Consider the following 122,110-nt stretch of genomic DNA (forward strand, 5'->3'; position numbering starts at 1 on the left):
ATTTATCAATTAAGACTAATAAATTATATGATAGAAGGATAATAAAAAATTGACCTGTCCACAAATAACAGGTTTGGCAAATACCATAAATGTGAAACTGCCTTAATCAACTAAACTGCCTCACAATCCAACTCCCATCAGTCTGTAACTGCTACTGACAAGTTCAAATGGCGTCAGCACACATATATTTAATGCTTGTTCCTTCAACTTGTAAATGCTGATTCATCAGAGTGAAAAAAGTAAGAAAAAACTCCCACATGTTGTTGGACTCATCAATCACAGCCAGAACAATCAATGAGACCACCCCGTTTTACTTCTACCTATCAGTCATTGATATGTACCCTCCTACACACAGTCCCTCCCACTTCACCCCATCAAGGAGCGCCAAAACGGCTAATAGCAGCGCAAAAGCAGCTTGTGATGGCAGCTACATGTGATGACGAATGCGAATCCCAACAAATTGTCAACACTTTTGCCATTGTTTTTCGTTAGTTTAGTCAGGGATCTCCCTTGTTTTCATCCATTTGTAGGAACACACGAAACAGGCAATTTTTGTTAAAAAATAAAGTTTACAGTAAAATGAATGCACAAAGTCTACTAAGGATAAAAGACACATCAAAGACTGAATGATAAAACACACACTGTATCAAGAAAGTTTATTGTATCCATTTTATTCCCGTTTGTGATTATCTATTTATTTGACCTATGTGATTTCATTTGTGCTATTGGAGCTCGGCATTGGGTATTTACCCTTTTTTCCTACAAGGAGTATACTAGGGGCAGAGGAAGGGAGAAATGCATATGACCCCCCCCATTCTGGTTAATCCTGCCAGGTAGTTACAAGGGGAACAGCATGAATATTTAAAGGGACCACACAGGTATCAAATGCATTAAAATTAATATAATGGCTTAAGGGTAGGATTGTTGTTCAATTTGTGTACCCTGGCACACAAATTATATATCGTTTATTTTCAAGACAAGAAGGGCTTTCTTTATCAAAATAATAAAATATGGCGGATTGTTTTAATTTTTTTTTAAAAAAAACACTTGTGAAAAAATCTGCTAAATGGATTCTAATAAGTACAAGTAGCATATTGCTATTTTAAAACCATTTTTCTTCTAATATGCTCACCCTGGACCCATGTCCTATTTAGGAAATCTTTGAAGCCAACCAATTGAATTTAATCCAGTTAGATATCCTAGGGTTTTTCAAATGGTGGTAACGCTTTCCATGCACCAGCCTTTGTCTGTGTTTTTTCACCCACATTCAGGTATGAATTCACAGCTTCTGATAAATTTCATTGCCAAACAACACCCCAATATATGTTCAGCAACATCTCCTGAGCACAGTGATACTACCCCATAAGTCTGTCAGGTTGTTTGGGGGCTTAAAGGCCCCATTTGAGAGGTTCACATTTTGACATCTGGTCACTCTGCACACATGTCCTATTTGGGTGGATTTTATACATCCTGTCAAACCGGAGGTGCTCCATAGGGTTGCTCAGCCTGTTTTCGCTAAAATGCATAAAATTAAGCAACACTTCATACCATTACCTAACCAACAGATGGGGCTGGTGCTCCAGCTGATGCTCATTAGCATTGTTAGTGCCCAGAATATAAGAAATTCTGTCAGATCAATGAGCATCCATGGCTGCTTTGCTGAAAAAGAATTAGATATAGCAGCAAAAGAGTAAATTCTGTTACATCAATATCGATTCCAGGAATTGCAGTGAAAGCTTGCCTATAACGATTAGGCATTACTCTCTCCTCAGCAGCACGGCCACAACTACTTGTGGCAGGGGACCCAGCAGCCACAGATACATCACCAGATGTGAGCTGGCCAACATCAAAATCTGAGGCTGAGTCAGAGGCCTCTAAATGTTTAAAGTAAAATATTAACCCCTACCAGATAAAGTACAGTTTTTTTTTACATTTTTGGAACTGGATGGTTCCCCTTATAATGTCTTGGTGATTTCACTGGAGTTGTTACCATTTTAAACATAACTATATATTGATTTATTTTTTAACTTAATATTTAATATTTTTTTATTTCTATATATTTTTGGTATTTTTAAGTAAATCTCAGTTTATTAAGCACCAATAAAAAGAAACAGACAGTGTGGTATACATGTACAAGCATGACACAATGCAAACTACACAAATCGTGTAAAGAGTACATAGCAAAGCGTACGAAGGCGGCAAAAATAGTCGGTCAGCAGTGGAGAGACGACATCGGGACAATCACACGGAAAGACCATGTATCAAAGAAAAGAAAGATCCATAGCGTACAGCATCGCCTTGCCATAAACTGAGATAAAACAGAGGCACATGAGGCCCGTATAACGAACGAAAACAAAATAAGGAAAAGAAAATCAAAGGCGAGGATCGCAGAAACCAGTCCGGTGGAGCACTGACAGAAAACCTGTAGAGAGAAGACACTCACAACCCCCGTGGAGGGACCACAGGGCAAGGGGCACCCGCAACAATCATGGGTAGCAACTGGCCGGCTAAACCGTCCCAGAGGAATTAGTCAGCAGGGCAGGAAAGATAGTGGAGGTTATGAGGGACTCCCATGGAAGCCATTTCAACTCATGTTTATAATCTAAGCCCCTGGATGACATAACTAGCCCCTCCATCTGGTGGATGAAACCAACCCGTGCCAACCAGGCAGAAACGGGCGGAGTTTCAGCCTTCCTCCAAAACCGGGGTATAACCACCTTGGCAGCATTAAGCAGTTGCATGGTAAGAGAGCGTTTGTAGGAGCCAACAGGAGCATCATGAATATGGAGAAGGACACAAGCCGGATCGAAGGAGAAACCAGGGGGCTCTATATGGCGTATCACACGGAGAATGATGGACCAATACGGCTTAACTAATGAACAATCCCACCAAATGTGTCGAAAGGTACCCCTGTCTAGGCCGCACCTCCAGCACAAGGGAGATACGTGAGCCGCGAAAAGATGGATTGCAACGGGGACCCTATACCAGCGCGTAAGAAGTTTATAGGCAGACTCCTGGAGCCTACTGGAGATGGAGCAACTGTGCGTGAGGGCAATAGCACAGACCCAGGCCTCTGCATCCACAGTGATGCCCAGCTCACCCTCCCACATAGCCAAGAAATAGGGCCTCGTAGAGGTACGAGTATCTATATAGAGTTTGTAAACGGTAGAGAGTAGATGGGAAGGCAAGGTCGCACTGACGCAAAGCGACTCAAAAGGGGTAAGGGACCTAGCCAACAAAGGAAGCGGGGAAAGGGACAAAATAAAATGTTTAACCTGATGATAAAGAAATCTATGGCCAAAGGTAGGTGCAGTGCCCGAAAGCACACGCTCCAAGGGGAGTATCCTGCCACCACCCAAGAACTTGGAGACCCGGAGGATCTTTTCCCCCTGCGACATGAAGGGGCGAAGCGCCGCCCCTCCACCAGGCAAGGGGAACTCAGGATTATGAGAGATCGGGGTCATAGGGCCAGGGGGGCCCAGCAGGGCATGAGCGTCCTGCAAGCGTCTAAGGACCCCAAGCGTCGGCGCGACTGTGGGGTGTGCCCGAAACAGCGGGACTGCAAATTTAGAAGGCAGCCATGGTATCGCCGAAATATGATGGGAAAACAGAGCAGCCTCCATCGGAAGCCAGGGGCCCCCCCTACCGTGCGACCACTCCACCACCCTCCTTAAGTGTGAAGCAATCCAATAACCCTCCACGTCGGGTAGACCCATTCCCCCAGCCACCTTGGGTCTGGTCAGGTGATGAAAGGCCAATCTAGGAGCTCCCGAAGACCAAATATATCTGGCGAAGATCCTGCGGCAACTCTTAAAGAAACTACGAGGCACAAAAATAGGGAGGGCTTGGATGAGATACAGAAGGCGCGGCAAAACATTCATTTTGATGACTCCCATTCTACCGAACCATGATACATGAGTGTATGACCACCGAAGTAAGTCAGCGGAGATACTAGAAAGGAGGGGAAGGTAGTTCCGGGAGAAGAGGTCCGAGGGGTCGGCAGTGATTTGGACACCCAGATAAGTAATGGAGTCGTCAACCCAGCGAAAGGGGTGGTCACGGGAGAGCCGAGCACGGAGGGCAGGGTCAACATAAAGACCCAAAACCTCGGATTTTTGGATATTAATTTTATAGTTGGCGAGGGAACGGAAGGTGTCCAATTCTGCGACAATGTGTGGAACAGAAACCAAAGGGTCAGTAACCGTACACATCATGTCATCGGCGTATATGGCCAACTTATGTACCTCGTCCCCCACCCGTATGCCCTTGACTAGTGGGTTAGCCCGGAGCGCATTAGCCAGGGGCTCTAACATCATGATGAACAACAACGGGGATAGGGGGCATCCCTGCCGGGTACCATTGGACAGGGGAATCCTCTCCGATAAAGTCCCATTGACCCGCACATAGGCCGAAGAGTCAGTGTACATAGCCCTCACCATCCGTACAAACCCCGGACCGAGCCCCACAGCGGAGAGAAGGCGAAAAAGAAAGGGCCAAGAGACCCTATCAAACGCCTTCTCCGCGTCCATGGACACCAGCAGCAAGGGGAGTCGGCGATGATGAGACCAGGCGAGAAGATTGACAATTTTAATCACGTTGTCCCTGGCCTCCCTCCCAGGAACGAAACCGACCTGGTCCCCGTGAATAAGGGACGGAACAAAAGGCTGCAACCGAATCGCCAGGACCTTCGCCAGAATCTTCAGGTCAGTGTTTATGAGGGAGATGGGTCTGTAACTGCCGCACAATTCGGCGTCCTTACCGGGTTTGGGAAGGACCGTCACATGGGCGGCATTAGTATGGGGATCCAGTGGGCCGCCTCTCGCTAACGCGGAGAAGAGAGACACCATATGAGGGCCCAGAACCGGGAGAAACTTCCGATAATAAACAGGCGTAAAGCCATCCGGGCCAGGGCATTTACCCCCAGGGAGGGACCGAAGTGCCGCCGAAATCTCATCGAGGGTTACGGGTGCGTCCAGAGCAAGCCTATCGGCCTGGGACAGCCGACGACGGAGGTGTTTAGCCAGATAAGAATCAATAAGCTCCTCACGTGCAGAACCGGGCCCCGGAGGCGAAGGGAGGTTGTATAATTTGCTATAAAAATCATGAAAACATTTAGCAATTTTCGTAGACTCGTAATGAAGGGATCCAGATGAATCCCGAATTTTATGTATGTGAGAGGCCGAGCGCTTGGCCCGCAAAGCACGCGCCAAAAGCTTACCCGGCTTGTCCCCGAGTTCAAAAAACTTACTGCGGGTGAGAAGGAAATTCCTACGAACCCGAGTGTCGAGCAGATCGGACAACCGGGATCGCAAGACCCCGAGCTGATCCATCAACTCGGGGGCCATGGTGGATTTATGGCGCAATTCGAGTTCAGCAATTTGACGCGACAAAGCAACCATTGACGCCTGGCTAGCACGTTTCAACCTGGCACCCAGCTGGATGAAGCGACCCCTTATGACGGCCTTATGGGCCTCCCAAAGCGTATGAACCGGAGTATCATCCACAATATTTTCGCGAAAAAACTGAGTTAAGTGGCCAGTGAAGTCTGCGACATACTGTGGATTACTGAGTAAATTTTCATTAAGACGCCAATTAAAATGTGTGGGGGGAGAGGGCGGCAGGCGTAACACCAAATGCACAGGAGAGTGATCCCCTAGAGTGCAGGTGCCAATAGAAGCGGATGTAAATACGAGAGGTGATGATGTGACAAATAGAGAGCGTCAATCCGCGAATACCTATCGTGAGGCGGGGAGTAAAACGTATAGTCACGTGCAGTAGGGTTTTGAGACCTCCAGGAGTCTGCCAATTGGTTAAATAATAGTGAGCGCTTTACCCGTTTAATTTTAGCATAAGGTATGTGGGATGTACCAACGGAACAATCCAATCTCGGATCCATGACCATATTCAGGTCCCCCCCGAAGACCGTGATGCCTTCCTGGTAAGGGGCCAATTGAGAGAGAACTTTCGCCAGAAAGGGGGCCTGGTCCTTATTAGGGGCGTATACAGTAGCAAAGGTGATTTTGTGGGTACCTAGGAACCCCTTCAGGAACAAATATCTGCCCTCCGGATCCCTGTAAACATCAGAACATTGAAAGGGGACCGTCTTATGAATCAGTATCGCCACCCCCTTGGTCTTAGTCGAGGGAGAGCTTGCAAAATAGGCAGTATTGTAAAGGTGGTTGGACAATTTAGGTTGCTTAGTGCTCAGAAAATGGGTTTCTTGAATAAAGGCAACATGGGTTTTCAATGATCGTAACAGATATAGCAGTTTGGAACGCTGCTGTGGTTTATTTAAACCCCTAACATTAAGGGAAGTGATACGAAGTGAATCAACGGCCATGGGCAGTACAGCAGACAGTGCAGCAGTAGACAACACACACTCCACCGGACAGAAATCTCGCCAAAAAACAGAAAAACCAAAAGAAAAAACAAAACACAAAAAAGAACATAACAGGGCAAAACAGCAGCCCGATGCCGAAGCATCCAATAGTGAGCCAATGGACCTGCCGAGCGGTAAAAAAACCACAACCCATCCCAGAAGGACAAGAGGGTGGGCTCTGGTGGGGGAGATCCGATAAGATAATACAGCAGACATAAAACATATTGGTGAGCAAGAACAGAAAGGCCCAGGCACGAGCCCGCCACCTCTCCGCCATATGATAACGTAAAACAAAAAAGAAAAATTGGCAATCAGTGTCAATCAGTGTCTAGGGGAACAGTAACAGAGAGTCACTGCAGGACAATAAACAGAGCGCCAAGGACGCCAAAATATGCGAAGGCAACCGAACAATGCAGTGTGTGTGCGTGTAACAAAAGGGGGGGGTGTCGTCATAAAGTGTAAGTGTAAGTGTAAAAGAGTCGTGTAAACGGAGCGCCCAAAGGCGACAGTGGAGAAAAAGTGGGAAACCTGCGAGCCCCGCTAGCAGCCCTGGGCTAAGCGAAGGGAACGAGCACGGGCACCCGCACAGATATCAAATGCATAGGTAACAATCATATGAGGTACACCGGAGCGGGCCAAACAATATAACATAACACACACAAATACCTAGGACAGTAATCCAATAAAGGATATGTAATGGCATCGCAATGTCCCAAGAAGCAAGTCCCAAGGCAACGACACCGCAGCCAGGTGGGGTCCGCAGAACGGTCGAACGGGAGCCACGAACAGGTAGATGAGACGAGGTGAGCGATGTGTGCATAGGAGGAACAGCCGAGTTGCCCCAGTGAGGTGGATGGACGAGGTTCCAAGTGGCACCGCAGCAACATTATGCAACAAACCGGTGCCTCAGAGTCTCCCGAAAAAATAAAAAGGTCCGCAAAACGACGACAGCGAAAAATCATAAAGCGACGAAGAAAAAAGAGGTAAGCATATTGCATAGTTACTACGGAGGTGTCTTCTGGCGTTTGCGGCGCTGGGGTCGAGGAGACCATTCAGCCGACGAATCCCGGAGAGGAGGGGGTGGCTCGAAGGAGTCTTCCCAGTCGGGGACGGAGATCTTAGGCAGCCCCAGCGACTCCAGGAACGAAGGAACATCAGCAGCCTGACGGATGATGTAGGTGTCAGAGTCCCTGCGCACTATCAGCGCAAAAGGAAAGCCCCATTGGTAAGGGATGGAGGCCTCCCGTAGAGCTGCAGTAACCGGTTTCAGGACCCGGCGAGTATGTAGCGTGATCGGAGATAAGTCCGGGTAAACGGACACAGGCGAGTCCTGCCACTTGATGGAGGAAGCAAAGCGGCACTTACGGATGATCTGTTCCTTGAGCGGATAATCGTGTAGCCTGCAAATAATATCACGCGGAGGGCCGCCAGGGTCACCTCGCGGTCTGATGGCCCGATGAGCTCTATCCAATTTAACCACAGCGTCAGGCGGCCTTTGTAGAATCTCATTAAATAGTGTTTGGAGAGTAGAAGCAATGTCCTCCGGGGGGACCGACTCCGGAATCCCCCGGATCCGGAGGTTGTTCCGACGGCCTCTATTATCCAGGTCCTCCAAGCGTCGGGAGAGCATCCTGATAAGGTCGGCATGAGACGATGTTCGTTTCGACAATAAATCAACCGTACCCATAATACGAGAAGTGTCCTCCTCTGTGGCTGCCACACGGTCACCCAGTTGACGGACATCCGAGCGAATTTCGGAGAGCGTGTCCCGTATGCCCTGAGTAGCCCGTTCAATGAGCGGTATCATTTCATCCTTCGTAGGCAAAAGTTTCAGGACCTGCCGCAGAGCTGGATCGTCGGGATGAGAGGCCTCTGAAATATTGTCGTCCACACAGTCCTCGTGGGAGCTGGCGGGAGAAGGCGCCATCTTGGCATGTGGGTCTCCGGATTCGGGATCAGCAGAGCCCTGGAAAAACTTCCGAACCGAGGTAAGTGCAGCCTTGTCTCTCGGAGGTTGGGACCGGGGAGTCCCGGGGAGCCGATTGTGCTTCCCCATAACAGAAAAAAAAACAAAAAGAGAACACTGAAAGCTGGTTTAGGCGGAGAGGAATAGCGGAGCTCAAAGCCTAAGCAGCCATCTTCCTCAGAGGTCAGACCACGCCCTCTATATTTTTGGTATTTTACTGATCACAGAGTGTTCAATATGGCAACCAGAGATTTATTACATTGCACCCCTGCAGATTTTTGGTGTTCCTGAAGTGCACGAGAGGCCAAAATAATGCAGATGGGTATGTATGTTTGCATGTATGTGAGCATTAATTTGTATGTGAGCATGAATGTCTATGTATAACTGTATGTCAGTAAAAATGTCTACGTATAGGTGTATGTCAGCATTAATGTGTATGTATAAGTATGTGTTAACATGAATCTGTATGTGAAAGGGTTTGTATGTACAAGCATGAATGTGTAGATGTTTGTGTGTTAGCATAGATGTGCATGTGTAAGTGTTTGTGTGTGAGCATGTATGTGTAAGTGGTGTGAGATGGAGTGTGTGTGTTACCCTGAGTGTATAATTGTGTTTGTGTGTGAGAATTAAGTTATATTGAGTGTGTACATGTGTGTTAGTGAGCATGAGTATGTGTAAGCATGTATATGTGCGTAAGCATGTGTACATTTCTGTAATTGTGTTTACATATATGTGCCAGAGGCAGAGGCGTATATTGCAAGGTGCAGAGAAGGCACTAATAAGCTGTTTGAGGGCAACAAAGACCAACTCTTAGGGGACAACAATTGTACAGTAGAGAATTTGGGGGTTAGCATGACACGGGTAAGCTGCTTGGGGCAAATGTTGCAATGTCGGAAGTGTTGCTTGGTGAAGTTGGGGCCTCTGGGCAATTTTTGCACCAGGGCCTTGTGGTTTCTAGTTAGGCCCCTGATTGGTGGAACAGTTAAGTCCTGAAGGAGAATGTGCGGCTAACGGTTTATGACCTAAAGCTCAGTTGGGTAATGCAGCAGGACAATGATCTGAAGCACATAAGTAAGTCCACTTATAAATGGCTCAAAAGAAAAAAAAATACGATTTTGAAGTGGTCTAGTCACAGTCCTGACTCCAATCGAAATGCTGTGGCATGACCTTAAAAAGGCAGTTCATGCTCGAAAACCCTCCAATGTGGTCCAAAATTCCTCCACAGCGATGTAAAAGACTCATTGCCAGTTATCACAAATATTTAATTGCAGTTGTTGCTGCCTAGGGTAGAACAACCAGTTATTAGGTTTTGGGGCCAATTAGTTTTTCACGTGGGTGATGTCATGCACCTCATAGTAGAGGAGAAGCTGGTGCACGCCACAGGTGAAAGCCCATTGGTCTCAGAAGAGTTATTCACCCTCAACTGGTTCCCCTTCCGTTTGAGCCTTTTGGGTTTGAGCATGGAGACGATACTCAGGGAAGCCATACAACAAGCCGACACCAGGGAGCCAGAGTTCAGAATAACTGAGTAATAAATCGATGTCAGGTAGGCGAAATTCAGGACAGTCAGAGTCTAGCCAGTCAAACATAGGAACAAAGTAGCAATAGAACACACTAAGACAGGCAGCCGGCCACTCTAGCTGAAGGAGGCAGGAAAAGGATCCACCGGACATCGTGGGACACTCCCTGGAGGTCTCCCTCATCGGTGCAGCAGAAGGGTTGGCCGCATGGAACCGCAAGAGGGTCTCCTCTGTCAATGTGGCAGAAGGACCTGCCAGGTTGAGCCAGATGGAGGCCTACCCTGTTGTGACCAGTAGGTAACAGGGGATATAGGTTTTGATTAACTCTTTATTTTTAATAAATGAAATTATAATTTAAAAGCTGCATTTTGTATTTACCTGCGTTGTCTTTGTCTTATATTAAAATTAGTTAAATGCACTTAAATGCAACAAATGAGCAAAACATAGGAGTTATCGGTTTGGACCAAATTGTTTTTTACACAATTGTGTATTTATTTGTTAAAATATACATACATTGTACTTTTTGGTTTTTTTTTATTAGAGATAAAGGTTTACCTCAGGGAGGCATCTGTGTCTGCATATGCCACAAATACCATTACCTAATCTATTTGCTGTCCTCAAGTGACCATCATACTCCCCAACCCCACTTAAAATGTCTGCATGAACCAAACAACAACTTAACTGGGGGGACTAAATCATGCAGATCCTTAGGACAGAAATCTGAAATAGATGTTTCCATGGTAAACACAAAACACAAACATTGCTTGTTTTAAAGACCAGTACATGAGTTGAATTAGTGTATTGACCACAAATATAGGATGTGGGAAAAGATCTGACAGATCTGCTTTAAACATTATTTGTGGAGAAGTGCAGGTAAGTTTATAACGTAAGGTGTTTCTTACCTTATGGATGGAATCCTTGTCCATTGTCTGGTGGGATCCCCTACTTGCACATGTTTACTTAATACATATTTTCTTGCCACTGCAGATGGAAGGGACGTTCGTTAAATAACATTAGTGTAGGATAGAATATATTGGCATTTGTTCGTTTTGCTTTCTTGCATTGGCTTCTTGGCATATAATGAGATTGAAACATGAACGCTACATGTAAAGCTTTTATGTGTAGGCAGTCCCATCAGTACAAAGATTCATTAACATATCTTAACATATCTAGTTGTATAAACTTTGTACATTTTTTAAATCTCTGCGCCTAAAGGTACGGTACTTTTCTGCTGTACTCTGTATATTGGAAAGATGGTTGCCACATTTTTTCCTCACCGTACTTTGTGGCGTTTAAGTCACAATGGTAACTTTTTGAAAAGTTCTTTTAACAGCCAACATTAGCAGTGCTAGTCTGTGAAACTTTAGCCAAAATTCAATATAGCTGTGGATTTGTTATGTAGTTATGTTTCACAATGGATCAAAGTCTGCCGTTAAAGGATATCGGGAAAAGGTGAGGGACCTACCTAAAAAACACCCTCTAATCCTCCCTTCAAACACTCTCTATTGGTGGGAGTGTTTGAAGGGAGGATGAGAGGGTGTTTTTTAGGTAGCCAATCACATGTGAGAAGCAATGGTTTATATGTTAACAGTGACCATTTAACTGTCCTTTGGGGCATCTGACATTTAACCAGTGCAAGACAAATTGCTATCAACGGCTGATCTCCCAGAAAAATGGTAAGTATTCCTTTGTAAGCATTAACGTGATAAAGAAAAGCTCATTAATGTGTCTATTGTTGAACTCAACCGTCATGTAAGTGTATCCCAAGCAAATACACTATACAGAATGGAGAAGAGTATTTTTCAAGCACCAGCAGAAAACAATCCCATCTTGAAAGCCACACTGAACAAGGCCTGGGTGGACGATGGTCGAGGTGGAGACTGGCATCTTCTTAACCTCACAGTTATCTTGGACAGTGCATGTACTTACCAATTAATCCCTTTCATTCATGAAATGTAGTGTAGGATGATTAGAAATATGCATCATACATGTCCGTGACATGTTTGAGAACAATTGTTGGATGCTTAAATAATGCATATTCTATATTTTTGAATAGATTATTCATAGAACTCGATGGCATATTGGAACCATTTCACCTATCTAGTCTGCCCATTTGTTCCTGCTGTAAAGACTCAGACCTTAATAAGTCTTGGTCTTGTCTGATTCAGGATAGATTCAGATTAGCTTCATGACTATCTCAAACATTCATAACCAGCCATAACATTTAGGGGTTTCTGTGAATATGTATATCCTTGGAAGTATCAAAAACCAAAACTGGCCTGTAAATGTACATACAAGTTTAAGGTTATTTAAGGAAATATGAATCACCGATACTGCAGTATTGAATGGGAATAAACACCAAAGCTAGGGAATGCATAATGTACATGTTTGTGAATTTAATATTTACGCTTCCAATTCAATTGAGTGTTTTGAAAACCTTTTTGTCAGTTTACACTTATTGATGTATACATCGCAATCAGTACCTCTCTTTCACACCAGGTTTGGTTAAAATGCATGGCAAGTAATCCCACATCTGAAAATGTTACCTATTTGGCACGGTCACTAGGGAAGGTTAATGTTTGAAAAGAATAGCCAAGGGCATGTTTAAAATGACGAAGTGATGTATGACTTTAAAAACAGAACAGAAGGTGGCAAATAACATTACTATCAGGCACTTATGGCCTGTAGCTTATAATCATTAAAGCGTATAAAAAAACGCATAAAAAGTCATGGGAGAAGTAAAGACCCTGCGATGGTGATATCGCCAAGAGAATGTCAAACAACAGAGGTCTGGCAAGACAAGCATTTGTATTGCTTCATTAAAACAAATGTACCCTCCCAAGTGGCATGAAAGCCAAAGGCTGTCAATCACAGCGATATCACCTGAGTCCCTTCTGCATACGTGTTACCTGTCAGTGTGTGCTGAGCGATTTGGCTTGTTTTCCCTGCCCTTATACTAATGTCATGGCTGGACAAACCCTGGGAAACAGCTAGCCATGTATTTTACAGCTTCCTTCTAACTGTTTGTGCCATTTTGTATTGATCGCTATCGCTATATTGCTTACAGCTCTTTAAAAAAAAAACCCTCTGTGGCTAATAAACAAATCCATAAAATTCCTCTGTTGTTTGTGCTAAGCCTACATTCCCTTTTCATGTACACTTTTGTAATGCTGAAATGATCAATTAGTATTATTACTGATTTGCTTCTGTTTCAGACTTCTTACACAGACAAAGGAGAAAAGGTAACCCCCCCCCCCACACGCATACAAATACGCTAAAGAAAAAAAGAAGCAACGATTGAATATTTTTACAAACTCATCATTCTTTAAACTGTAAAGTTAATGAATGTGGATGTTATTTCTTACAAAGCCATGTCTTTCTACACAATCTGCCTTTGTACTTTTTGTTGTGAGCCAGTAATAAATGTAAATACAGAGATATAGAGGGGATGCTGACTTGTCTTCTCTGTTGGTTGGAGACAAAGCTTTGATTACTAGTGCATAGAACCCATTTGTCCATCTGCAGTGGTTTGGAATGGCTGACAGAATAACCGTTCTAATTTCTTAAGTAACATCATGCCAGCTAATAAGTCAGATGAGAATACATCCTCCCATTCATAACATCAAACGTAAGCAGATTACCCCAGCAAATTAGCACACATCAGACTGGAACCACCAAATATGACATGACAGCTTGACACAGGAGGAAAAAGTACATTCTTACTGCATGAGGCAGTAAAATGTGATGAATAGCTAATGTTTTCCTGTCGTTTACATCCCAGCATGAAAGAGGCCGCTTCCTAAGCTTTCATCATCTTACGTTTTGGGTTGGAAATGCCAAGCAGGTAAGCGACCTTATAACATAATCAATTTGATTGTAAAAACACTCTCTTATAAGGTCGTTTTCTAAGAGTTATCTCACCGCATGATTGTCACGTGTCCTGCGCTGCATGACTTTCGCATGTACCTCCTGCACTTGTATAACTAACACAATTACAGTGATTTAATTTGTGATGTATTACACACTCATTTGGAGGAATAAAGAGGCCTTTTCTGTTTGATGGATTAAACTCCACCAACTAGAATCTCACATATTAATAACATTGAGCGTAACAACGCTCATTATATTGGCAACTAAACCTGATGGAATCCATCATCTGCTAGGTCTGTGGCCAGGTTCCTGCTCATCTCACTCGAGGACCCATTGAAATTAACCGAAGCTAAATTGCCAAGTTCTATAAAAGTTGTGCTTCGTTTTATTTACATAATTTGACTTGTTAGCTAAACACGAGAGAATAACAAACAGACCACCAAGTCCGCAAGGAAACAAAATGTTGTGCATTCCATTGGGGGGGGGAGGTCCACTTAAAATATTTATGTTTTACCATCTTGAAATAGAATGTTTTTGTGAGTTTTAATTTAACAAGCATAGGATGCTCTATCTGAACATGCTAATTTTGATGGGAAAATGTTGCTGCTGACAAACAGAATTCTGATCTGGATTCTATAATAATGTGAGCGAACATGGAAGACCAACCCTACCCATATCAGAGAAAAGCAATTTGTATAATTATAATGACTATACATTTTATAAAAGTGTGTGATTATCACAGTGAAAATGATTAAATCCGTGCCTAACGTTCCAGTGCTCCAAACTGGCAGAATTTGAAGTAACCAATAGCAGATTATTGGGTCCTACCAATGAACTTGCAATTTATTTTATAATTGCATCAAACACTAAGCAGATTTGTGAATATAAGGAGTATAACAGCTGTTCGTCTCTTATAGGCTGCGATGTTCTACTGTGACAAATTTGGATTTGAACCTTATGCCTACAGAGGTCTGGAGACCGGCAGCCGGGAAGTAGTATCACATGCCATTAAGCAGGACAAGGTAAGGAAGAAAAGATGGCAAATATATCTCTAGATTTTGTTATGTCCTGTCCGCCCATTGTACAGCCTCCGGAATTTGATGGCGCTATATAAAACAATAAATAATAATAATAATAATGTCACAGCAGCCTAGAGGAAATGCTAAACGCACAGGTGCTGCTGTTAATAGCCAGCCAGAACTGCAAATACAGCTGAACCAACTGCCTTGTAATGCTCATTTCACAGCAGATTTCCTCAAAGCAACGTATTTCTACAAAAGGCATTCTGCATCACCATAATGATTCCATAATGATCCCAAAATGGGGGGGGGAGATCATATACTACCTACCAGATTTGCAAGTTTACTGTATTGCTAAACTGTAGTATAAAACCTAAAACAGAGGTATGGATAACAAAACAGTACTGCTAAACAAATGCACCTTCTAAATTCTAGATGTTAATATCCATACTACATAGTAAAAATAAGCACCACGGGTACTGCCTGTAACATGACAGGAGTGTAACTTGAATATAGATATATTTGCCATAAGAGGCTATTTAGTAAATGTTGTTCTTATGTCACAATGAATCAAATTGCATTGCACTAACCTAGCCCTCAACATACAAGATTTAGGAATTGCCCAAGAAAATATCCATGAAACGAACACACTGGTGTGCGGTGAAGAAGTAGGTTTCGGTTACTAGTTCATTCTGCTTCCAGCATGTCCCATGTGATGTGAGCATTAGCCATCTGCCTGGCCACCAGTGAGGCGAAAGGCACAGAATAGTCCTCGTATCATGAAAAAACTCCAAATATGATCGGTAAAAATCTGACTTCTACAAAAGGAATCAACTTCACGCTTTAGCAAATGTCAGGATATCCCGACTGCACAGACAGGTGGCAGCAAAATATCACCCTAATGGAGGAGCATTTACATGCAGTACAGGTTTATTATCTATGCCTCAACTGGTCTGGCCAATATGCAATAGTGCATGAAGACTATCTAGCATTAGGATGTTCTTTAAACAAGGAATGTACCCACCTTGATTTTTTGGGGATATATTATATTAATTGACATACTATTATACTTTTATTATCACGTATAAAAAAAAAATCAATATTTAATTAGATGCTTTTGAGAAGTAGGTCATGTCTGGCTTCAATTGTTTGCTATAATAACATTATTTTAGGATCACTTTATACATCTGTGATTTTTAATCTTTTTCAGATTGTTTTTGTTTTTCAATCCCCGCTGAACCCTGGCAATCAAGGTAAAAAAAAGAAAAAAACTACAATACACGATTTAAATGAGCATCTTGGCATTCACGTTAGGCCGTGCTTATCAAATCACTTCAATCGTCAATTAGTTATACCGAAATGTAAAATCAGATTTTAGGAATGAAATAAAGCTAGAAAACAGGGGCATCGTTCTAGTATTTCTTTGGTTTCTTGTAGTCTAGCGGTATTGTGTATGTCGAATAATTTACAAGCAGGGAAGTTGAATCCTTTCGCTGCCTGCTTTATGTATTTACTTTAATATACCATGACCATGGCATGTGAATTTATTCAACAGATGTTCACCATCTGCTTTGCATTAAATGAATTGTAATGTACTGATGAACTTGCCGACACTATGCCACCGGGCAGGACATTGTCTTAGGGGGCTGTATGCTGGGCAGGCGAGGATATGCTTATAAAATGTCTTATGTACTGACAAATCTATTCACACACGAGGTAACGTAATGTTTTGCGTGTTTGAAGCACGTGCAGTGACATTATAAAATATTATAAAGTATTTATTGCCGTTAGTCATACACTGCCTTCCCCTGATTATAGATTCTGCACACTTCCAGTCCATAATAATGACTGCCTTATTTCTGGCATATCTAATTTATTAAGCTTTTCACCAGTTTTTTTTCTTATGGTATGGTATGGTATGGTATGCAGTCACCAGAGTACTATATAAAACATACTAAAATGTTTGTAACAGAAAACAGGAGTATAATGGTTAATAACAGCAACATTGCGATGATGCTTTCTTGCACAGAGATGGGGCAGCACATGATCAAGCACGGAGATGGAGTAAAGGACATCGCTTTCCAGGTGGAAGATTGTGATAACTTATTTCAGGTACTTGCAATAATAGAATTCTTAAAGTGGATCTGTTGCCTTCCAAAATCCCTTTTATGATTCTAAAAGTTAGAATGGTTCCTCTTTAACAAGCTGTTTGTGTGCCTACTTGTTATAAACTTTATTTTATATTTTGGCTGTAACCTAACTTAATATTGTCTTAATTTAATAGGATAGTCTAGTGTCAAAAACAACCCCAATGAACAACACCTATTAAAGGAGCTGTTCCACATAGAGCGGCCTCTTAAATTATCCCTAAATAAGTACTGCATCACATAGAGATAAATGTAAAGGCTGTTTTCTAGTCGTTTTTTGTGCTGGGAGGGGGGAATTAAAAAAATAACCCGTTCTCCCTACATTCAGTTCTACCTTTTGCCACCTTCTGCTGCACTAAATCTCAAACTTCCCCCGGCGGAAGTACCTGCCAGTAGCAGCGGAGGTTGTCTACGCGCATCTTGCAGTCGTTCGCTGGCTGCCAGAGGAGGATCCCGCAGCGCTGCAGGAGACCTGGATCCTCCCCTCTGGCAGCTGGTGAATGTCTGCGCGATGCGCACAGACAACCGCCGCTGCTGCTGGCCGGTACTTCCGCCGGGGCACTGGTGTGACATGACCTTCCGGTGCTCAGTCATAGAAGCCCCTGCATTGTCTGCGCATCGCAGAGACATTTACAGGCTGCTAGAGAGGAGGAGTGAACATCTGCGTGATGCACGTAGACAACCTCCACTAGACACCAGGGAGTCTAAAGCACGGGGGGGTAAGTCGTGGGGGGGCATATAGAATAAGGAATAAGGCATATCTGGTTGCAGTGGTAAATAGGGGGTATAAGGCATATCAGGGGGTGCAGGGGGGCATATCATGGAGGCAGAGTGGCATATAGGGGTATAAGGCATATTGGGGGCAGAGTGGCATATAGGGGGTACAAGGCATATCTGGGGGTTGGCAAATAATAGGAAATAAAAACAAAAAATAATTTTTTCTTAATCATAGTTTTTATTAAATATGAAAAATAGTTTACATGTGAATAAATATTTGCTAGTAAAACTTTTTTTCCTATTAGGTAGTCTTATATTTAGGCTTTTTCATTTATTCCTATATTAATATTCAAATTTTGGGAGGTCATCTTATAATCAGGGTCGTCCTCTAATCGAGCAAATACGGTACATCACAGCATCAACTCCCACCTGCCATTTCATGGATGTAAAAACAGCAAAGCTGTACAAATCCACATTTACACAGTGATGGTCAGTGAGTGTGAATGAGTAAGGTGTTCTGTGTGATAGGTGACATGAGAATTATTAGAAGAGCTTAAATGTAATGCCCCTTCTAAAAAAATCTAGGAATGTTGGGAAACATCTGTGGAACAGCACCTCTGAAGAACTTTGTAGGCATATTGCCCTCCTCTATGCTTATAGCATTAGTCACTGGAAAGGAAGCGTTCCCATTTTAATCAGTGGGATCACTTTCTGTACATAGTTGTGGGGGGTCTCATTAACCCCCCAGTAACTCTTGCACAAGCCAGCAGTCGATCTGGCTGGTGGTGAGTACAGCACAGATGCGTACTGGTTAGAAGGAGATATGTTCTGTGAAGCTGGGGGCATTGGAACCGTGCACATGCATAGAGAAGATTATAAAAAATAATAAATTAAAGGTCACGCTGTCATGCACATTAGCGTGCATATGACGGGTCCATATTAATTTATAACTTGGAGTTTTAGACTTGTCAAATCAAAATATATAACCTGGGGAGAAAGAAACACAGTTGTAATGTGAGACACACGAACTGTGGTTAGACTTTAATGTAAGAACAAACATGTCGGCACTTTGAAAAACAGGTTTGTTTAATGTAAGAAAAAAACACTGTTTGCTAAAGAGCAAGCAAAGAGCTGTGCGCAGCGACATCAGAGGCCAAATCAAATAAGCAAACAGAATGAAGAGGAGGCGGTGAGGCTGAACAGATGAGGAGAAATAGGCAGCCCTTTACAGGTACTAATTAATGCAGCAGAGGCACTCCCGCTCTCGTCGAATGCTAAATCAGGAAGTATTAAATGATAATAGAAATGGGACTATGTAGCACAATAACCCTGCAGATTATATGCATATACCTGCAACTGAAGAGCTCTGCGATTAATCCACATACTGTCTTTTAACATCCTTTTCAATCATGTGTGTTTTTGTATACAGTTACCTCCCAGTTATTCATTCATCTTTGTTTTGTATCATAATATTTATGTTTAAGTTGCTGTATAATGAAACTGAGCCAATAGACCATACACAGAGATGGATCAGCATCCTGACCAACTTGACAATGGGGTTTATTTACTAAAGGGAGAGTGGTCTATAGACTTTGCATGAAGTTATGGTTTCAACTACCTCAATTCACTGCTAATTATGAATACTCATAGGTATCTCCAGCAAGAAGGGCTGAGCTCGTCTTGCACAATGTATAATTAAGAGGAGGAGACTTTGAAGAAATCTGATTTAACTATACATTATACAGGGCCAGCCATGAATTTCTAGCAGTGGATGCTCACTGGGTTTGGACCTTCCTAATGTATGAGTTGAATGCACAACTTTGCTGCAAACTCTCTTCCAAACTCTGCATTTAGTGAATAGACCCCAGAGAGTGTTCATAGACCAAGAGCATGTTACAAATGGAGAACTCCCCAGGGTTGTGCCCAACAAGACATCTCCCTATCCTCCTTATAAGTCACAAGTCGGTGTTATGAGAAGGGGAGGCCCAATAAACTCAAACGGCAGGGATTGGGTGGCTAGGCCAACTTTCCACCCACTGGAGATTAAACATTGACACAACGTACTGGTAATTGGCTATGGTTTTCAAAGCCTCTGTGCAAAATCTGGAGTTTCCAGGTATGTTTATGAATCACTAAACCGGGCAGCAACAAGAGGCTAAGGGATACATTCATGGAAAAAAGTTTTAAAAAAATATCACAGTTAATATAACCTATAAGGAACATTGACACTTCATTCACCCAGAGTTGCCCTCAGGATATACAGAGTCCAGGGCAGGAGGAATTTTCAGGGCTCCATTATTTATAAACAAAATATTAAGGTATATACAGCCTTGTGCAGCTGCTATATTATAGATATGTACTCGCTAAGTGCTAAGTGCCAAGTGTTCGGCTGAACACATCTCCTGTTACCATGTAGCTTTAGTGCCCCTTCATGTTCCATGGGCCTAATGAGGCCTGAATGCCAGAACATGATGGCACAGACTTTTTGAGGGCACTGACAAGCTGGGGGCAAAGATGGCTGTTTGGGTTTAGGATGGCACCAATAAGCTGTTTGGGGCAAAGGTATTCACAAGCTGTTTGGGGAAAAGGTGGCACATGTTGTTTGGTGGCCAAGGGCAATTTTTGAACAAGGGCCCTGTGGTTTTTAGTTACCCCTATGGGCCCTCCTTCTATGTGGTCGACATTTGTTGCTTCAAGCAGCCAATAAGTGCCAATGGAGCTGACTGACAGTGATTATATCATGTACAGGGAGATGCTTGACTAAACACGTCATGCATTGAAAATAGAAGGGGCAAATGCATATGGGGGATTCTGCAGATCAGACACCTCGAAAACTTAAAGGGGCCATATATGTGGTTGGGACTGAAAAGCACTTTTATTTTATTTTTATTTTGTTTATCATGATAGTATGACTTCCACATGTCAAACGCTTCTATTCTTTTCTAATATTTTACTAGTTTCTTTTTAATATTTCAATATTTCTCATATATTGAACAGATAAAAATGTGCAAAAGGTTTCTGAAAAAAAACGTATTTTGATTTTTAAGAAAGCCAAAGAACATGGTGCTGTGATTGTAAAAGAGCCTTGGATTGAAGAAGATGAAGGAGGCAGAGTAAAATATGCAGTTCTTCAAACTGTAAGTTTAAAGCCTCTCTTTCAATGGCATAGGGTTAATTGAGTTATCGGTTTCTTTTCTGACACTGGAGATTACTGAAAGCTGCTGTTTGTTCCCCTTCTCCCCTAAGGCAGTGTTTTGTCCAGTGATTAAACTTTCTGGCTTTGATCTCTAGCTTCTTTCTGATGAGCTAGTTTTCCCTTCTGACAGTGACTGGGAGGGGGACACTTCGTTTCACTTCCTGGGCTTCTTGCCTGCAGCAAATTCTTTCCAGGAGTAATGATACAACTAGTAGCTGTTTTGAGACGTGCTACTATTTCACTTTTGTCTTTTCAGTACGGAGATACTACACATACTTTGGTTGAGTACCTGGGGCCATATCGGGGTATCTTTCTACCTGGTTTTAAAGAGCCGCTGTTTAGAGATCCACTGTTACCTACACTGTAAGTGCAAGGATACGTACACAATACCTTCCTTAATGCATATACATTACAGACACAGCCATGTTTCAACTTACAATCAACAAAAGAACACATTCAAAATTGTCTATTAATTTTGTTAAAGAAGTCAATTTTCACAGAGGTGCTACATTTTATCTGTTCGAACGATTTAAACTCACAAGCATGCTATCAGATTGCGGACTTTTTATTTATAAAATGTATGTAGTAAGCTGTTCTTACTTATAGTTTAGAATCATCCTTGACCATACTATTTTATTTGTTCCTTGTAATCCTTAGCTTCTGTGGTCATGCATCGAGGTTACCTAAACTGGATTATTATGTGGTGTTATGCAAAGCCTACTAGGTAATCCTCCCCATTAGGTGATATAAATTAAATTTTGTATGTGCCTATGATTTACCATCACATAGATTTTAACTTCTATAGTAGGCATTTGCGGTGCGCTCCTAGTGTTTCATTACAAATCTGGCAAACAATACTTACTTCTGAAAATGTGGGGAATCATAAAATATGCTTTAATGTCATAATTTCAAGGATAAGGCTGTCAGGGATGTCCACAAATGCACATAAATAGAAATATCACAAAATATATAGCTTGATCTTTTCTTGCAAAAAAACCCCAAAAAACTGGAAGATGGTCATTATTCATCAGGTGATGAACAAGTATTTTTACCCATTACATGAAGGTTTAGTTTACAGGCAGCTTCCAACAGACTTAACAACACAGCTGGATTTCATTGCTCCATGGTTACTAATTTACTTGTGATGGTGCCAGATTAGATTTCGTTTGAACTGCTATGTTCTTCCATAATGTGTTCTATGTTCCTGATAATGCTATCTGTATGTCTTCCATCAGTTAAAGCAAATCTGTCATCATCCCAAATATTACAGTTTGCAGTTCGCTAATCTACAAAACTCAGTGAAATTATGTTTGACAACCGTTCTCTTCCACAGACCATCAGGATGTCTACGTTTCATAGATCACATTGTTGGCAACCAACCAGACGATGAGATGGAGCCTATAGTAGACTGGTGGGTGTTTTTTAAAATAACGTGACCACGTTAAAAGTTTCCAAGTGATATACAAACACAAGAGTTATTCACAGTGAAAAGAGATAACAACCATAGTGGCCATGTGCTAATGAATAATGTATAATAGTTTTATGTGATCCTGCTTTCTCTGTAGATATAGAACTGGTTAAGCTGTTACTATTTTGTTTCAATGGAAGCATTACAAAAACATTGAGTGGCCATATTCACTTAAAATGGCATAAAATCAGACTCAATCAGTACGTTTCCCTAACAACTGCATGCAGCAAAAAGAAGTCAGATAAAGCTTAGAAACACCTTATTAAAAACAAAGCCTTCATATCTTCCCATGGGCTTGTACATAACTGACCCAACACTCAAGAATCTGCATATCAAAGTTATGCTAATCCAAATACTTAACCTATTTGTGATGGATATTCTATGCCGTCCTCAAAACAATGGTCCTTTGTGACCACGAGGACGGGATTGAAGGTCCTCAGTAGTAGCAGTCACCGCTCCTGCAGTGAATCTTATCAGATCTGGTGACAGCCTGGTGTCCCCTCTGTGTCACTGGCCTGAGCTGTCAGAGACAGCGTAACAGAAGTTCAAGAATTCATTTCTTTTGGTGTCACAACTGAAACAGTGGGAGACATTGGACAAACAGAACCCGCAGGATGGGGGGGAAAAAACAGGGATATCACTGTATTCCGGGGATGTTGCTTGGGTATTTGTTTATCAGTGACAACTATGCTATGGAAGAAATCCTAAGAAAAATTAAGATTTTTTTTTACTATTATTGCTGTTAAATATTGATATTGAAACATAAAAGTGCAAAGGAATGCACTGATTTTCATGAGGGGGGATATATATATATATATATAAAATTTGTGTCGGTGCTCTAAATGAATGAGATGAAAATCATGGCAGAATAAAAACATAGCATAAGTGCTAAAATTATTTTGCTCTGGGTCCTTAGACTTTAAAGATAGACCAATAATTCTAGAATCCTTAACCTAAAAATATAACCCATATTATTGTTTATATGAATATTATATTATAATATTATATTGTTTATATGAATTTCAGGTATCAAAAGTGTCTACTGTTCCACAGATTCTGGTCTGTAGATGACAAGCAGGTTCATACAGAGTACAGTGCACTGCGCTCGATTGTGGTGACAAACTATGAAGAGACAATAAAAATGCCAATAAACGAGCCAGCTCCAGGAAAGAAAAAGTCACAGATACAGGTACGAAAATACTATGCTGAAGGAAAACAGGTGTTACTGCATTTTTGGTTGCTATGTTGGCCATATATCGCTCTAAACCTTGCAAAAAACATCTCTGAGATCAAACATCTGTAATTAATCAATAAGAATGGGCAGGTGGGGTGGACAATATTTTAAGATTGGGCTGGACACATTTTTACTGCAGCCATCTAACATTCTGCGCAGTTTTCTTGACAGATGCCTGCCTTCCGGCTTTTAAAACATCCAGGTGGCTGCTATTTTTTTTCTCAGTCTGGCTCTTAAATTCTACCTCGATTAGTCCAGCCCCATTATATATTATTTATTTATTTAAGCGTGACAAATTTCCCCTTTATGATGGGCCTATTACACAAGTTTTCAGAAAGTAGTATTTTCACTGTAGCAACCAATAACCCCACTGGTTGGACAATCCATTGGTTGGTTTGGGCCACCTTGCACCACAAGCAGGTTTTTTGATATAACAAATGATACAAAGTACGATAAAAAGTAGTGGCATTTTTAATAGTACCTACTCCAATAATAAAAACAACAAATACTGATAAACATGCAGTGTAAATAATTACAAAATCCCTACTATTTGAGTCAACCTTACACTATTACAGCATTTAAAAAAATAATTCATGGACTTGGCTTTCAGCATAAAATGCTATAAATCAGGAGGCACTAGACTGATGTAAATAAGCAGGATTTGATAATGGCAGATGTCTGAACCTTGATTCCCGTTTCGGTTTCAGGAATATGTGGACTATAATGGCGGCGCTGGAGTGCAGCACATTGCACTAAACACTTCTGATATCATCAAAGCAGTGAGTAACCCAGACAGATAGGCACAAAGCGGTGGAAAGCAAGGGGGAGGAACACATGCTCCTTTGATCTCTCCACTGTTTGGCCAGGAGGGTGGTGTGTTTATGTATGCAAGTCTGTGCATGAATACATGTATGTGTTTTGAAACATACCTCTTCTTATGAATCTTCTAGTCTTGCAATTGTTTTAAAGGAACTAAATGGAACGTGTGGGCATTGATGTTTGTATATGGCGATAGAAAGCAAGAAGGAACATACGGCACACTAGCTCTCTCTCAGTGTTCACGATACAATAACTAGCTATGAATTACTTTGGCTAAGCTTATTTTTCCTTAAATAATCACAGTAAAACTCTCTATGATAACCTTGTTAAGGAAAGACATAACATAATAACATTTAATATTTTTATTTACTCATGTACATCTCTCCAGATTCACATGACAAGATTTTACCAGGTTTAGATTTTATTTAAAAAAATAAATCCTAAAAATAAAACAAATACAGTAAAAAAAACCATGAAATCTGAAATGGATATAAATGCTTTGGGAGAATGGTGGGTCTTCTTTAATAAATACATATAAAAAATAGACAACTAATCATTGTGATATATCTTATTTCCATAGGTGAAACATTTAAAAGCCAGAGGGACAGAGTTTCTGAGCACACCTGACACTTATTATGACCAGCTGAGAAAAAATCTTAAAACTGCCAAGATCAAGGTGAAGGAAGATATTAGCATTCTACAGGTATGCGTTCATAGAGCAGTATGGTGTGATGAATAAACTATTTCTAAGGTTCATGTACCCCTGGTTATAAATATGCCATCTATTGCTGACAGGAGCTAAAAATATTGGTTGATTATGATGATAAAGGCTACCTTCTCCAGATCTTCACAAAGCCGTTGCAGGACAGACCCACTCTTTTCCTGGAAGTTATACAGAGATACAATCATTATGTAAGTTATTATCCATGCTATTTAAAGACACATGATATGGTGTGAAATTTGATGTTTTTTAAAGTTGTTGCTAAATTTAAAACTAAAAACAAAAATTAAATGCTGCCAGTAAAATGTACCTGTGTTACGCTAGTTGAGATTTTTATATTTCATGCTTGTTGACTTATTTCCAAGTCAGTGATCATCTAATAGGGTGTATAAATTGTGACCTACATTTCATTGCATGATGATTTACTTATGCTTTCTGGAATTGCCGTGCTTCTGTAGTTACCCATCTGTCATTAATGGACTGCCTAAACTATGCAGTCATCAACTAGTGCATTTAGCTTATTCCTGTGGCGTCGAGAAACCATCTCTCTATATAAAAAAATAAGTCACAGCTTTTTAATAAATGCTATCAAATGTACTTCTACACCCCTGAAGCGGACCATCTTGCCTTTTCCTGTAAAGTATCACAAGGAAGCGTTTGTTACAATGTTGTTTGTGATAGACGAACAAAAACATCATCAATCTCACTTATTCTCTTTTTTATCACAACATTGTTTGAAATGCGTTTACACAACATAATTGAAGTAATGTTGTGATAAAGATAATAACTGGCTTGTTTTTTAATTTACTTTATGAGGATATCTCATAGATATCAGGTAAACTATTTGTTCAGCTTAGTCTAGTATTTACTTAACAGGACTTTACCATATTATATATATATATATATATCAGGTAGAACACGTGAGGAGGCACATTCTCACTATTCTACTGCACTTCCCATTTCTGGGAGCCCGTGTTGCAGCAGACGCTAACAAATGGTATATTTACCATAGGCAAATTATAGCAAAAATGAAAGAATGCCTTAGTTTCTAATAATAAGTATTCTTATTACTGGAACTTATGGAAAATTCAGTAGACAAAAAACAGAAGAACAAAAAAATCCAACAACAATAACTATTTTCCTTCACTTTTCAGGGATTTGGAGCTGGAAACTTCAAGTCATTGTTTGAAGCCATTGAGAAAGATCAAGATGCCAGGGGAAATCTAACAATTTATACAGATAATGGAGAACAACAAGTATTTTACTGAAAATACAGTCACCAAAATGGAGATGGATGAATAAGATCAAATGCCCTGGAGACGCATATGGCTGAAGGGGTCTCAATCACTTAAGAGGCCTACTTGAAGTCTGTAAATGTTCTCTTCTCCATCAATTGTCAAGCGGTCCAATGAATTAGTAAAAGTTTGAAAAATAAATTATCATATAAATAAATATATATTTCTTAATAAGTGGCTCCCTACATACTACTATAGCTTGTCCTACTCCACGTTTATTTAGTAGCATACTGTCCCCTTAAAGAATGTAGATAAATGGCAGTTTACAGTCACTGACAGCTTCACCAAACAAGAATGCATATTAAAGTACTTTGAGTATTTTAATACGCATTCTTTAAAAAGTTAAAAAAACAAATATATCGCTTACCCCCCCCACCCGCTCCACTAATTCTCATCACTTATTGGCTGCTTAAATAAAGAGGGGCACTTACCGTGCATGTATATGGGGGTCTCATTAGACCCCCGCCCAGAGTGTTGACCGAGCCAGAACTGAAGCGATAACTATATAAGATGTCAGGAGATGTGTTTAGCTGAGTGCAGCAATGGGTAAATGCACATGGCTGGATTCTGCAAAATTGTGTCGCCTGGTAACAATGCCCTTTCGCCTACAGAAATAGTTGTCAGTGCAGAGCAGGACCTCCAATCCTGCCCCAGATGAGTCCTAGTTATACATTACATTACCCTGTATTATGAAGGGCCAATGCCAGTACATCCCTATTGAAATGACTGTGGTCCAAGCACAATATATGACCAAGGGTATGTGGACACCCAATGGATCACACCTAGATGAGCTTCCTGGACATCCCATTCCAAAACTATGGGCATTAGTATGTGGTTGCAACACCTCCACCCCCCACCCATTGCCCTTTGTGACTATAACAGCCTCCACTCTTCTGGGAAGGTTTTCCACAAGATGCATCATGACAAGCACTCATATTTGACGAGAAGGCCTGGCTTGCAATCCACGTTCCAATTTATCTCAAAGCTGTTCGTGGGGTTAAGGTCAGGGGCTCTGTGCAGGACCCTCAAGTTCCTCCACTCCAAACTTATAAGGCCATGTCTTTAGGTACCTTGGATTGTGCACAGGGGCATAGTAATTCTGGAACAGGAACGTGCCTTCTCCAAACTGGTGCCACAGAGTTGGAAGCATACAATTGTCTGAAATTGTTTGTGAGCTGTAGCATTAACATTACCCTTTACTAAGGGGTCCTAGCCCAAACCCTGAAAACAGCCCCAGATCATTACTGCTTTACAAACTCTACAGTAGGCACAATTAGCATTCCGGTAGTTAGCATTCTCCAGATAACACGTTTCCACTCCTCCAGAGTCCAATGGCGGTGTGCTTTACACCACTTCAGGCGACGCTTGGCATTACACTTATTGATGTTCGGCTGAAACTGTAGTGAGTGATGATACAGAGGACAGGCAATTTTTATACGCTCAGCACACTAGCACCCCTGCTGTGTGAGCGGTCTAAAGCTTTGTGTTACTCCAAGATGCAAAAATAGCACTTACAGTGGACCAAGGCGGATATTTCACAAACTTGTGGCAAAGGTAGTGACCTATGACAGCACCACTTTTAAAGTCACTGAAGTCATCAGTGTCATCCATTCTATTGCCAGTGTTTGCCCATGAAGATGGCTGCTTTTATAATTATTATTATTATGTGATTTTTTTTACACCTGTTAGCAATGGGTTTGGCTGAAACACCAAAAAACAATAATTAGGTGGGGCGTTCACAAACTTTTGTCATATAAGTAAAGAAGAGTTAAATTGCATTTCTTTACGATAACTAGTCCTAAATGATCGGGGGAAGTGGTAGAGACTGGAGGATATAATTTATAAATTAGAAGTGGTTCTTGAGAAGCACCTTCGTATGGCGGATATGAATGAGTTGTTTCCTGATGATGAACCGCTGTGATATTTAACAGCCTGAGGTAAAACTATTACAAGTAATTTCCACCACTTTTTCCCAAAGAGCCACGTAATTGTTGCCTAATGTGTAAATTGTTTAAACATAGATGAGTACTAGGCATCAGCTTCTTTTCTAAACTATAAGGGAAACCCAGTGGGAGCCTCAAAGCAGAATCCAACCCTCAGGGCATGAAAAACACCCACGTGCTGACAAAAATGATCTACTTCAATCACAGGAAATATGTGAGCGTTTGCTGCAGCTCTCCATACAAACTGATAATAGCTCGTCTGCTGCGTTTTTGAATGATCAACAGAAATGAGGCACAGTTACAATATATGAAATATAAACATAATTATCTTTATTATGGTGCAGTTACGGAAATCTAGTTGTATTGAGAGGGGTTTCCCAATACACAGACTGCTTTTTGGCTGTACACGTTTTACTGCAAGATTCTCAAAAATGCTAAACCTTCTTCAATAAAATGAAGCGTGATAGGAAATTCCTGTTGGGTGAAAAGACAGTGTAACATATTGCCTCTCTCCGTTTACTTGACTGCCTAAGAGCATCGGTATATCCTCACAAAATGCCCAAAAGAAGCCCAGGATCACAAGCAAATATAAATGAATTAAATAAAGTTACATGTATTGCAAACCTGAACCTTGGTCACCAAACTTAATTTATAAAATACTAGATAATACCCTTTCAAAATATGAGGTTGCAAACTGCCCAAACAGGTGCCCTACCCCTGACAAAGGAGTTTAGCCGAAACATTGGGGGATCTCACACTGGGCGTCAGCCTTTTATGTCTTTATAATATATTTGATAAATGTGGGTATGTAAACTTTTGTTTTGTGCCGTATCCTTTTTGACCGTTATCATTAAGTAAAACTTTATATATTTGATTTTTGTTTAAGTTTCTTTTTGGGGTGCAAGCCTGATTTATATCTGTAGCACCAAACTCCATTTACTGGAGCACCAATATAAACAGACACATGTTGCAGCTAAACCTGCTGTGTATGCCTCCGTCATTCATGAACAACCTTTACAATTAATATTTACAGTATTGAGTACTGGGTTAAGAACCATATGTTATATTTCTACACACACACATATGGGTTATGACATCATATTCGGCCAGGTCCACAATGAGGACAGTGGCCGCAGAGGGGGTGACTTGGGGTGCTGCGCTAGGTAAATACATATATTTAAATTAATTACACTTACTTTAATACACTCCTACCCTCTAATAATTAGAGTTATAGAAACGATCACAAAACGGGACCTTCACCCTGAGCTGGGTCATTTGATAGTTATAATGATCGTTGTAAGCCTATTTGACAAAAGCTCTCTATAAAAAGTGGTTTGAAATGCAGTTTTATTTCTATAGAAACAAATAGAATACCCCTATTGACAATTTCATAGGTTGCTAAGGTGACAATACCAATTTTTAAACTTTTATCCCACTGTGTGTGTGTGTGTGTGTGTGTGTGTGTGTGTGTATATATATATTTGGGGTAACTAGTCAGTTTTGTACATGACCATCCAGTATTTACTAACTCTGCCCATGGGAACAAAAAAATGGCATCTAAATTTTCCTTCTCTGAAAGAAACTTCCGGTATTCTGGGAACCCTAGAAAACATGGCGAGTTCTGATGAACCGTAACAGGTAATAAATAATGTGTCACGGATAATAAATAAGGTGTAGAGATACATTCTACTCACACATCTGTTTCGGTAAAATAACGAATGAAGCAGATCCTGCTACGCACAGCACACCAGAGTCCTATACGTGACGCTCTTTATCAGAACAGTAGAGCCGTGCGCCGAATTCCCGCGCTATTGTCACGTGACAGCATCTAACTGATTTTATTTGCCCGATACTCGGTGGCAGTGGCGTTTATAGCCACTCGCTGATTGGCTGGACTGGGGACGTGCGGGTCGCGCGGCAGGGCTAAGCGCTACGCGGTATAAGAAACCTTTTCTAAGCAAGTATGTCAGTGAGCGCCCGCAGCGGGTGTATGGCATGGGCAAGCGCCTACCTTTGTGGCCGTTATATGGCGCGCGGTGAGGTTACTCGGCACCTCGTGGGAATTAGTAGAAAACTTAAATCTGATTGGCCTTAATATGGAATTTAAACCTGAGCGTTCGGATGCGCTCAGTAACGGTTCCATAGATCGTTAGCAACCAGGCGAGGAAGGGAACCCGTTCATTACGAAGATAGACAAAAACTGAGGGCTAGCATTGGGGGGGGGGCATCGGTGGGGCATAAATATTGGGAGTTCACTCAGGGCAGGTAAACCAGGGGGTGGGAACAGGCCCTCGGAGGCAAAAACAATAAAAGCAACAGGATAAGGGACTGTGGTAAAGACCCCATAGGAGAATCCTCCCCCTATGTTTAATGTGGTCTTCACACAGAAGAGCAACCCTTTGTATTAGACAGGTATCTGAAGGTGTCTGAGTGTTTCACTTTATAACCTTAAATACATCACTAGCAGATGGATGCAGATGACTCCATACCAGCTACACCTGTCAATCCCAATAATTTCCCAGCAAAGCTCTGGCGTTTAGTGAATAACCCATGCTACCTGTCCATCTTCTGGGACACACGTGGGGAAGGGATCATCATTGATCAGCAGCTCTTTGAAACTGAACTCCTTAGTGCCTCAAAGTCAATAAATGAGAACAGTGAACTCTTTAAGACTACCAACTTCACCAGCTTTATCCGTCAGCTCAACCTCTATGGCTTCAGGAAGGTTGTAATGGGTGTCGATGGCCACTCTGGCCACCGTCATCCCAAAGGCAACCCATGCGTTGGTGATGGGCAAGTCCATTACTTCCACAATGCCTACTTCCGCAAGGACCGTCCAGATTTACTGCTCAATATGAAGAGGCTGACGAGCACTAATAAGGCAAAGTTAGCTGCTGGCCTCGAAGTAAATTCCCGGCCTCCAAGTCGCTTGCAAAGACTACTTAACAGCTCAATGGAGCAAAGCAAGATGGAGAAGCAGAGCACTGGTATGGAGCCATACAGGTTCACCAGTAACATGGCGTTGGCCCCCAGACCACCAAAGGGTACGGTTCCATTTTTTATATTAAGTGGTTTAACATCCCACTTGAATCAAAGCTATTATTATTATTTAAATAAACAAATATAATGTTTGTACTATAGAGATTGCTACTCTAATCATCACTGTGCTGGTCAGGTAAAATTTTTGGCCATCAATTGCATAGAGGCTTTGGGGAAATTGAATTCATGACTGTAAATGTTCATAACTTATTTCTGTAAGTTGGTTTTAAGAACGTGGCCTTTTTAGGTTATTTAGCCAAAGTACAACGCTTGAAGTAATATCAGCAACACCATATAACATCCAATAAAACCTCACATTTTGGGGCAAGTCACCTTGGCCACCTAAATTATACAGAAAGACAAAAAAGCAGAGCTTTGCAGATGTGAATTCAGCTCCAAGATTATCAGTTTCATAAATATTTTTTTCTTTCTGAATGAGAATCAAAATCTGTAACAGAATCCCTTTAATTGTTTGTTTGCACGTTAATTAGATAAATCCTAAAGCTTTCGAAAGGATTACTGCTGTAAAAAAAATACCCAAATTACACGTTTTAGGAATCTCCAGGTGTGGAAAAAAGTGCTGAAGTCGATATGTCTTTTGTATTGTGGTACCAGAGTCGGTGTGTATCTGTGCGTAATGTTAAAGGTTATCTGCAGTACTGTACAAAGTTGTGCAGCACTGATGAAAGGTGTGTGTGTCGAATTGCACCAATAAACGTCAATTAATTACAGACCAGGGGATAGTAAATGAAAATAAAAACATTGTTGGGGAAGAAAAAAAAATTCACTTCTACATATCATGGCTGGCTTCTGGATCCAAGTCAAATTTTAGTTGTTTTAGTTTAGTTGTTTGCAAGTGTATGCAACTTTAAATTTAGTGAGTTACAGGCAAGGGCATGCAAGCCTAGTGTCAACTTGCATATCCTCGCCTGTAATTTGCAAAATTAACACACACAACAACGTTATAATTAAATGACCAAGGGTGAGAGATGATTGCCCCTTCACCCACCCTGTGCTCCATCGGGGTAATTAAATAACCCATGGGGGTGGGTAAAGAAAAGATATATATATATATATTATTTTTTTGTACAGAAAACCTTATCTACACACTCACTTCTTTAAGTCCTGTGTGGTGGGGGGGGGGGGTGTTCCATCTGGCACCAGGAGAATCCAGGCTTAGAAGCCTGTATTCCATCTCTTTATTGGGCTCCATAGACTTCAATGGTGTCCTTTGAAGTCCATGGAGATGCAATGCAAGCTTCTACCACTGGTGAACATCAGTCTACATAAGACAGTGCCATCAGTCTACTGCAAACTCACAATTTTGCCAACACGCAAACACTTTAGTGAAAAGATCTGATAGCCCTATTAGTGTGATGTTTTTTCTTTGCAGACTAAATCATTCTGTGGTAACTAGAGTAATCTTTGCTGATGTAGCCTCAAAACAAGGAAAATAGGAAATAGGATATTGCATGGGTATATAAATGAAAATGATGAAATAACCTGTAAAACATTTGTTATTTTCTGTTATTTGTACAGGCCCAATGACTATTGGTCATATGCATCATTCTTGTCAAAGGGAAAATCCCTCTCCTTATCCATATCTTGGTCCTGCATCTCGAGGTCATATTCCTTTCCCATTACCTGGCATGGACCACACTTCACTTTCTTCACGAACATGGCCTAACTCCTTGGGTCTGCTGCCAGGACCAGTAGAGTCTCCATCATCTTTCCCTGAACAGGGTCTTATGTTCCCTGTCCTACAAAGGCTCGCAACTGAAGCCCCCTACGCACTCCAACCAAGTTCAACTCCTGTCCATGTCCGTCAAGGTCCTGCCAACATTCCAGGGGGTGTGCAAAATTATGGTGGTTATGGCCACCCCTTACCACCATACCCCCAGCCATACTATCCAGCAGGTGAGTTTATTTTATAATTATGCTCCTTTAACCTGCTTTGTTAATAAACAATGCTTGATAAGATCAGCTATAGTAATAGCCTTAAGAGATTAATCGATATATCAAATGTACAAAGGTGGAAAAATACTAATTAACCCTTTAACATTTTTACTGTGACCTATTTTAGATAACAGTATTGTTTCCACATCTGCTTTTTGAAATCCCTTTAAGTCTAGTTCATGAGATGTCATGAACCATGTGTTTTATTGACAATTGTCAAACTTTTTTGCATTTTGATTATTCTGTTATTCAGAATGGAGATATAAAGGACATGTGACAATTTGGCTGATCACACTAATTCTTCCTGCATGAAGTACTAAGGGTGTTGTGTTGATAAAATCTTTACAAGGAAAAAGACACCAAAATGCCTTTGTCGCCAATCTATATTTTTAATGAGTTGTGTAGACAAAAAAAAACTATTTTTATTTATTTGTTTTATAAGTTATTTCACAAATTTCAGATGTTGTTTTTGTTAACATGTTTTGATGTTTCTCCTGCAAATCTCCCCTTGTTGCGCCCTCTGTTGAAGATTTTTCATAGTCACCAGTTCTGAGTTCAACAGAAATCATGTAGATAAAATGTTTATCCACTAGAAATTCAGTATTTCAATGTTTTTTTTTGTTTACCAGTGATACCTAAACTAGATAACAATTTCACTTAGATCTTGGTACGTGATGAATCGTGATTTAGTCCCATTACTGACGACCCATCAAAACTGGGGCGTTATATGCACAACTCCCTGATCAAACCTCAAATAACGATTGTGGCATCTATACTACAAACACCAAAAGGGTACATTGAAACCAATAGAAAGCAACTTATCCTATTGATTCAGTTGGGCCTCACAAGGTGTTAGCACTTCTTGGTCCATGAAGTGAATATACTTTTATACATTCATACATTCTTTACTATAAACTACTTTTGTCTACAATTCACAAGACACGTTTGATCGATTTAATGCAATGATGAAATGTGCAGACGAGCCGAAAGACATTATACCCAGATTTAACCCTTTCAGTCCCAAGACATGTTACGAAGCATAAAGAATAAGAGACTAGACTTCTGGGGTAATAATTTGTCATTGAGTTAGGACTTACATATACTTATTATTACCACACCACCTTCACAGTTACCTACATAGAAATGTCCTTATTGAATTACATATTTTCACTTTCACATTTGGTACATATTGTTCATTTAGCATCAAATCTGTGGATATCTATTAGCTGCAAAAGCAAACCAAATATATTAATTTTAGACAAGCATAAGTAGACATCACAAGAAGCTTTAGCAAATATATAGATTACTTATGGCGCTAGCTGTAATGAGCTTCAGCTGCGGTAATGGCAAAGTTTGTTTGAGCAGAGCCCTCCTTACCTTTTTTTTTAAGTTGAATTGTTATGTTAAATGCTACTTGATATGTCCTTTTTACCCATTAGGCAGCACAGCATAATATGAGGGCGCTATATAAAACCATAAATAATAACTCACTTCAGTTTGATATTATAGGGGACACAGTAGACCCAAAGAACATTGGGCTTTAAATGTGTAGGTAAAGTAGATCAGTTGGCAATCATTTTTGCATAAGTGCTTGAAACTGTCCTGCTGTTTTAAGAATATGTTTGTATCTAATCAATAATGCTTGTAATGCTTAGTATCTCTTTCCTGTTTATTCTGTCCTCAGCTTTTCTCCAATACAGCTCCTCAGCCGCTCATTTGGAGCATCTCGCTGGCTGTTCCAGCACTGCTGTCTCCTCTTACCAACACTGCAGCTATTTTCAGGTTAGTACAAAAAAGTTGGACACTTTGCTTTGTGTGTTTTAGATGTTGAACTTGATAGTTTTAGAAAATTCTAAATTCTGTTATCCATAAAAAAAATCATTATAGATATGAATAGAAGATACTTGTTAGGAGATAGTTTCCACTATTTCACTTTAAAAAGCCTATTTGCATGTGACAGTATTCATAAATGATATTGACAAATGTCTTGCTGCAGTCTCCACGTATGCAGTCGTCATACCCAATGGACTTCTTGCCTCCGTTTTGGCCAGCTGGTGACTCCAATGTGTTAAAGAAAGATGATGTAAATCTAGATGCTGTGTTCCAGACTGTGGATGAGCTACCCTCATCTCCCAAAGTAGATACGGTGAAGATGGACACACAGGAAACTCAGGATAGGCCATCTTCTCTACCTATAAAACATCCCAATGAATTGAATACGAGGGATTCTAGTAGTCAAACAAATCAGCTGTTCTTAACACCTGTAAATGCTAATATTCCATCATATGTAGCAGCTGACCAGTCTATTCGCTTCCCATTGTCAGAGCCTAGTGATAATAGTAACCCCCACCAGGGACTTCAAAAAGAGGCAAACCCTAGAGTCTTCCCCTCACCGTTTAATGTGCTGGATCCAAACATTTCTGTAAAACTGGAAAAGGATGAGGATCAAACAGCAGAGATCTCAGCAGAGCAAAATGAACCAGAATTGCACGTCCACCCTCTGCAGGTAACTGTATTGTGCTATTTTATAAGAAAAACCCTGACATTTTGTTGTCATTGGCACCCAAGCCTGTTATGTGGACATCTGGAAAGTGTTGGATACATTGTCCCATTGCTGTAGGACCTTATTTTTCAATTACTTTCTTCTGAAATGGCTGACCGGAGAGAGGTTTGCTTTGATCTGCCTAGAGAGGTTGAGATTTTATATTGAAAATAGAGTTAATTCTGAAACGTCTCAACATTACATGCACTAAATGTGTGGTTGAGTAGATAGCACTTGTCAGTTTACCGTGTGCCCTGTGTGGGAAATACATTGGTTGCAGGTAAGTGTGCTTTTAAAGTTGGATGTTTACCCTAGTCTTGATTTTGGATGGCCATTAAATTGAGCCTGTTGTTCCTAATAATGAATTTTGCAGAAATTGACTGTTCAGCCCAAGAATGCACCTAGATGATACAACTTATCACCTTACATACTATAAACATACTTTGGTGATCTCAGTTACTAATGGAGTGGATTGATGATGGAGAAATGATATCACTTCCAGCCACAGAGGGATTCGCTTATGTGGCCTTTGAACTTGATGGCATTTGCAACTGTTTCCTGGAATATATGGGAGTTAGGAATGTTTGTATCTTGCTTTCATCCTTCAGGGGGATTATCCTGGTTTTATGTGTGTGTATTTATGCATTTCTTTTGTAGGTAGAGTTGAAGGATGCCAATACCCCACCTATGGAATCAACTCGATACATATCTTCTGAAACAAACTTGGCTAAGCGAGAGACTAAAAAGATCAATTGAATTTCAGTCACCAGGTAAGTTAGCAAGGATTTTAGCAAAATAACAAATTGATACATTTACAGTGGCTGTGTTTTTTTTTTCCTTTTTTTGAATTTTGCTTGTTTAACTTTGCTATCTTCAAGAAGAGTCAGGATGGCAGAGTTGTGTAGTTTGATCCCAAACCACCTACATTTGAAAATGAATCATTTAATTGGTTAGGGACTGGTGTGTCACACAAAAAAAACCCTCATTTAGCTACTTCGAATTCTGCCATCAGGGGAAAAAATTCCTTCTCGACTCCAAAAGGCAATCGGATTTCTCCTTGGATCAAGTAGCTCTAAAATATTAATTCTATTTACAGCCCTAAACCTTGATTTAATTGTTTTTGTACTAGTTTACCTTTTAATATGTTGTCCTAAGGTAAGTCCCCCTAAGGAATGTCTCGGGTGATGATTTACCACAGAACCAGCAATCAAGTTTTATCCCAACTAAGCCAGACTTTCTAGCATTTTGACTCAATGAGGCTCTCTCTATGATTATAGTGTGTAGTTGCCTAAGGCTGCTCCTAAAGAGTATATATATGTATAATACATATTGAATCTCATTAACTAGGCCTTAAATGACCAACCATATGATGTTTAAATTCGAGGAGACAGAAGTGTTATTTTCTAAGTCCAATAACTAAAGAATACCTGCACCGATTTGCAAGCAGGAAAAATGTGCATGTAACATGAACACAGGGCGGGAATGGACCTTTAAAGTTATAGTATTCTATTCCAGACTAAAATCCCCATCCCCCCCAGAAATCATTATTTTCTATATAATGTAGGTGATTACTAACCAAAAATTAATTTTTTTATGCAAACAATGTCTGACATTCAAAGGACTTGTCTGACAAACTGAATTCAACCTTTTTCTTTTTTTCTTCTCCTCCCACAGACAATCATTTAATGGAAGTACCGTGCAAACAGGAGCATTTTCCTAAGGAGCAAGCACTAACGGAGTCATCTTGAAGTTGTATAACAGTTGAGCAGTGTATGTGTGTGTGTATATATATATATATATATATATATATATATATATATATATATATATATATATGATTTTTCTTTCAAAAACGTGCAAAATGGTTTCTACGTATGGCTCAAATGAAAACAAACACATAGTATTTATCTAGAATAAGAGACTTTTGTTTAATTTGTTATAACATTTGCTATATAGTTTTTAAATTTAGTATGTATACAGCATTTATTTCAGTGTATTAGAAAATATCTTTTAGTATTATATGTATAATATATTACAATTATATGTGTGTATCTGTATAGTTGTATGCATATATACACAAATATATATATATATATATATGGCTGTGTGTGTATAATATATACATTCTGTACAACCTGTTTTTAAGCTCCTGCTTGCGTTTGCATGCCAGCCGCCTCCTGGTCACTGTTGTGCTTGAGCATCTTTTGAATTGTAGCCATCAACAGCTTGAAGGCTATTGCTTGCCAGCCTTATGCTTGCCAGTATGTCCAAAGTGTGTCATACAGTTGCATTTCTCTATATAAAGCGTATGTACGTTTTCATTACAGTTGGGTTACCGCTGTTTTTGTGTTTTTCATTTTTATCCTACCTCTGCTGATATTCAAAATGTTTGTTGCTGTGTTTTTAATCTAATGTATTATTTATATATTTATAAAGAGGTATATACAATAAATTGTGCATTAACACCTTCTGTTTCGTTAAAAAACACAGTGAGGATTACGTATAAAGGGCAGTTCTGCTACTATGTAGTATGGGTGGTGCAATCGCCATGGCAACCAAAGAAACATGCTTACTGTTAGCAACACTTCCATAATACAGGAAGAACCGCACTTCCACAAAAATAGGCGCAAACAAAAAAAAAATGCCATGGTGTAACTGCATAATCGGGTAATTTTTTTATTTTCTATAACCACGCCAGAGGGACCAGCAATACAACAACAACCATGTTTTGTTTGCGTTATCCATGGTGACCAAGTGCTTTGAAGATTTTTTTTTTTTTTACACAATCTTAACTTCCCTGTCTTTCATCATCGGCGAGTAGCTTTGTTCTCAGCCACATCACAGTTCCTGTTCGTTCGGTCGTATCATAATTCATGTTCTGTATTGCAATCCTTAGAATGAAATTGTAAGGATTGCAATATATTATATCGGCAGTTACATTTAGTAATGTGAGTTTAAAACGTCTGTCATATACAAATCTCATTTTCCCACAGAGATTATGTGAATAATTAACATATATTATACTGTGTTACATAATTACGCTTTAAATATCACTGTTCCTATGCAATGTATACTTTTAATCTATCACTGCTGCAACATAAACATTTCCTTTGAAAATACAAAGTAGACTGGGTAGGGTTTGGGGATTCATCATTATTAGAAGTAAACTTTTTAATGCTTAATTTGGGTATAAAGTCCCCTTTTCTTTGCACCCGTATCATGTCCCAGCGTAAAGTGCTTGGGGTCTTTTAAATGTTAACTAAGACCCATTATTTCTTCTAAGCATATCCATTAATCCATGACAGTCAGTGGGCAAATAGGCAGGGAGTGCTGAAGACTGTCAGCCCTGGGGCAAAGCCTGCCAAATGGCCTAGTAATAAAGTGTCCCAAAACATATTTACCATAAAACACACTCAGTCAACACACGTTCGCCATCAGGGAACAATGGACTGCATGGAAAATGTTTTAAGGGAGCACAGAAAAGATCTAGCTTGGGTGAACATTGCTTTAAATTCTTCATACTCTGTTGTGGTCTTTCTAGTAAAACTTCAAATCAGAGCAGCCCACGTAGAAATTAACCCCTTGTCCCCCTTACCAGCATTTCCCTTTTAAGATGGGCAGCTTTGTACCCCCTGGGCAGCCGTGGGCTCTTTATGCCTATGGAAGCAATCATACGCATTCATCCCTTTGTCCGCCCCCAACAATTTTCCATGCACGAGATGTGATCAGCCAAGCACATCTCCTGGCATGTGATACACTTACTGTCAGCGCCTGTGCTGTCTCAGCGACCATCATAGGGGTATAAAGACCCCCCGCAATAAATATGTCCAGCTTTCTTGCCTCTGATTAGATTCTTCAAGCAATTAAGAAGGCAGGGAGCTGCAGCTGTGGAGCTACAGCTTCTACCTAACTTTTATAATAACACATATTAAAACACTCAAAAGTATCATTTAATTTGTTTAACCATTTTAGTAGCAGAGATCTGAAAAATTACTTCCCCCCTGGGAGGCCAAGACATTTTCAACAATTTTCACATCCTTTTGTTTAACCGTGATTTTTCGGCAGACGTTTTGCTATTGATTGGTAGCTCACTTGAGGCAAATTTTCCATCATGAAACAAGATATTAATTCTTAAGTACATGTATACATTTTTTTTAAGAAAAATACATTTGATGTTTTTTATTAAACTACATCCCATGAGTATGTATGTATTTGAGTATTTTTAGATTTAACTATACTTTTTGTAAACATATACAATCATGCGTGCGCAAAGAGGCTTCAAGCAGAGAAATTGTCACGGTTGAAACAAAAAAGCCTTATGATTTGGAGGGGAAAACTCCCTGAAAATCTTAGACACCCCATTCACCTTTTTTGGTGGACCACTGCATACACAGAGCTAACTGGAAGACAGTTTTTACATTTTGTGCACGCTGGAGTCTTTGCACATGCGGCGTGGTTTTTGCTGAAGTTCTTTCAATGGGTTAGGGGATACATTTTAATTGTTTTTTTGGTGTCTCAAAGGACGATTAGACTAAATTACTATTACTAATAACTATTGATCAGTAAGACGGGACCATTTTTAGTGACTTGTTAAAAATCAAAATTAATATTTTACAATAAAATATCCGTATTCCAGATCACTTGTGACAGGTTTATGCCACCAACATTTGTCAGTGAGACAATAGTCAGTGACCTAGAGTGCACTTATCAGTGATCAGATAATTAAAATGAAAAATCTAATGTAATAATGTAAAAAATCATTAAGTATTTATTTTTATTTATAAATGTGTGCGTGTTTTTTTTTTTACCTGTACGATCTGGATGATCCTTCTCTATGACAGCTGTCAATGATAGGAGGGGAGAGGTCATCAAGTGGCAGATCATCATCAGCCCACTCCTGATTGGTTCTGCAGCACTCTGACCTGCTGCAGAGCTAATTAACAGCAACTGACCTGGAAGCACCTTTGACTTCCAGGTCATTCTTTTTAACTATATCTTTTTGTTTTAACTATATATCCATAGGAGCACAGCATTGATTTCACTTTGTCCCCATGAGAGCGATTGTGCAGCGTTAACCTCTTTAATGCTGCAATTGACGGTAGAAGAAACCTCAATCCCATTCCTGAAGCTGCCTATGCCAGCAGGGACTGATGATCGCAAGGTTAATGCTGCACAATCGCTCTTAAAGTAGTGACCGTGCAGCTTTTTTCATGAAAAAAACTTCCCTCATTGCAGAACAATGTTTGAAGCGGCTAAATGCCACTGATGGGGCTGGGGAGGGTGAAAAGCGTGGCTACGTACGTGCTACGTAGCTGGCCGTTGAGGCCCAATTTGCCCGCTACATGGGACATATGCAGCTTTGCACTCCAGGGGTAAAGTTTAATATGTGTTACGGAATAAAACCTTTGGACATCAAACTGTCCCTTTAATTTAAAAGAAATGTGATTGTTAATCTTTACTGTTTTTAGAGAACAAAAGCCAAGAGTTTTGTTGAAAAGGACATCTCAGTGTCTTAAAGACCACTCCCACAAAAATAAATACATTTGTGTATTTAACGTTTAACAGGTATGTGAATTTGCCCAGAATTTGATGAAACAGTGATGCTGTTTACATAAGGAATGTCCTGACGAAACAGAATTTAAAAAGAAAACAAATTCAGAAGCCGTTGATGTTTAAAGACGCTTCTAGTCTGCACTTGCCTATATTTTATTTGCACTAGTGCAGCCTCGTGAGATATAGTGATCCCTTTGTAGAAGCTTTGACTGTTAAATCTTGAAGGAATCTTAACATTCCTCCGTGACCGGCTTTGAAATTGCTCGATATGTTTCCACTGTCAAAACATCATTACCTGCAAGATCAATACTTAGTAGCTCTCAAAATGTTGATATATTTCACACTCCTCAGGCAGATAGTTTGAGATAAATTGGTCTTTGCCCAATATATTTACTTCTAGGAGCAACCTATGCTGTAGCGCAGTGAAATAGTCTGGCAGACGACCTCTGCAGTGAGGACGGTTGCTGCAGATTGTGCTGTTGGGGTGGTGTACTGGGTCAACCGGGGACATACCAAGACATTTTGGACTATGCTTCTAACTTTGGTGAAGGCCCATTTCTATTCCAGCATGACTGTGCCCCAGTGCACATAGCAAGGTCCATAAAGACATGGTTGAATACGTTTGTTTTGGAAAAACTTGAGTGGCCCTCAACCCCATCGAACACCTTTGGGATGAACTGGAATGGAGATTGCGAGCCAGACCATCTCGTCTAACATCATTGCCTGACCTCACAAATACTCTACTGGATGACTGGGCAAAAATCTTCCCAGAAGACTGGAAGCTGTTATAGCTGCAAAGGGGAAGCTGTCAAGTACATATTAATGTCCCAATACTTTTGTCCATATAGTGTATATATAATATACAGTATTTGAGTCATGGAGAAGGTGGCTGATATGGTCTTTGTGTCACCATAACCTCCCTTATGGCTCATATACATTTGGCCACAACATGACCCTTACCATGACCACAAGTACTTTTGCAGAGCGAATTCTTGAATATATATATAGTTATATATATATAGTTATTATGATTATTATTATTTTACAAGATACTGAGGAGAAACACAGTAAAAAAGATTACCATATATTGGTGAAATGTTTTGTATTCTGACTATGGCTCAGAGATTAAAAACCACAAATAGTTTTTCAATCAAAAAGATTTTCAATCATCTACAAACCTGTGATCTCTCCATCACTGAGAGTATTTCACTGGAATGATCTGATATTTACTTTTAGAAATGGCCCCAAGTATAATATAATTTTCTGTTTCATACAGTTCCACACGCATGATTGTTCTATTCCTGGAATAAGCGTGTTTAAGTGTGCAATGCTCCGCTTCCACACCCTCTAGATTACAGCTGTTTGAGCCGGCTTCTTTTAGTAAACAATAGGGTAATGTAAAAAGCTGATAATACTGTAAATTACACATTCTGTCAATCTTTCTGAAAGACCTAAATACATTGTGAGAAGGGGGGTGCATAGAACAAGGTCAGCCGCACTGCTCACAATTCTGCCCGAAGCAAATATATGAAGGACGCGCAGCCTTGGTTCTGTTTATACATCAAAATATGTTGGCGTTATGTGCGTAAGGATTCTGTCCTAGGCTGACTACTATATCTAGCCAAGACAGGCTTTATAATGATCTTACTCCACTGCAGACATCTTTGAAAAGAAGTGGACTGAATTACAGCGGTAAGCGACGGGGGTAGGCAGGGGTTCTGCCCGTGGTCAGTACCCAGCCAAGATATGCCACTAGCAAAGATCCAACGTGTCGAGGCATTTGGCACACACTCCACTTAACTACTAATTCTTTCGGATTCTATTGTTATGAATTTCAAGAATATGGAATATTTGATCACTAATGGCAATGGCTGTCACAGAGCCCCGGGGATTTGCACCTGCTGCACATAAGGAATGTATGATAATCAATGTATTGGGACCTGAGCAAGGAACCCATAGGGTTGTCTACCCACCGGTGTAGACGTTAGTGCTCCTACTTTGTCATTTTGCTTCACATTTATCACAAAACATTGGGAATTGCTGTTCTGGTGCAAGTTATATGGTACTATCAATAGTAACATTGCATTGGTTACTATGGGGTTTGCCCCACTTTTACCATTTTAGTAAAAGACAAGCTCCTTACAACCCCCACTGTGAAGCGACGGACTACCTTTATTTATTTAAGTTAAAAGGGACAGCTTCCTAGTGAAACTGGCAGCTTCTTGTGTTAAGAAAGACAAACACCACTGACCTCTGCAAGCTTACTGTGAGGTCAGAGGTCACAAGCAAAGCTTTAGCGCTATCATCCAAATAATGTCAAAAGAAGGAGAGCTTCTGAATTCCTAACCCCTGACACCAGCTTGATCTCTGTGCTGATTACGGATGAAATGGGGAAACCAGAGATAGCCGTTGCCCCAACCTTTATGAAAGCACGGGAAAGCACAAATTACAGAAAATGTAAAGCATCAGAGGCTGCCTAACCTAAAATGCATAACCTTATATTTATACAGTATAAACTGAGGCTGCCAGACAACCCATCAGCTGTTCAACTGTGGTCCCTGAAGGAATAATTACAGTGTTATTCTCACTGGGGCATTATCTGTCTGTGATTTGGAATGGCCTTGTTGTGATTAATATTTAGTTATAGAGCATTTTATGTAGTGATATATACTTTGATTATGATGGTAGTGAAAGGCCATATCGCACAAAACATTAACGACAAATTAATGATTTATGAGTCCTAAACTGGCGTTCTGGAATGCAAAATGTAAACAGGTGTTAAATGTATAATATTGATGTATTCATTGATTTACGGAAACATTTATTTAGAGAATTATACGTAAACGTATGATTACATTATTCTTTATTCAAAAAAATCAGGAAAATAATGAGATGGACATGAAAAAGCCCTGTGTGCGACAAATGATAGAATTTAAGATTATATATTCTCGTCGAAAGGAAAGGCTTACTATTTTTCCCTGTATGAGGTATTTATATTAGCAGCAGGCTACCTGGCAATGTGTGTTACGTTTTTGTTGAAGCAGAAGAGCAGGAAAGCTTGTGTAAAGTTTTGGATGGGTGTCATTAGTAACAGCTTGTTTAAACCGCAGTAAATCCAGTGTTTGCTATAGTTGTGAGTCTTCCTTTTTAGCCTGACATCAGACAAAGGGAGATACTAGCCTCAGAGACATATTCAGGTCTAGGGCAGCAGGTCCTTCGTTGAATAACAGGGAGCCGTTTACTACATTGGGCTACAGGGCCACTGCTCAACAAGCCGGTTAAAGGTGGGAATCACCGGTCTCCCCAACACTATGGAGGCCTATGTCGATGGGGCGGCTGGTGGCTCTGTTGTGGGTCAAGATTAAATACCCCACTGACTAGCCTCAGCGGATGTCACAGGTGGGGCATGTGAAGCCAGAGAAGGGCAACATTTGCGCCATCAATATTTATTTGATTACATTGCACCCTGCATCAGTACCCTGAACTAGCTTCCGGAGACGCTTTCAGCTCGCTAGAACCAGCTTCTGAAAAATATGATAATGAATACGTGAGTAATGCTGTAAAATATAGAAATAAGTGGTGAATTTAATATTTATGTGACTTTTTTGCAACAAACATAACATTACATACGTATCACTTACTGTACCGTACATCCATATGTAAATAACAAAAGGATGTAAAAAACTATGAAATTAAAAAAAAAACAACAGTAAAGAACCTGACAATGGTGTTTTAAAATGGCAGAGTATCTATTGTGCATCTTGGTTCTCTACTTTTTTCATATTTAAATTATTGTTCTTTTTGCAATAATAATAATAACAATAATAAAATATTTTCCCAATTATTTCCAATTATATGCCAGTTCAGCAAAGTAAAGAAACCTAAATATGTTTCTAAAAAGCCTAGTACATTTTTGAAGTAAATGAGATTGCGCATGCATGCAGGTGGCACACAAACCCCTTATAGAGTACACAATATAGCTCAGGGTAGACATACATAATAGGGGGTTATACGACATAATTATACCAATCGACATGTATAAAATATACATTTATACACATATGACACCCTTTATGCACTTCTGGTTCCGGTGTCTTTTAGGTTTATGACTCCAAGGCGCTCATGATTCTGGCTAAGGGTCTTTGGAGTGATATGCCTTTTAATACCTGGCCATCATACCCATTATAATGGCTTAGGAGTTATATACCATGTGCCCACATAGCTATGTTTTAAATAAATATATGCTTACATATTTACATTTATTTATATGCACATTTATGTCATTTTATGTGTGTCTCTTTGTTATATTTTTTGTGTGTTTTTTGTTCACGCACAGATTCTGATCCCCCATGTAAGCTCGTATCAGATGATTTTATCTGTAATCTTACAAGCTGATCTATTTATAGTTTATCTGCCAGCATGCAAGGCCCTTTACGTTGTTTTCTTTACATTTTACTGTGGCCGCCTGTAGCTATAGAAAGGCCGTATACCAACATTACTCACCACCTAAAATTGTGAAAATTCACTAGAAAAACAAGAAATGTGATCCTTATCCTTATCTCAGTTTAGAATGATTTTTACTGACATGCAAAAGCAACTCGCCATGATATAACTATCTGTGAGTGCCATCACAAAGGGAGTAAAAGAACTATGATGTCACAGCTGATTAAATATTGCATTAAAGTGAACATGGCCTTCAGTGAACATTTCATAGAATTAAAAATTCTATGTTTCTAAGAAAAACGTGAACCAGGAAATATTTCATAATCATTTTTTTCCGTGATATTATTTTGTATTTATTTTATTGTATTTATTTTATTGTCCCAATCTATCTTTTTTTTGCCTTCATTTTGATTTGGAATGAGGGTTATATGGGGCCGGTAATGCTACAGACATGTCATAATTAAAGGGTCTGATGACAAGCCCTCAGGAATGGGCGCATTGAGCGACCATGGTTGGCAGATTTTCTCTAAAGATTGTTCTTCCTTTGAAGCCCTTTAACCCTTGGAGTCCTGGGTATTTTTCAGTTTCATGGTCCCTGGAGGCCAGCTCAATTTTTGTAATTTTGCTATTGTTTTATTTAGGAGGCAACCCCACAGCTTACACTTTAACAAAGAGAAACCTATATTTTGATTTCTGGAATTCATAAATGCCTGTTTTAAGGGAAACCGCGCATCACATCACTTGTTCTAAGGGTAAAGTGGGCAGACATCACATAGGGGTAAATGCCATAATTATAAGAAAGAATCTCAATCAAGGCATAAAATGTATGGTTCCACAACCTTTGCGGGTTATTGTACGCAAAAGCACCGATGCAAATTCTTTTATAAACAAAAATGTGTTGCTATAACTTTAAGTTTGTATACATTGTATTTATTGTGGGTGTTTTGACATATTATTCCTGCATGCTGACAAGCCAATCTATCTAAAGATCAGCAGCCAGCATGCAGTTATTTATTGCTTTTGAAACATAATTTACTTTAAAACTGAAGAAGATTCTATTCTGGTGGGCATGAAGCACTTTACTCATGAATGCCTCTTTGACTTAAGGACACCGTGAAAATCAGCTTCATTCTCGCAATGAAGTATGAATTCTTTCATGCATGGAAGTGTTGCAGTTTAGCTTTGAAGTTGTTTTACAGGATTACAGGTACCTGTGTATTATGGTAAAAAGTTACTCATAACTACCATGAGACACGGCAATCACTTAGCAAGCCTTTGCTTCGGGAAATCTACGATGCCATAAATCAGAGGTGCACACAGTATATGTCAAGAGGCAAAGCAATTCCAGAGAAACCAGCGCCAGGTTCTTCGGTGATTATTATATGGACTGTGATTCATGCTTACAACATTTATAGGTGATTGGCCTCTATAAAATAAAAAGTACATTTTTCCAACAGCAGTTACACGATACACAAATCTAATTTTGGGTGTTTGATATGGGGATCCACAAGAACAAAGTCAAATGTTTTCAAAAGTGGTCATAATACTGCCTTCAACTGAAAAACATCTCCAGAATCTGCCCGTTCCTCACGCAAGAAACAACAAAAACATGAATCCACTCCATTGTGATATCCCATCTGGATTACTAACTGGTCTCCCCCTCTTTCACCTTTGCACCGCTTCATCCCATCATCAACACTGCAGCTAGATGAATCTTTCTCTGTCACCTTTCCTCGTCTGCTGCTCCACCATGCCAATCGCTTCCCCATACCCTTTAGAATCAAATTCAAACTTCTGACCCTGAGCTACAGAACCCTCAGCATCTCTGCACCCCCTATATCTCTGCCCTCTTATCCGAATACATCGAACCGCCTTCCTCATTCATCTCATTACATCTACTGTCATTACCTCTTCCCACTCCCGTATTCAGGATTTCACCTGTGCTGCACCTCTTATCTGGAATTCCCTTTCATTCTATCAGACTTTCTCCCATGTGTACAACCTTTCTTCCTAACACTCTCAGCCAGCATCCTAATCAAGCCGTCTGAACGATCAACAACCTCTACATATCATCAAGACCCAACCAACCGCCATCCAAGCCGTCCTTTCCTATTGTTTCACTTCCCCCTCCACCACTGACTAGATTGTAAGCTTGCAAGAGCAGGGCCCTCTTCTCCTTTGTAGCAGCTTCTTTTTGCGGATGACCTTAAACAATCCCACTGGTTGTAACAGCGCTACAGAATCTGCTGGCGTTATATAAATAAATGTAATGTTAATAGTTTTCATTTAATAAATATTGTGTCACAGAGAAAAAAAAAGGAAAAAAATGACTATTCCTGCGCTCTCCCTTCTATGCCAGCAGCACCTTAATTATGTGGTTTCCCCTCCACATACAGTGTTTTAAGTTTTAAAAGTTTTTAAAATATTAAGCGCTTTAATGGTTTTCATTGACTATTGTGCAAGCCATAGACCTCTTGGCTAAATCTAAGTCCTGGAACTGGGTCTGAAATATAGCTTTAAATGTCACAGGTGGATAAGCACCTCATGGTCCCTTCTCTCTCCCTGCTGGTATTGCATACCCGGCCAAGGGTCCCTCTTTCCTTTTTTTGTTTAAATAAAATACATTGTTTTTCTTCTATATACTCAGCTACATTAACAGCTATCAATAAGTCACAAAGTCACATGACCTCTACCCAAAACTCGAATCACACACCCTAAACCAAAAGTTTTGCTATTTCAAATGTTGTATGCTACAGTGTTTCCTTTTGTGGTGTGAACACAGTTACAAGAGGTTGTTGAACGCAATGAAAATTCAATATCTTATTTTACCTAGACGGATGTTTTCTTTACAAAATTACATTGTCAATATAAATGTGTCGTGCAAGGCTTTGTACAGCAAATTAACACAAAAACATAAAAATTGACGGCAGATAATAGCAAGTTGGTCCATCTAGTCTGCCCATTTTTCCCGATGTAGAGACTAATAGCTTAATTGGCCCTCATTTTTGTCTTAGATTCAGAATTAGCCTCTACCGCTTCTGCTGGGAGGCTGTTCCATTTATATACCACCCTAAAATAAGTGAAAGGATGATCGAAAAGAATATATAAGAAAGATATAAAAAAGGAAAACTGCCAGGATAAACTCATCCAGCCTGCAGGGTAAAGTTACCGTATGTTAATATTCCCAGCTGGGGAATTTTTATTAGCTATTTTGTTATTTTGTGTTATCTTTTATATGCTGATGAATTTCCACAATTTCATTGCATTTTTTTTCACAATAGTGATGGAAAAGGCCAGACAAATCTGAAAATAAAACAAAACCTTACAATAAACACCGTAACATAGTATTATTTTTGAAATCAGCTATACATAAGAATGTTATGTTATTATTTTAAATCCAAGGAACGGCCCGCACACAGACACGTCCATCATGCATAATGCTTTTATTGTACCAGGCTCTCTTAGGCACTATTAGCCTGGAAAAACAAATACTTTTCACTTTAAAAGGCTCCCTTGCTTTTAAAAGGAATCTACCGTGACAATGTGTATGAGGTTGTGTAGCTTTTATCCATATTGCACTGGCCTGTAGTTCAGTGAAATGCTAAATAAATGTATTAAACAAATAATATTGATATTTTCTACGTGTTGAGATAGATTGTAAGCTCTCCTGTTGTTTCCGTATGTCATTGTGCTATATATTAATTGTTATGCCCTGTCTACCCTTTGTACAGCGCTGCGTAATCTGATGGCGCTATATAAAACAGTAAATAATTGTGATAATATTTAATACACATAACTAAGTTCTAATTGGATACATGCAGAATGAGACACAATAGACATTACATACATTACATTGCAAATGGAGAAGAGGGTCCTGCTCTTGAGAGCTTACAATCTAGCGGATGGTTGAGGGGGAAGTGAAACAGTAGGAGAGGACGGCTTGGATGGGGATGAGTTAATCGGGTCCGGATGATCTGTTGAAGTTCTTGATCGTGGCTTGATTATGATGCTGGCTGAGAGTGTTAGGAAGAAAGGTTGTACGTTTTTTAGTGAGCTTTTGAGAGGGAATTCCACCAAAGGGTTACAGCACTGGTGAAATCTCATTCTGGAGGGCATGGGGAGTATGGAGCGATTGGCATAGTTACAAGATACAAGGAGAGGGAGACCCCTCAGCATACCTTGCAGGGGTTCGCAAAGTTTTGGGTTACTTCTCTTCCTGCACAAGATCACCCAGCCTGCCCTATCTCATAAGAATACTAGGTTTTGTTTAGATTTTTCTAAAGTTGTCAAATCTGACATTTTTTCCTGATCGCCACCTATAATGCTGCCCTGAAGTATGTGAGATGTATAAACTCACTATAGACATTTGATCCCTTGATTAAGTTTTAGGTGGTTGCCAGCAACATGTAAAAAGTAGTCTAGGAAAAAAATGGCCAATATGGTAACCCTACCAGGAGGGAGCATTTCCTTGTGGAACTGTAAAAACATTGGGACAGCCCACCCATGGCACAAACACCGCACACACACACACACACAAAATGAGCCCCTACAACCAGTGTTTTTTAAATTCATAGGATTTTAGAACCAAATGGTATAATATACCTTGTAAGGATTTTTATGAGCGTACAATAGTCTTGAAAACCCACAATAATGTGTATAGAAATAGCAAAAACTGTGTGTAGGAATCAATTTGTGTACCTAAAACACCTGTTTCAGAATTAATTTGTGTACCTAAAATAAATTGTGTACCTAAAATACATTGTCTTCTCTAAATCTGTACCTAAGCAGATAAACAGCTATTAGTTAAGCACGTAAAGGGGTGTATTCACTAAGCCACGCATTTAGCGAATTTCCTTATGGATTATGAAGGACTGACCTACAAGAAGGGTTGAGGTGTATACGTGTAAAGCCAATTTAAGTCAGAGAGATAACTTCCAAGGCATCTCACCACATTAAGTATGCCTTATACAGGGTCAGTGGCTTTTCATAATGAATCTCTATAAGAATATTATATGTTGCAGTTAAAACTTTGCCTCTAACCACCCCCTCCCCAAACAAAGATTTCCCTCTTTAGCGGTTTAACATGTTGGGAGATTTGCGGTATGAATACGTTGCAGATTTTGTAATCTTGAGATACAACACCTTTGTCCCCTGTGGGATTGTAGAATAATTTGAAAGATTTTAGATTTATTATTATTTCAACGTGGTTGGATTCGTTGTTTGACCTTTCTATGCGTTTCCATTCTGCTTGGGGCTAAATTGTTGCTCCTTCTGCATGGTGAGTGTAATCTTGGGCCATTTTACTGGTCTTGAAATTCTACTTGTAACCAACGAGCGGACTTATAAAGACAGCAATATGAATTGATCAGCATAGATAAATTATTCAAACAAGAAAACTGTACATTGTGCCAGTGGACAAAAAGAAGGTCCAACATCAAGTCCTGCCTAGCAGATATCAGTCGAAAGGCTTTTTGAAGGGCGGTACCTGGAAGAGCCAAAGTATGTTGAGGGACGGCTGCATGGATCTGGGGCTGGTATAATTACCAGTAATGTTACTCTCATGTGATTGATACAGCGTTTCGTCATTTTGAAATTATTATATCCCATAACCTATTTACATAGATTAATATCTCTTTGGAAATGGAATGGACGTGTTATTGCTGTTTTGAATATCGGGCACTATAACACATTAGTGAGGTGCATCAAGTAGGTGAAGGTACTCTGGCTACCCTGATTATTGAAATGGTAAATGCACTACACCATTCATAAGTATTATAGTATTATTTCCCATGTTGCTTTCCAAGGAAAGTTTTTTCCTTCAGTTCATTAGAGGTATGTTCGGTTAATACTCTGAAAATGTCATGGTGAAATGGGTCACCAAAGACTTGGCTTTTTGGTGGAAGATGTGGTTGTTGGCTGTCTAGCTGCCAGCCCACTCTCTTTGAACACACGAGGGTTTCCCATCTTTGGGAAAGAACCAAGAAGATTCTGTCCTCCTATATGAAGAAGAAGGAGAGGGAGAAAAATAATGATGTTGAAGATTCTCTTGAGGAAAGAAGAACTTGAAGCTGAAGGCCTGGGAAGTCGGTGGTCCACCATGGTCATTTTTTGGCACAGGTGTGTGGCAAGGGACCTCAGCCCACATTTTCAAAGGAAGCGTTGCACTTTGACCTTATAAATGCTAAAATTGTCAGAAGAACAAATTTTCACTATATGATAATGCCAAGGTGATTTTGTTAGAATCTGTGACCGATTTAACAAGGGCTGATTAGCAGGGTACTTCACAGATGATATAGACCTGCTTGATAAACAAGTGTATGAGAAACCCTGATTAGAAGGTGATGAGAAACCCATTCAAGGAAACTATAATGAGACTTAAGTATCATCAAAACGTACAACCTTCCCCGTCACATGCCATGCACTCATGTAAATCATTAAAGTGCCCCATTCACCAAACAAATAACGATTTTGGTGGGTAAACTAAATTACATTTAGGCAGAGTGGCACTAATTTCATTTGGTTGTCTCCATGAGATGTAAGGCATGTGAGAGAGATTTAAAGGGTCAAGCAGCCAATAAGGCAGGGGGTAAGCTGAATGTTATGAACATGATTATCACATCAACCGTTTCTTCCAGGACTCAAACATTGCGTGTAAAGCGATGCCCTGCAGCAACCATCATGTGTAAAGCGATGCCCTGCAGCAAGTGGGGTGGATAACAGCAATTGATTCCCTTCTGTGAGCTTATTATTCACACATTCCACAGGGCAGCACTGTACAATGGCACATTTGAAATGTATTTCTGTTCTAGAAAAATGGCTCGATAACATCATTTCAGCAGAATAAACAGGAAACGTGAAATGGGCAGTAATGTCCATTTTTTCCCATGCCCCCTACATCCCTACGGTGCCAGAATTGTAGTCTTTAGCTCTTTGCCAACTTTCTATGTCAGCAAAGAGATAAGAGATGGAAAAGGTACGTTTTCCTACATCCTTACTGCGCGGGTCATATGGGTAACAAAATTGCTTCAGTACACATAACAAAAGTAGACATTGGAATTTAGACAAAAATGTACACTTTATTGTCAATTCCATCATCAAAAGGAATTTAAATATTCTAGGGAACTTCTTTCTAATATCTTCATACCTATTATACCCAAGTCAAAGGGTCTGTAGACTAGTGTACTTATTATATGACGCCACTGACTGTATCTCCCCCTTTATTATACTGTAAATGGTAAAGTGCTTAGTAAATCTGTTGGTGCTCGGTAAAGAAAAATATAAGCGCCAAGTAAATCTGGTGGTGCTCGGTAAAGAAAAATATAACCGCTAAGTAAATCTGTTGGTGCTCGGTAAAGAAAAATATAAATGTCAAGTAAATCTGTTGGTGCTCGGTAAAGAAAAATATAAGCGCCAAGTAAATCTGTTGGTGCTCGGTAAGGAAAAATATAACCGCTAAGTAAATCTGTTGGTGCTCGGTAAAGAAAAATATAACCGCCAAGTAAATCTGTTGGTGCTCGGTAAAGAAAAATATAACCGCCAAGTAAATCTGTTGGTGCTCGGTAAAGAAAAATATAAGCGCCAAGTAAATCTGTTGGTGCTCGGTACAGAAAACTATATAAGCGCCAAGTAAATCTGTTGGTGCTCGGTAAAGAAAAATATAACCGCCAAGTAAATCTGTTGGTGCTCGGTAAAGAAAAATATAACTGCCAAGTAAATCTGTTGGTGCCCGGTAAGGAAAAATATAACCGCCAAGTAAATCTGTTGGTGCTCGGTAAAGAAGAATATACATGCATAGATATTCTATAGGCATTTGAAGTTGAAAGGAGAGATCTGGTCACCCTGTTGCATGTGGAAAACATATCTTTATTTTTTTTTAACTTGCTCTAACAGCATTTTTGGGTCTTGTAAATAACTAGCGCAATTGTATGTCTATTCAGCCTTCAAGGGAGGGAGGGTGCCGAGCCTTTGGTGTTGTCTAATGAAAGTGCATAAACATCCATGCATTTGCATTTTAATAGGTCCTCGTTCTTTCAACACTAAACCCAGATGAAAGAGTTAATGATATTATCTGTCACCTTAGAAACCCTTTACAATTGGTAGCCCTAGTGCCCTATGGCTATAATGGTAACCTCTGTGACTGCCAGATGGGCTTGCAGTGCATTTGCACAGGAAATAATAGTAGTCCCCTCTGGCAACAAAGGTGTTAAACCTTTGAAGTAAAAGCGACGGACTGACCTCAGGTGACACCAAGAAAAGAAAACTACGTGGGGAGGGGTGGGAGTCGTCATGCCCAGCAATTGTACAGCGGGATCTAGTATACACGGACACGGCGGGACGTACAAAGAAATAATAAATACATGTACCGGGGTCTACTCCCTAAAGCGACAGCTGTGTTTCGCTCCTTGGGGTCTATTCACTAAATGGAGAGCTGTGTTTCCACTCCTTGGGGTCTATTCACTAAAGGGAGAGCTGTGTTTCACTCCTTGGGGTCTATTCACTAAAGGGAGAGCTGGCAGGACAGTCGAGTTTTAGCCAATTGGGTTCGTAACTCCAGTTAACTTGTGCTGCAGGGAGCACTTTTTTGGCCCTGTATTGTGTATAGTTAGATCACTGAGCCTTCTATCTCCTCCCCCATTAAGTAATACATTATACAGGGTCTGCTCAGCCCTTCACGCTGGAGAAACCTGCCAGCGTTGGCCCTTCATAATGTATAGTGAAGTTCGTGAGCTGGGACCAACAGCTCTCCCTTTAGTGAATAAGCCCCAGTGTCTGCTGCTGCTGCTGGCTGTGTGAAAGCCACATGCAGAGATCAAACAGGGGCAGCGGGCAGGGGTAGCTGCCATCTGTCGGCCAGGCTGCAGAGGGAGTCTGGGAGCCAGCAGGGCCGCATTCTCCGATGTGAGAGGAGGGGGGAGGGGATTTGCCTGCAGCTGCTCCACCCTCACTTTGTGTCAGCAGGTAGAGGCGCAGCAAGTCCCAGGGGAAGGAGGGCTCAGTGTCCGGGGAACAGTCAGTACCGACACTACGGCTAATCCCGCAGGAACTTTCACAAAGACTTCCGACGCGCTCGGTCTGCGGGGGATCCTGTCCTGCGTTCCCACGGCAGCTGGCGGAGGAGGAGGGCAGCCCTCACCCGGGTATCCCACTTGTGTTTGCCGTGTGCTGGATGGGAGAGAAGCCACAAGGGCCTGCGGTGTGGATCACGGGGAGGGATTGGCTGAGCAGCCTGGCTACACCCGGCCTCATGTACCTGTGCATGTTCAGCAGCACCCATAGGAGCCCCGCCGCCTCGCATTAACCTCCCTGCGTGGGAGAGTGCCATCCACGCGAGGCGTGCCTTCCTTACACCCGGCTGCTGTCCGGGGCACTTGGCTGAGAGGGCAGGGAGCGCAGCGAGGCTCCGAACCCAGCCGCGAGTGCGGGGCTTCCGCTGGTCCACCTTAGGATGGAGGGCTGCGAGGTTTTCCCCGAGCCGCCCTGGCACTAGGAGGGAACCCGATGAATGGGAAGGGGCGCTGAGTGAATTGCGACTCCCCAGCGGCAGCATCTACACAGTGCAGAGGAGTCAGGGGACAATCCCGAGAGATCAGAGGCCCTGCTGTCATGGGAGGGGGTGCCTGCGGTCCCCTGCCCTGGGGGTAGGGCAGTGCTGGCACGCAGGGGCTTTCAGGGACTAGCAGGCTGCGCTATGGGTGCCTGCTGCTGGCTGCAGTATGAGTAGAGCCCGGCTGCAGCTGGTATCCCTCTGGCTGCTGCTCATGGTGACTCTGCGGGCGAGGCTGGCCCACTCAGCTATGGACGACTCGGAGCGAGAAGGGAACCCGAAGGCGCTCATCAGGGTGATTCCTCTAAAGATGGACAATGGAGGCCACGGAAACCTCACCCTGGAGGGGGTGTTCGCCAGGGTGGCTGACGTTAACCCTGCCGAGGGCAGACTGCTCCAGGTGAGTGCGTACACCTGCATGGGACCTGTGCCACCCGTGCCTCACCTGTGGGGGGCGGGCACCAGCTGGCACGAGGGGGGGGCTCTGGGTGGTCTGTCCTGCTGCCAGATATTATGGTTCAGAAGAATGTGAATTTTGGTTAATATTTTAACACCAAAGACATTTTAATCCACCTTTCAATTATTTTAATTACTTTAAATAAATTTTAATCATTTTAACCTGGGGTTTGGCAGCCGTGCCCAGGACGGGGCTGTTTGTGAGGGGCTAGTTAAGGTGAAATCGCAGGTGTTATCAGTCACAGGGCACAAGTGGCCTAAGAAGTGCTTGTCATTTGGGTTCCCCGTCTTTTAACCCTTTGTGTGCCCGAGGAATGCGCCGTCAACTTTCGCTTAACCCTTTCTGACCTCCTAGTGGCTTAGGTGAAGGTAAATTACCCAAAGCGAGGCATATTTTTAATTTCTACTCCTTTGCTTTGGAGTCGAAGCAATCATTAACGGCGCTGGTCGAGTAATGTCCTGTGTGAAACTGCTTGTAGAGTTATAGCCAGCGATCGTTTCCCGCAGCGCTTTTTTCCAAAGATAATCAAATACGCTGGATTCTGTCGACCGGATCTTTTGAATCTTGCAGGAATTTCTACCTTAAGCCCAAAACACGTTTGAAAAAACACATTACATGTGGCTGTGTTACATGTTGTTTTAATAATTGATACTTGATGTGCGAATTATTACATTCTTGCCATTGCTTAAATAATACCTATATATTATATATATAATATATATATATATTAGTATACATTGTGTCTATACATTATATACGTCCTTATAGGATTTAAGGATATCTCTAATGCTTTAAGTGAAGCTACATTCCCATAGACTATTGAGAAATAACGAGGCTTTTAGGCTGTGGTATGATAAATAATGCTGTTTTTTGGTAACTTCATACAAGATGTGTACTCTATATGGGGGGAGGGGGGATAATCTCTCTCGCTACAGGTGCGGACAGTATACTTGTGTAAAATTTCGTTTTGGGCCCCTTATCCGATTGCCCATTGCAAACTCCCAAACCTCTATAGGCGGCATACGTATATAAACTGCTGCTGCCGCCGTTCATTCTGCACCATAATCACCGTTTTATACTTAACCCCTCCGGGTTCTCTGATGACGTCAAAGCCCATAATGCTCAGCCAACCGTCTGCACACCTATACCTTATACTGTAAGGCTGGCGGGACGTTTGATGATTTCGGGCGCTAGATTTTTATGCCGGAGTGGCTGAATGATTGAGTGAGCGTGTGGTGCTTTTGGCCCGTGGTCCACCGGGCATTTTTCCAAGCGAGCCAGATGGCCAGTCCTTTAATCTTACTGAGCAGCACGGGGGTCGTGGTGCTGCAAGACGCCGGAACCCCACTAACGGTACATTATAACGGGTTGAATCCAGCATTGGGGACAGCCTCATGGACTAGGATATAATGTAAGCTTATTGATGCTACGTCGGTGATTGCAGGACGTTGCTGCGATGTCAAAGTCACGCTCTGGTAGATGGGTTGGCGCTAACATCAGGTATGAAGAATTCTGTTTGCTTCATGAAGTATGAAGCGCGTGGTTGGCGTATCAGCCGCAGGAGAGCGTTTATGAAATGTCTGCCGCTAATCACTTGTGAATTAAGTGCTCTTTAAACTAAGAATCTTTCTAAGAAGTTTCTAAGAATTTCCAAAGAGGTGTGAAGCACCTGGCGCCTGCTAAATGCTGTGAGGGGTTTGCAGGAGCCCTGGCTAGACTTCTGTAACGTGGCTGAAACGTTGACGTTCGTTAAAGATAGTGCAGGAGAGTTCTCGCTCTCATAAAATGTGTTAAGGAGGGCTATTTCTGGTAAATTTTTTGAGCACGAAGGGCTAAGATGGCCCAGCGGGTAAGGAGACTTTCAATAAATTGTGCTTATTTAACTATACATAATGCAGGGCCAACCATAGGTTTCCTTACAGACTGAGATGGACCACATCTAGAGTGTTGAACTGGTTTTTTGGTTTTCTTCTGTAAGAGCCCTACGGAACCTATAATATATATTATATATATTTCACCTTTTTAAATGCAATATATAGCTTTGTCATTTTATTTTTTGTGTAGCCCAGGTGCCTATAGTTCCTGTCATAAAGCTCGTAGCCCAGCGTTTTTTTGACTTTGCCACACACGTAGTGAAACAATATGGCCTATTTTTGGGGCAAACCTTATTGCTGAGGCGTTTGTGCTGTTGTTTGACTTTCTGGAAACCCTTTTCCGCGGTATGTTTTCAGGCCGCGGTATGTTTTCAGGCCGCGGCATGTTCCATGTGTGGCAAAGGGGGAGAGTTCAGGAAAGCAGATGTGGGGGATGACTCTGGAAGCGGGTGTCGATGGGACTCTTAAGGCTCTAGGCCCTCTTTTGAGGTCTGTTCTCACATCAGTATGTTAAGCCGTCGTGAACCTAAAATCCATTCAAAGCTTTAGCGCTTAAGAAGGGACTAAAGCTGGATTTTAAAGTACAATGGCTATTTTTCTTATTTATTTGAAAGAAGAAAAAAATAATTTATTGGGGAAAACCTAATTTGTGATTTGGAATTTTTCCATTTTTTTATCACGACATTTTGTTCAATGTTCCTAAACCATCTTGAAAAACAACCCAACATCAACGTGATGCATCCTCTCCTCCGCCGGTTATTTTTTTTCTTTTGTTGTCTCCGTGCTGGCAAATGGGTTTTAACATTCTTCAAACCACAGCTCAGACGTTATGACATCAACTGAGATTAGAATCTAAAAGAAAAAACCCCAAACATACGCTGTAATGGCAGTTGCGGTTGAGTTGCGTTGAGATAAACATTTTAACCTCGCCATGCTAGCAGTGCTTTATGTATGGCTGGCCATGTTGAGGGTTCTATCGCCATAGCAATCAATAAAATACTTAAACCGATTGGTCCATTCAATAGCCAATTACAGTCGATCCATGCTCCAGAATGGCTTTTTATACGTAACCTCCATTGTTCCTCCGACTAGAAGGGGATAGTTGGCCGTATGGATGTCATAACTCTGATTTGATGACCTTTTTGTCTTGCTATGGATCAGCGCCTAGGGGTAAAAAAAAAAAAAAGTCTCAAAGTATCCATGTCTTTTATGTGTTGTCATGCTAAAAGCTCCTTAGAATGGAGCGTTTGGTTACCACAACCTTTTATTAGTAGACATTTTCTCTTTCAACTTCAAACATTAAACGTAAACTATGCCTTCATAATAGATTTCCCAAGTGTGTATCCATAGAGATCAGTCTAAGGAGCCATCGCTATCACTACCTTACTCTGGTGCATATATATATATTATTAAATGAGTTGTTCCATAGACATGTCACTAGACTTTCATCTGTGCCCAATTTAGCATAATGAATTTTTGTTATCCTAATTGTTTTTTTGTTTTTTTTTGTAAATAGTGTATACACAAGAGATACACAACACGAGCATCTAGTGAAAACATTTCCAGAATGTTTATAAACCTTTGGAGGTTCATAAACTCTCTAGTATTAGTAACTCTGGGAACCTTGGCTTATTTTTTGATTTTTTATAAATGGTATATTTGCCAGAGCTGATAAGAAGAAACAGCACTCTGCGGACCCAGAGCAAAGCTTCCTTAGGGGACCTTGGTAACGGGAAATAAAATTAGCGTCGTTAGAGCGCTATATAAAGTGATGGCGCCGGAAAATACGCAGTGTCCAACCACAGTTTGACAGATCTTAGGAAAATAAAGTTATGTTCCCTTTTTGAGTTTGTGTTACCGATACTAACGATATTTTAAAGATTAAGATCAGATGGGCAACAAGTCCTTTCTGCATGCATGCTTGGAGGAAGTAGTCCGCGTTTCCTTGGGCCATTTGGGATATCATTGTAGGGAGGTATAAGCTAGGGTCTGTCCATGTAAACCTAAGGGCTAAGGTGCAGACTTCGAGGCATTGGACGCTTATAAACCACTAGCCATCCTACAATATACCCTATGAAAATTCTAGGGATCCTGATGTGTGGTCGTAGTGTGTGACTCCATGTCCTTGGACGGGTGGGAGAGGACGGTAATATGGTGTCCTGTTAGCGGCCCAGTTAAGTCTCTAATATTTAAGGTTCCCTGAAGAAGGCATTCTTGGCATGGGCTTCATGTGACACACATTAAGAAAAAAATTCTGAGATTTTCCCCTTTTGTTGAACATGACGTGGCTTGGGGAATGCGCTATAAATCACCCTGCAAACAGATTTTCTAACCAACCATTCCCTCTATTCTCAGTCATTATCTCCTGGGTAGAATATTGAATCCACACCACTTTTAATCAAATTCTTGGACAAAACCACTGAAAATGATTGTGGTATGACCCTTCCAGCGACAGAATCTTACTGAAAGCCTAGCTGAGCAATATGATGCTTGGCTCTGTTTAGTCGTCTTGCGGTACGTCGTCTGTGAGTCCACGTAGTTAAATGTCTGTAGCGAGAGCCATAGTGCATACTGGTTAATCTATACAGCGGTTCATACAGTTTTACAACCAATAATAGTAATTACCAAGGTTGTGATAGAATTTTTTTTTTTCCTCAAGGATTTGAAAGTGCGTAAGCAGCTGGCACCCTTCTTTAAAGGAACAGCATTATTACATCTGTTAGAATTACTGCGCTAGCTTGTTTTTGTTTAAAGGGATGTGATGGAGAAGAATCACATTACGCTCCCTAAAATAAATGTTTTTTATTCTGTTATAGTTAGGATTGTATAATGTTAAATCCAAATAATTCTAAACATTCTTATATATTAGAACTGTATATTTTTTTTCAAATATGCTTATATTGGAACAATATCTTGTTTAAATATTGCTACAGAATATTATGTTAACATTAATGTTTACGGTAAAACAGTGTTTACAAGAAATGAGATCATACTTTGTTTTGATTAGGTATGATGAAGTAAGAATTACCTTGGGGGGGCTAAATATAATTTTCCCTGTTTAATAAATACTATTTATACAAGAGGACAGTGGGGCAATTGTTAGATTACAATTTATTGAAGGAATGATGGATTGTAGTGTACTAATAATGGCCCAGTTTGATTTTTTTTATACATAGTCTACAACAGGATCAAGTTTGTGACCGTTTGATACGTGCATTTGGAACCACTTCTCGCCAAAATGAGACGCAAATACATAAAGAAAAAGAATATAAGAAAACATACAGTGTAATATGGTTAGGACACGGATCAATATATGACAATATGCAGATGGGCTCACAAAAATATTTAATTCAGATAAAACATCCAGCCAAACGATTCTAGAAGAGAAATAAAACCAATGGTGCGGTATTCTCATTCATAGATACTGGCACAGTATATACATGTGTAGAATCACACAAAGGTCAGCAAGAGCCCAGATCAAAGAAATTCCAAAACATTGACAATAACAGATTATTGTATCAGAGAAACGGCCCTGCTCTTCCAAGTTTCGAAGAACCACTTGTTTTTCTCCCTAGCTTAGCTTCTGAAAAGTCAGTGGGGGCTCAACTGACAGGTGGTGTGAATGCCGGAAGCTGGACATACCATTTAAAGGAAACTGACTTAGATCTGTAGAATACAGACCTTTACTGGATGTAACAGTTTACATGCCCTTTGGTTTGTGTTTTGAAATGGTATCCTTCTGAGCCAAGACAAGCTACTGCCTTGACTTTCAGGGGGTCTAATTAACGGCACGATGCTGTGTAAACATCGCGACATCTAGCAAACGTATAGAGATTTTACAGGGAGGTCTCTCTGCCGTGGACTCAACTAGTATGTTGGCGTATTTTTGGATGTAGAGAGATGGCCCTGCTGGACCTTTACTAGATGCTCATTTTAAATGAAAGTGTTCCATTAATGGAAATCTACCTGGATTATCCAACATTGTGGTCCACCGGACAACTATTCGGTTATTGTATTTAAATCCCAGTATGACTGAGAAGGCTTAGGTTCCAATGGGTTATATCATCAATGTATCCAGCGTTCCACATTATAAAACATGGGCATGGCTGATACACAAGATACTCTGCCTACTCTCACCAACTACACAGCGTGCAATGGTGCCTAAATGTAAATATGTTGGCTATTGTAAAGCTTTCCCTAACTTTATACTTCACTCCAGTAGAAACAGCGGAAATGTAACCGTGCAGGTACAGAAGGGGGTTGGGGCCATGCTCGCTAGAGCATACAGTCTAGAACATGTATGCACATGCATGCAGATTAACTGGGGCACTGGTACACATGTACACATGATTCTTCCTAGCCCAGCAGTGCTGTGCTTCCAAATTTCCATTTCTAGGATTGTTATTCTAACCTAAGTATAAGGGCATACATACTTTGGCATCAAAGAGTACAACACGTTGTGGAGTGTGTGTGGGTGAATGAATGAAGACGGTTATTTATGCGGACCCTAGCCATACGCAATGCTCACATTTTCATTCTGGTTCTAAAACTTATCTTATAACACTTCTATGTAGTAATCGTTCTAATTGAAGGTAGCAAACCCATCTAATACTCAAATTCCATCTTTCTTTGAACGTGTGCTTTCGATGTTGGGGGAATAGAGCACTGTGCATGAGTTCAATTTGCAGTCTTTGGGGCTTGCAAAATAATGGGAGCTCGTTAGATGTAAAAACCATGCAGCTTTAATGGTTTGCTGTGATTTAATGTACCAATTAGCACTGTCTTATTAGAGGGCAATAAATGAGCACTCTCGCTGTGTTCTATGCACACAAGTGTTGCTGTTCCTTTTTCATCTGGTTTGTCGGTAGTAAATGCCAGCGACGGGAAGAGATTGCTGTAGCCTGTAGTGTGTTTGGGTAGAGCCACAAGCCATGCCGCTAAATCACTCGTCACCGCAAAATGCCCCGGAGGAGCAGCCCAAACAACTTAATATCGTTCTTTCTATAGCTTTTTCTAACAATTTTCCTAAAGCTAAAATGTCATCACACCCGCAATGCCAAACTTCATAAAATATTTTAATTATTGTTCTAATACAAAGTCTAATTAAATATACCGTATTCATAGCATCGTCTGACATAATTCTCAGAAACAACTTGCCCAGCGTGATTACCAACTTGCCTATTTGTTATACATGGAAGAGCACTGCCTGTATTGTGCTAATGCCTTCTCCTCTACATACGTTACACGTACCGCTTATTAACAATCGTTTCAAGCCCGTACACGCAAATTGTGTGACCCAGAGGTTCAGGACAATCTCGTTACGTGTTCATGAAAAGACTTTACATTCAACCTTTGCTTCTGCAATAAAGAACGTCGTTTTGTAGATGTCTGGGACAGCACCGTTTGTTTGCGTGCTTGTCTTGTAAATAACCATAAACGCCGTGCCATGGATCTATACAGCAGCAGTGCCTGAATATTGATCCCAACGGTTTTGATTTCAACTGCGAACCCCCCCCCCTTCAAAGGTGTTGGCCTGCTGGAACTAAACATTCATTTCATTTAACCCTTAAAATTATCGACATGCAAACTGATGAAATACAATTCGACAGCAATAAGATTCACATTTTTAACGCGGTACCAGAGGGAAGTTTTCTTCAAAGGGGGAGAGATGTTAGAACACGAAGTCATCATTTCAAACTAGAGTGTCAGAGGCTTAGATGTATTGTAAGGTAGACTTTAAAGAGGTGGTGGTAGATAACGGGATCAGCCTCCCTGCAGTAGTGGTAGCGGCTAACATAATATGGGAATTTAAACTTTAATGGGATAGGAGTGTGGCTAGGACATAAGGAGAAAAGAGGGCCCTGTTCTAGAGAGCTTACAATCTATTGGCTTTTTAGTGTGTTAAGCAAGTAAAACAAAACCAATGTATTCCTTTAATCTGAAAAACACATAAACCTTTAGAATGTTCTTACCAGTCTTCTTCTGTTTCACACGGCAAAAATTATAAGTGTGGCAAATTACAAGAGTTCTTTCGGGGAAGATTTGGGCATTACTAACAATAAATGCTGCATTTAGTTCCAAAAGTGTTTAAATTAAACAGAATAGGTGGAACAACACCTTTAATTTTTAAAGGGCTGAGAATGTGTGATCAGAAAGGACAAATAGCAGTTTAGTGGTGTTCCTATCAGGCACCTTAATGTAATAATGTTCACCATAAAACATTTGAGTGGCGGGGTGTTGCTGTAGTACTTCGTGTTAATCAGAAGCCCTGCGGTGGTATCCGTCTGAGAAGACGACACGACAGGCCCGTACCAGCACTGTGTCTCACCGAAGGCCACAAAGGCTCTATTTAATCCACAAAGTACTTGCGGAGAGAGAAACATACTGCTGCTTTTTTATCCACGTCTTTTGTAAAGGATTTCAGATATCACTGCAATATTTAAGACGATGGCCAAAAAATGACGTGTTGATATTCCACCATCGCCAAGCCTACAGTCTGGCATGAAGGGGGTTGTGGTGGCGGCGGCGGCAAGCGGAATACATGGGATGTAGATGGCTGCTGTACAGTCCAGTTTTGTAGAAGATAGTGTTGGATACAGAACTAGGGTTAAAGGCGTTGGGTGCTACTTTGGGAAAAGGCTTGTAAGTTTATTAATATAAATCTGTAAACATTGTAAGCTTGCGAGCAGGGTCTCGCCACCTAATGTATCGGTTTGTCTTTAGTCTGTGAATTCTCGTCTTGAATATATGTATTGTAAGAAGCGTTGAGTAAACCCTTACAAAAAATTACTGCAGTTTTTCTGAAGTAATACTGCAGTTTTTTGGACATGAAAAAACTGCAATACTGCACTTTTACTGCAATATTACTGCACATTTACTGCAGTTTTACTGCATTTGTACTTCACTATACTGCACTTTTACTGCACTTTTTTTTAATTGCAAACCTGCAGTTGTACTTCAATTTACTGCAGCTTTATTGCATTTGTACTTCCGTACAAAAATAACTACAGTACAGTGAAGTACAAATGCAGTAAAAGTGCAGTATTGCAGTTTTTTCATGTCCAAAAAACTGCAGTATTACTTCAGAAAAACTGCAGTAATTTTTTCGTAAGGGAATTGTTGGCGCTATATAAATAAAAGATAATATAATCTTTACAGCACCCAAGGGAGGCTAGTAATACAGTTGTTTTGGTTATTATAACCTTGAAGGATATTAACTTAAGTGCAGTGATATCTTTAGAAGAGGAGTATTCCATTCATCTCTTCCGAAGAGATTTCTTCTCAACGCTTTTTTCAGTGTTTTTTTTTTTCTTTTTTTTTTTTTTCCCCTGTGCTTTTTTGGCAAAACCCTAGTAAATGAGATACAGCAAGAAGCTGCAAGGCAGTACATGACCTTTCTGCGCTTTATCGCCCTCCTGGTATAAAGAAGGGAAGGATAATATACTTCACAGGCACCGCTCAATTTGCCTTCAAAACACGCCCTGGGAAGAACTTTTTTTTATTTTTTTTTTTATTACTACTGGAACAAAAGAAATGGTTTTATAACCGTGCTACGTGCAGCTGCTGGCAGGAGTGATAAAAGGGAGTTTGTGGAATGGGGGGGGTAAAGGAGACTTCAGATAAATCTCAATCCACAGCAGGAGCCTGCAGAGCTTTATCCAATGAACTGTGTTCCAAGGTGAAGAAATACTGCTCTGTGTTAGAGAGCTCGGTGCTGGGCCATGGGAAGGCAAGTTAGGATATGCAAGCTGCATGGAATTTTCTGTGGATAGATATATCATATAGACAGCCTCCGTTAGTCTGTGTTGGGACACTGGAAGCATTGAAAGAATTTGACTCTGCTTTGAAGACTCGGCCCTCGGTCCTTGGTCTTGTCTTAGACTCATGATGGCCATATGCCTATATCGTGTATGTTAAAATTCCATTACTCTGTTAACTACTTCTGATGGGCGGCTGAGTTAAGTAAAACTCTTACATTATATCAAAGGCGTAACTAGAAACCATAGAGCCCCGGTGAGACGATTGCCCCTGGCCTCTCAACTTCACCAAGCAGCATGTCCCACAGTGGCACCTTTGCCTCCAAAGAGCCTGTGAGTGCCGTCCTAACCCCCAAAGAGCCTGCCTATGGCATATTTGCCTTGTGCTTGTCGGTACCCCCAAACAGCTTATCTTGCCTCTGCCATCATTGCCCAAAAACAGCTTGTCTGTGGCTTCTTTGCCTCTTGCCCCCCTCTCTGACATACACATGTAAACACAAATTTACACATGCTAGCACATACATACTCATTCTAACACGTACACACTCATTCTATCACACGTACTCTCTCACACTACTTATGTAGAGTTGTTGCATGGGTCGACCCGGGCCCCTTATAAGTGACAGGCCCATCAGTTGTGACCCTGTAGTTGCGCCACTGCATTACATCTAATCCTCTGACCCTCTGGTTTTGCGATTTTGAACACTAGGTCAGTAAAGGCACAATAATCACTTTTTCTCTCTTCTGGTAACTTTTATTACCTTGGATATTTTTCTAGCCTTGTATATGTAATAGATGTAATCTGTCTATATAAACATGGCTGGAAATTTCCACTGATCCTCCACTGACCGGGTACTCTTAAAGGGGAGCTGTCGTGGTTTTTATACAGCTACATTTTCAGTTAAAACTACCCATAATTTTTGCTTTTCCTGTCATGAAGTTATTACCCTTCTAATCACCCACCTTCAAAAGGCTTCTTGAACCACTCGGCAATTTAACAATAGGGGAAGAATAATATAATGGGGGGAGGGGGGATAATCATGCAGCTCTTGAGAACTGCTAGTTAAGATACTTTTCCGTGATATACAAAAAACGTGGGCGTTTAGCAATATACGAAAAGAAAACCATGAGAATGATACCCTTTTTCACCATTGGTGTACCTGCCTTATCAGTCTAGCTGAAGGTGTTAGATGTTGTACTCCACTAAAGCTTTTATAATTGCTTATCTGTTTTTTTTTTTAATTTATTATTATTGCTATTATAATTTTAATATTTATATGGCGGAGGGAATTCGATGGGGGGCAGGTCTTTGGCATGGCACAATCTCTGATCCCTGCATTCTAGCCAACTGACAATAGATCTAATGAGATGGTAGCAAGCAACCATATTAGACTGTCTTCTCCATGCAACAAACCCTGATATTCGTCAGGGAGAACATTTTATTTTCAGTGTTTGTGGATAGTTTGAGAAGCTGCTGATCAGTCACTGACCAAAAGAGAACAGCTTTACATCTTGTCATACTAGTACACAAGCTCTTTTCAGTGTCTCTCTAACATAAGGGATGAACTGGCCCCCAAAAAATCCATAGTCAGTGACGTGCCTGTCCAAAAGTCTGATTTAAATGTTAATTGAAGTCATTACCATATTACAAGCATGAAAATGCTTAGGATTGTTTTATGCAGTAGAAATTTGTGATCTTATAGGCAGGATTTACTCCACTTACATTACATACTATATACAATTAACATACCTGGGAACTCTCTGACTGACCCAGAGTCCAAGTGAAGCCCTCTGAGTATTTCTTCTTCCTAATGGAAGTTGTGCTTGACGACTGCCGATCTCATCATAGGGCACCTCAGCCCGATTGAAGTAGCCTATTCTCTGAAGTTACAAGGGTATGACCATTAAGGCTCCAGAAAAGGCTAAGCCAACAGGTAGCTAGCCATCTGCTGTAGAACCACTACTTCTGTGGAATTTTAAGGGGCAAAATGACAGCGCTTTTTGATTTAAGAGTTATAAGAGCTTTCTGTCTAGAAAATGTGTGAATGAAAGTTATCTAGAAAGACTCAATGACAAGATAAAAATAAATAAAGGTACCATTCTTTTTATGACCGTTTTAATCAAGCTTTGGTTTTCCCAGTTATTAGTTTTTACTGGGTTTGTTACAGAAGCCCTGCCGTGAGCCACTTCTACATCAGTGGTCTATTCAAGCAGCTGTCAAGCATGCTCATACCTTGCATGTACCACAATGCCAGCTATGCTAATGACTAAAGTACGTCTAAAGGTTCTGCGAAGAATGAAATTGTCCTTGAAATGTCAATAATAAATAGCTTTGTGAAAAGTCAAACTTCAAAGCCGCATTTTGGATGGATTCCATATATATGGTAATGCGAGATGCACCTGTTTAGAAGATGCTAAAAGCACTTGGTAAAAATGTAGCGAAGAAAATTCAGCGTTTATATTGTAAGAAAAGCAGCAATACCTGAAAAAAGTAAACTCGTATCAGATACGCTCAGCTTTGACAAGTTCATATCTTTATGCTAGGTCAAGACAATGGTTTATTATGATGCGACATCTCATGAACATTAAGCCATGTCCTAACGGCAGAGTTTGATGTGTTCCGTCTTATAGACCTAACCTTAAGCCCAGAAACATGGCATGTGTAACCAAGTGGAAGGAAAAATGTAATGGTGTAAAATAAGGAAATCTCGAATATGCCAGGTGAGGAAAAGGTTCAAACATCCTGGGTGTTTTTTCCCCGCGCCATTCCGCATTAGTGCCAATGTCAACACAATGTAGCTGTGTTTTGTTACGTTTAAGGCAGCTAATTAGGTGTTATACCAATTTACTGTACCCTTTATGGAAATTTTTTTTGAATCGCTGCAACATTTAGTTAAGAAGATGCCAATTATGATAGGTCTTTGCAAAGTGTAGCTACTTAGATTATTATTTTTTTTTAGTTTTGTCTTTTTGTTTTTGTTCAGTTGACGTTAGCCGTGAAGGGAATAATATTGGGAACATGGCTTAGGGAAAGGGCTGACTTTGCCCGTCAAACATAGTGAATAGCACAAGATGACGAGTTTTCATTGCTTACCCACAGTTACTAGAACCTATAGTGTCTGGGATTATTAGAAATAGAAATTTTTACACTACGTTCTGCCTACACTTTGTAATCTGAGTGAGGATTTATGCTTCTCTGGATCTGATATCGTCAAATCTGGGCCTCCAACTCCAATTATTATTATTATTTTTATTTTGTGTCACTAGATAGACTCTAGCTTCAAGCAGTTACACACGTCAAATCGAAATGATGCAAGATGCCTTATTACTTTTATCAGCAGGCGGGCCGCTATGAGGTTATGGCTGTATTGCTGTGATATGGCTCTTTAAGACATATCTATTTGTGGTTATCTTAATAAAGCAAGTGGTTTGCAGAGAACCAGTCTAGTGATCTTTGTGTGTTTGGATTTTTTTGTAGCGTGTAAGGTTTTTTAAGGTCTTGCTCATATTTTAGACCTAATCTTCCCTCCGTTTGGAAAGCCACAATGTGGCCGGCTGATCCCTTTACAGCCTTTGGCTGCAGATTCACTTGCAATAAGTTTAACTCTTAGAGTGCTTTAAGCACAATATATATAAATATGCGCCGCGCTCTGCGCACAGTGGGCTAATTTACAAAAGAAACATTGGTTATCTATGACTTTTTACAATGTGTAGAATTACATTTTGCCGTAAAAAATAAACAAAAAATAGAAATGTCAATCTTTATACCTCTATTTCTATTCTTCAGCCAACATATCCTTGAAATAATTAATGTTGCTAACCCCCCCTTTTGTCCTTCTATGGCGGGGGTTAGGGGGTGAAAGTCCTCGGCATAAAACTAAATGTGATCGGAATCCCCCACCCTTCCAGTTAACAGGATTAGTTGAAGCTAAGACAGCACAGCTTTCTTTTATTTTCCGCCTTTGCCCACCCTGCCTAGCGTGGCAATACATTTTTTTTAAAAGGTCCTCATAAAAGAGTTAAACGCAGGTTTTGGAAGAGCTGACATGGCGAGGATCCTCCCTGTGCTTTAGATCTGCGGCTGCCCATGATCCTCCTTTTATCAGTATGTTGGCTTCTGTGAGAATGTGCCACGGGTGTGTAAGAATTTGGGCTTCTGGCCAAGACACACAGTGCCTGTAATCGTTAACTCTGCTCTGCGTGGAGTTCAAACAGCACTAAAGGGGCCGACAGTTAATACAAGATGGAAAAGTAGAGGAGGTCGGTCAATGAGAGAGAGAAGGGCAGCTAAAATCTCAGTACTGTTTATTGCTTCTCTATATCACGGAGTCCCAGTTCCTCTGTGGTTTTTTGTTGTTTACTTGGTTTGATTATTCTTTGTTTGTTGGCGATTGTTTATCGTCTTTAATATGTTGCATTGCCTCGAGCGTCCTGGACATTCACCGTTCGTTTTATGTTCTTGTAGTTTATGTGAAGTGGCCTAGTTTTGTTAGCTAGGAGTCAGCTCAGGGCTCTGAAATCGGTAATTTGCATCTCTGACCCTTGCTTCTTCCAGAGGAAAACAAAGACAGCGTATGGATCAACAACAAAAATGAATGAGGTTGTAGCCTTCGCTCCAATCTCTAAGCTCAGACTGCTGTCTACTGATCGTTTTTTGTACATTTTACCCAAAGCACGATATCAAAATAGCGAGAAACCTCTAGCAATCTGGGTATTTTTAATGCAAACTCTCTTTAATAATATCTCTCGTCACTTATCACGGGAATAAATTGGCTCCGCTGCATGTGGGTTAAAGTGAAGGTGGCGTTTAATTAAAGTTACTACCTGCCCCGCAGGATTTCAGTGTGCGGCTCAGAGGTAACTTGAGGAGTGGGGTTAACTTTCTATAGCCAGACATTCTGACGTCTCCAAATAATTAACATTCCGCGTATTAACCCATGCTAAGTGAATATGCACCTTTTAACCCAACTGAATTCAATTTATTACAAAGCACAAGCCTTGGCAATTGATTTGGAGATATTTAGCAACTAAATGGAGAAGAACAATACAGACCTTAAACACAAAGTTAAGACATCTGTCATATTATACACACAAAATAAAGTTTCAATGCAAACATAGGTTTATTTAGCTTCTTGGGCTGTAAAATGTAAGATTTGGGAAAAGACAATGTTACTTTAATCCATTAAGAAGTATCCTCACGGTTAATGGAATAGGAAAAACATAGGTGGTCCATTTTATGTTTGTCAGGTGTCCAAAATAGGCATCAGAACAAACCTCCATTGCCGGGGCCGGTCAGAGAAGATCAGAGGATCTTGCCCATGTTCCCCACTGGACAGCAGGACAATGCCCAAAAATCAGGGCTGCCCACAAAAAAACGGGACTGTAGGGAAGCATATAAACGCATGATGGATGTTAAGTGAAATGCACTAAAGCGCAGGTTTTATATTGCTGTGGGTGGGTTTGATGTTTGTTTTTGGCACAGCGGTATATTAGCCTAAAGGAAATGCATTATCTAGATTTCATTCACTCGCGTTTACTTTAAAGTTTGCATGAAACAGAACAAAATTGGCATCTACATTAAACAGAATTACATCACACTGCGTTTTAATAAACTGGCTTGATTACGGCTTATTAAAATAATGACCCTGCGCGCCGTTGGCTGCACATAATCTCCCCGAGCACTTCTCGGGTAATCTTAATTAGGTAGCTGCCATTCTTTAATATAACCTTTCATGTCCACCTAGCATTTAGTGCTTCCTGAACCTCAGATAAACGCGCAACTGGATGTATCCCGTCGGCGTAAAAGCCTTTTCTGCTAGCATCTCCAGTTTTGTTTCTGGGTTAATTCTGCATTGAATGGTCCGGGACTGCCTTTATACATAGAGTTCCTCCTGCTCCAGTTTACATGCCCCCCCTGGCATTCCAATGGGCAAATAGGGACTTTTACTTTGGGGTTATGGGACTTTTTATAAAGTTTAAAAGGATACCTCCATTCGCAGTACCCATCTTTACAGCCCCTCCAGCATCTGCATCCTACTGGTTATGGTGGCACGTTTCTAATTGGTTGCAAGTTGGCCTGTATATAGAGATCTGATTGAGGTCTTCGCTGCAAACCCGCGAATCTCGCATGTTGGGATTTTCTCTGGCACAGCGAGTCCACCATCTTTACACTACAAAGTGAGGCAACCCAGAGGCTCAGCAGGACAGTGCCACAAAATTTGGACTGCCTGTCTTAAAATGGGATTGTTGGAAGGTATTAGTTTAGCACATACTCTGTGGCGCCTCGTGCAACGTGATGAGATGTCGCTGGTGTTAGAACAAGTACCTGACAAAAAAAATATTATGCTATTGCATTTTTATTTGAAAAGTTTTAGCGCTTCATTTTCTTTCACTCCAGCGGCTCTGCAGTTCATGGTTGGTTGCTGCTCTGTCTTAATTCAAAGGTTACATTAAGCAACGTTAAACTAACCTTTCAGAGACCTCTGCACATGCCCGTTAGGTTACTGAGACTTTACATTTTAAACTGCAACATTATTTTCCTTCATTTCTATGCGAATATTTGAAGCGTGCAGAAACATAATTTAGCAAACATGTTACAGAAAAATCTCTAAATTTCTTGCAATGACATATTCAAATAAAAGCTTTAAAAAATAAGTAATTTAGAGAACGGCAGAGGGCGTGGGCAAACCTAGTCGTATCAGTTAACAAACATCTTAAGATGGTGTGTGTGTGATATATTTTGTTTTTCTCATTGACTGCTAGTTTCATTTAAGTATATATTACCGTGCAGGTGTGGGAAAAAATGCTTTCAAAAATACATGTTAATAGTTCATTTTTATCATTTTACAAAAGTGTGTGAACAGAAGGAAAATATAAATTAACTCTATTTGTTGTGACCACCCTTTGCCTTCAAAACAGCATCGATTCATCTAGGCACACTTGCAGACCATTTTTTAAGGAACTCTGAATGGAGCTTGTTCCAAACATCTTGAAGAACTATCGCCAGTTCTGTGGATTTAGGCAGCCTCCGTTTCTTCTCCCTCTTCATGTTGAAATCAGGTCTTTGTGGAGGCCATTCCAGAACTCCTTGTTCTTTATGCCGAAGATGGTTCTTAATGACTTTGGCTGAAAGTTTGGGATCGTTATCATGCTGCGGAATAAACTTGGGACCAATCAGATGCCTCCCTGATACTATTCCATGGTGGATAAGTGTCTGCCTGTACTTCTCAGCATTTCAGAGACCATTTTTGGGTTTCAACCTACATAGTACATTGATTATTAGCACCTGTTTAATCATACCCCTACCTATAGGTCTACTTACTACAAGTGTATCTAGAAGAATCGATGCTGTTTTGAAGGCAAAGGGTGATTCCACCAAACATTGATTTGATTGATGTTGTGTTCACGCACATAGCGTTTTGCTGAATGATAAAAATTAACTATTTATTTATTTTACACCTGCCTAAAACTTTTGCACTTTTTGCATTACTGTGTATGTATATGGGTGTAAGGTTGGGGATTTGGTAGATTTAGTGAATTCATTAATACAATGCAGTCGTGTGAACTCATGTGGCTAGCAAGGCCTGCCATGCATTTTTATGCAAATGTGTATATAGTAAACCTTGTTGGTAAACAGCATTGCTAAACCACTGAAAAGCCATTTCTCTAAAACGGCAAATTAATATTTTTTCCCCTTCACCTTGCAGTTTCACCCGTTGTCTTTATGTAACACCAGCGAGGATGATCAAGCAAAACCTGGTTTCATCTCAATTGTCAAACTGGAAGCACCGGATCGTGACCCCCAACCATGCTTATCCCTGGCCAATAAGGTAAAATCAGGCCCAGCAGTGCCGCTAATTACCTAATGGAATTACTATAAACAAACGAGTGGCTTTAATTAGATTTGCCATTTTTCCCACTCTTTGTTGTGTCTGAGCATGTGCCAAAACCTACAAAAAAAAAAAGAAAAACACACGGATCTGTGTCTGGATGAGACAGCCGTGCAAGAGAAACACAAATTGGCTTGTTTCTTTCAGCTTGTAAAATATACCCAACCCTTATATGCTAATTGTCTGCTCTGCGATATTATTGTCTTTGTTCTTGGCTCTCTGTGACTTTAGGGGATGCTCTCCATGTTGCTTTAATCTCACAGCTGGCAGCTGACCTCTGACCTTGCACCTGAAGCATTGGAATGTGATGGAGGGGTGGCAGTGGAAGCCATCTGTTTCCCCTTCTGTCAGCTGTGCGTCTGTCGCCTATAAATATTAATATATGTAAAGTGTAACGCATGTAAATATTACAGTGGGAGGTTCTCGGCCTTACCTCCCACGTTACCTTTCATCTTATACAGTGAATGTATTGAGTGCATATTTGATAACATGATCGACTTCATAGAAGGCGTTCAAAAACTCTTCTGTGTTACTTACGCCGTTGCCTTGTACGGTTTTAGAACGACCTTCTTTGTCTTCTCTGAAAGCCTCTTTGGCGTCTTCCCTTTTACCAAAGCTCATGTAGTCCAACTGACCAACCAGGCTTCCTCTAAGAGGACACGGCATTTTATCTTGTAAATATAGACAATGATTATGAAAACAAAGATAACAGAACTCCTGTATTTAATACATTTTATGTGGAACGTTGTTGATTGAGCTGAAGATTCTCTGAAGATTCTGTTCCTCTATTGAGGAGTAGCCGTGCCAATTTAAATGACCTTTTTGATTCAGAGAAATGAATACTTGGGTGAAATAGGTGACTTGGTTGCTGCCAAAGAAATGCAAAAAAACATTTTTATAATAAGTTATAGACAAAAGTCTAAAATGTAAGCAATTGCTGTTTGGGATTTCCATATAAAATGTCGTGATGTTTGTACCCTCATAGTGTTGATTGTTGCTTTAATGTGTGTTTTTTTTTTTGTTTGTTTGTTTTTAGGCTCGATTGGCAGGGGAGAGAGGTGCTCGTGCGATACTGTTTGATATTAGTAATGATCAGGAAGCAGCGAATCGGGTATTAATATCCAGAATTCTTCTAACCAAATAATACACAGTTCTAGAACGTTTCCAGATAAAGGAATTTAGTTTTCCGAATAGTATTGTCCAATGAGACCCAATATATTTCCTGAAAACATACTTGCTCAAGCATTATTGCTTGACTGAAATACAATTATTCTTTTTTCTGCCCTTTGGTAATGTATAAATAAATTTAGAAGCATTATTTTTTTCATGTTTTGCTGAAAAAAACCCTTTCCCCACTAAATGTGCCCATCTTGGTTTCTTTAGCGCCAAAGTCTCCAAAGTGAGGATTGCATGGATTTTCAAGCGTTTGAAAGCACTATACATTGTCCCCATGTTGTCTTGTGTGACTTGTGTGAAAATGAATCCTTAACCTAGCTTAATGTATTTGTGTTCTTAGATTTTACGTGAGATTATTATTGGTATCACTACAAGCGTTCCCTCTTTAATCGATAGAGATTGCTCTGACCTTATTGGTATGGTATGGTAGGCAGACATATTAAATCAGAGTTCCTTCTCTCCATTCCAGTTAAAGCAGCCAGCTGGCTTGAATCAACCTGTTGTACTGATCTGGGGACCAGACGCAGAGAGGCTGATGGATGTGGTGAACAAAAACAGGGAGGCACTTGTGAAGATTGAGGTGCAGGAGCAGCCCAAGTGGGTGAGGCAGGGTTTGCATCTTGTACTTCTGCTGGAGGGAGCGGGGAGCTGTGGGTCCAGCGTGTAAATGCAATGTCTGCCACCGGGCAGTGATTATGCTAGACATTTCTGTTTAGCTTCCGTCATTTGAGACCGAAAACTGATGCCCTTCTTTCCTTTCTCCTATACAGCCAGATCAAGACATCTGGATTCTGCTGACCATGGTGGGCACGGTGTCGATCATCGTCTTGTGTTCAGTGATACGACTGCGCTGCAAACCGAGCCCCCCACAGGTAGCAGTCACCTGTTGAAAATGTATTTGTCACAGTGTCAACCTTTTATGGAAAATATTACATTCCAACCAAGAAAAAAAAAGCTAAAAAGTACCGGTATCATAAAATATAATAGTACAGTATTATAAGCTAGAATATTTTAATGTTCTTTCGCAAAACCCTTGCTTTGTGATGTTATCTTCCAGTTTTGCCAGGCAAATTACTGGAAGAAAGTAGTGAAAATCTTTCAAGGATTAAGGGATGTCTCATACTGTGTGTTCTCCACAGTAGACCTTCTTTGTGTTCTCCACAGTAGACCTTCTATTAATGCCAGCAAAGCAAAGGAAGAGCAAACTCCTTGGAGGCTATTCCCTAAAGTTGGAGTGTACACTTGTAGTCTCAACTGTTACTTCAATGTAACAAGTCTTTGTAAGAGGACAATCCTAGTGAGCTTCTTAGCTTCGTTACCCCAATATAATGCATAATTAAGAGCGCAAAGTCACCGATCAGACTGCGCTACATAAAGCTCACTGGGGTTTTGACTTGCAGAATGCAAAGTGAACTCAAGATGTTAAACCTGTACCTCACATGCAAACTCCTGTTGTAGTGAGTAAACTTTATTTAAGTACGGTAGTGTCCACCTGTTCAGTCAAGCTTAGAGTGGTTTACCCCGACAATCGCTATAAATCGTATTGCAACAGATGGACAGACATTTACTTTATTACTCACCTCTTATCTATCTCTGTACAGGACTCCGTGCAGCAACAGACTCTATTGGCCATTAGCCGTTTGGGTACTAGAAAGTACCAGTCACGGGTATCAAGGGAACGTCGAGTGAAGACTGCAAGAGGTGGCAAACTGGAAACGGCCAGCACCAGTAGTTCAGTGCCTGTGTGTGCTGTGTGTCTGGAAGAATTTTCGGAGGGACAGGTAAACACCAAATTAGTATGGAGTTCTTGTACAGCGTCTCCACTGAAATGAAGCCCCAAAGTTGGTTGCTAGCAAGTAATGAGTAGCAGTGTCCTAGTGCATGAGCTGTGAATACCCAGTATTCTTCTGATGGGTAGTCCAGGTTCCTACAGTCAGCATTCACACATGGCTTGTTATGCAATCTGTATGCTACTTTATACTGATATATTTCTTTGGCGTTCACTCTTTGCTGTGTTTAGGACTTGCGGATTTTGCCTTGCTGCCACGAGTATCATCTGGCTTGTGTAGATCCTTGGCTGAGGCAGAATCGCACCTGCCCGCTCTGCATGTACGATATCCTAGGTAAGTGAGCTAATGTTTTGTTCGGGGTTAGGCAGTGAAAGTTTTGAAAATGGATGATATGTGCTAAAGTAAGATGTCAGGAGAGTCAATGATGATTTGATAAGGAGTACCAACACTGCTTAGAACCTGCACACTGGATTGTACAAAGGACAGGAAGGATGTTCGGTTTGTATGTGCATCAGAGTACGACTTTCACTCACATGTTCATATATGCTTAAAGACTAAAACTGGATTTACAGTAGTGTGAGGACAGATTTTTTTTTTGGGGGGGGGACACTTTTGGTGAACAAACCTCAATTAATAGAAGAGATGGAAGCGTAATGGGAATAATACTAAGTGAAAGTACTTCGCTTAGGCATATGATGCATTTTTGGACCTTAACCTGATGCAGGGTGTTATATCTGAGGCTAAAACATTGGTGGTATGACGTACCTTGTGGGCAGTTCACATAGCTCACCCATACATCATTGTGGAGAGGGCCGTATACTTGGATGGTAATAATACCCATCTATAGAATCCTAAAGACCTTTAGGGAAATAACAGTTGTTCGAAAAGATTGAAGATTGACCTTTTCTTTTTATTTATTGTAGAGAACGACACCCAATCTCGTCCCTCAGCCATCACACCCAGTACACAGCCACATTTGTGGGGCCGGTACCCAGGCAGAGCACACTTCCAGCATCCTCCTCCTCCTCCTCTTGGAACGCCACTCATATACCCTCACCAGAACAATGGTATATTCTTCTCTCGATCTCCTTATTATTTGGGCCCAGGAAATCCATGGGAATTGCCAATACTTCGCTCTAACCGGCGTGCCCCTGAAGCAGTGAGAGATGTGGGCATTACTCCACAGTGCCAGATATCCAGCGGGTACTTGCCAGATGACACTGGCAGTGACAGTAGCTCAGGACAATGCTCCTCCAGCGAGAACTGTACAGACATTAGTCTGCGCTGTTTGCAGGGTTCTTCCTCGTCTTCTTGCCACAGCTCCCAGAGCAACCAGGGGGAGTCATCCTCGCCAGCACTTCCCTCACTTTTTCTACCTCAGACAGATCTGCCAGGTTTTAACCCTGCCCTGTCCCAAAGTTCTTATGCCAGCCATATTCACTTTCACCAACACCGTCATCACTACTACAAACGGCCACATCCCAATGTTTCCCACAGTAACCCTCACCGAGCCAAGCGGAGGCCAAGGCCTCCTAGGGGGGAGTCTAGGACTGATCCAGGATATAACAGGGAGCACCGAGTTATGTTAAGAAATGCTGGAGAATCAAGGGCACTTCTGACTCACAGAGATCCCAGGACTCCATATTCAAGAACGTCCCTTGATCACCGGACAAATAGAGAAGTAAGGCACAGCCAGCCCACACCATTATCTCCTTCATCAGTACAGGATCCAAATGAGCCTGAAGGATCCTGTCCATTAAGGGGACCTAGGACTGAACCTCCGATCAGGAGTCATCGAAAGAAAAGGTCTGCTGCACCTGGGCAGCTTCCTCCATTATATCATCCACGCCAGTGTTGCCCAACCCCTGGTGTCCAGTTGTGTGAAAGATCGCAGCCGGGTTTGGCAGATGAGGTCAGACTTGTACATCCAAGGGTCAACACTCATCGTGAAAACACAGCAATGATGCACCTATATCACCCACCACATCACAACCAGGGTATGTAATAACTCTTAAATAAACCAGATAAGTCTCACAGACTGTTCAATTAAGCTCTTGAATACAGTTTGACAGTACAACGGTCAAAATAAGGTGGCTGTGACAATAGTTTTCATTAGTTTTCCATTGCTGGTAGAAAAAATATACTACTGTTCACCCAACTACATTATGCTAGAGCCTTCCAATTCTGGAATATTATTGTGAGGACATGGTTGGGATGACGACAACGACTCGGTTGTTAGAGGTTAAGGTCATGTTTCTATGAGAACTGCTAGAAGTACAGATCTACAGCCTTCAGCTTCACATAACATTGTAGTTGGTGGCAAATGATTTCTGAGTGGGAAACAGCAACTTAACACCAGTTCTTTAAAGCACTTTAGTGTCCCATGTAACCTCACTGACAAAGTATGTTTATCAAAGTAAGCTTGCAAGCTCCTTACTTCATATATCAGTTTGTCAGTCTGGCAAATCTAGTTTTCATGACATAATATGTGAGTACCTTCCTATGCATTCTTCATAATGCGGCCAATCACTGGCAGGAAATGCTCATATTGAAATTAATTAGATCTTTCTGGTGGTGAGTATGCTATGTGGGCACATTGTTAGCAGCTGAATACCTGGCCTCCTAACAGAGATGACCAAGAAGTCCCTGGTACTCGGGCTACCAGCTGAACATCATTGTTTTGTACAATGTGGTTTTAAGATGTACTGCTTATAAGATTGTCATTAATTTCTGTGAAAGGTCAATGTTGTTGCTTTTAAATGTCTCTTTGTTTTTCTTGATATTGTCTAAAAACGTTTTGCTCTTTAACACCCTGTCCTGTGTCATGTTGCAGGTAATGGCGATGAGATTGAAGCCGTGTGTGAGCATGCCGTGTAACTGCAGGAAATGTGAACGCATTTGGCATCACCAAACAGTACAGGCTGTAGTAACCGGGGCTTCGAATCCCGCCTGCATATTTCGCCTTTTTCCCAAACTTTCAGCTCCTTCTTTAGCCCCTGAGGTCATGTTACACCCAGTCCATTCCCAGGCAGAGACTGTGCAGCTGCTAAAAGGCCCAGAACATCTGTGCAAAGCTCTGGCATGTAAGTCTGGCGTTAGAACATAGTTGTTAGATAAAGTCAGAGACGCTTAGAAATATGTATCATCAGAGACCTATTAATATGAATATATTGGTTTGCCTAATAGCAGAAGAAATGTAGGATTATGTTTCTTTGTGGTTTAAGTCTGTAACAAGAATTCAATTTCAAATCCTTGTACTAACATATAAGGCCCTCCATAACGCTGCTCCTCCATACATTTCTGCCTTTATAGAAAAAATACACTCCTGCTCGGTCTTTACGTTCTTTCCATGGGCTAAGGCTCTCCTCCACACTTATCACCTGTTCTTTTTCCCATCTACCCCATACCTCATGCTGCCTCATATCTCTGAAACCTACTTCCACCCAACCTCCAGCTTTCACCCACTCCCAACATTCAAGAAACATCTCAAATCCCACTTCTTCAGAGAAGCCGCACCATGTCTGTAGCTAGAACGTCCAGGTCACTGATACAACCACCACACTACTGTTCTCTATACCTTTTGTCTTTCTACACCGTATTCCCTGAACATTGTAAGCTTGCAGGCAGTGTTCTCTCCACCTAATGTATCGGTTTGTCCTAGTCTGTCAATTCTAGTCTTGTCATACATCTTGCCTAAGTATACTTAAGTTAAATGTTTTACACTCTGACCAGTTCTCTGCTTGTCCTCAGGATGCCTTTTTGCAATTGGACCTAATGCTTCAGCACATTCTGTCTGAACCAAGTAACGTCTCATCGGCTGCATCATCTGAAATCCAGTGGAATACCTGCCGGCATCTATTCACTGACCCCCTGAACCATCCATAGAAACATCAGTCAGAAGACCTTTTGTCATGTAGCCGTAGAAGACTTGTTTTCATGAAAACTTCAGCCCTGTGGAGAACTCTGATTTGTGAAGGTGTTAATAACCCTTCCGTGAAACATTCCATAGGTATCCCCACTGCAACAGTGGTGGACTCAAGTGACTGACAAGATATTACATTTTATGCAGGACTAACCTAAATTGCCAAGAAACCTAATGAGCCCTGTGCTGCAACTTATGTGAATGTTATGGTTTTCTTTGTAAATTGCACTTACTAAAGGCTCGCTAAATATTGATCTCACTTAGCAAGGTAACCTGGTGAGGTAGCCTTAAAAAAATATATAATAATTATTGGGCTCACCCAGACTTTACTATAGTGGCCCAATCCTTTACATGTTAGAGTACTGTTTTCAGATGCCTCCTGTGGCCAAAGGTAGAACTGCAAGTTCAAAATAAGCAGTTGCTCCACCTACCCCTCAACCACACCTGCATCTCCTCTCCGAACGTATAACCACCCTTTATATTTATGTAGCTGCAATACACGTAGTTGGATTAATTTTAAAAAAATAATGCACACCTTACTGACCAAATGTCTTATTTTTGACATGCTATTACATGTTTAGACAGGTTCAACACTCGTTGCCTATGTTTTATAACAATGACCTTATGATCAGGTGCCAACGGTCAGACTAAGGGTTGTCAAAGAGGTACCACAAAAATGAAAATATGAATGTTAAAAAAAAACCTTTTCTGGTGCCATTGTGGCTATACATTAGAAGCCTCTACCATACGCTGGTGCTGTCAGTCGTGGCATGTGAATCCAAGTCATATGTTTGAGACTACAAAACTTCACTTTATCTTCCTGTGCCTCACATACTAAAATTTGATTGTATGCTCTTGTGCCTCAATTCTGCCTTGTACATAACTTTGTAAAGAAAGGAAAAAAAAAACTTTTGTATATTTGTAAAAGTATTATATTTATATTTTTGCTGTTCGTTGAAGAACCAATGAAATCAATTTTCCTATGGATTTGAGTCTTGTTGATCATTTATCGAAACACACGGTGGTTATTTTGAGATTATATAGTCATAATGTATCTGTTTCTCAATAGAGAAATATTGATATTCCCATTTATATTCTTTTCTTTTAAACATATAGGCAATAGGCAAGATTTTTTTCCTCGATTTGATATAAACATAACAAAAACCCATGGCCAAAAGTGTGTAAAAATATATAGCTGCTCACCACTAAACTGCACAATGCAATGGAGAATGGGGGCTGTTGATGAACACATCAACAGAAAGATGATTACTGCAACTCATGCCCAGGGGGGGGGATAATAAAGTTTATTGGAAAGTTCAAAGCATCATATACAAATACAGCTTCACGCTTACTCTCTTTTCTCCAGAGCATTTATGATTATTCTGAGTTGAGAACGGATTATAGAGGTGTGAAATATGTGAAGCCTGATCAGTAAGCTAGGAGTTACAGCAGTCTAGATGGAGAAATGAATGCACGAATAAGTGTTTTGGTTGTCGAGGTTTGGATTTTAGTGACATTTCCCAGGAAAAAAAGTGACAAGTTTTAGTTCTTTAATGTGAGCCATTAAAGAAAGAGTTACATCATAAACAGAAACGGTCCACGATAAGATTGAAGTGAGGTGCTGGGATGGATTTAGGTGGAAAGCTAAGTAGCTCAGTCTTTGACGCAGTAAGTTTTGGAGATACGGCTCTTAGGCAAGCTGTAGTCTTCTGAAAGTGAGGGTGTTGATAGATTTTGAGTGTCATTTACTTAGATGTGGCAGATAAAGCGAAATCATTTATAAAAAAAAAAAAATGACCTGGGAAAGAGCATGAATTGAAAAGTGAGAGACCATGAGTGAGCCAGACCATGGATGCTGAGAGAATGTGAAACCTGGGAGAGAAGGGCATGGTCAAATTCAGATCAAGACGCTTTGAGAGAAGAGAAAAGCCCCTCTGGATTTTGCTGTATGAAGAAAGTGTAACACCTTTGTAAGGGCCAGCTTCAGCTGAGAACGTGGAGCAACAAACAGATTGCTCTGGGTCTAGGAGAGCACTTCATTCAAAATGTTCTTCATTGGGCATCCAGTGCAGTAGGATAACATTCACAAAATCTCAGTTTTATCTCATTTTGTTCCAACAAATTCCCCCTATCTGCAGACCTGGAGGGTGGCTTTTCAGCCATGTGACATTTTGGGAAACTTCCCCTGCTCACTCACCACGCTATTCAAGCAATGCTTACGAAGTCCGTTTCTCCACGGACTTCTATTAGTCAGAAAATCTGACAGTGTGATTAAAGCTGAGCCATTCCGTTGTTTAACGTAGGCAGTATGATAAAGGGTCAGAGTGTCTAGTAGATTTCTTTCATCTTCTTGACTGTTGGAACTCTATAATGAGCCTCACAAGGTCTATTGAACGTTTATAGAGGATATTCCATTCAGTCATAAAATTCTCATCTTCTTTGACTATTCACTATTTGCACCCTTTTTGGTGAAGATTTTTTGTCTAGATCTAGCTAATAGCGCTAGAACAAAAACAATGGCTAATATGCAGCTGTTTGAAAACAATATGCAAAAACTAGGAGAATTTTAAAAAAAAAATATTTTTGAAAATGTATTTTTAATCTGATATTAAAAATAAAAAAGAAAAAGGTAGAAGCTCCCCTTTAAGAAGGAGAGTAGGCATAAGTAAAATAACTTTGAGAAGCTTATTGTAGACTAATACAGGGTGGTATTTGATGATCAGTTTTAAGCCTTCTCTCCCGTTTTTAAAAGGTGCGTTCTATCTGGTCTCCAACCTAAATCCTACAAAATGATTGTTTTCTGTATTGATTCAGTGATAAATCTCTGGGTTTATGTAATATGGTTTACAAACATACACTGGGCTTCAAGACATAAATACATAGAATGTAAGGAGAAACAGTTTTAAGTGTATATTAACCCCTGTTTCACCCATACATTGATGGACTTTTTCCCATAACCCATGTCAAGAGATTTTAAAACATTTTTATTGCTTTCTTTTCATTTTTTAAGTTGATCAAATTATTTGGGGGTTCTACATCACTATTTGTTAAAAAATTAGATGCATTTGGATCTGTCTACCAGTTACATTGTTTCAGTTTTTTTTGAGTATTTTGAATTTAAGCGTAATTTGGTTGATATTGCTACGGTTATAGCGTCACTAAGTTTTTATTTTTAAAAGAAGGAAGTTAAAACCTTGATGCCTTGTAACGTGACAGGATAAGATGGAGATAAGAAGTGCTTCTTCCTGTAGGAATACAAAACTACTACCTTCCTCTTTTCTGCTTGTTATTGTGCAAACTTCAAGAGAAGATGACCGTTGCAATATGAGCACCCTCCTTCACCTCTGTCTCCAAATAAACCACAACAGCAGGGATGAACTTGTTGGGCTTTTTCAACCTAAATTACAATGTAATATCTACTGCTCTTTTTTTGAGTGGATCCATACAAAACAAACAAGCTTGTATTGATTAAAATAATCCAAAATATGTGGCATTCGATGAGCCCACCACATCAGCCGTAACATTGTGACCACTGACAGGTGAAGTGAATAACATAGATAATCTTGTTATCATGGCACCTGTCAGTGGGTGGGATATATTAGGCAGAAAATGAAGATTTCTTCCTCAATGTGGAAAAACAGGCAAGCGTAAGGATCTTTGACAAAGGGCCAAATTGTGATGGCTAGATGACTGGGTCAAAACATCTATAAAACTGCAGCTGTTGTGGGGTATATCCGGTCTGCAGTGGTTAGTACCTGTCAAGAGTGGTCCAAGGAAGAAAAAGGGGTGAACCGTCGACAGGGTTATGAGCGGCCAAGGCTCTTTAATGCATGAGGGGGGTGAAGGCTGGCCCATGTGGTCAAATCCAACTGATGGGCTACTGTAGCTCAAATTGCTGGAAAAGTTAATTCTGGTTCTGATAGAAAAGTCTCAGAAAACACAGTGCATTGTAGTTTGTTGCGTATGAGGCACTATAGCCGCAGACCAGTCAAGGTGCCCATGGTGACCCCTGTCCACTGGACCACAGAGGAATGGAAGAAGGTGGCCTGGTCTGATGAATCACATTTACTTTGTGCGTGTCCATCGCTTACCTGGAGAACACATGGCACCAGGAGGCTTCCATGGAGGCCCCACCTTGCAACTTACAAAACTTAAAGGATCTGCTGCTAATGTCTTGGTGTCAGGTACCACAGCACAGCTTCAGAGGTGTAGCGGAGTCCATGCCTCGACGGGTCAGGGTTGTTTTGGTGGCAAACAAAGCAACTACACAATATTAGGCCGGTGGTCATGTATTTATTTTTATTTATTAATTTACCTATAGTTATTTAGGGTAAGGAGGCTTAAAATAAAAAAAACATATTTTGACACCATTCTCAGTTTTTTCTCCAGAAGGGGCAAAGATCTTTCATGGCTTCCAAGATATATAGATTTGTATATAGATTTATAGATCGTGTCCGGTTTAATCTCCGAGAGGGTCAAAAATCATACATGGCTTCAAAGAGATCCATATATTTTTTCTCATTGCAATATGCATTTCATGTGTTTTACAACCCATTTTTGATTATGTTATTATCCAACTGACATGCATGGGATTGATTAAGCTCTCAGTCCTTACATCCGGATAAACGGACAGACTAGATGAGCTTATCTGCTGTCAAATTCTATGATTCTGCCAACAATACCTTATTTGTCTGGCAAAAAATACCAAAATGTTGTTACTCTCCAGGAACAGTCACTTTGCTTTGTAGTAAAAAAAAATAGGCATCAATGATTGCAAAGTGATCTATAAATTGGAAAGTAATTTATATCACTTAACAATGTATTACAAACAATGTTATCACCAAAAGAGATTAGCCGGTTTATTTGCTTTTTCTAATAGCTGTTATGCCATTGTAGCTGTTATCTGCTTTGAAAGCAAAATGTCTGTTTTACCTTACTTTTACTACCCTTATATTTATTAATATCGGACGATTGAAACCGTGGACATGAACATCAATAGTTGGAGACGTTACGAACATCCTAGCTAATGCTTGAGCATTGTGCATCGTAAGGTTGTCCCGTTTCATCATTCACCTAACGGGAAGTAAAGGAGTATTTCATTCACGTCCTGTTCCACATTTCCGAGTGATCTGCAATAAAAGCCTTCCTGAACTGAAATCCAGATAAGCAGATCGCGGCGACCAAGACAAAACAGTTTGAGAACGCTATAGTATATCAAGCTTACAAAACCTTACCGGGTCCGCCATTTTATTCCTTCACAAAAAGGATTACTCACAAAAAAAGAAAAGGGAGGCTCTTATGAAGCTTTTTTTCAGTCTATATGGCAACAACCTATCACTGCCTGTTTTTGTGTCACATGATAATTAAATCTGCCTGGAAAAGATTATGAATGAGGCAAAATTTTTGATGATTAAAGAATTATTTTTGGGAAGAGCTCAGGCAGTACTAGGAAAGTATGGGTGAAACAGTGCTGTTAATCTTTAGGAATACCTTGGACCCAGTGTGCCAACCAGGTATTAAGTTATTTGGGAACACAATGGCAACTGTAACTTTATTTTACATAAATTGGCCTGTACTTACTAATCTATGTCTGACTTTACAAACAGAATGTACTGGTGGTGTTATTTTATTTTTAAAATCAATATATTTAATAAAAAGCCTAAAAAATGTAGGTGGATGCCCTGGATTGCCTCTTGATTTTATAGTGGTTTAAAGGAAACTATGAAATAAAAAAACAATAAAAACATAATAAATGCAATACTAGAATAGTTGGGAATTCCAAATCAAATCAAATCACAACTCAAGCCTACAATTCCCTAAAATGTGTCTAAAATACTTGCTATGGTAATCAGTGACGTATCCAGTTCTGTTGCTGCAAAACCGAGAGGCAGATGGCTCTTTAGGAGATCATGACCACTGGTGGCCCGCCGCTCAATGGGCCAGTTACAGAGGCGATTTAATTTCCTCCACCTGCCCATTTACCTTATGGAGGCTCCATCGACTCAGCACAGCCTCCATAGACTGGATTAAAAGGTGTGCAGCCTTTAAAACACAGAGCGTCTTAAAGGCACGGCTGTTAATGTGGTTTAGACACCGACCAAGGAGTGGGTGGCTGTGGACGCTGCCCTAGGTCAGCGTTAGGGCAGTGGTATAAATACGTAGCTGGTGATATTTCCGTTTGCATTCAGACCTCTACCACCTTTTATTTTTATTACTATTCCTAGCGATATGTCTCATTCAATTATCTTTGCTGTTGCAGGTACAGCTCTAGTTGAACTTTCATTTCCTTTTTTTTGTGTTACTCCTCAGAAACGTGTTTGGTCCCTTATCATCACGCACAATCTTCTACAATTAGCTGTCCTTATCTTGTTTTAGTTTGGGACTTTAAACCGGAGATTATGGTTTAACTAATGTTTCTTGAGCACATGTAGCTTTGCGGACTGTTTAAAGTAAGGCCTAGGCCACGTGTGACATTGGCTAATCTCAAACTCAGAACTATGGGTATTATCTATAAAAAGTGATTGTGGTGCAAAGTTTAAATGGACGCTCCGGTGTACCAGGCAGCCTCCTGAACAGTGAATACATATTAAAGTACGTTGTAAATTAAAAGACATACAATGGCTGGCGTGTTGCTTTAACAAGTGGTCTTATTACATAAACTACCCCTCAGGATCAACGCAGTGACTGCACCATATCATGCCAATTTTCTTGAATAGTTGGGGCCAATGATGGGTGTGACTTAGCCAAGCGTTGAAGGTCATCTGGACATCACTAGAGACCAACATCACAGAGAGGCAATATTTATGTTCATTGTGGACATTGTTTAGATAGTGGGCAGGGTGCCTAGTGAGGACAGGGCCTGGGAAGTGGGCTTTGGATGTCAGTCCACCTCTGTCCCATGGCTATCCTCGCCTATAATCCTATCCTTTGATGTCACTAAATTGACCTTCTAGGAGGATTGGGGACAGGGAAAAAAATATATAAATTTCTGTTTTCCTTAATTTTTTTATTTTCCTAAAGTACAAATTGCATATACTATAGAACTCAAATTATAGCGTAATCAGGACAGGGCACTAAAATCACTTTTTATATACAAACCCATTCTCCAAGACGTTTACCAACTAAGGGCAATTTATATAGAGGCATAGAAGTTGATAAAGGACGTTGTAAAGAAGATCTTCACGTGTCTCTGTCTTTCTTTTATATTTTACAGGGCAGATGTTTTGTGGTGTATAAGCTGGAGTTACACGGACATTGGGCAGCATTTATATAATGAGAGGATCCTTTCTTTGCTTCTACTAAGGATTTTATATGCCGTCTGTTTTGGGGATTGTGTGACAAAAAAACCTGTAATACGCATATCACTGAGTATATTGTCTGCTTCAACGGGTGTCTGTATTACTGGGACATTTAAGAGGGTGTTTGGCCTTTGGGATTCAAGTTGCATCTTCTTCTGGATAAAGATTACAAATTCCCAATCTCTTCAGTCTCTTGGTTGGGAAGCAGTGTTTGGTCATGCGCACTACCCATGTGTCCCCACTTTGTGAAGGTTCTCCCACTCCCCATGTTTCTACGTGTGGCTTGCTCTTGTCTCGTGCCATAGTCACCCCTTTCCTGCCCTCTACATGGAGCAGGAGAGACAGAGATCTCGCAGTCAGCGCTGGGAAGTTCCCAGGTATGGAAGTCCCCGTATCCATTTGAAGCTACGAGACACCAAACATTCAAAACATAAACATAGGTCAGACATTGCCTATAATCTAATTACTTTTCTTGAAATGTTTTCTTCATTTCCAGTCATGCCTAATTTTTGTAAACATAAATGTTATATTTGATTTCTACCAAGTACAAACATTGCTTTATAGTTAATACAACATAATTACTATGTAGTGCAAAGTACTGGTTGAGGTATGATTCATGGCAGAGGAAATCATTGCTTGTCGTTAGTAATGATACCTTTCGGTTGCGCTGTGAACTTTGTAGAGGAAGAGCATTTAAAGAGATGGTAAAACCCCATCACAAATAAACCTTATATTAAAATGTATATATCATTTTTCTCAGATCTTACATTTTTTTCTCATTTCTCCAAATTTATTAAGTTCTGTTTTTGTGCGCAAAAGCACCCTCCACCAATTAAAAATGCATATAAAAGTATTTTGAAGGAGCCAGGAAAGCACTCCCAAAGAAGCAAGTGCGTACACGTGGGGGGGGGGAATTAAAATGACATTTTTGTAGAGCTCTTTGGTTCCAGACATCTTTAATGATTGTAACCCACTGCTCCGGCTTCCCAGAGCCACATTGCGGGATGCGCGTAGGAGGTCTCACTGACGTCGATCAACATTGGGGGGTGAACACGCTGGCGTCACGGGACACATACCATTTTTGGAAGGAAAGTGGGCGGGGAGTGGGGCGTGACCCAAAAACATAGACCTGGAGTTCCCAGGTATGTTAATGATAACCCAACCATAATAGGAGTCAACACAAAATGTTGAATCTGTCGTTATATTGCTCAGAAATCTTGTGGTTGAACTATGAACAACAGATATTTTCAAAGAAAGTCTTGATTCACTTTTCATAATCATCAGGGTACTATATGATCTTTGCACATAATTTACTTTACTGTTTCTTGCTGTTATGAGAATAGTAAGGAACGATTAAGCATAATGTGAGGCTCCTGTAAATGATAATTGCAAAATAGAGACAAAGCAGACAGATTCCTGCGAAAATGATAACAGAGGCCGTGAACAGCAAAAGATGCTTCATGTTTGCCTTCCTGTTTTGACGTGAAACCCAATTACTCCCCATTGCTTCTGGGTTTAGTGGTTAACGTATGCCCAGTCTGAGCTTTTGGCACTGATCCTGTTTGCTAAGGTACTGCATATGAAAACACTAGTTTATTAGTAAGTTTCCGCAGATGTTCTTCCATATACCAGGAAAATGTGTAGTAATTTCCTATGTCTGGATGTTGGTATTCTGCCTATTGATGTACCGCTAACCATTACACCAACAGGGACTTGTATGACATCGCATTCTAAATAGATAGTCAGCAATATGCAATAAGCAATATAACAGCTTCCACTCTTCTAGTAGAGTATTTGTGAGATCCGGCACTGATGTTGGACAAGAACGCCTGGTTCACAATCTCTGTTCCAGTTCATTCCAAAGGTGTTTGATGGGGTTGAGGTCAGGCCTCTGTGTGGACCGGTCAAGTTCTTCCACACCAAACTCATCCATCCATGTCTTTATGGACTTTGCTTTGTGCTCTGGGGCACAGTCATGCTGGAATAGAAAAAAGGCCTTCCCCAAACTGTTCCCACAAAGTTGGAAGCATATCATTGTCCAAAATGTCTTGGTATGTCCCCAAAATGTCTGCTATGTATTTAGAACGTGAGGTCATAAAAGTTGGTATAACGGTCAGGTGTTCCAATACTTTAGTCCATAAAGTGTATGTTCTGTGCATTGTATAGAATGCGAACCAGTGCCCTCTGGTGACATAAACTTTAAAAAATATTGTCCATATTTGATGTATGTCTGATCATTGTATTTATAATTTTAAACATAGTTATAGTGAGTTAACATTTGAGAGTGCATTAATCTTTTGCTCACTTTAACCATTACATACTATCTGCATATCAGACACATCTGATATTTTTTTTAAATAAATGTTAAAAAAAAAACCCTCACTGTGGAATCATGAACCCCAGATGTTCATTTTGGTCACCATGGACCTTTTCAGTAAAGTAGCCTTATCCACACGGTGAACAATGAAGCCCGTGCCTGGGCTAGCATTTATACTCCTAGGGAGACCCTTTGAATCCTTCAAAAACTTCCACAGGTTGGTGACTAGCTACCTTTAACTTAATAATTCTGTGCTCTTTGGTTTCTTTTTGGCGGAGTTGTTTTTCAGGCCCCTTTAAATTCCCATTGTGTCCCATTTGCAAATGGTTACAGGGATTCTGAAGACTTTTCTATGCAGGAACACATCTTCTTGCATGGTGCCAGTCAGCTCCAGCACTGAGAGTCAATAAGGGGACTCCAGTGGAGGATGAGGGCATCGGCACAGCTGTAGCTTCAACTTCAGGTATGTGTTGCAAATACCTAATAAAATGCGTAAACATAATATGTCCACACTGTCAATAACGGATAGCATGCAGTTATACTATATTTTATATATTTGTTTTAGATTCACTGACATTCACTTATAGCACACTGTGTTTTTAAGGGATTTCATAATTTCAGCCAGATGACCATATGTTGACGTAAGCCCAGAACACAGTAAAGTGTAGTTGCTGAAAGATCTTGAACATCTGTCAAACTTGCTGGTGCTTCGTAAAATCAGACAGCATGGCTGGGCAAAGGCTCAGTTAATATGACTGATGTCTGGATCTCTACAGTATGTGTTTGTTCAGCAACACTTAGATAAATTAAAAATGGAAAAGTACATCAGTTACAGGACTTTTTGAGCCATACCTTCGTACACCGAGCATTAGCCCCATGGGCTGGTGCCTGACAGAGCCTCAAACTCAAGTCATTGGACTCCTCTAGTGTGTGGCCACCTGCTGGACATGCAGCTGCACACTGCAAAAGTGATAAAGCTGATATAAAAAGTGAAGCATGTGGCCACATGTATCCAGCAGGTGGCCACATTCCTGTGATTTTTTCACTGCCAGCCTAGTAGGCCCTAGTTGTGTTGGCCTACAACAGCAGCTTTTGCCCAGTGCATGTAAATTAAGAGCAACCACCTGGTCTACATCCTTGCCAGATGGATCATCCACACACCAACCCCTACATTCATCCACATAAACATTCCCGGAGTGGAAGCCAGCTTGGTTGGTAGAGATAAGATAATGATGCAGAAATATTTGCTTTTTAACAAACATACGTAATAAATGGATGTCGCCTTTCATTGGAGGTGGGGGGAAACGGTTCTACACCATGACCAGTACTTGTTAAGATGAAGGTAAGACAGTGGTTCCATTTAAGCATAATTTGTGGCTCTGAAAAATATCTATAACTGTGTATGATTTCAGGAAGAGAAGCGTTTGTAAATTCACAATCCATGGTAACGTCTTATGATTAGTACACTTTGCAGTTTAGATAGTGTTCTTAAACTAAATCACCACCTATTCGGGTCATGCCTTCTTGTTATCATCTAGTCTTCAAGATAAAGAAAGTGGGCATTGTGCTGGGTACCTCTTATATATAAATACAGTGATAAGAAAAGAATCACATTAACAATTTGCACCTGGAGTGAGTCACTGCTAACAGAGGCTGCATTGTGACATATTCACTACCCTCTCAAAGTCCAGCCCAGCCTGGCATTCAAAAACCCAAATAATACTTATGGCAGTCTACGTTGGCCACAGCCCAGTGATGGCTAGATAACTGAATGTCCAACTCTGAACAGCACCATGCACACACAAACACACACACAGATATATATATGTTTTTGCATAGAAAAAATCAATGATAACCATACATAAGCAATTTCATGACAATAATTGGCTGATGGCTGTGGTCAGGATGCCAGCCAGCAGTTCTCCCGCCAATCATTCACCTTTCCTTTAGAGGAACACAGGATTAACTCTCAGTAGACTACCAACCTAGTTCTCTTTAGAAATAGTATGTGGAAGGAAATCATTATGTTTCTCTGTAACCAAGCTAGAGATTCAATGTGCACGTGTGAGCATACTTTAGATTTTAATACTTGTTGGGCATCAATGATCAAGCAGAGGACTTCAGATTGTACAATACAGTGGAACTGCCCAAACAGGGTGAAGAACATACTGAATATATTATTATCTTTTATTTATATAGCGCCAACAATTTACGCAGCGCTTAATACAATACATATATTCAAGGGGTATGACAAGTCAAGAACTGACAGACTGAGACAAACAGATAGATTAGGCGGAGAGAGCCCTGCTCGCATGCTTATAATCTTGAATATGTGCACTCTTAGTTTAGCAAGGATTCCTGCATAACCAAATGTTACAGATGTGAATTCAGGACAAATTGGGAATGCTTTTGGTTTTACCAGGCGTCTCCGGGTGAAGGCCTTCTTCTCTGGGTCTCAGTGTCAGTTTTACTTTCTCCAGGCGGGGGAGTGGTGTGTGACCATATGTAGCTAGCCGATAGCTATAAGCAATGTTGTTTCTAATGCTGCATTTAGTTACAGGTTTTATTTTTCAAGCAATTCACATAACACATTAACTGAATTCATTTTCTGACCAAACTCAGAAACAAAAACATAACAGCTGATGGAATAATTACACGGCAATGTTTCAAATATTATGTACCTACGTATCTAACCTAAAGATCGATGGAACGCTCAATGAAATAATAGACAGATGATGGGTTAATACTACACGTGTATCTGGCAGTGAAGAGGTTACTTCTCTCTGGGCACTGCCTGCCTTTTCCTGCACTAGATCAAACTGCTGAGGATAAGAGGTTGTGTGGGTGGGGATGGGGCGTGTCACTAAACCCTGCAATCTCATTGGTGGACACGATCCAGCTGCTCTTTACTGTGTAAAGTATGCACATTGTTCTCTGTCTCTCTCTCCCCGGGCAGATAAGCTTACATAGAACATGTTATCATTTCAACCTCTACATGTCTCTTGTGCCTTACATTTTTGCCTAACCCTAATAATTTTTCATATTTTTTTATGTTTTTGATGCCTTAAGGTGCACATCAAAGCATATTTCTTCATTTTCAATTATTTCGTGTTCACATATACTAAATGGCATGTTTAAAAATGTTATTTTTTCATTTTTTTTAATATCTGATCATACATGGCTTGTATTAATCATCATGTGCAATTATACCCTAATATTTTTTTTGGGGGGGGGTACACAAAATAATATGTACAACATAATGCTAGCACACTGGCAATACTACTGTTTTAATGTGGTGTAAAAAGATACTTTAGCTATTGTTTTCTGACTGTTATACTATTCCCACACCAGTTACATATACTGAGCACCAGTATCCGGCTTTCTTACAATCCCAAGGGACTCAAGGGTGCAAGACTGTGTCATCTTACATTCTGGTAACATTAAATGTCTTTGTAAAAACACAAAAGTAGGAAAACAAGAAGACGGCAACTATGATTATGAGAAAAGAACAGGAATTAAAAGGCACTTCTCAAAATCACTATATTACTAAACCTCACATTTCAAAGAGTTATAACACGCACTATATATGAGACATCTGAGATAACATTTAGAAACAGAAGGAAACACAAGTATTAATCAGGAGCCGAGCACTGACGTACAGAGCGGCTGAGAAGCTGTGATATAGAAGCTCATCTTTTAAAAGAACATATCAGTTTAAGCAATCAGGAACTAATGTGGCAAATATTAGAAAGTGACAAATCTGCTTGAATTAGTTCTTTGTGCATCATTTACACCATGACCTGGATCCTTTCCGTGCTCATATTATGGGCTTCCTGCATGGTAAATTTTAGCGAGCATGTTTTGGAGAACATTAGTGTACATGGAGCCTGTTGCCTGACAAATGTGCCTTGGGCCCTATTTCACTAACTAACATGTAAAATGCCATAGGTCTTATTGTCCTCACAGCCAAAGCCGGAGATATATATACCGGTGTATATATATATATATATATATATATATATATATATATGTAGAAAGCCACACTTTATCTTTTGCACAGATTCTGGCAAAAAGACCATCAAAGTCCACAAATTCTGGTAATTTACTTCTCTGAAAAGCCAGCATTTATACTGAGTTCCAATTTGGAGCCACAGGAGAAAAAAACATGAAAACAACAAAAAGTTGAACTACAACCTTCATGATTTCATTAATTCATGGGAGTCATGGGAGTTATACTTCAACAATCGCAGGATGACCAGCTTTCGGTTGCCCCAGCTATAGACAATGTGATAACCTAAATGATATCGAGATGTTACAGTGTTGAATGTCTCTGGTTTCCCATGTAGGAAATTATCATCTAAAGGTCGGTGACCTGATGGTAACACAGATGCACCGATGATAGCCAGTTGGATATGATCCCAAGGCTATCGCTCTTTCCACAGTCCGCAGGAACTTAGGGCAGGGTCAGAGCAGCCTTTATTAATATTTTTTTAACCAGTTCCCATCTTGCTTTTATCCACAAAAGTAGGTAAATCCCTTAAACTCCGATCCAGGAGCAGCTCTTTGTTTTTACTGGTCCAAAAAGGAACATAATTAGGGCCCTATCGCTGACAAAAAAGTGTTTTTATTATACCATGGACAATAATTGATATGTTTTGTTTGCTTTGGATTGTTTAAAGGTATTTTATAGGGATGTAGCATTATAATAAATCTGTCCTACTCTTCTCATGAGAGCCCATGAACGGATTTATCTGCTGTCTTTTGATTTATCTGCCGCTTGACACGTGCAATGAATTTGAATATTAACTGATCCGATTCCTCTGTTGGTTTTATGATGTCCATTATAGCGCAGTGTTACTATAAGCTTCCTAATTATTAAAGGGACACCTAGTAATTATTTATTATTTCAACTTTTTCCTGTTATTCTTAGTTTTCTTTAGTAAATTTAGTACATTTTTAATATTTAAAACCCCCTTTCGATTCCTGTTTTCTCCCCACCTCATCCGTGTTTCTGGTTTGGACTGTGTAAAGGGAGGCTAAAACTGACAGATCCCGTTGATACAGTCCTGGGATGTTAGGCACTGATGTTGTAATGGTTTGACTCTCATCAAATTCTTAATTTGTGTGTTTATTTCATTTTCCTTATTGTTTTCTTCCTATTTTCTTGATTTTATAATTATAAAGCAGGCTTTATTTCATCAGGTAGGTTCCTGACTTCAAGAAAATTAAAAATACTGCTCTTTTATAACTCAGTGCAGTATTAGAAACATCATTCCTAGTAAATCTATTACAAATGTCAAAATCCTTCAGAAAAATCACTATAAAATTGAAACATTAAAATATAAAAAGATCTGATTTTTGGAAGGAAACCCTTAATTGCCATTTCATACAATATCTGGCTTTGATGTTGTTGCCACTGAAAAGTATCTTAAATGTTTTTGTTGTTTTTTTATGTGATTAAACCTGTAAAGAAATAATAAAACTACAGATCCTATGAGTTTTGTTTTTTCTTAACATACTAGAATTAATTACTTGCCTTAGTAGCTACAAATTCTAAGTTGGAAAGATAGACATTGCTTTCTTCTTTCAAAAGCAGCTACCCACTCTTCAGCATCAAACATGAGATTTCAGTGGGTGCTGAAACTTAATGAAGACATAAAATGCATAAAGCCAGAGCCAAAATCAGTACATCAAAAACACTCTTGGGTTGTACAGTCAACTCTATTGGTGGATATTGTTGTAACTAAAGCAGAGTTGGGTTTATATAGCTGTAGTTAGAACCTCAGCATGGTAACGAAACCCTACATAGAAATAAATGAAGTATACTCATACTGATGAAACATGTAAAATGTATAGGAGAAGACCGTGCCAGACTATTGAAGTCAGCTTGTTAGCCATAATGGGCAACAGATGGGGCAAAGTTGGAACCATTTGGGTCCTGGGGCAGCACAGACTTAAGGGTACCCCTTCAATGTAGATATTTCCCCACAACAAGCACATGACAACGAGCACAAAATGATGACATTTATACATTCAAGCCAATGGGTTTTGGGATAATAGTACCTGTATTGTGAAAACGGAAATGGCATACACTGAAGGGTTGAATATTCACATCTAACATAAGCTTAACATATTCTTTGACTGCCTGCTTCTAGCTTTGCTTGCAATGTCCATGTAAAGTATGCGGGTAAAAGCATTTGTGATTTGTGATTTAGCAAATAAAATACATATAACATTTCATTTGTAGGAGAGTCAGATGGTGCACAATGTAGGGAACTTGGAACTGGGTGATCTATTTAGCGACAGAAGGCATACAATTTCACATCTGCAGAAAGATATCAGCGTTACATCATCAAAAGGTATCTCCTACTGAGAATAGTAGCTCTCAAAAAAGCAGCTTAAACTCATCTTAAAAAAGGATCTTTGCATATGATCTATAAGGTGTTATAGATGAAATCATGTCCGGAGGCCCCTGCATGTGTTGATAAGCCCTGCATGAACTACTACAGAGAATGCAGGTCAGATATAGATCTATACTACCAAGTGATCTTAACCTGATAATGCCACAGAAGAGAACAAACTGCCCCCAAACTGAAACTCTAAAGTTAAACCGACTGGTATCTGCCACTGATGAGTGCGGCCACTGCGTCAGAAAACTTACTGAGCAGGATCTGGATGAAAGTTGGAAATAACTTTCAACATGAAAGCGTCTAACACTGGATTTCCTTTCAGAGAACTGTTAAGATTTTAAATTGTGCTCCTCTGTTTCTATAATGTAATTTGTTGCCCTGGTAGCTGCATACATTGTTTTATTATTATTATTATTATGCAAAATTTCTTCTTTATAGGCATGTATGAAAAGTGGTTCATTAATCGATGGAGTGCAATATACCCAATCCTGTATCCTGGCCTAGGGAGGCAGATCCATACGGCAGCCCTATTGCACAAACGAGGGCCACCAAATGGGCAGGTTACAAGTAAGTTCTCTGGTCTCCTTAACTGGTCCAACATGGAGGGCTGAGCCAAGTCAGTATAGCCTCAATAGGATACATTAAAAGCGCACTTGTAATGATGTCATATCACGGCTCTCCGCAGTGAGGACAGCAGCCGCAGATGGGGCGGCTGGGTCCGGTAAATATACAGCTCAAGATACCTCTTATGGAGGTATTTCTTATTCTGGTCTGTTTGACCTTTTTAGACTTTTAAAATATCAATGAAGGGATATGTAAAAAGACGAACCATATTAGTTATTCTGATTTTGGGGCAATTTGTAAGCAGAGCATTCACAAAATGTTATATATTTACATTGGACAGTGCTACGAATAAGATGGTGCTATATATAACAATAAATACTAATACTTATATACGCATGGAATGCACTTTTTTTTTTCTATCCTTTTCCTCGCCCAGTACACCACCTGCTGGTCAAAGTTGGAGCAGCTCTAAAATGTTTAGTATTCAGTTACTGTTTCTGGGATTGTTGAAGGTGCAAAATGTAAAAAGGGCTGACTTTTATATTGATTGCTTGTCCCCGCGCTTCCTAGCACACCAACATCAAGAAATGCAAAAAGAAAAGTACTCGCCCCACTGACTCTACAGATTAAGAGAAGACTGTCAGAGTCAATGCAGTCTCACATGAAACAGATGTGCAAGTTGTGATCAGGGCTGGCTTTAGGTGATCAGGGGCTGTGTGTGGGCCACCCCAGTGGTGCCCCCTCCCCTGTCATCACCCCTAGAGTCTCTTTGTCACTCCTTTACTGTGCCACACTTCCCTCATGTAGATCAGGTATAGCTCAAATAAACACATGAAAACACATCATTGCAGGTATAGCTCAACTGAATAAGACATAAAAAACTGTATTTGCAGGTACAGAGTAAATATAACACATGGAAACAACATTGCAGGTATAGCGCAACTGAATAACACACAAACCCAGAATTAAAGGTATAGATCAAATAAATAATGCATGGAAACCCTAAATTGCGGACAAAAGGTTGAACACCCCACAGGTCAGCCCTGTCACCCAGATTGCATACATAGGATTTGCCTCGAAACCCAAATTACATCCACAGGTGCTGCCCAGCACCCAGACCGGATGTATAGAACTTGCCATCTTTCTCCCCAAACAGCCTGCTTGTGTCATTTTTGCCCACAAAAAGCCTGCCTGTGCCATCCTAGCACCCCCAATACTATCAATGCTAACACAACAGATACTAATCTACATTTGCTCCCACACACGTCTTCCTCACTTGCAGCTTCCTCTATGGTGCCTGTAGTTGCAACCCCTGCAAACGTGGTTGTTGTGGGCTCAAGGGACAGCTGCTATGGGGGCCCCATGAATTACTGGGCTTGGGGCGACTGCCCCTTTTGCCCCATGTTAAAGACGGCCCTGATGTTTAGATTGTATTGGTAGTGGCAGAGGTAATGATCCTGTTGCATTTGGGAAATACAGCTCATGGTGACACCCGTCTGGGGTACTACCAGTACCCCTGCCTGGGAACACCCTCACTCCAGCTACCCAGAGCCCTTTCTTTTTGAAATAAGGGTAGGCAGCCCCACTGTGAGCAATCCACGGTCAACATCTGTGGGCAATCCATCCATATCAGTGGGTGGTCTGATGATATTGGTGGTCGGTCCTGCTGAAGAAAATCTGTCTGTTGTTGGAGAAGTGGGCAGAATGCTGCTCCGAATAAGGTATGCCAACACCCTTTCAAGACACAGGGAGAGACAAGAAACCCAGCATGTTTACGGCAGCAGAAGTGTTAAGTAACCTCTTTAGATTGTAAACTTGCGAGTAGGGCCTCCTTTACCTGGTTCTAGTTTTGTCCTACCATTTGGATGTATGTACTGTAAAAAGTGCTGCATAATTGTTTTTGTACTATATAAATAAAAGGTAATAATAACCTTGTTGCGTGTTTCGGTTGCCAGAGAAAGCCATAAAGTAACAAAGCTTTAATTACTTGGGCCTGAAAATCAATTTCATTTAAACATCTTGGGCTATGAGAAACACTAAAATAGCTCTCCAGATTTTTTAACTATGTTTTTTTGTTTTTTTAGAATACAATTCCCTGTTTTTCCTAGCAGCGTAGCTAAATAATACATGCGGGCTCCAGAAAATGCATCTCTTTTTCTCAAACGTTTAAGGGTTTCTGTTCCTCAAAAACAACACCTGGCGGAGAGTCCCACATAAGCAGATTATTCTTTGGTTTTTAGTATGGCTGTACGGATGTTTTTTATACTCGACAAATGAGGTAAAATAATGCTTTGTTCACTTTCAAACATTTTTAAATATTTCTGGTATGGGAACGGTGAGGTAAACCATTCTCACCTTTAGTTTTGAACTTTTGCAACTTCCTACACAACATAAACTTCATTATCAACATCCTTATTTTGAGGTTTTGTAAAAGCTAGGCATCGCTTTCTTCTGTTGCTATTCCCGATTTCCTTTAATTAATCAACTAATAATGTGTTCTGGATTCTGCAACCTGTGATACGGTAGCACCGTTTTAATATCAGTTTATAATAAATAAAATTTATCAATAATAATTGATATTCAGAACAGTAGTCCAGTCCTGGTGTCTGCCATTTTTATGGTTGACAAAGCCGCTCAGCACTCCAGTAGTTCAGTGAGGTATATTTAATTCAGCAACACAGGCAATGTTTCCACCTTACGGTCTTTATCGAAATCTAACTGTAACTATAGCAAAAATACAAATATTGGCCCAGCCTCCAGTGGCTGACTATCTAATGGTTATTTAATTGATCTGAATCATTGTTTTTAGAAGCTCTCTTTTATCTCTTAGAAATGAGGTGTCAAAGTCAGCCATACCAACATCTTTCCAAAGCATAAACAACATTTAAGCCGCAGTGTAAATTTCTACTAGAATAATAACGCCATCTGACGTTTATAGACATATATTTCAATGCAAAAGTCTTAACAAAAAAGAACCGCACGCGTTCTCACGAACATAAGATCCATTCCAAACCTCAGCACTCTATTGCGTATATTTACAAACCAACGAGTTTCGTATGCCGGGGATAGGGCGGCTCTGTATTATAACAACTATTGTGAACTCTATGGTGTTCCGTGAGGGATTTTGCGTCCTGTTTTCGGTGTGACGTGTTTCCGGTTCGGCTGAGATGGCGCTGGAAACGGTGCCCAAAGATTTAAGGCATCTTAGAGCCTGCCTGTTGTGTTCCCTCGTGAAGGTGAGAGCGTGTTTGCACAGTTACATGTGTGACGGAGTTTATGAGGTGAAATATAAGTGTATTCTGTAGGCTTCCGGGCGCCAGCTGTTAATAAGTTGGTAGCCTGGGGAGTACACGCAAACAGTGCTCACGAATTGTGGGAATACGTTCACATTTTAGCTCTTTATCCCTTCTATAACACCGTCCTGTGGTCATTATGCCTGCGCTGTACGGGACGTCTTGTAACATGTATATACCGTATCCGTCTCCCCAGTCCATTGTAACCCAGCATCGTGGGCAAAAAGCACTGGCACTCTATATAGAATATGGCTATACGTAATATGTATATACACAAGCCTGTGTTATGCGTTGTATTCACTGCCTGATATTGTGGCCTTTAAACCCTGCTTAAATGCTTACAATGTACTATATCATCATAATGTATGCCGAAGGTACCACTTGGCAGTGTTATACGACGTGATCACTGCCTACAGGAACTGTAAACATTTTGCTGTCCGACTATACGTCTGCTTTCAATATAACCCAACATTGTAGTTGTGTTTTATGCTATATAAAATATATATGTTATACATGTTTTATGCTATATATGCTATATATATTCATATATAAACAGGTTAGATGTACCTTAAATTGGACCAAGCCTTTGCGTGCCCCCCTCCCCCTCGGTTTTACTCACTTGTCAGTTCCTGCTATTTTCCCTGTGCTTGTCTTCTCTAGGTTTTACTAATTTGTTTAAAGGGAAACTTGACAGCCCCGCTAAAGAAGAATGTGTTTTAAAGTACTCTGAGTACTTTAGTACTGGGGAGGATAAATCCTTGAAGTAAATAAAATAAACGTACGCACGCTCCCAGCATTTGCAGGGCCAGAGCTTGACAGGCTGTGGTGTGCATGGAGATATACATGGGGGGGGGGCAGGTGAAGGCTTAAATATATATGGTGGTGCTGAATTCCCCCGCGCATTGGTGAGGAGGACACCATAGAAATTTAAATGGACCGAACGGTTAGTGTATTTGCATTAAAGTGCAAATGATGGCTAGAGTATCCCTTTGATGCATTTCTTATGGGATGAATAGAATCACATAATCTATATATCTCTTTGCCTACACTACTGGCTGATCTGACACATGAAAAAAATCATAACTGTCAATAATGGAGTTCTGTGTTAGAGCCCTGCGTGGGACTCTTTTCTTCACACGCAAGTTTTTTGACCGGACCCGCATCCCGATGCAGTCCTCTAGTCTGTGTTGTAATTTGCATACGTATTGCATCTCTTCTAACGCTATATGCTTTTGTTTTCTTTCTTGTAGACCATAGATCAGTTTGAGTACGATGGCTGTGACAACTGTGATGCATATGTACAGATGAAGGGAAACCGTGAGATGGTTTATGATTGCACCAGCTCTTCCTTTGATGGGTATATTTGGAATGTTATTTGTTGAAATAAGAGTAACGTTGTTAAGATTTGTTAACTATGTCACAGACAGTTTAAAATATGTTATGTCATTATTATAAAAGATACCAATGAAACAGGTCCATAGGTGCTTTTCAAAACATTTAATTATGCCCAGTCACACAGAAATGTGTTGATTAGTCATTTTATCCTAGTAAAACCACACAACAGATCTAGTCAAATAATATTGTGAATTAATATAATAGCTGTGGGTAGCCAAGTGATACGAGATGAATAAAATGTCTTCTACGTCCACACAGTGCTGCTCAGCAGATTACTTGCGAAGGGTCTTTTACATTTTGGCTATAAGATAAAATAACCTTATGAGATACGCATGATGTCACAGTTGGTTTCCAGAAGTAAACAAGCATAATAAAAAAATAAAATAAAAAAAATTATGTAAAAACATGCTGACACAAGCATTTTCATCTGCAGGATTGTGGCCATGATGAGTCCTGATGACAGCTGGGTATCCAAGTGGCAGCGAATAAGTGAGTATTCACAATTTATACTGGAAATATTAAAATCCAAAAGTAATTTTATTCTTGTTCTTATGGTTACAACACCCTTTCAGTGACTGGAATGAGGGCTGGGGTGATCAGAATGTGGTAAAATTGGCCATAGTAACCCTTTCCTAGCGCAATTATCTAGGTTCTCACTAAAGTAGCCGTTAGACTGTCCTGATAATACTTGATTGAGCTTTTAAAGAATGTATCAGTTAATGTATTCAAATACCCTTTTTCTGAAAGTTTGCACTGATGAGAACATTGCAAGCTTTCCCAACTACATCGCTAGAGCACTTCCCTAGACACACACGTGGGTGAAAATAAATTCAACCTCTGTTATGTTCATCGGAAGTCAGTAGCTGACAGCATGTACAGATGTTGCTTTTCGAATTACTATGGATGACTCTAACGGTGCCAAGACACAAGCAGTGCTGTTTAACTTTTTCTTTTAAATAGCATTACTAACAGTAAAAAATATTACTTTTTTACATACATGAAATTTGATGAAAAAACATCTTGAAAGCAGAAAAAAGTGTTTTTTTTATGCTGCATGTTTTAAAATGTGGTGAGCTTTTTTGAGAATTTAAGTAACTTTTAGTATTTATCTGCAGATATAACAGACATGCCAGTGTTTGCAGAACTAGAATTATCTTTGGTTTTTATACCATTACTACATCGGGGATATTGTTCATACTACTCTGGAGTGTGGATTATTATGCACTTTATATGCAGGGTAATGGCAGTAATCATTCTGCACAGAAAACACCAGGCAAGATCTTTAAGGGGACATCTGAAAAATTATAAAACTTACTTTCTTTAGAAAATTGTTTGTCAGCTTTATAAATACACATACCAGTGTGGCGAAACTTTGATATATTAGAAAAGGTGTTGGAGTTTTTCGGTTGGGGGAAGCAGTTTTACTCGCCAATGATAAATGCCTTCAGAGACACAGCAGGAAATAAAGGGTGCAGAGAAGCATCTATAGAAGAGGGCTTGCTTTTTTACTTTTTAAAGGGTTTTATGTAACTGAAATTGATGTGCCTTTTATACGTGGACTTAATTATCTTAATAGTCTTGCAGTTTGATTATAATGGAGAGTCAGGTTTTGACTGTTTAGTAATGTACTAACTCACTTTTTTCCTCTTCAATTAGCCAATTTTAAACCGGGTGTGTATGCCGTATCTGTCACTGGCCGCCTGCCACAAGGTAAGCCAATCCTACCTGGAGCTAATTACGCTTTGTGTTTCTTCTGATCCATGTGGAGCTTAAACTGATTCACCCGCTGGACAGGTGGTCTTCCTCTTCCAGTGATTAATGGTAAATAGCATTCCTAGGCTTCTGCCCATCCGTACGGATATGCTCACACTGGCTTTACAACTATTTGTCTCTTTGTGCCAAAAAATTACCATCTAGCTCGGCTAATTGACTGAAACCAATTTCTCTTTCCAGTTTTAAAAGGAGAGACACTCAGTCTGATAAACTGAGATAATCTAATAATATAAGATCGATAGTGTGATGTTCTTTACCATTTCTAACCTACTTGGGTTTGGAGTCACAATTTGACCACATCAAAAAATGGGAGCTCGTACATGTAATTTATAGGTATCTGGGTGTTCCAACCCCCCTGCCCCCATTATGAATACTTTAAGAATAATTTGAGAAATGCTGGTTTCTTTCCCTAACCAAATATAATCTGAAGATTGTTTTGGGGAAATTGCTGGAGATTATGTGTATGGACTCTGAATGGTAACTGTCCTTTTTTTTTTTTTTCTTTTTTCAGGCATTGTACGTGAGTTGAAGAGTCGTGGTGTGGTATACAAATCCAGAGACACCGCCATCAAGACGTGACTGTGGGAGGGGGACTGTAGCAGAGATTGGGCCTATGTGTCTTCTCTTCCGTTGGTTTTATTTTCCAGTTGTGTTGCTGAAGCTGTGGTTTCCTTGTTTTTCAGGGTGGGGGTGGGGTGTTGGCCTTGACAGGTCACACATACCTAGTTTTTTTTTTTTACGCATTTTTGTCATCTGATCAGATTATCAAACTCTGGGCTGAGTTTGGCGATGCCTAAAACCCAATAAAGTTGTACAAAAAAAGAGATGTACGTTCTGTTCCAAGTTACTGCCTCATACTTTATCTGTATCTCCCAAACCCTATGCATGTCTCTACCTCAGTCTGAATGTAAAACTTCTCAACCACGAAGACGTCACGTGCCCTAATCTAATGAAAGGAAATGGTTAACAGTTAAAGGGGACACTGGAACCAACAAATGTTACAAAAATGTTAATGCTTTAATCCCAACCCAAGTAAATAAAGATTTATAGCCATATTTTGTGCAAATGAATACTTATAACAATGAGAAGGCTTTTTTACTACAATGTTACTTTATTACATTATAAGGCAAAAAGTTAAATTTTTTTTATTTTTACTCCAAGTGCTTAACAAAATGACTCCAAGTGTAATTATTTCAAAACGTGTGTGTGTGTGTGTGTGTGATCGTCTTGGGATTGGCACCTTTTAATTGCATGGGTTAATATTAAACGCGCAATGAATCTCCATATATAGACATAACTGCTACTTTCAAGCTGGCTGCCTCAACCCAGCAAATCGTAACCAGCTTTGTCACTTCCTGTGCGGTGAATGCAGGCGGGAGGCAGAAAGAGAAGCAAGAATGGGGGTGGGAGCAGGAAATATGTTCTATTCAGCCTACCCACAATTCCTCTACTACATTCTTAAGAAATATATACATTTCTTATTTAGCCAACTTGGTTGTTCTATAGTCCATGTAAAGTCTCTATGTAGTGCTGTATGTTTTAATTTAGCCCAGCACCGCATGAGCTCCTGTGCTAAAAATGTAAACGGATGTACTACCATTGGTAGCGTGTTCTTCAAATAGTGTTTGATACATTCAATGCTATTGTGTACAGCATTTGGGAAACTGAATCTTAACTGGCCCTAGGGCCTCCTCTCCTGAATGATTGCTAACCACAGCATGTTGTAGAAGAGGCTGTGTACGGAGATAAGATGTATCTGTATAGCAGCCCCCGCGCCCAAGTGCTGACTGTCAGTCCACCTCCCTCTGTAGCACATCTCGCTCTTCCTCGCCTGCAAAGGGAATCTGCAACCTCCTGCGTGTTTGTTTTCATTCCGATATTCACTTAAATCCTTATTTTCTTCTGCTTAGGAACGCATTAAGTGGGTTCTGCATTGCACTGTGTGATTAAAGTTGGGTCAGGGCTGTAAACATGCTGTGGCTTAGTTTTCAAATTTAGGAAGTTACCATTTTATTCGTTCAGTCTTTTGTGCGCAGTTTTGCCGGTAACCATGACATCTGTTAAAAGCTTTTGCTGCGGTATTGGTAGCTATTTTCCACGATCAGATAATCTAGGTGAAACAATTGTGAAACGCAGTGGTAAAGTCCTAGATTACTTGTAGATATCAATAGTGCGTCCCCCTGTTTTAAAGCGCCGTCTGGAACTTGTAGCCTATAGTAAAACCCGACAGGTTTATATTTATTTTTTAAGAAAGGCCATGCACCGTGTTTACTGACAAATTATTGCGTCAGCGGAACATCTCAAAATTCTTTGCCAAATGGTTCTGTGTAAAGGCTGGTGTAGGTTTAAATAGGTCGTAGTTTTGTATAATTCTGTTATTACTTTATATATAGGTTTATATATAATGTATATGCATATTTTTTTTTAAATTACTTTTTACTTTTGCTGAATCTAGAAGTGTCGCTGTGTATCTCTCGCAAGTGAACTATCTTTCTGCAACACATGACTTGCGACATACATCGGCCTGTCTTCAGACATGGTAACATCTCGATCTCTGGTTTATGGGTGGGACGTATACTAGTTCCTCTCTGTGGTTTGTGACGTTTGGCTCAGAGCGGTTAAAAGAGGAGGGTGGCCTGGTCGGGTTCTTTTTAGCCATCGATCGCTGGTGAAGACGGCAAGAAGCGAGCGCTGGTTACATGACAAGAAACCCAACGATGAGCCAACGGACAAACTTCTACAGTAAGTGTAGTCTAGCCTGATAGATATCATTGATTTGTTTTATTAAAAGTATCATGTTACATTGATAATGGATTAAATAGAAACTTTTGTTTTATCATTAACTGAGACATTGAATGCAGAACCATTAATTGAGTGAGAGAAAGGCACTATATAAATACTGCATAAGGGTTTACCTAGAGTGGGCAGGCATGTAATGCAGAATTCCATTTTGTTATTGCAGCTAATGCCTTATTACTATAGGGAATCTCCACATAGAAATGCATTACACTACTGACAAATACTACAAACATTTCCGTTATAATAATGACTTTCAATGCAACTGTCCTAAAATGCATTGTCGACGGACAAGTGGAAACTTTAATGTTCCCCTTTTCTATCCATCTGACTCCAACAGATCTTTCCCTTCAATTGTGTATCTCTTAGAAAACATTGCAAAACTGCTTCCCTTAACTGAAAGAAAGTTATCCCCCCCCCATTGGCTTGTAAGACCTTGGAAGATAACAATATAAAGCTTGTATTGCTGATCTTAGTCTTCAAATAGTTTTATGCATTTTGATTAAACTCCAAGCCAGAAAACTCTCTGCACCCAAATATAACATCTTATAATAAAAAACAAAACAAAAAAAACGGCATTATACACTGGATTAGTCGTTAAAAATAACTAAATCCCTGTAATTAGTATTTTTAACCAATTAATTGCCAAACTATCCTATCCTATCTTTGCTCTTAAATAAGTGGGACTCTTTGCCATTCGCTAAACCATTCAGAAATACTGGTGCCAGTGGGCATATAATGCCATTAAGAACCCCCCATTTATGAAGCCAACACTTAACTATAGGTTTGTTTGAATCCGACGTGGCGCCCTCTTGTTGGACACCTGCGACTGTCTCCAGCATAGGGATCAATATAATCCCATAGCGTAGATCAACTCCTTCAGTGCAAATCAATGGGGAAGTCCCATCAATGGCAGTAAAGAGTTTATACAAAATATCATTTACACCCTAAACAATAAAAATATATAAAGTATCTCGTTTCCTTCAAACCTTATTATTTTCCTTTTGCAAAGTTTTGCAATATAGAGAAATTTTTGCCGCCTTTAAAAATGTGTTTTAAACATGGTCTCTACTTCCTGTCACAAACATAACGTCTTATGAGGCAAGGTCGGTAAAGATTGAAAGGAGAAGTGAAACATGGTTGGGGGGGGGGAATCAAGAGACGACTGATGAAGGGGGTGAGATTTCCCAGCTAAGAGGATGCGGGTAACATGCTGCTGAAGGGCGCGATGATGCGTGTTATAAATGGCGCTGCGAGCTCAGCTGGGCAGGAAGTTAAGAACCGTTGAGCTAGCCACCTGCACCAGCGGCATGAAAAACGAGTCCTACCTGGCCTAATTTCCAGCCCGTTTGAAATGTAGCACACTGGTTCCTTTTTTTTTTAAACTAAATTTAAAGCGGATCTGCGGGTTCAAATAGTTCATAGTTACTCCATATTGTCTATAGATACTTTCACCTATCCATACGCAAGATCAAAAAAACTCTAGTACGAGTGAGTGTTGCAGCTTAGCAATGGTTCTAATATACATTACTGCATTCACACATTTGTTTTATATATATATACACACACACACACACAGGATTTCTATCTTACCAAACTATACTATAATTTTTATATATATATTTTTTTCCTCATATAGGAATACACTAAACATTTATATACAAAAAATACCTATAAAGATTTGAATCTTTTACATTTAAGTTTAATTAATGCTGTTATTAGAAAGCAAAAAACAAATGTCTGCTGATTTGACATAGATTGGAGACACAATATTAAATAGATATTTTAATGCCTTTAGCTGGCATTATAGAATATGTTTGTCTTATTTAAACCACTGCATTCTAAATATAACTGCCTCTAGACAGAGAGCAGTCTGATTAGTTACAATAATAAAACGGCATTTAGAATTATACAATGTTAACAATAATTAGGGTTTTCAGAACTGTATTTATAGTATCCGTTCATAAATACTTAAATGGTTAATAGAGATATAATTGATGGGATAACAAGTAGCATTTAAAAGTGCTTTCAATGGAATTTTGGAAGTTTTTTAATGATTTAGTACGACACAAACACAATGGCACATCTGTTGGAATATTTAATTGTTGCGACAAACAAGTAAATATTTTAATCTAATTGTAAAATAATTTACTGTAGATTAGTTATTAAAAAAAACCCTACTAATACTTCAAAAATCCTTCCTAATAAGCCAATTATAAACCAATTAAAATCCGTAATTAATGAAAAATAGGTTGAAATAAATATATACATTATATAGGATATAAATATCATTCAGAATGTATAACAGCATCTATCTGTAATATATTTGTGAGTCACAAATACAGACACATTATAAATATATATATATATATATATATATATACACATATATATATAATTAAATATACATATCATGCCACAATTTAAAGGACAACAGTTATAATTTTTTAGTATTTTTATTTTTAATTACACTTAGAAATAGTGGATTTCTTCTTTTTAAGAAAAATCTATTTCTAAATTCAGAGTGACCCACATATCTCTGCCAAATTGTTATATTAAATACGAATTGTCATGTCCCGTTTATCCATTGTGCAGCGCTGCAGAATACGATGGCGCTATATAAAACAATAAATTAAAATAATTAAAGTTCAGTCCCTACTTGCCAACGTTTGTGGGGAGGTGCTTGCGCATGTATGCAGTGTCAAAGCACAACAGACTAAAGTTGGATGTTTTATCATTTGCCCCAGGGTAGATTAAAATGTACTTTCTTTTAATTTACATATAAATGCATTAAATTATAAACTTTATAAGAAATGTTAACAGCTGTCCTTTAAGATATTCGACAAGGGGAAGCTATTGTTTTTTTGCACTTCCTAAAATTTTATTAACAGTTAACTCTTTAGTTAGTAACATTATTTCTTACTTATCATGATCCTGAAAACTAAGAGGTTGTTTGAAATGTTTGACCTTATTTTCTTTTTAGGTTTCCAAATGCTCCTTCTTATAGGCGAGGGGTATCAGAACACAGCTGCCCACTCCGTTTGCTTTTTTGTATTGTTATTACGCAGCACTTTTTTTTTACAGAACCTACATTCAAAGGGTATGACAAAACTAGAATTGACAGACTAAGAGAAACCGATACATTAAGTAAAGAGAGTCCTAATCGCAAGCTTACAATCTGCAGGGAACGGGCGTGTAGAAAGACACAAGATACAGAGAAAGAGGGAGTGATAGTGCCACAGATTATTTGGGGAGTTGTATTAGTGGGAGATAAGATAAGTTTTAGCTACAAAGATTGCACGCTTCTCTGAAAAAAAATGGGTTTTAAGGTTTTTCTAGAATTTTGAGAGGGGGGGTTAACGCTGGAGGTTAGGGATACGTCTTGTAAGCATGAAAAGGAAGAGGAGAATGTTTACGGGGACTGATGATTGGTCGATGGTTGCCCCATGGTACCTGCTGCTCTTAGATGCCTGCTGCCCATGGAGGCTTCTGCTTAGTACAGTATAGACAAGATGATGAATTTATCGAGGTGTTCTGAGTAATTAATTACTACTGAAACGGCAATTATTGTACAATAAGGCTTCTTTCATACCCTGTTCATGGTATGTAGTATTATGGTAATACATCAACTATTATCTATTTAGAAAGCACACTAAAAAATAATACCATTGGGTTAAACAGCAGAGATGTCCACCATATACTGGACCATTAGCAGGATTAAGTGCCAAATTGGATTAATCAGAAGATTATTGATTAGAGTCCAAATCTAGTTGATCAGGGCTTATTCCTGTGTTAAAAGGTGCATTCTAAAACTTTTCAAGACCCAAAGTCCTCATTAGGCTGGCTGTGCTTCCCTAACGTACCAGTTGGGGCCTCATACGTATGCGTGTCTGCTCTCTACCTCTATTGGGGTGAATGGCAAAAGGTGGAGAGGAGTGGGCTGCATACGAGACATGGCCACTTGCCCTCTTTTGTCTTATTAGCCACCTAGCGAAAAGCAGAGAGAGCGGGGCAGCTACCCGCGACAATGCCGGAAAACCAGGTTGCGATCATATAATTGCAGTGCAAACTACTGGATAAAGGAAGAATTCTAATATTTCTGATGAAAAACCGGCACAATATATATTCATTCAAACATGTTTTTTTTTGTTTTTGTTTTGTGCAGACTAAATATACACATATTTCTTTTCCAGTTTCTGCTGACTTTAGGTCTGGAAAAGAAGACCTTAGCTTGCAAGATATGGAGTTCTCAGTAATAAGGTACAGACCTATTTCTAAATAAAGCAATATAATACATCTCTTTTAGCTAAGACAGATGTTTCCATATTAAAATAAAAATATGTTTGTATTAGAACGCTACCTTGCATGTATACCAAGTGAGCAGCCACCTTAAAGGGACAGTATAGTCCCCAAAATTGCTTGTATCTTTTAATACAAATTGGAGTCCATGTTACTGCATGCATGCTTTAGTTATTTAGTTATTGGCATCTGGCTATGAGACTTCTGTCTCATTTCCTCCTCCCCTTGGCTGACGACCTCTGAAACCCGGAAGTATAAGTAAGATGCATACTGGAGTACACTTCCTGTATTTGTTATGTTGCACTCCTATTGAAGACAGCTGGAGCTGAGCTCCCTTTGAAATTGGACCCCAGTATGCATTTTCCATGATAACACAGTGGGATCTGGGATCGTCCCAATTAAGATATATTGCTCATGTTAATGGGGTCAGGCAGTGGAATGAGGATAAAGGGAATTATGAATGCAAGTTCTGCCACATTTTGCCACAGAACATGCATTACCAGCAGTTACACTGATTGAAAAACAAATACCCCAATCTATATTGAGTTTCAACAAATGTAATTATGTAAAAAGCTGTGAAGGTGATGGTTGTCTTCTGAAGGCATAAGTTGACTAACAATGAGTAGATGGTCATTAATGGCCATTCATTTTAACCAGTGGATTTTTATTGGGTTGATTTGTAGATAACTGCATGTTCCAGATCTGATCACATATATTTTTTATTTCATTTTGAAGGAGGAGGAGTTTGTTATTGAATCTCACGCTACAAGAGGAAGTATGCCATCTGCAGGTCCGTCAGTTCCCTTTGGTAAGTGCAGAAATTTGTTTTGCCAAAGAAGACATCCCTCAAACCACTTCTGCTTACTTTACCAAGCAGTTACAAAGCAACCAATCCATAACATGTACTCTTTTAATTTTCTCTAAGAAGGCCTTTATTTAAACCGGCATTTTACCTTATGTAAAGCTTTTTGTAGCTAAATGTTGCATTTAAAACATCAATCCTGGTACAGTTAAATACCCAAACTGTTCAGGAAATAATTCTTTTCTTTATTCTTATTTTCATGTGATTAATTTCTGTTCAAATCTATGCATTAATATGCAACAGGAACAGGTGATTTTATAACAACTGATATCTATATTTTAACCATTGCAATTTGTTCATCGTACAGTTGTGAAGTATGATGTCATATAGGGACCACATGGTTGAAGAACACTAGACCTACGATCTCTGCTCAAGGCATTGAAGACATACAGTGCAGCCAGCCATAAAGTAGAAAGCACTACTAGACAGGTCTAAACGCTGTAGTGTTTCCTACTTTATGGATGAGTGTACTGACCGCTACAGGACCTCATCGGGACCCCAGATTTGCCTTGGTCAATGTTCATACTTTACATTTCTGAAATGCTTTTAAGTGATTTGCCATATGTATTAAATTGTCTCACTCTCTAATAGCATCTATTATATTTGTTTCTAAGTAGACCTTAGAGGTCTCCTATGCAGATGGAATGGACCTCTGAGGCCCTGCAGGCTTTCATCACTACATTTTCTTATGTTGGCCAGAGAAATGGTATCAACGTCTACCTATGACGACTTCTTATTAATTACACATTTCATTTCCCTTAATAAAGATGTGTGGTACTTGTGACAGAGACTTGTAGGATGAATGTAAAATAAACAATGATTCGCTTTGTGAAGATCCTGGAGACTTACATGAGAACGCAGCATCGGCAGCCGCTTGGATCCATGATACAGTGCAGCCAGCCATAAAGTAGAAAGCACTACTAGACAGGTCTAAACGCTGTAGTGTTTCCTACTTTATGGATGAGTGTACTGACCGCTACAGGACCTCATCTGGACGTTGCCTAACCTGAAGCCTTCACCTCAAGACTAATAATAATAAAAGAATAGTGAATAATACATTGTAATGTGTTTAATAAATTTGTTAGTAAGTATACATTTCTTGTCTGTCTGTTTTATTGCCAAAATGTTTTCTTTAGTATAATGCATAATATCCATTATCAAACTAATGGAACTTCAAAAAAGTATTAAAATGACCCGGACCGTTACTACATTAACTAGTCCAGCATTGGTTCAACAGTTTTTGTCCCCAGTATGATAATCACTAGAGTGACAAAAACTTTAAGAAATATCAGCATATTAAATATTATTGTATTTTTTCGTAGTACATGTAATAACGCAGAGGAAGTGGGATATTTGCAGCTTGTTCTGTTGTTATCTTATGAGACCCTTTATAGTTTCTGTCTCTTCTGGAATATTCTACATGTAAATAAACCCAAAGATCAAATGGCTAATATTTATATAACTGCCGCCATATAAAACAAAGCTTTACATAACTTTCAACGTCTAGCTGTCCATATTCCATTGTTCCATATTTTCATTTCGAATCCAAAATTCCGTAGTTCCTATACACCTGCTTGAAAAACAAAAATCTCTCCGAAGAAAATTGGTTTCTAAATTGAATTATATAAATTAAACACATTCTTCTTCTCATTAAAGTGATACTTCTAAGCATACCCTTTAAAACAAATGTGTTCCTGTTTGGCCATTGCGAATGTTGGGTATGGAAACATATCCAGAATGATGACTTTTTACATTCTGGTAACTTTTATTTTTAATGGGTTAAATAAAGATTATGGGAGATATTGAATAAACTGTGTGTTAATCCCATCTGATGCTTATATTAGTGCCGTATATTTGCCTCTCCATGAAGGTCGGTTGTATGACGTATTACCTTTAATTTTTGGATTTAAAGCTCCAAGACATCCCTTAGTGTGAATGTAAACCTACATCAGGAATACTTCAACCCGCTAATGATCTAATTACAACTTTACAAATGTAGAAGAATTGGTAGCCACATTTCTCCTTAATCGCAATGTATTTCTCATCTCCTCTAAAGAATAGGCTCTGCTAATAAAGCTTCTGCCGTTGGCCCATGAGGTTTTTTTCTAAAACATTATTAAAGAAGGGCGGGCATACATTATGATTTTCCACCATTTTTCTGGATTTCTAGGGCTTAGGTGACATTGACGCTCTCAGATCTAAAAGACCCAGGGCCAACAAGGTTGCCTTCCCAATCAGGCGTTGTTTTTTTGTGGGGATACTGAAGTTTTCTGGAGACGCACTATAAAAGGTGACAGACAAAAATGAAAAGGATTTCACAGCTTTCCTCCTAAATAAAGTCCTAAGAAACCATTTTTCTACACGTTTTGATCTCAAATTTAATAAATAAATACGCTGAGAGCATAATGGGAAAAAAATCTTACCATTGTACAGTGTAGTGGAATATGATGGTGCTGTATAAAACAATCAATAATAATAACAATCTTGATTGCCAAAACTAAATTTATGGAACAAAAAATTAAGCAGAGGGACTTGGGAACTCTTTGAGGATGATCTGCTGTCTTCTAGTTCCTTGGGTTTCGTTATGAGGTCGACCCCAATGCCCACCCCTCTCCACATTCTGCCTACTCCTTGCTCAGTTCTCCTCCCACTAAAGGTTGTCTGGGGCTAGCCCCACCCCCATGTGTGGATAGCCCTGCCCCTACAAGAAGCCCTGCCCCAGAGGAAGAGCTCCAGGTGGCCTACCCTGGGAAGTTCCCTGGTACGGTTATATAGAATGTTAACAGTCTGGATATCAAATCTCTCCATGTTTGAAGCGGCCAGGAAGTCCCGGTGATGTCACATGAAACACACCGCTGCTTAAGGGGGAAATGGGCGAGGAGTGGGCCGTGTCACAACACCTCTCCCGGGACTGACCCAGAGAAGCGGTGTTTCTCCCAGAGTCTCCGGGCGAGACCCAGAGAGTTCCCATGTATGTGTATTACCGAAACTTAAGTAAACCTTACTCTTCTAGGTCAGAAAAAGTTGGAAAACCTACAAAACAAAAAAAAATACTCACATTAACATAACATTATTCTTGTATTGTAGATTAGGAAATAAACACATGTTTGCAACTTTAAAATAATCCCATGGCACAAACAATTCTTCTTGTAATTGTTAAATATTTGCCGGGTAGAATTAAAACGATATTCTTCCAATGTGAAAATAATCACATAGCACTGTTGCATTTTTACTTCATACTTCTTCAACCTGAAGAACATATTAAGGGGGTAGCACGAAGGCCCATGCAGCCCCGCCGACTACATATAAAGGACTTTTAATAAGGGTCCGTGGAACTCCTTCAGGGCCCGGTGCTGGAAATGGCTGGCTTTGTGCATAGCATGCGTGCGCTTTGGAAAGCAGGAGATGTGTTCGGCTGAATGCATCCCAAGGCAAGGGAGGGGGACAATGCAAATGCATAGGAGGGATTCTGATGCATCCATCCGAACACGCAACAGGTAAAGAACATGTTAATTTAAAGGGAACCAACAGCTATCACACATTAACACGCATATAATGTATGGAGTGTCCCTTTAACGTTTTTTTCTACAGTTTAACACGTGAAACATACCTAGAGAATTATGTTTTAGGTGAAAATACACAATATATTACCGTATTTGCTCGATTATAAGACGACCCCCCAAAATCTGAATATTAACTTAGGAAAAAATATTGACTTAGGGAAAAAAGAAAAAGCCTGAATATAAGACGACCCCAAAGGAAAAAAGTTTTACCAGTAAATGTTAATTCATGTAAACTAGTTTTTTTAATAAAAGCTATGATTGAGAAAAATATTTTTTTTGTTTTCATTTCCTTGTATTTTCCAACCTGTCCCCCAGTTATGCACATCTGCCCCCAGGCTTGCCACTCCAATATGGCACTGTGGCCCATGATATGCCTTTTAACCCTCTATATGCCACTGTGCCCCATGGTATGCCTTTTGACGCCCTATGTGCCACTCTGTCTCCAGAAATGCCTTATACCCCTATATCCCATTCTGGCATTTAGGGGGTTAAAATGCATATTATGGGGCAGAGTGGCATATAGGGAGGTATAAGGCATTTCAGGAGGCAGAGTGGCATTAAGGGAGTTAAAAGGCATTGTATAGAGCACTCTGCCTCCAGAAATGCCTTATACCCCTATATGTCACTCTGGCATTTAGGGGTTAAAAGGCATATTATGGGGCAGAGTGCCATATAGGGAGGTATAAGGCATTTCAGAAGGCAGAGTGCTCTATTAAATGCCCCCTTAACGCCACTCCAGAAATGCCCTATGCCCCCAATTAACACACACACACACACACACCCTATACCCCCATTTAACTAACACACACACTCTCTCTCTCTCTCTCTCCCCCCCTCTCTCACCCCCCTTCCCCCTTCCTCACCCCTCTCTCAGCCCTCTCTTACCGGTGCTTCCAGCCGGGGCAGCGGGTTGACGTCGCCTTCCGCTGCAGCCGCAAGGAGGTGGAGTTGGCAGCGGGGTTTGTATGCGTCCGTCGTGTATACTTTCCCCGGCTGTCAGAGATCAGAGTTCCCCGCACCGGTGAACTCTGATCTTTGACAGTCGGGGAAGGTCTACGCGACAGACGCAGACAACCCTCGCTGCTAGCCACACCTCCTTCCGGCTGCAGCGGACGTTGTCTACGCGGATTGCGTAGACGTCAACGCGCTGTCCCGGCAACACAGCAGGAAGCACCGGTAAGTGTGTGTATGGGGGGGGGGGTGAGACAGGAGGATCCAGGTCCCCTGCAGCGGTGCGGGGGATCTGGATCTTAGTCTCATAATCAGACCTCTATTTGAGGTCTGATTAGAAGACGACCCCGATTAGAAGACGAGGTGTATTTTTCAGAGCATTTGCTCTGAAAAAAACCTCGTCTTATAATCGAGCAAATACGGTAAATGTCATTAGAAACTTGCCCTGTCTTTACCACGGGTACGGCCATTTTACTCCACCAGTCCTAAAATCTACATGATTACTCCTCTCCATTATTTACTCTTCCATGTTGGTTAGGTTACCATTGCCCTTTGGTGGTCCTGGTTGGTTCTGGTAGCTTATATAAGGACAGGGAGAGAAAAATAATGGGCAAATAGAATTATTTTGATTTTCCATAGACCTCTTTCCTGAAGTAAAATACTCCCGTACTTTTTAACCAAATTATTCCAAAACAATTGTTTTAATAGATAAATTTTGTTACAATAAAAAAAACATTGTAAAGGTGACGATTTATTTGCCTGCTTGAGTTTTAGATAAGGGTCTCTTGTTCTAATGTTTCTCCATCTTTAAAATAAACTTCCCTCCTGCATTTTGTTAAATCCCTTTAAACATTTAAATGTTTCTAGCATCTCCCTTCTCCGTATACATAACTTAGAGGAAAGCAGAAGCTTATTAGTTTTGGCCCTTGAAAATTCAACTGCTACAAACTGGTTAAAGGGACAGTCCATCATATACACCCGAATGCATGTATCTTCCGGGCACACGTGATATACGCCAGTCAGCTCCAGTGCAAGCCCAGTAAATATTCTGGGGGGGATTCTAGAGACCCCCTGTGCACATATGGGGAGAACGCTATCACTGATTTCAATGGAAGCGCTTTCTGTCCACTAATTGGCACAGAGAGGCTCGGAACTGCAGCTTCAACCTACGGTAAGATTTATTTATAAATTTCGTTTTAAAAAAGTGAATTGTGATGGAAATAATTTTTTTCTACGGCTCTTTAGTTCACACGCAGTTGACTGTAAACTGTCCCTTTTAGACAAAAGTTCCATGAGATAAAGCTGTCAGCATAATCCGGCAATACAAGGACTAATATTTTGCATATGTATGCATAAATTTAACCATGTTGTGGTTGCTTTTTCTAACCCATAGCTTAGACTGATTTATAGGTTTAAGAATGAGTCACACAACAACTTGAAAACTGATGAGGATGTGAAGTTTTAGAGATAACAGATAAAAACAACTGCTTAATAATGCACACCCAGAGCATTTTTCCAACTGTGCGCAATGAACTTCAAAGCAAAGTCAGACATCTGCCATCTTTAAAGATTTACTTTTCCTAAATAAACGAAGCTGGGGATTTTGAAACTGTTGTTGAATATATTTGCTTGAATATTCATGATGTTAGTTGAACTAGTTCTAAGAGCTGAAAAGATTTAAAGGGACGCTGCAGCCGTTATATGCACCGTAATGCACAGGACAGCTGCGTGGTCCCTTTAAATGTTTGTGGTGCGCGGGTGATGTGTTCAGCCGAACCATCTACCTCTATGCTCTATATGATACGATTGGCGTGATATACTTACCGCCAGTCAGCTCTCTATTCAGATTCCCATGTGTCGGTAGTGCTTTCCTGCTACTCAATGGCCGATTCCACTAAGCTGCCAACCGGTGGCAAGAAATGTCTGACAATGGAGGAGGAGAGTAACTACAGGTGAGATTTATTTATTGATGTATAAAACCTAAAGGCAGGTGGTTTGTAAATATGTAGTATATGTCATTCTGCACGCAAGAGCTGAAAAATTGGGGGAAAAAACACCCCCCCCTCTAAGATCTGCTACCACTTTAAAAAATATAATAAAAAGGTTGATCACAATAAGCGCTGTATTAATAAATAGATCCCTACTTTATATTTACAAATACGGTACCAAAATCAAAAGTTGGGGGCGCTTCTTTTTCAACTTTTTCCCATATGCCATTTCTTTCTGGAAAACCGTTTCCGCCATTCTAAAACCGATGTTAACAACTGTGCATATTGAATGTATTCGCCAATAAGACTGCCTTGGTATATTAAAAATCAGATCCTAGCATTTTCCTTCATTGTAGCTGTTTTTTATGGAACTCATTGAATTAGCTTTCCATTCCCCTTTATGGTAGCATTTTTAAAGGGCATTGTCTTGATTCTCCGCTTGAGAGGTCATTGAATCGCAAACCACCTCTGTTACAGTCAAATAAGGTTAAGACGGGTGATCTGATCTGGCCCCACGTGTTTGCATTAAGGAAAGTTTCGGTTATACGATGAAAATGTGTCACATTAATATTTTTGACTGAGTGTAAGGTAACAAAAGAGTTAAACAGTGCGTTTGGTGAAACAGTGGAACAAGTTGACACTGTGAGTGAGAGGACAGGAAACCACAAAACTGAGAAAAATATTAAGATACTTTGAAACCTTCACAGTTCTGAAAAGTCCCACATTTTTATTGCATTCAGCTCTGTGGGAGGGCACTGGAAAGCGCTCCAAACTTCATATTTTATCAACAGAACTAACTGCATGCAACTGAAATGTAATTTAGGATTATTAATAGCTGGAATTCTCTCTTACCTGCAACTCCAATGTTTCCATCTACGCCGGTACCCAGGGGCGTAACTATAAACCACAGGGACCAGGCGCAAAAATCCCCCCCCCAACTTGACAAGCAACATATCCCACAGTGCCATGTTTGCCCCCAAAAGGTTGTGAGTACCACCTTTGCCCCAAAACAGTTTATCAGTGCCATCTTAGCCCCCAAACGGCTTGTCTGTGTCATCTTTGTCCCAATCAGCTTGTCTGTATTGTCAGCCCCCTAACAGCCTGTCTGTGCCATCTTTGCCCCAATTAGCTTGTCAATGCCCCCAAAGACTAGTGCAGTGCTAATGAAATGTGTTCTTTCATAAACTTTCATTAGTGTGTCCCGCATGGTGGATAAGACTGAGCCACTCTGTTGTTTACCAGGGGCACTATGTTTGTCTAATTAGAAATTACATAAAACAGCTGGAACACTTACAAATTATCATTATGCTGCTACCTGAAAACATGACATTATGAAAAAACTAGATCTGCTCAACCTCTTTAGGCCAAAGGATTTTTCAACACTTCGGCTATGTCCTTGTTCAACCACAATTTCCCTCTTCCTCATTTAGTGTACCCACACAAATTATATATTGATGTTTTTCAGGACAAGTATGACTTTCTTTTTAAACCATTATCATCTATATAATACATAATTTGGAATAGAAAACATCTTTTTTTTTACTTTTATCTCTCATGAATTGTACACACCTAGTGCAAATGAGAAATAGAAACCAGAAATATATTCATATATCACAGATCTCAAAGCGTCTACAAAAAAACTATATGTTTCTGAAAAGTAGACACCCCAGAGTGCTGCACTATGGTCATTTTGACCTATTTTGTGTATCCATTTCCAGGCCAGGATGGCAGGTAAAGCCAAGTGGCCCCATCTGCCCCGTGCCCTCCCTCGGAAACTCACTTACGCACTGGCACACATATTTACACACATTCTCACATTTGCACAACATGTCATACACAACAGTGAAGGGATTCTTTACAGTGAGGGCAATAAAGGTATGGAATTCACTACCTTCTTTTGAATCAAAAGCTGGAAGGATGGGGGGAGGGTTCAACTTAGGTTTTTTTTTTGGTACTTTCCTGTTATCCAGAGCCATTCAAAAAAATGTATTTATTATTCAAAACAATTTATGTATGGAACAATAGAGGCCAAAAAAACTTTCATTGCTTCCAACAAGTACGTCTTCGTGTCCCATCTAAATTTGGCCAAATATGACTCCACATGATGACGTGCTGTTCCTCTGTGTTGTTTGTTGCGCCATTTGGCCGATCCCCACATTCGCTCGATGCTCTGTGTGTGGATGCCGGTGTGTGGATAAATTAAGTTTAATATATGAAGTGATGAAGTACTTTAAAATGCTTAAATCCGGCCATTTCCAATTCCTAGCTCTTGTAGGCACGCCAACTATCTGAGTAGATGATAGAGCCAGTTTCGATATTTTCCCAAATTGTCGTCATAAAGATCAGTAACTTTGGATCTCCCCTCAAATTCCTCCAACTACCCACTGCTGAGGAAACACTTGGCGGGCATGGTTCTTACGCTTAGAGAACAAGCTCTCGTCGATTTCAACAATTAATCTTTCATCTCTAATCTTCTGTTTTGGTAGTTCGATGAGGCCGTTAGCGCAGATTTCTCACATATAGTTTTTCCAGTCAACGGTTGTGTACTTATTCATGCCCAACTCATCCTTTGACCCAGCAATTGAAGAAACAAACAGGGTCAACCAATTTCCGGTGCTGACGTTGACCTTCTTCCGACTAGTAGACCTTCTACAATCCCAGAAAATACTCGAGCCAAAGTAGAGCTCAATTTCATGACCACAGTAGCCCAGCTGTCAGTACACCTTTCTCTCGTAAGAACGCCACTGCTTCTTCTTCGGTAGAAGTTTTTACACATTAAAAAAAAACCTGACAAAACACATATTTAAAAAAAACGTATGAAAAAAACGAGTATTTACATATAGCCAAAAAAAACGGATTCAAAAAGATGGATTTGCTCAAACGTATTGGCTCCGCATAACAGGAAAGTACCTATTTTTTCTTATATACAAATCCATTATATTTATCTATATAGAAAGAAAAAGAAAACTTTGCCCACTTGTCTTTTAGGGGAAGAAACTTCTGTTCCTCCCCTTTCTCATACTCCTGCAGGCTGCTACAGATCTATGTCTGAGCCATGCAGCTTCGCTCTCCTGATCGCACCAATGAGTTTATTCAGAAGCAGGGAAACCTACTTGGAGATCCAATCGGGCCAACTGACCACTTGTGCTCTTTCACAAGAAAGGCAGTAGGAAGGAGTCGGGCAACTACAGGTATCGGTAGCGGGGAAATGAATGCAAACTATTCACTATTCCACAAAACCGAATACACAGGAAAAAAGGTGATACCCTCAAAAAGAAATAAACTGTGACCTGAAATGGCTTCAAATGCATGGAATATCAAGGAAGCTCCAGTATCTCAGCAGTTATGGACAGATAAAATATAAAAACGCACATATCTAAGTGTAGTAATCAAATCCAAATATACGTCTGTTATTAATGGTTACACTTACATATACTGATGAAAAACCAATGTTTTCATAAATAGTAACGCCCCAAGAGGGAAGTGCTCATGCCGGGGTACAGATCACTGGTGAGAACTCACTTGGAGTATTGTGTACAGTACTGGAGGCCGTATCTCCAGAACGATATAGATACTTTGGAGAATAGAAACAGTTAAATACTTAAAGGGAATCAACACGATAAAGGAAGAGAGTTTATTTAAAAGAAGAAATACCACCACAACAAGAGGACATAGTCATAAGCTAGAGGGGCAAATGTACTGAAAGCGTAGTGGAGGCATGGAATAGCCTTCCAGCAGAAGTGGTAGAGGTTGATAGAGTGAAGGAATTTACGCAAGCATGGGACAGACATAAGGCTAAGCTAGATATAGGTTAAGGCCAGGGACTAAGGAAAGTTTTCACAGGTTGGGCAGACTAGCTGGGCTGAATGGTTCTTATCTGCTGTCACTTCTATGTTTCTATGATCTACCTCGCATTGGCAGGGATTGTACTGTCTGTGGTGTATGGGTACATCCAACGTCACAAAGAGGTTTTAAAAAAAAAACAAAAAACATCACAATATTTTGAAAAAGTATTTTTTTACCAGAACACTTTCCGTGCATGCGCAGCATTCACCAGGAAACCACAGAGCCTTGGTGCAAAAATTCCCCAGGGGCCCCCAACTACATGTCCAACAGTGCCACCTTTACCCTAAACTGCTTGTGCGCTCCCCCTTTGCCCCAAACAGCTTATTAGTGCTTTTGCCCCACACATTCATGCACACACACACAATTACACGTCCATGCTCACACACAATTACACGTCCATGCTCACATACTTACATACATATTTACAAGCAAACATACATACCTGCTCACCACTCCAGTTGCTTTCTGTCCGGCTGCTCGCATGTTATTTTGTTTTTAGTATTTGTAATGAATATGTTA

At 40.1% G+C, this 122,110-nt stretch overlaps 4 protein-coding genes across 4 annotated transcripts; all 4 read left to right on the forward strand.

The window, feature by feature from the left end:
- Positions 1-11,404: 11,404 nt before the first annotated feature.
- On the forward strand, positions 11,405-26,510 carry LOC128474856 (4-hydroxyphenylpyruvate dioxygenase). The gene is made up of 14 exons (XM_053457262.1): positions 11,405-11,541; positions 13,081-13,107; positions 13,647-13,709; positions 14,653-14,757; positions 15,965-16,007; positions 16,784-16,866; positions 20,666-20,755; positions 21,071-21,177; positions 22,148-22,225; positions 23,309-23,471; positions 24,224-24,295; positions 24,916-25,038; positions 25,131-25,247; positions 26,211-26,510. The coding sequence occupies exons 1-14, from the start codon at positions 11,539-11,541 to the stop codon at positions 26,322-26,324; spliced, it is 1,188 nt and encodes a 395-aa protein (XP_053313237.1). The 5' UTR covers positions 11,405-11,538; the 3' UTR covers positions 26,325-26,510.
- Positions 26,511-30,761: 4,251 nt separating this feature from the next.
- HSF5 (heat shock transcription factor 5) lies at positions 30,762-55,125 on the forward strand. The gene is made up of 5 exons (XM_053455868.1): positions 30,762-31,338; positions 32,873-33,250; positions 34,974-35,071; positions 35,286-35,795; positions 54,868-55,125. The coding sequence occupies exons 1-5, from the start codon at positions 30,762-30,764 to the stop codon at positions 55,123-55,125; spliced, it is 1,821 nt and encodes a 606-aa protein (XP_053311843.1).
- Positions 54,841-81,223, forward strand: RNF43 (ring finger protein 43). Its single transcript, XM_053457263.1, has 10 exons — positions 54,841-55,771; positions 73,166-73,288; positions 74,385-74,459; positions 74,994-75,125; positions 75,295-75,396; positions 76,126-76,305; positions 76,545-76,647; positions 77,238-78,311; positions 79,148-79,397; positions 80,065-81,223. The coding sequence occupies exons 1-9, from the start codon at positions 55,541-55,543 to the stop codon at positions 79,189-79,191; spliced, it is 2,064 nt and encodes a 687-aa protein (XP_053313238.1). The 5' UTR covers positions 54,841-55,540; the 3' UTR covers positions 79,192-79,397; positions 80,065-81,223.
- Positions 81,224-99,956: 18,733 nt separating this feature from the next.
- SUPT4H1 (SPT4 homolog, DSIF elongation factor subunit) lies at positions 99,957-104,341 on the forward strand. The gene is made up of 5 exons (XM_053456329.1): positions 99,957-100,061; positions 101,369-101,475; positions 101,947-102,002; positions 103,170-103,223; positions 103,798-104,341. Exons 1-5 carry the CDS (start codon positions 99,993-99,995, stop codon positions 103,863-103,865), a joined length of 354 nt encoding a protein of 117 aa, XP_053312304.1. The 5' UTR covers positions 99,957-99,992; the 3' UTR covers positions 103,866-104,341.
- The last annotated feature ends 17,769 nt before the right edge of the window (positions 104,342-122,110 follow it).

This window comes from Spea bombifrons, chromosome 2, assembly GCF_027358695.1.
Source record: "Spea bombifrons isolate aSpeBom1 chromosome 2, aSpeBom1.2.pri, whole genome shotgun sequence".
Taxonomy (NCBI): Eukaryota; Metazoa; Chordata; class Amphibia; order Anura; family Pelobatidae; genus Spea; species Spea bombifrons.

Coding starts and splice junctions, on each gene's coding strand:
- LOC128474856 (XM_053457262.1), top strand. Junction 21,178..22,147: donor GATCCACTGTTACCTACACT/GTAAGTGCAAGG, acceptor TCTCTTCCACAG/ACCATCAGGATGTCTACGTT. Junction 25,039..25,130: donor AAGATATTAGCATTCTACAG/GTATGCGTTCAT, acceptor TATTGCTGACAG/GAGCTAAAAATATTGGTTGA.
- HSF5 (XM_053455868.1), top strand. CDS start 30,762: ATGGATGCAGATGACTCCATACCAGCTACACCTGTCAATCCCAATAAT. Junction 31,339..32,872: donor GGCCCCCAGACCACCAAAGG/GTACGGTTCCAT, acceptor TTATTTGTACAG/GCCCAATGACTATTGGTCAT. Junction 35,072..35,285: donor AACACTGCAGCTATTTTCAG/GTTAGTACAAAA, acceptor GTCTTGCTGCAG/TCTCCACGTATGCAGTCGTC.
- RNF43 (XM_053457263.1), top strand. CDS start 55,541: ATGAGTAGAGCCCGGCTGCAGCTGGTATCCCTCTGGCTGCTGCTCATG. Junction 73,289..74,384: donor GCTTATCCCTGGCCAATAAG/GTAAAATCAGGC, acceptor GTTTGTTTTTAG/GCTCGATTGGCAGGGGAGAG. Junction 78,312..79,147: donor CCCACCACATCACAACCAGG/GTATGTAATAAC, acceptor GTCATGTTGCAG/GTAATGGCGATGAGATTGAA.
- SUPT4H1 (XM_053456329.1), top strand. CDS start 99,993: ATGGCGCTGGAAACGGTGCCCAAAGATTTAAGGCATCTTAGAGCCTGC. Junction 100,062..101,368: donor TGTTGTGTTCCCTCGTGAAG/GTGAGAGCGTGT, acceptor TCTTTCTTGTAG/ACCATAGATCAGTTTGAGTA. Junction 101,476..101,946: donor ACCAGCTCTTCCTTTGATGG/GTATATTTGGAA, acceptor TTTCATCTGCAG/GATTGTGGCCATGATGAGTC.